The sequence below is a fragment of the Lissotriton vulgaris genome, chromosome 7 (assembly GCF_964263255.1).
Source record: "Lissotriton vulgaris chromosome 7, aLisVul1.2, whole genome shotgun sequence".
NCBI lineage: Eukaryota > Metazoa > Chordata > Amphibia > Caudata > Salamandridae > Lissotriton > Lissotriton vulgaris.
The window spans coordinates 432,874,182-433,018,360 of record NC_141695.1 but is presented as its reverse complement, the minus strand read 5'-3'; the positions used below and the strand labels follow the sequence as shown (position 1 = coordinate 433,018,360).

At 45.4% G+C, this 144,179-nt stretch overlaps 1 protein-coding gene across 1 annotated transcript; it reads right to left on the bottom strand.

Annotated features, from left to right (window-relative positions):
• Window positions 1–36,601: 36,601 nt before the first annotated feature.
• On the bottom strand, window positions 36,602–115,339 carry LOC147701792 (visinin-like). Its single transcript, XM_086928700.1, has 3 exons — window positions 114,872–115,339; window positions 49,013–49,124; window positions 36,602–37,117 (listed from the first exon to the last, which is right to left on the bottom strand). The coding sequence occupies exons 1-3, from the start codon at window positions 115,250–115,252 to the stop codon at window positions 37,032–37,034; spliced, it is 579 nt and encodes a 192-aa protein (XP_086784826.1). The 5' UTR covers window positions 115,253–115,339; the 3' UTR covers window positions 36,602–37,031.
• Window positions 115,340–144,179: the final 28,840 nt, after the last annotated feature.

Here is a 144,179-nt window from a genome sequence, read left to right as displayed (position 1 = left end):
CGAGGAAACCCTGCATGCCCACACCGTAAAGGCCTGACCTGTTTCTTTGACAATTCTTAAAATATTTGATAGATCTTATTACATCCTGCTGGGGCCAGAGTACCTTTTATTATTGTGACAACGTGCTGTAAAAAATCTCAGCACTTACGTTCATTACCCTGAGAGGCAAAGACAATGCATTACGGGAATGCTGCGCCGTGTATTCCTGAGCATGTTTTATGGGCTAGTAGACATTGTGAGGGGCTTTACTAGTCACAGTAAATGGTTCTGTTGATGTCAAGTCCACCTACTGAAGGTAGCTGCCACTAGTATGCTGTGGTAATAGCTGGTTGATGATGGACCACATTACAACTGAGCACTTTACAAGCCTGCCACCTAGACTTTCTTCTGTACAGTGAATACAATGAACCTGCACAGTGCATCAGGGCATAGTGTACATGACCTGCTTGAAAAGTGCTCTGTCTTTGAGTGCATATGAGGTGCTTACACTCTGAGTCCCGTGATAACTGCAACCTAGAGTACACCACACGTTTCAGGCACTGTATGCCAAAGCATGTTATAAGGCAATCATTTACTGCAGCACTGAGCACTTTATAAAGCTCTTCGGGAAACTCTGCAGCACAGAGAATTAAAAAACCAAGCCTCCAATATGAACACTGCATGACAGAGCACTTTACAAGCTGTAACCATACACTTTGGTGAAGCAATTTAGAAACTACTCAAACATTTCAGAACACTTTTCAAGACTCGCAACTACACTGCATCTGAAAGCACTTTACTAATCCTAAATATAAACTTGAACAAAAAACATGTTAGAACCCACTGTTATTCTATACCCAGAATACTTTAAAAGCATTTCACATACAGTGCACACCTGATCACTGTGAGCATGTTTAATGTGCACTATATCCCAAAGCACTTTGCAGAAATCTCTGCCCGGTTTCCAGAAGGCAAGGGATTGTAGCTTGCATGGTAATGCAGGCCTTAGCAGCCATAAGTTTTTCTATATTTCCATATGTGCATTAGAGTGGACCCACCCGTTTTTGATGCCTTCTGACGTCACCTTCCTGATACCAAGGAAGACATCGCTGGAAGGAATCGCATATACTCTTCACACAACTCTTTCCAGGTAGCTGTGCCTCAATGCGCCTGCTGTAGAGACCTGTGCAACCTGCAGGACCTTTGCTTTAAGTGACAGAAAAGGAGCCCAGCAGGTTAATGCATCTTGCAGAATTATATATGTATAAATTGAGTGTCATGGATTCAGACCCAACAGCACGGACTCAGCCTTTTATCCTTTGGCAATGAATGAAACCAGCATGCATCACAGGCTGGATACAATTCACATATATTACAGAAAACACTGGAAAGCAACTTCACTTGTGGTGAGGCCTGCATTCATAACATATGTGGATCAAATGTGCAGACGGCTCCCAGGTACAGCAAATAGCAAACAGAGACTACAAGGCGACGTGCCCCAACCTCCAACCTCACTGACCCTCACAGTAGCATGGCATTCATCACCTTCACAAAGATGTGCCTTTTCATCAAGCCAATGTTGTGTAATCTGTTAGTGACCAGGGAACCACTGTTAGTGGTTTACTCCCCCTGCAGCTAATTCTATACAATGTACTGAGTACTGTCATCTCATTGGTGGCCTTGGGGCTTAGAACCCCTGTTGACTCAATAGTTGTGGAATTAAGCAAGGCTTGTGTACAGACTGTAAATTACTTCAAAAAGAGTAAGCAAGTACAGAAGTAGCAGGGCAGGAATGGAGTGCTTGGGTTAAGACGTGTTGTGATGTATTACTTGATTAGTGCACCCTCCCTATTGATGTCCTCTACACCAATCTTAAGTTGTCTGTAGAAGGTTTTCACTGGTAATGCTACCTACAGTGATGCCGTTCTGCGATGGTGGACATTTTGTAGCATAGGGGTCATTGCGAGGGACTTACCTACTCGCAATGATAGTGATTACAGTGACTGACAATCCATCTCCTAGCCACTTACCAAGTTAGCGGTCTAGCTTCCGCTAGGGTGCTGTAGTAGTAATGGCAGGTTAGTGGCTGCAGATGGCGGGCTACTAGTTTACTACTACTAGTCCCTCGAGCTGCTGCCCGCCTGGGGCCTGGGCATGGCTCTAGCTGTCTGCCCTGTTGCATGATGAGGTTGATGATGTCAGAGTAGGGCTCACTCGAAGCTGCGTGGCATCACGTCACGTGGTGATAAGGCAAGGCGCAGGGGAGTGCGGGAGCTGATTTACTTACTATTGCCTCAGTAACAAAATCAGCCTGATGTAACAGAAACTGGGCCCAACCTTTCCAGCGTCCCGGGGAAACGCCCGGTAGCAGTCCGGAGCTGGCCCCCTTTCCCTGTCCTACCACTTTTGCTGAGAGGGCCCCTTGGAGCTCGGGGCGGGGGGCCCACACCACAGGGGGAGCAGGGGCTAATGTTGCGCCACTGTTTGAGGCATTGGTCATAAATGTTTCGTTCGTGGCTCCTAACGGTATGCTTATATATGCGTCATCCCATGCTCTTACCAAGTGTAATATGATGTGAGTGGCCCAACCCTAGAGGAAGGGGGGCAGCAGCTTCATTACCACCACTTTTGGACAAAAAAGTCAAGTTATTAGATTGCTTCTTTGAAAGGATTTTCCAAAATATACACCTGCACTTGAGCCAGAAGAAAACAAAAGCGGATAGCCATAAGCCCAAGGAATAGCAGAGAAACACAAGAAACTTGGAATAGATGCGGTTGAGACAACCACGGCTAGCACTGTTTCAGCTCAGATTTGCAGTGAATCATTTGAATGTGGTATAAACCATGTGTGCTGTGCAGTCAGGCGTGGGCCCAGCTCACCTGCCTTTCACAGGAAGCATAGCACACAGACTTTGGCTTACCTTTCCGTAGTAGACAGCTGTTCATCACCTAAATATATCCAAGTTACGAGCCATCTCTGAAACATCCCATATAGTCATCTCTTCTAGAACAACTCCTTTAAGAAACCCACAACTTCTTCCTCAGCTTGAAAACTAGAAAGTTCTTATAGTTCTCAAGCCTTTAGTTCCTTCTATAACCTGGATGCAAGAGGGCCTCCTGAGGACACCATAGGAAGCGAGAGATCTGCCAAGAGCTGCATTTCTGGGGCTTTAGTGCCTAAATGAAAGATGAAAAACTAACTCCACTATAAGGCATCATTCTGCTCTGGTGGAAAAAGTGTCTCCCTGCACCTAGGTTTAATTAAAGGTAAATTATTCGGGACTCTTCAGTCCTTTGTGATCTGATCGGGATCGATTTTCTCTTTTCTATGTTGTCTTCTTCTCTTTTCTATGCTAACAAGCATTCGTGAGATGATAATTTGCTCCAATAGGTCTCACTTCTCAGTGGAGCAGCACACATTTTTGACTTTGCTCATCCTTTTGCAGTTGGTGCTCCATATCAGCATGTTGGGGGGGGGGGGAAAGTATTTGTGCTGATGAGGTACAGCATCTGCAAAAAGTTAGTGTAGAATGCACACACATTGGTCATCACACATGTGCGTCTATGGATTGTGATATTACAGCAGCTCCATCTTGATGTCGTGCACACACTCATGCATCACCACACATACATGCGTATGCATTATGATGTCATGGTAATTTTTGTTGTTTTGTTTTACTGTTCTAAGATGGCAGACACCCATCTTGGAGCATTAAGTTTAAACAACATTAAATATTTTCCAGAGCACAGTCCAGCAGCAAACCACGCTTCTTGCACCCTTAAAAAAAGGGTATTTTTTTCTTGTTTAAAATACAATGTGGAAGGGATGTGGGAGGAAAGTAAATACTGATGAGAGGTGTACAATTCCCCCCCCCCTCCTCCAACCTTGTCTATGTCTACATATAGTGCAGGGTGGGTCTTCTGTAACTGACGAGGGCTTGGTCTGTCCAGGTCATAGTTGCTGGCTTATCGACTGTGATGTTGCTGGTTGAGGAGAAAATCGGGTATAATAGGTGTCTGGCAGTCTGGGTGAGTTCAGTAACAGCAGTGAGGCCAAGGTTTGTAAGATTTTTTAGAATGGACGTAGAGTTTGGGTTGGTGTGGTCTTCTAGGTGAAAGTTAGGGCCTCGGGGGAGAATGAATGGGCTGGTGTTAATGATGAGGAGTGTGACGAAGTCTGTGATTTCGTTGGCAAAATTGATGCTGAGTCCCCAGTGGTGCCTATACAATGGTTACTGCGAAGGAGAAGTTGGCTATGATGTGTATCTTGAACGGAAGGTATTCCATGTAGCAGAATAAGTGTCCATGCCTGGTCGGACTAAGACAGAAATTAGACCTGGGCACCAAAATAAAAGCAGCCTCCAACAGTGAATTAAATAGCTAAAAAAACGTGGCCCATATTCGCAAATTGAGGCCGTTTTAAACTTGTAAAGACAGACTGTATAAGTGTTTTGCAAAGTATGGAAGACTGCATGGATTTCAGCTTGTTGCAGGCTATGTTTGTGTTACTATCGGGGAAATCAACTGTAAAAATAACATCCCACCAGACCATAAACAGGCCCACAAACAGCCTAAAAAAACAGCCAACACACTGAGCTGTCTGACCAGCCCTTCTGGCACAGCTTGATTGCCTCATTGGTCAGTCCTACCATGTGTTTAGGAAGGCGTTGTAGCTCATGGCATCTCTGAATAGGATGGCAATTTTACCGTTTGGCTTGTACTGACGGTCTTACCGTGCAATCTTGTAGCCAGCAGAGATGGATATTGTGATGTCTGGTGCAGAAGTTGGGTTTAGACAAGTTTTTCTGAGGAAGAGCAGGTCTGGAGTGTGCTTGTGCAGTAGGTCCCAAATCTCTATGACATTGTTCGTGAGCGAGCAGGTGTTGAGTATGTATAACAGTGTTGTGTTTGGTTTGTGTGAACGTGTCAGTGTGAGCGAGTGAGTGGGGTGCTAGGTGCTGGTGGTGCGGGATTTGTGGGTCTGGGGTGTGGGAGAGTGTATGAGAACTTGCAGGAGGTGCATGCGAATGCTGCTTCAGTGTTGTGCGGTGCGGTGTGGCAGCAGCGCCTTGAGCAGTGGCTGTAGTTGAGAGCACGGAGGAGTACAGTAGGGTAGAAGGGGATAGAGGGCGAACCAGGGTTCCAGAAGCTGAACGCAGTCCAGGCATGGGTGAGTGTAGGCAGGCATGCATTTAGCTGCCGTTAAGTAAGTCCTGGGTGGAGCACAAGTTGCAGTGGGTGGAAAACCAGTGATGTTACTTCTTGTGGAGATGGATGATGGGAAATCCAGTGATGTCCTTACCTGTGGTGATGGGGAAAAAATCTCAAACTGCTCTCCGAGGAAAGACCTAAAAAGGAATTGTCAGAGCCTAGTCAGCCTTTCTGAATAAATTACTGGTCATGATGCATCCAATTATAAAAATATTTTTGGGAAGCCGAACAAGCCATGGAAGAATCAGTCACAATTGATCCTTCAGAATTGTCAGATTGGATCCTTATTATTTGTTTAATAAGGAATGCCAGTCAGCTATTTTGTAGAAACCGTGCCAGGGTTTTCTCACGAAACTGGATCATAAACTTACCAAAGTAGCTTTCTCAGAGGAAGGTCCAACATCGAATGGTCTTTTGTTTGAGGAACATTTTATTAATAATAAACACCTTCAGTTGCATCAATAACATCCAATTATCATTAAAGAAGGTCTTGGGCCAATGTGGTTTTCTCTGGACCAGCTGAAAAGGGGGTTGTTGCCAGTCGATTGCACTATGGTAGTAGGTCTCAGTTTTTAAATAGCAGAGTCTAGTTACCCTCAAAGATATAGAAGCACCAGAAATGATTGCGGAAGTCAGACAAGAGCTACCATTACGAATAGTAAGTTTGAAACCAGTTTGTGTATTGTGGGGGTCGAATACAGAGCTGGACCGGCCGAAGCGGGCACCGGGCAATCCCCCGGTGTGCCGCATGGGTGGGGGCCGGTTTTGGGCCTCTGGGGACCGTTTTTGTTATAGGGTCATTTTTCGTCCCTGTACCAAAATCGGCCGAAAACCAGTCCCGGCAAAGAGCTCGGCTGCACCTCCAACACCCGAGTGTGGGGGGGGGGGAGGACTTCTTTAATCATTGCACTACTCTTCCTTTCAGTCTTTCATTAGTTCATTTTTAAATTGTTGACATAACATCGCAGATACCAAGGCACTGAGATTAAATGTATCTGGGCTACACCCGTTTAATGTCCTAGGACAAACATACACTCATGTCCCAGTTAAAATCCACCCAAATCTCTTGTTTCTCTCGTCCAGTTCTAGGATTTCTGGTGAAATCTAAATCTTGTATGCTTCAACGTCTGGAGGTCAAATTGTCCACTATCAAAAAGGAATTCTCATTTATTATTTACTTGATTTCGCATATCCCTCCACCAATTAGTGTGCTTAGTAGGTCTCCTGGCATCATCTATCCAAGCAGTATTTTTCCAAGACTCTTACACAATAGATCTCGCTAAAAGGTTGAACATTCGGCCTCTAAGAAGGAGACTAAGCGATTTGGATTTGAAAAAGAGGTGGCAAGCAGGTGTCTAGACCACCTCCATGCAATATCTCCATGATGGGGTGCTTAATGTGGCCAGTTCTCGACTGGTTGCAGAATGATGGGGGCACTTGATCCAAGATATTAGCAAATCAACGGAAACAGTTTTGGGAGTATTGTCTTTACTATTACATTTTTGTGATGGCTGAATATCTCCTGTGCCATATCTCAGGGATTTCAGCAATTTCAAACACCATATTCTGGTATTTCAACACATTCAAAAAGAAACAGGCCTGCCTATTCATTGTAGAACTGTTTGCCTCCAGACTGAATTCCCAACATCTCCAGTTCTACAGCTGGAGAATGGACCCACTAACAACAGCAACATATGTATTTCTTCAGGTATGAAAATAGGGTCTTTCTTACACTTTTCCTCCATTTCTCATGATTGCCCATTGCTTTTCAAAAATCAGATAAAGAGTGACACCTGTTCTCATAGTGATCCCTTTTCGGCTATCCCAAATCTGGTTTCCAGACTTATTACAAATTACAATAGACACGCCAATCCTTCTCACTAAATTTTCTCACCTTTCTTCTGAATCTGTTAGGTCAATACCTTAATCTTGTGGTCTTGGACAACCTATAACCCATGGCTTTGGAGGTCTCAGGAATCCCTGTTCAGTTCCAGGACTTTCATCAAGAACTCTCTAAATCATCAATAAAGCATCCCCCCTGGGAACAGTATGCAAGTCAGCTGGTCATGCTGGTATTTGGAATCAAACACAAATCCCAATTTGACAGTCAATATGCCTCGATCAGCTATTTCACTACATCACCCTTATTCGAGTGAGTGCAGTGAGCAGATCTGAGCACTGCAAGGCGGTTTTGTAGGACATTCTCCCTCAAAAAATGTTTGCTTTAAAAAATCTGGAATATGTTCTTTTTTGGTATTATGGTCGAGTTAAAGAACCTGTTTTGTGTGTGTTTGTGGGGCGGGGTGAAATGCCTGTTGTATCCTGCAGTTAATGAAGTGAGCAAGTGTAACAGTGTATTACAAGGTTCAGGGGGTTGTGCCACAGGGACTTTATTTCTTTTTATGCATAAAGTGGTGCATATTGGGATTTTTGTCGCAATACCTAGAACATTGGTCTTCAAACTTAGGCTAGAGGCCTGAATTGGTTTGAGGATCAGTAGTGCCATGTTCTGGTCAAATTGAGCATTTATTGTGCTCCTAGGGTACAGAGACACACATTATGCCTAATGATACTGTTATGCACTCTGTAATGGGCCACTAATAATGTCTTTTTTCACTTATGTCTTGGCTCGAAGTAGGTGTCAAAGTAGAGGTGAGGAGGTTAATGAGGGCTCCAAATAAACCTCAAAATCCTCACCCCCGTTTCCAGTAAAGGCTCACGCTGTAGATTCTTTTACACTTTTAGTGAGTCCAGGCTGCCATTACTATGTTGGCAATCATGCATTTCAATCATTTGCAATATTTGAATTACTAAATATGTTCAGATCTGACAGTTGTATAGAATAATCCTGAGAAAATATGCTTGTCATTAGGGGGAGGGGTGGAGAATTCTATCTACAAGAGGCATTAAAAAATTATAAACCCACTGACCTGTAATGTTAAAAGGCAGTTTACTAATCCCAGGACGCAACATATTTTTGGCTAAAAAGACCGATCGACTTTGTCAGTGCTTGTGTGAACAATCACTGAAAGTATAGGTTAACCCAATGACAAGATGCCACAAACCTCCAGAAAAGACTTTGTCAGAACTTCGCTCCTAACTGATGCAAACAATTCGATATAAGAAAGAGGCACTTTGTATCCACAGAATAGCTAACTGCAAGCTTCAGCGCATTTCAGTGAATTGATCATACATTAGGGTTTTAAGCATATAATCACTATAGGTTTCAATTGTATCCTGTGTGTTGTATCACAAAAGGTACTCCCCATGTGAGCTAGTTTGCCATAGAGGAATTAGTTGGCTAACCTGAACAGACTATTTTTAGATAGGTGATATGCCCTGTATGAAGTGTTGACTCCACTGCTGCGTGGGGAAGGAAGCAATTCCTTTTGTTATTTTATTTCCTCACACACCCTAGTAGTGTCATGCTTCATCATCGGGACACTCTGACGCCTAGAAGTCAGGGTGGGCTCGACCATATTTCAGGGAGCACTTAGTGAAATAGTTTTTGGCCAGGGGGATAATGATTAAAACTCGGTGTCAGACCCCGGTGTCTCTTTATTTTTGGGTCTGGCAACGATATTAAAAGAACGAATTTTAAGGGTCTTCCGGGAGATTATGGTCCTAGGACCCTATTGCGAACATGTTTCTGTCTCTTGCTGCCCCATAAATGGTGCTTAGACTTTCATCAGGGCGTTTCCCCCTGGAATTTAAAGACAGGTAAGAGAATTTCCCTATTCCTTACGCGATATGGGCAGGTAGCTGCTCCTTATATGAAAGTGACCTTTTTGGAGTGCTCCAAGTGGTGGGATTCTCTAACAGAATGTTGGTGTTTGCTATTCATTAGGTTGGGAAACAGTTTCAATAGTTTCTGTTGTTTTGGGAATTGCAGTTTATGTTAATGGCTGTGTGTGCTGAATGCTTAGTACTGCATGACAGGCTAGGAAGTTTAAATTGTTGGTTGTTTTGGGACTCGAGTGTGGGCATTTACTTTCGACTCCACATGGAGTCTAGTTAGCAGTTTGAGGGAAAGAGTGTTGTACACATCTGCGTGTTGTTGATTCTATACATGCTGATTGTGCATGTCAGAAAGTGTAATACCCCATAGCATCAGATCTGCGTGTTGCACACTGGCTTGTGCATTCTTGTCAACTGGAGAAAGAGCAGTACCCTTTCACTAGAGGTTGTATGGGGGAGTAGACCATGGTACGCAACGTTGAGGAAGAGCAAGACCTTGTCACTAGAGCCTGTATGCTGGGAGTAACCTGTGTTATGCAAAATTGGGGACATGTAGTACCTTGTCGGAGAAGTGGCTGGAGGCTGTCAGTATTGTGTACAAATGACATCCCAACCTTTTGTGGTGCAGTTTCCTGGGTGCAGATTAAGTGCTTTCTTCAGACTGGCTCTTGGTCATGCTAGTTTGGCCAGCTAGTGTGACTGAGCATTGGACTGCTGTGCTGCACTTTTGTGTTTGAACATGTAGCGGTGTGTGTTACTTGTGGAAGATGGAGAAAATGTGAGAGTTTGTGTCTGTGTGACCTGCATAGTTTCGTATTTTAATGTGGAAGTCTGGGGACTTTGGGCATGAGTGTTGATGTGGGAGATAGGCTTTGTGTTTGAGTCCGGTCAAGGGATATTTGAGTTAAAGTGATGCCGTTTAAACTTTCTGTTTTTGTTTTGTTTGGGTCTTGAACGTGCAGACTTTGGGTTGAATGGGAACCCTTTATCAAAGGAGGTCACTAGGATCTGTGCCTTGGCTGTCATGTTGGCGGGCGTCCATGATTACGTGTCCTATTGTGCATAAGTGGTGCATGCGGACGTGGTATTACGGCTTTTTTCCAAGGAAGTCACAAGGCAAGCATGTCTTCGACTGTTGGGTAATGGTTTTTATTGATTTCATTGTTTTTCAGGAAAAGAGATGTTGCCTGAACTATTGAGAGTGACTGATTTTATAGGATTTCTCTGTTTGGTGTGGAGTGGAAGCTAGAAGATATGGTCAGTTGGAGGGAAGCTGTAACCCTGGCAGGACCTACCTGCTGTTGCTGTAACCTCAGGGCCTAACATGAAATGAAGAATTTACCAACTACTGGAATGGCTCAGACTCTTATATGAGGACTAGCTGCCCGCGCCAACGTTGTCCGGGGGCAATGAGGATTCAGGGCCGCCCGCCCCAGCCCCCGCCCGCCCACATTGTCCGTGTCCCAGAACCACCTCCCGCCCCCGGCTCCCTTCCGCCCCGACATTTTACGTGTCCCTTTGCCTTACCGGAGCCGGCGCTCCTGACTTCACCGCCGCTCCTCGCCGCTCGTCACCGCTCCTGCCCGCCCGCCCCGACGTTGTCTGGGGGCAATGAGGCTTCAGGGCCAATCACCCGCCCAGGCCCTGCCCGCCCCGACATTGTCCGTGTCCCAGAGCCACCTCCCGGCCCCCTCCCGCCCCGACATTTTACGTGTCCCTTTGCCTTACCTGAGCCGGCACTCTTGACTTCCTGCCGCACGTCACCGCTCCTCCCCGCCTGTCCGCCGCTCCTCCCCGCTTGTCCGCCGCTCATGTCCGCCGCTCCCTCTCGTCATAACGCACGTCGCGGTCAGCGCAACATCGCAGCCAGCGCTACGTCGCGGCCGGCGCTACTTCCAGGGGACTACTTTTTTTTTAAAGTTACATTTTTAAATTTACGTTTAATTTTTATTTTATATAGCCTATGTCCATCTGCACACCCTGACATTTTCAACGATGTATCGGGTGTGTGGATTGGCGCTGTGCTTCCCGAGTTTACCTGGCTCAAAGGTTTGTGTTCTCTCTTTATAATAGTAGTATAGATTCTGTTCTCTAACTCGAACCGGATCCAAATCAGGACACAACTTGGCTAGCTTTATCTGTTCGATTTTATCTATAAAGGAGAGAGTTACAAAACGCGCAGGAGTGGGGGACGGAGTGGGGGACGGGGAGAGACCCCGCTAGAGCATGACAACCCCAATGCACCCTCTGCAGCACTGCAGCGAGATTACAGAAGTGGGGTGGGTCACAGTGCTCTGCTACACATACCAATGGCTGTGCATGGCAGGCAAAAGGGGAGACACATGTGCCGGTCACATAAAGCCGCACAAATGCAGTAGAAAAGAATAAACATACAATTAGCTTAGGACACATCTAAAGGGAGAGAGGACAAGATAGCTGTTTCTTTGAGCAAGGGGCTGAGTTATTGCTGAGGGGACTAGGCCCACAATACAAACAGGGAAGGAAGGCTTACCTACTATGTGGAAAGGGGGACATATGCTTTTATCCAGTGTAGGGATTGTAATTGTCTGTCTGTGGGTGAGGACTCGCCACACATCTACAGTGAAAGTCACCCCTCACCTGGTGCGCTCAGGGCGTACTGAACTCTTGACCCAGCATTTAAATTAGGATTATATCCCACAGATAACTGCTTGAAGAGTCAAAGGGATAATGTTTCACACATGTTCCACCACTTAAGGTATGTTCACTTCCTCAGGTCTGGCATCCCGTCCTACTACGAACAAAATTCGAAAACACGCCCATCATTGAATTTTGCCAGGGTTGCATTGGGTATTTTTGACATGATCCGAACTCCAAACCTAGACTTACCTCTTTCTAATGCTGGCAGATTGCCTTCTTCCCTTAAGCACCAAAGCAGTGGTATGTGAATGGGAGAGGGCGGGTCGTTTATCTATATGTACTTGGTGGGCATGGCTCTTCTACTCTTCTGTACCTGCAGGGCTGCTATTACCTTAGTCAGCTTTCTGCACTGGTCCACAGCACAAGACCTCTCTGGACTGAACAGAATCTATACTTAACAGGATTAAAACCCCCATTAATGGAGACGCCTATTACTGGGGGTCTTTCGATCCACCCCTTGTATGATTCCTCTCTGATCCCCAGGTATCTCGCTCTCTTCACGTCCTTTGTCTCGTTGGATTGTCTACACTCGTCCCAAGAAAGAATGCCGCACCGGGTCAGTGGTCAGTATGCTGATTGTTCTTCCCTGTGTACTTAGGTTATTGGGCTTTTAGTTTGAATGTTATGTTTGATGCAGTTGTACAGAACACTGATCTGTGAAGGTGCCTTCTTGAAATAACTGTTATACTTGATATTCCTGTATTCGCTAATAGCTCTGATATATCCAGACAGGTTCAAAAGGTTTTGCCTTCATAAAACTAATAAATCTCTTTGAATTAAAAAGTGCTTTCTGAGTGCAGAATCTTGCGCGAGTAGTGTGACTCTCATTCGTGTTTCGTGTATCTAGGGGCATATTATCAATGGGGTTTATCTCCACTTTTTCGGCTTTAAAAGCCAAGAAAGCGGAGATACAATTATCTCCCTATTACCTAGCTGTCGCTAACACCAGTTAGCGACAGCTAGTAGGAGATAGCGACCTTCTTGGGCCCCACTTTGCGTGTCAGTGATATTTATCACTAATGACATGCAAAGTGGGCGTGCCAAGATGTTAGCGACTGGAAACAGTCGCTAACATCGCTATCTCCAAAAGCTAACACCTGCCCTGAGCAGTTCTTAGCCATGTTATCCAATGGAAAGTGGATAACATGGTTAAGAGCATTAGCTCGATAATGCATGAATATCGCTGACTTTTCAGTGATATTCATGCATTGCGGCGATTTTTATCGCATTTGCGATAAACCTTGGTAATACCAAGGTTTATTTGCGGTAAAAATCGCCGCAGCTCAGCAGTAAATTTTTCACGCTAACCAAGCAATAGCAGTAATATGCCCCCTAGTTCCTTCATGGAGTGTTAGCAATAAGGACCCTCCCAGCTCGATTCGCCCACCCAGACCCAAAAGAAAAGACGCTGCTCCCTCGCACTGCTTCCCCTCCGTACTTGAGGTACACAATCTCAAATCAACTTCTAATGTCCATGGATGTCAATTCAACACGACGATGGGGGGGCTCCTGAAGTGATATCACGCGCCATTTGCCTCTTCGTGATTTTGACCACTTGATCCTCCCTTAGCAACTGAGAAGGCTCTTATTTGCTGCTCAGGGGCTTAGGAATTGGTAAAGAGTGAAAACTACAGAAAGTCAACAAGTTACTAAAACCCCTTCTTTCTTGACTCCTGATGCCACGGAAAGTAATGGCTTGGCCAGAGGAACCACAGGTGGTATCCCGGGAAACCACAGGTGGTATCCAGGGAAACCAAAGGTGGTATCCAGGGAAACCAAAGGTGGTATCCAGGGAAACCAAAGGTGGTATCCAGGGAAACCAAAGGTGGTATCCAGGGAAACCAAAAGTGGAAATCAGGGTACACCTGATTTCCATGCATGCCAATAACACTGCAACACTCCAGTTTTCCGCGCTGTAAGCTATACAAATGCCTCATCTGCTTGAGACAAAAATAAGATTTCCCTGTCATGCTGCCTGGCTTGAGCTGATCGATGTCACTGCAAGGTCGAACGAACAGTTAATAGAACAACAATCATAGGTTATATCCTTCTCCTCACTGCTGTGACAAGGGTGAGCAGTAAAGCAGCTTAGTGCGTTCGTCCTGTGGAGGGTTCTCCTGCAGTGATCAAGCCCCTTACTGTCTCCGCGGGGATGTAAAAATAGCTGGCGCTTGCCCTGTACATTTTAAGGTTGTTGCTCATTAAGACAAGCTTCTTACTGCCATGCCTGTCTTGTTACAGGAAGGGGCAGATTATAGCTTAAGCAGACTTTGGCAGCCGCAGAAATCTGAGCATCGTCCTTCCTTCCTCTGCCCTGGACCGCATCTCTGCAGCTTGCATAACACCCCGGGCTTAGGAGCTCACGGCCTGGGAGTCATTATTTGTGTTGTGTGTTTTTGCTGGAGTATGGATCATGTGTGTGACTCTTGTTGGAGCTGCGCCTTTACAGCTCTCTTGCTATTGGTTGTCGGCAGTTATCTTCAGCTGCACCTGCTCCTGTGGGCTAAGCTCTTGCAGGAGCTGAATTTTCCTGTCAAACGAAACAACTTCATCCGCTTGCAAAGGTGTTACTGTCCCATGTGGTTATTACAGGACTGGCCGCAGTCCCGGCTCAGCCAAATTCGAACTTGGAAGCTTATAAGGTTACAATCAAGGTCTCTCTGACGAACCATGAAATGTTTGTATGCTTGTGAGTTAAAAGACCATAGCCCTAATTTTTGTTTATAGCAATTATTCTCCTCTCTGATGGGATATGTTCTTTTTGAAAAAAGTACAGGGAGCACCTGTTGGACCTGGCCCTTTCTGCAGGGTCAGCCTTAAACATTTTGCCTTCCTCCTACTACTTTTTGCTGAATTCCTTTTTGTTGGCCTTAGGACTCTGTGCACCTGGCCACTGCTAACCATGTGCTAATGGGCTTGTGCTCTCTCCTCTAAACATGGTAGAATTGGCGTATTTTACTTATAAGTCTCTCGTACAGAGGACCCTGTTCCTGTAAATTAAATGCTACTAGTGGGCCTGCATCACTGATTGTGCCACCCACTCATGTAGCCCAGGCCAACCATTGCAGAGCATGTGTGTGCAGTTTCAATTTTCTTTTCAACCTGGTAAAATAAACCTTATGCCAGGCCCAAACCTTCCTTTTTAATATGTATAAGCCACTCCTAGGGTAGGCCCTGGACAGCCCAGGGGCAGGGTGCAATGTGTCTATAAAAAGTTGAACATGTACTTTTAAGTTTTACATGTCCTGGTTGTGAACATTTGTTTTTCACTACTGCAAGGCCTATTGCTCCCACAGGATAACATTGGAGTTGTCTTGTTACATTTTGTAAGTGTAATTTCCAAATGGGAAGAGATAATTGGTTCGTGTTTAATGTTTCTGGAATCCTAATTTAAAATCCTAACTTATAGTGAAGTCGGATTTTAAATTATAATTCTGAAAATAACACTTTTAGAAAGTTGGCATTTTCTTGCCTTAGCCATTTGGTACCTGCATCCTGTGTCTGGTCACATGACTGAGTGTAGATGGCAGGTGGGCTTTATGTATTTCCCATAGACAGCCACACAATGGGAGCCAAGATGTTACTGGATGGGCCACCACTGCCAGGATGGGAGAGAGGTGCTGGGCCAAGCCTCACACCCGAATATGCTATGCCTGTCTCCACACAAAGGGCTGAATACCCCCTGTAGTTAGTCTGGAGCCAGGTCAGGGAAGGCTGGGTACCTGTGCACTTCAAAGTTATGCCTCTAGAAGTTTCCCCCTACTTCAAAGGCACAGCTGTGTATAAAAGAAGGACCCCAGACACCACTACTTCAGTACACTTCTGAACCTGTGGATAATCTGCCTGGAAGAAGGATTGATATTCTGCTGAAAGAACAGCCACTGGGCTGGGCTGCTACCCTGAAGAAACTGCTGCACTGCTGTGCTGACCTACTGCCTTCTACCCTCTTGCCTGGGTTAGAAGGTCTGGACCTGCATCTCTTGAACCCAGAACCCAGCGTGACTCCAAGGGTTAGTTGGCTGGCCTCCTGATCGGGAGCCAAAGGGACAGAACAGGCTTCCAACAACCTTGCACCTGCACCTGGACTCTGCTGGTTGTGAGTCTGTCCAGCCAAGTGGTGCCACTCCAGTCCTGGACACTTGGAAGTGGGTTTAAGGTGCTTTGCCAGCCTCTGTGGATCCAGCAGAACCAAATCATATACTCTGCTGTGCAACCCCAAGCAGATTCGGCACATCTCTGCTGCTGCTTAGATTGGACCCATTACAAAGATGTGCATTGCCACCGCAGACTGAATTGCCTTCAAAACCCCCACTGAGCAATGCATCCCTGGCGCAGGCCCTCACATCGCTCTTCAATGGCAGCCTCAACGCTGGACTCCGAATCTCAGCCTCACAGCTCTTCGGAGCCAACGCTTTGCCACGACTGCGTGCCACAACTGTGATGCCAGACTTCACATTGCAAGCCCCATTGCCGGAATCTTTGACGCAATAGAACCTTGCACCACAACCTTGCCACACCTCAGAACCAACGCATTGCCTTAGCTGCGTGACGCTCTTTCAACACGGATCCATGCATCGCTCCTCAAGCCAGATTTTACTGGTACTTTGTTCAGTGGGCCTGTGTGCCTGTAGCTGGCCCGTGCTCCATCGCGGTCAGCCTGAATTTGTGACTTGGTCCTGGGTGACCAGAAATCCACAGATGGCACTTTGGTCTTTTTGGTGCTATTTTGTCTTAAAGTTTTAAAATTGAATATCTCCAGTTCTACTAATTGGATTTTTGTTGTTTTGGTCTTGTTTTATTTATTAAAGAAATGTCTAAGTTTCTAACCTGGCTTGGGGTCCATTTTGTGTTGTGTTTTCACTTTATTCCTGTTTGAGGTGTGGCACAAAAGCTTTACAAATTGCCTCTAAATTAATCCTGAGTACTCTGTGCTAAGCTACCAGGGGATTGAGCACTGGTTAATGTGGGGTTTGCTTGTGCCTTACAATGACAAGGACTGTGGTTGCTGCTTGACCAAGACTAACACCCCAGTCATCCAGTAACCCAATTTCTAACAGTACCATTGAAACACCTGCCTGGTTGGCCAGTAGTTTACCAGGTGGAAATGGTATGGCCGTTATATAAAGCTTTGCATCATTGTAATGGGGTAGTAGTGCATCCTCTGTCAGAACGCAATTTGGTGCAGATCTGTCAAAACTATACTGACTGCCCATCTAGTGCCCCAGCCCCCAGGACAGGATAGCTGGTTTGTGCTTCCCTTTTATTTAAATGTATATGACTAAGAGCACAAGCAGAAATGAATCAATAACAGTACAGTTATAACAAAACACCTTCTCCTGGGAGCTGGAGTTTTAACTTAGTTTTGTCTAGACCTGCTTGGAGACTCTTCGGTAATTCAGTACTATATAAATGTGTGTGATTTATAATGATTAAGGTGGTTTGCAATTGAGGAATTTTAATGCACTAACAAGCTCATTCTTAACCTGTCAATGCAGATCTGTCGACTGCTAAAGTCACATCAACTTTATTCCACTTTGATTGCAGGATGATACCTACTGGAAATATTGTTCAAAGGAATCATGTACTATATATAAGGTCTTCAATTCAATTTGGTGAGGTTTGCCACGTTCGGCTAAACATATTTTAAGTTTATTTCCCAACCAACAGAAACCTGATTGTGTTGCTCTTCTGTGCCCCACTTGTATTACTATTTTGTGCTGACACTGAATACAGCTTTAATTAAAACTGAGGATAGGTGTCTCATGCTGCTTGGGTCTGTTTCTACTTTTTTTAGCTTTGTTTCTCCGATTTAACTTTCCATGTTATGTTCTGGTTAAAGCGGTACCATTCTAGCCTTTCTCCAAGGTATTATGGATTGTAGATTCCATCTAGACCTTGAAGAAATTTAAATGACACTGGCGTAATTGATGTAAATTTGGGTATTTTACATTAATTATTATTCAACATTTTCGAAAATACACTATTACATCATGTCTTGTAATTACACTGTCGTTCATGGTAAAACTATAACTTGGGAGTGCAGGAACAGCCGGAACATGAGCGGCTGTTGTTTGTGGCTATTGTGTTTTTTGCACTACTTGATTTGTGTGAAATGCATCCTTGCATTAATATTTACATGACCGTGCATTTCGCATTAAAATATAGTGCTGGATCACAAATTCAAATTCCACTTAATTACAAGTAATTTTCTTGAAATGTCATGTGTTGGACTTGTCAGCCTTAGGGTGTTCTTCCCCCAAACATATTGCCTTTCCCCCTCTTATTACTATGACTTCTATTTTTTTTTAACCTTAGGACTGTGTGCACTTTACCATTACTAACCAGTGCTGAAGTGTTTGTGCTCTCTCCCTAAAACATGGCAAAAGTGGCTCACACTTGATTGGCATATTTAATTTCCTTATAAGTCCCCAGTAAAGTGGTACTCTGTATGCTCATGGCTGGTAAATTAAATGCTGCTAGCAGCACTTATGGTGCACCCACTAAAGAAGCCTCTTAAACATGTCCCAGGCCTTCCTTTGCAGCCTGTTGGCAGTTCTTTAAACTGCTATATTGACTAGGCAAAATAACCCCCAGGTCAAGCCTTAAACTCACTTTTTAGGTTTTGACTAGCAAATGCATGCGTACGAAGTACGCATGCGCTAGGAAAAATCTTATGATCTGTGTGTGGAGTCGGGTAACAGCCCCCTCCTCCCATTGGCTAGCTCCATAAATGGAGGCTAGCCATTGGGAGACGGGCCTGTCCGTCAATGCCGGACCAGATTTGGGGGCGTTCCCGAGAATTTTTGGCTTTTGGCGACGTCACGCTACGTCAGCCAAAAGCCCTCGGGAACGCCCCTGAATCTGGTCCGGCATTGCCGGCACCTGATTTTCGAGTATTTTGTCCGCTGGCAGGTGCCCACCCTGCCAGGGACCTTGCCGCTGTTGTGGAACCCCGAGCGAGTGCCCACCTCGCTTAATATTTAGATTTAAGGCCGGTGCCCACCCGGCATTGCTCCGTGTATTCACCGCCGCGGCCCCGAGTGAGAGGAGGAAGCAGCGCCCGCCTTCAAGCCCGGGCCGCGCTGGGGTTGGCCCAGCCGGCCGAGCCCCCTTCTGCGTCATCGCAGGAGGAGGAGGAGAGAGCCGAAAGGAGGAAGCAGCCTGCATCGACCGTCCCGAGGCTCCCTAGCACAGGAGGAGCCCCGGGGAAAGAGAACGTCCCTCCGCGGCCCCGGAGAGTCCCGAGGAGCGGGAGCTCTCCTCCAGCAGCCGCCGGACCCGGTGAGTGCCTGCAAGGGGAGAGGGGTGTCGGGACACATTGTCGGTGTCCGCCCCTCCCCCCGTAGTGCGATCTCGCACCCATTATACTGTAAGCTGCAGAGAGCTCAAACCAGAGACCCGGATGTACAGATACCATCTCATCCTGGTAAATTGCAAGCAGTCTCAATGTACACATTGCAAGTCGAAAAGCCATTTCCTACTCGCCGTGCAATATTGCGTCTTGCCTGTTTGAGTTACAAAGCCTGTAATGTTGGGCACACACACATGCTTAGTGACTGAAAAAAGGCTTTGCACATCAGGCCCGAGTGTCTGACAGTCTTTGTCCTCATGTTCATCAATGCAATACTGCTGCAAAGACCCGTTTGATTATCCTGCTGCAAATCATTTTGAGATATATTTACACATGAAAAAGCAAACGCTATCTAAAAGACATTGCTGGAGTTAACTGAGCGCGTGAAACCTGCACCAAATTCGCTCATTGTAAAATAATAACCTCACACGTGCTACTGCTTTCCTGCGAGGTGCAACCAAAAGTGATTACTCCTTCCCTGCTCCGTATGCGTGTCCGCAGTAAGCTTTTTAATCAACAGTTATTTAGTGTCAGGAATACTGAAGTGCTGCGCGCTAAGAGCGGATTGGATTTGATTTACTTCGCCGCTATGCCGCATATGTCGCACATGCAGCAACCAGCGGTGTTTCCAATTTTAAACTGTTGTTGCGCTGTACCTTGGCGCGCTGCCTGTTCGTGCTGCCGCCGCCTGGAGCTTGACACCTCTCGACGTCTGTGCAGTCGCTGCTCTGCAAGCAGCGGCTGTCTGGGGACACGGATTTGCAAAGGAGACATCATGTACTCCCAGTCCTATTTTCTTAGTTCTCGTCAGCATTTCTGATGGCGAGTGAGGTCCTTGCTAATTGCTTGGGAGAAGGCAGCCTTTGACTTGAACGAGAAGCTCGCTCCAGATTGTTGTGCTAGCAAAGCCTGCCATTCCCAAAGATGTAAGCTTTGCACCTGCGAAAAGACAGGTTGCGTTGCAAAGTAAAGGTACATTTCTATTCGTAAATGTGTCTGATTGTGACTCGGAACAAAATGGGGCAGACAGGGGGCCCCTCCCCACCATCCTTACTTGCCGCACCGCCTGGCCTTCTCCAGTCATTCCTGTGTGGGGGTGGGGGGCTCGCAGTGTGTGGGGGGGGCTCGCAGTGTGTGGGGGGGCTCGCAGTGTGTGGGGGGGCTCGCAGTGTGTGGGGGGGCTCGCAGTGTGTGGGGGGGGCTCACAGTGTGTGGGGGAGGCTCACAGTGTGTGTGGGGGGGCTCGCAGTGTGTGGGGGGCTTGCAGTGTGTGGGGGGCTCTGTGTGGGTGTGTGTGGGGGGCTCTGTGTGGGGGGGGCTCTGTGTGGCTGTGTGTGTGGGGGGCTCTGTGTGGGTGTGTGTGTGGAGGGCTCTGTGTGTGTGTGTGGGGGGGGCTCTCTGTGGGTGTTTGTGTGTGGCATTTGCGAGAGATTAAGCTATTGGCATTGTAAATGACAATGCCATTTATTTATGTTAAAAAAACCATAAATAAAAATAATGTCAAGAGCAATGCCAATAGCTCTAACTTTAACAAAGGCAAAACCATTGCATTGTAAATGCTTGTTATTACATAGAAGTCACCCCTAAAGTAGGCCCTACAGAGCCCTTAGGGCAGGATGCATTGTAATTGGAAAAAATGGAGATATACTTTTTAAGGTATTCATGTGTTGGTAGTGAAAAACTCACAAATACATGTTTTACTACTGTGAGGCCTATTGCTCCCAGTGGATAATATTGAGTTGCCTCATTACATTTAATAAGTGGTAATGTTTGATTGGAAGCAGGTAGGAAAATCTCGGTTTGTGTGAGAAGAATTGTATTTTTAAATCCTCCTCAATGGTAACTTCTGATTTCAAGTCACAAATCTGAAAATGCCACCTTTAGAAAGTTGGCCTTTTCTTGTTGTAACCATTTGGTGCCTGTAGCCTCTTCCCTGAGTCACTTGACTGAGTATAGTTGGCAGTTGGCCTTTGTGTCTTCCTCCCAGAAAACCACGCAGTAGAAGGACAAGAGGTGCCTGGATGGACCATCCCAGGCAGGATGAGGGTTGTGCACAGCCCCATTTGCACATCAAAAGACTGTGCCCTGCTCTCACACAAAGAACTTCACACTAGCCTATTGTGCCTGCAGAGAGACTGAGACCAGGGCAGGGAGGCAGGAAATTCCAGATACCTTTGTAGAGGAAAAACATCAGAAGCTTCTCCCACTTCAAAGGAGGCACCCTCATAATCACTCTTTAGTACATTCCTGGACCTGTGGATACGACAGAAGAAAGATACCTTGCTGAGCTGATGTTTGAGGCATGTCTTACTTGCTGAGAAGGAAGACTGGGCTTGTACCCTTCATTCCAGGGTCAGGTGGCTGTCCAGCTGTTTTCAGCTACATGGTTATAACAAGCTCTAAAGGCCTCTCTGCAACTGCCCAGCTGACCTGTTGCAACTGGACCTGCAATTGGACCTGCATGAGCCCTCTGCTGGAGTGAGTTCCTGATATCTAAGATGAGCTTCCCAGGTCCTAGACCCTTAGTGCAGCATCAGTTGAGCTCCTCCTTGAAAAAAGGGGAAATCCTAAAGTTTTGAACTTTTCGCAACCGCAAATGGGCCAGTTCGCATCAAGATCTTGCCGCATATGCAGAACCCCAATGCAAAGCTCAGGTGAATTTGACTCTTTGTGCTACAGCGACCGCCAACAACGACTGGCAACGTGAGATCTGCACTTCACAGTACAGCATCGACAACCCACGTTGATGGAGAACACGAATCTCCAGCAACAACCATCTTTGAGTGTGACACTCTCCGTGCTCCTAGTGGACTTTTCCATCACAAATGGAATTTTCGTGCTAGGCTTTAGAAGGTAACTTTTTTAGCGGACTAACCTGGTCCCTGTATCCGGCCTGTGTTCCATCATTGTCAGCCTGAGCTTGTGACTTAACGCAACCTCGCACAACCAGATAACAGCGAGTGAGGCCTAGGCTTCCAGATTGTTCGATGACAAGGAATCGCTAAAAACTCACACCTCTTTTTAGGTCTCGCCTAGCGAAGCAGCGCATGCGCTACATCACCTTGGAGAGACTATTGTTGTGGGTTTGGTGAGTGAAGGCAGACAAACCATGTGTGCGCACAGACAGGTGATTGCACGTGCATGGCGTCTTCTCTGCCTCACACGCTCCCACAGCGCGCTTGTTCCTCACTTTGTGTGGTTCCCGCGTCTGACCCGCCAGTAAATCTCTTTTAAGAGCTTGTCAACCCATTCATAGCACTGGGTACTCCTAAATCCAGAGATGGATGGATGCTGGTGCCACAGGGGGGCTTTGCGCTGGGTACCACATGCTGGGCTTAGATTTTACGTGAGTTCTGCGTGGGGGAGGGGCAAGCCGCACCACTCTGCTGTCAGATGCGGAGGAGACCGGAGGGAGTGATCCGGAGGGTCTTTGCGCCCCCTTACTGCCCTAGTGTGTACTTTGGGGCACGCCCGCTCTCAGAGTGTGCAGGAGTCAGGAGAGAAGCATGGGGCCGGCGTGTACTGCAGTAGTCAAAGAGGTCAACAGGGGGCGCTGCAGCGGCTGCGATGCCACAGGCGCCCGCGATGGACCAGGGAAGCTGGGCATGACGGAGTGATGATAGGACATGGGGGCTGCGCAGGGCCCCACTCTAGCCCCCAAGAGATGAAGTCCCCGAGCGGGAGTCAGCAGAGAAGAGCTGCAGACATCTCACGCCATTGGTCCCAGGTACTGGAATGATGTCATTAATGTTGCTGGGCAAATGACCAACAGATCGATGTCAAACCAGTCTCAGGAGAACTTTTTGTCTCAGAGAGAAAGAAAATGTGTACATTATACATTATCCCCAGATGTGTCTACAGCTCATCGGGTTGGGCGGTGACTTTGTTCTCTCTACATAGCCCCACCCCTGTGGTGGGTTGTCAGTTCCTGCCCCGCCCTCCGCAGGCTGAGCTCCGCCTCCTGTTTGTGTTACGCAGAGGAACACCTGCTGCAATTTAGGATTTTCCCGACTTACTTCCTCCTCTACGGAGCTCTCAGGGGGGGAGGGGGGGGGGTGGTGGCAAGTTCATTAATTCATGCAGGTATCCAGTGTAGATCCAAGGTGACGATTGTCGGCCTCCTCGTTGGCATTCCACACTGTGCTCTGCTGAGAACTTAACAATAGGCTATAGCCTTGTGACGCGACTGGCAGGTGCACAGCTTAATTGCTTTGGAAAAACCAACTGCTGAGAAGTAGCAGATTTTCGGAAGATGTAGTCTCCAGTTCCTCAAAGCGCTCCGATACCCCTGGGTCTGGCCAGCGCTATAGAAAACTTTTTAAATAAAATCGTAGGAATGAGAAATAATTAGTATGGAAAATCCGGGACATCTAAGTACTTTGCCGACTACAGGGTTCTCTTTCCTACCCCAAAGTCCTCCTGCGCTCCCTCTGACCCTTGGTCCCTACAATCCAACAACGTTTAATTCCATGCGTTTCTTACTCCGTAGCATACACATACATTCCCACCTGTAACAAGCATTTGCAATGCAATAGGTCTTGCATTTACACAAGTTTAAGCTATTGGCATTGTAAATGACAATGCCTTTTATTTATGTTTTTAAAACCATAAATAAAATGCATTGGCATTAATAATGGCAATTGCTCAAAATTGCGTAAATGCGAGACCTATTGCATTGCAAATGCTTGTTGCTCCTGTTGTGGGTGCTCCAGGACACGTACTACCCTCTTTGGCAAAGGCTGTGTCTGAAGGACATTTGGAATGAGAACCAAAGTAAAAAGGTTCTGCAGCATATATTCTTTAGAAACATTTAGTAGCATTTATTGATTTGGTAGAGGTCATTCATATAATGAATATTTTTATTACATCTGAAGTGCTAACTAATGTAAGTTATAAGAAGTCTAACCGGTAAGTGACTAATGCCTTCCAGCCCGGGCCAGTGGAGGAGAATGTAAAATCTTCAGAGGCTTTGAAGTAAAAACATAATTTTTTTTCAATTATTACAGAAGAAATTTCAATCTAGAAAATCACACTGGGATGCTACAAACCACTATTGGATTACTGCCAGATGAATCAACAGTTAAATAAATTATTGGTCCACAGCGGGATCTATCAGTTAATTCATTTTCAATAGCAATCATGTTATTTCATGAAATAGGTATTTTTCTAAATTTCACAAAGTGCCTATTTTCACCATAAGCACGTTCCGTATGATGGAGGTGCAGGAATGGCCAATGTAGACTTTTTATGGAATTATTCCTCAAATAAGGCTGAAGTCTCCGGCCTTTGGGAACGGTGTAGGGTACATTGAATAAAACCAAGGAGGGGTTTATCCCAGTGATTAATCTGAGCCTGTGGTTTCTGGTGATCAGCACAGGCACTTTATTGTCAACACCGGCTCTTATCACAGCTTGTCACATGGTGGGGCTGTCTATCTTGTTTGTGAAGAGCACAACAGCAGTTGTTTAATAATTAAATATATATTACAATCACTAATGCCTGCCACCCAAAGCTATAAAAATAGCTTGGGTGGCATGTGCTAGTCATTTGTGATGTAAATTTAAAGTTTGAATGATCAGACCTGTATGAGTGTGATGGGTGTTTGTGAGGGTACTGTCATTGGGAGTGTTAGTGGGGCGATTGGTGGTGCAAGCTGCAGTTGCCTTCTGACAAGGGACCTGTACTGGTAATCCTGAGCTATACCTGGTGTTCTCGGTGTAAGGCTCATTTTTTAAATTCTTTGTCAAATTTAATTTAAAGATAATCTGGGCCAGGCAGGTGTCTCCCAAATATTATTAGGAAGGGGTTTGTGGAATCTCTGAATCTGATGTAAATGTCGGCGTCATATGCGTTAAAGACACGCTGAACATTATTGTGATTGTGACAATAGTTGAGGCCTGATATTAAAGTGAGAGAGGATGGAGAAACCCCTGGAATTACTAAAGAAGAGGACGGATCAGATGCATAACCGCCAAGTTGGACTCTGAACACAAAGCAAATCGCTTATTTTTTTTAAATAAGCAAAACACTATTAAAAATTAAACAAATGTTGTTCGTTTTTATCGACAGCACATTAAGTTGCTTATTTATGAGATCCCTGCATCACTTTTGAAACCACATAAAGTAGTACATGCATGAAGCAGGCTTTTCAATCCGACTTATGAAGCCACACAAAGCCACTGTGCGTGAGTTTGACTGGCCTCATAAATCTTGAGTAAGGTAACACAGCGCAAATCGAATCACTGTGTCACCGTACTCTGTGCCCCGGAGGCGCTCCATGTGCATTGCAGTGGGTTTTCCCATTCAACACCCATAGATTTTGACGCTGCCCCATATTTACTAAATCATGTAAACCTGGGGAAGGGCCAAATCCGTACGCCACCCTAGGTGAGACAAAACGAGGAGAAATATGTTTAATTCTCCTCGTTTTTAAATCTTTCTATATGCGCTGCAGTCTACAGCACATATAGAAAGAAGTACATGCCTCTTAGGATTGTTTTTGTGCAGGAAGGGGTCTCTTCCTGCACAATAACAATCTTGCATGCAATTGAGGCACCCTTGCACCACGATGCAAGGGTGCATAAGCTAGTGTCAGGCTGAAAAAGGACAGGAATGCACTGTAGCGCATACATTCGGTGCATTCCTGCCTTGTTCATTGCCCTACGTCAAAAGCCCGTAAATGAGAGCCTACAAGTTTAAGTATGCCCCAGAAGCGTCCCATCCCAGCACCTGAGGGTGACTGGTCTACTAACATCACTGCATCACAAACTCCCCCTCCCTCCACTGCATCTTCTTTTAAGTAGAATTTTACAGGTTATTTTATTCAAAACTTGCATAAATCTTGAATATGTGGAGAATGTGAATCCGACACAATCAGGCTTTTCCTGTTAACAAAAACACTGGGATCGAAGTGCTCCATTATTCCGGCCTTCAGCCGGGGCAGGCCAATGATATACCCTGATGTTTCTCATCCACGCTTCCAAGCAGCTTGGAGAGGGGCTTACCGCCTCTAATGGAAGGGCACTCTGCATTCCTTTCGTATGTGCTATCTCCCGGTGCCGTACCACTGTGCGGGTATTAACCACATGCGCGCTAGTGGAATTCTCCTTCTATGCTGAGATTTTAAAAAACCCATGTTACATGACGAGCTGGGCTCGTCATCAGCGTGCGAGGAGGCTACACCATGACAAGCCCAGCTCGTCATGAGCCTGGAAGGGGTTAATGCCCCAACACAAGAGAAGTTTGACTGGGCACTGGTTGGAACAGACCCAGGACTCTGTTGGGGATCATTTCTTTTTTTTATTTGCTTGCATGAGGGCTCATAGTTCTCTTACTCAGCACTTCCTTGAACTGACACAAGAAAGTTTGTATTATGCTGAAAGAGTGGTAAAGGTGTGGATTCGTACCCAGTTTGAGCGAAGAGTTAAAAAAAAACACTAAGAGGTTTCAGAAGGGCCAATGGCATACATAGAGGCAGTAGTCCCCATGAAAGAGCAAACACTGACCTTTGGGGCAAGTACTGTCTGCAGTGTTCGCATCAGTTATATTGGTGGTTATTGGTTCTTAGTGACTATCAGGTATGTATGTAACAATCGCCTACCTTTTACAGTCATACACACGTTATACAGTGATGTTATGATCTGTACATATGGACAAAGGGGGGAACGGTTGAACATGGAGATGGTTGGTGTTAGACCTCATACTCTTCAGGTAGCATTTTCCTAAACGTTTTGCCTTTTGCTCCTGGGCTTTTATGATTCTCTTGTAGAGGCCTTAGGGTCTGGGGCACATTCCCCTTGTAAAAGTAGTGTGAAAGGGCATGTGCCCTTCCTCACCATGTTAGGAAGTGGTGCTTACCTTATGTTTGTAAAACAGGTCCACAGCCTACCATTGCAGGCCGGTAAGTGTGCTGACACCAATGATGTGCTTAAACATGTGTCTAGCTTGATATTGCAGTACGGTGTGCCCCTATGGGGTTTGTAAACATGTACCCAGTCTGCCCTTGCAGATTTTTGTGTGCACAATCGCGCTTCTGCTCAGGTTGACCTTTTTAAATCACTAGCCATCCTGAAAGGACCTTTCACTACCACTAGAGCAACCCAAGGGTACGTCTTAAGGGGTGAAGCGAGTGGCAGGCAAAAGAACGGCAGGTAAACGTGTGTTCCCTGGCCAGGTAGTGAGGAATACCCATGTGTGTTTTCACTACTCATGAGGTTTTCTCCTCCCATAGGTTAACATGTGGGAATGGTTGAAAATACTTTAAGCTACAATAGTGAATGCAGTGGAGCAGCCTCATCATGTTTGCTATCATTGGATTCACAATGACAAACAATTTCCTGTGGTATAGGTAGCTTGACTCCAGTTCACACTGGAGCCAGGGGAGCACATCTGGGCATTCCCCAGCAACAGCTATAAGACACCGGGCATGCAAATGGGGACCGACAAACTCTGCCAGTTGCGGACCTGGCTAGATAGATTGGAGGGAGAGGTTTTGACACCCCGGAGTCAGATCATTCACCACTTAAGATTTCCTATGAGGGACTCACACCATCTAATTATGACACCTAGAGATAGTTGCCCTCTTAAGTGCCCACATTGTCTGCTGGATCCTAACTGGTAGCGCGGCATGATCGCGGAACTAAGAATTTCGCCTGGAGACCGGCTTGCCTTTGGCGTGTGTCTTCTGCATTGTGGGGACCTCGGCATGCATAAGCATCTTGTTGGTGGTGAGCGGATTAAACTGTTGTGGGATCCAGCGTGGCCCGCTTCGTCGATCGTTCTGCATCTCTCTCACGCGACACACTTACTGCATGCTCATTGCGTGCGAGGTCCGAATCACAGGTTGTGTCCCTCATAATAAGGCACTACTATGGTTACGCCCCCACCTCCACCTTGTGAGACATTGCTGAATGTTATCCTGTGTGTGTGACCAGAATTGCCTTGTGCGACCAGTGTCAATGCGCACCAGGCATTCTCCTTCATTTCCAGGGAGGTACGGACTTTGCAACTCTTCATTGTGTGTGACCAGAATTGTCTGGTGCGACCCATATCAAAGCACCATGTTGTGCCTCATTTCCAGGGAGGTACTGAATTTGCATCTCTTTGTTGTGTCTGATCGGAATGGTTTGGTGTGACCCGTATCAACGCGCACCAGACGTTGTGCCTGGATTGCTTGATGTACCTCTGATTGACGTGTACCTGAACAAGTGTGTCCTTCTTTCAGAGAGGCTCCCATGCTTCATTCCCCATTCATCAATTGTGCTGCCAGGCAATATTGTCCGGCTCGGTTTTGGGTTGTGAGAGTGACTGACTTGGTTGCAGGAACGCTTCCGAGAGTGATCGGATATGGGTCAAGAGACTGTGTGACCCATCTGTACTGTGCAGAACTGGGCTGGTTCCGGAAGACCCTGGTGGAACACATTTTGAGCGACTGACTATTGTCTTCATCTCGCATCCTGTGGGTGAAATTCCAGAGTGCCTGCTGAGCCCCCATTTGATGACAGCCTCCTAATTAGTCTGGCTACCTACTGCCACCTGCTCCCCTAGGACCCTGACTAAGTGTAATTTCAACTGCGTGCAGCCTAGTATTTGGGGGGAGGGCTGGTTATCTTCAATATGTGGGTGTAGGACCGTCGGGTGAGATGGATAGTGGGGGAGGATTGGTCCACACGGTTTGCAGTGTGTTTTTAATTGACCTGCTTGGTATCATTTCTTCGCATTAGGTTACTGAGTGCATATGTTATTGAGCGCATTCTGAACAGACCTGCCTTATAAACTTTTCACCGCGTCTTGGTGCAGAGTGCACATATGTGTGAGAGCCACTGTCTGTAGACCGTCTGTGATTCCCAACGATGGCTGGAGGTGTTGCTTTTGCATGTTGATTTCTTGCCAGAAGAATACTATGGTTTACTTTAGCTTTACCTGCACATCCTCGGCCTGTGGTGCTGCTAAAAAGTTTTATAATTTGTTGTGACCCAGGGTGCATCCTCTAACTGTGTGGTATTGAATTATGAGAAGGTAGGGTGGGCCTGGGGTGGACAATGTGTTGCACTGTATAAGGGTGCTGGGAGGGGGGTTTGATTAGGATCTTTCCCAAGTGTGCATATTATTGATGTCATTTCAACACAGTTGGGCCTAGTTCTGCTAGTAATATTGCCAAGTGTGATTTATGCCCTGCAATACATGATGTTCATGCTGTGTTGTGTTGGATATTAGGTGTGTTGAATACAAACGTTATTTACATCCTGTGTGAAGTCTCGTTTGTGATGCTCAGTGGATTTTTAGTGAGTGAGTGCTGTGACAATGCTTTACACTTTGCCTCTGTGGTAAGCCTGACTGCTCAGTGCCAAGCTCCCCGAGGGTGAGTACAGGTTATACAGTGTGTGTAATCACTCACCCCTGACGGGAGTAGTAGGTACTGTCTGGCTGAGCCATTGCCTTCGCCTGCCAGAAAGGGCCAGTTCCAACTGTTGGGCAATGCTGAAATATAATGTCATCAACACAATGAGTAGGCCTGTCAAAAATTGGATCAATGCATCTCATCAAACTTGTTACCACAGCAGATCCTGGTCATCGAGTAGCACACGCTGCCTAACGCCCACCCCACGCCTCTCAGTTCCTGGTCCCCCAACCTCTTGCCACCTTTCAACAATTCCAAAGTGGTCTGGGATGCAGAAAATGCAGAGGTGCTTTAAGAGTGTGTGGGCACATAGGGCCTGATTACGAGTATAGGTGATATTTATCGCACATGATAAATAACAATACCACAGGAAGCGTTATCTATCCGGTGAGATAAATAAAACTATTATGAGTTCATGGGGAATAATATGCAGTACTTGGTGTTTAACACATCAAAATCCACAGGATATGGTAAATATTAGATGTTTTACTCCTGTTACATTTCAGCACGTTGACTTGCCGAAATTTATTGAAGGTAAAATTATCTAACTCATCTGATAATTATCGGATGTGCTAAATACCTTCAATATCGTAATTCTGACCCATGCGTAAACAGGAGTGTGCGCATGGATCGGAATATTAAAAGGAACTCGTAAACCGACCCCAAGTGTTTTACTGCCATGTACGAGTTTCTGTTTCAAGGTGAAAGCCACAATGTACCAGGACAGACTCCACCTCAGACTGTGTTTTTGCAACCAGCCTTCTCAGTTGTACAATAACAGATACACAAAGCAGTTTCTGCACAAATGCCCTCTGCTAAGTGATTTATCTGTGGTGGGCCTCAGAACCACTGCCAATGCAAGTAGACAGCCTGGTGGTCCTGTTTTGAGATCATGCGAGTAGTGAGACACCTGTCCCCTAAAGTGATATAAAGCTGCGTTGTGCTGCACGTTCTCAGCCATTTCATATATTTGGACCCTGTCAGTCTTCATTAATCGCATCAGGTATCTTGTCTGGCTGTTACTCTTACCTATGGTACAGGTGCCCGGCGACAACACATAATTCTTCAGACAGTTTGTGCGTGAGAGAGCTTGTCATTCAGATAGTGATGTGTGAGTTGTGAAGGCAGCAGCTGGAAAAGTACGCAAGCGATGGTCTATAAACCATGTTTACTTGCTGCAGTTTGCACTCACTTGTCAGCAGCAAATAGAAGGCTGTGGAAGGCGGGAGAAGAAATAATCACTAGTCCAGAATGTCATTGTGGGTGGGGCTGTCCACGGGTGTGTGATGTATCTCTTACTACGTCTGCATATTGCGTAATCGCAATCCAAGGCAGTGGGACTCAATGTTGCACATTGGGCAGAACCCGAACATTAGGACATCTCTTTTAATGTCGCTAAGCTGAAGTCAGCTAGGATTCATCCAGGATACGACATTCACAACGCATGAACACATCTTGTGTTGGAAAGGTGCACCTGTGTGCTGGAAATCAATTTTCCTGGATAGATCTAAGAAGACCAACACAGTCAGGCTACCTACGTCAGTGCTTCTAAGATGGTGAATGTCATTGATTGGAGTCCTCTCTCAATCTTCTTAAAGGGATGAAACCTGATTGGCTACACCAAGAATGTCATGCCAACCATCCAAGCGGTTCTACACCTGTTTGGTCATAACCTTTTCCAGAATATAGGTATAATCAACCAGTGGCAAAGTAGCAATCAGCCCATAAGTGCTTGGGTCCATGGTGTTCAAAGCGCCATTTTTTCGAGGGGCAGTAATTGGACCTTGCTCCATGCAGGAATGAGTGAGTAAGATGTACATAAGCTGAGGGGCAAAGCATTTGAAATCACATTCAGCTTAGCGGACACCAAAATATTTTCCTTATTGCAAAACCTTTAGGCACAGATTCACACACATGTCATGGAACGCAGAGCAGCAGGCAAAGTTGTTGTTCTGCGTTGCGCGAGAGGCGAAATGCACCATTACTACTAAGATATGGCACTGTCTTGCTCTCTCCCTACTGCATGCCCACAATTAGGCTGCCTAGCACCAAGTACACTGTTCCAGTATAAAAGTCTATGCCTAGTAAAACTTGAACATGTTTTCCACGTTGGATGTGTGCTGCACAGTGCAACGCACATACTAAGTCAGAAGAGTTTGGAGAAATAAAAGCATTTCTCTTTTTTAAGCCAGCTTCAAAGAGTCAATATTTTTTGGTGCAAACCCCTGTCTGCTATTGTTAAGAGATAGGGTTTTGCATCTTAAAGAATTGATGGTTGCATGACACTCTCTTGACGCAAAGTAAGGCATAGCAGCACAGTGTGCTGTTATGCGTCACTTTCAGGCAAACTTCCAGTGCAACACACTTCTTGTGCTCTAAATTAAATCCAAATAAACACTGCGCCAGAAACCTGATGCAAAATGTTTGTAAATCTGCCCCCTCTGGAATTTACATTTACAGTAATCGGTTGTAGAGTGCGACCTAAGAATGCCTAGTTTCAGAGATATGAAAATTATGAATAGAATATGAATTCCTGAGTTAATTTAAGTATTTTTCATTAGATGGAAGCATGTACATATCTTTCTCAGGTGAACTTTCGAATAGTTTCAAGTCAGTGCTGATTGTTTTAAAAAAAACTTCCCCAACAGCCTAAGTCTCTTTGAAGAACAAAGCAGTGCAGACCAAATTTTCATTCAATTCTTGGTAAATTCTGTAAGCAATTTACATCTTGACAGATTCTTCTAATGATCCCATGCTCAGACATAAGACGAAAGACTCCAGAAAGATGAATTCTCGAAAGTGACTGCTAAGGATGCTGGGTCATACTTTAATACATCCATGCACCATAAGGATGTCTCTGCTAGAGAAGCGGTGTTTATGATAACATGTGTCCAGTACCTATTGCAGAAGTAACAGCTTACACAAACAATACTCTATGAATGGTAGAAAGGGAAAGGTAGGTTTTAGAAATATTCTAGAAATACTATTTTGCTACCTTTAAATGAAGACCTTTAGTGGCTGCACCCTTTATGAAGACCCTTCACTTCCAACATTCATCAAACCTAAATGATGGAAATGGGGGACATGACTTGAAACGCTATGTAGAGAAGCCAACGCTTTGTCAGCCAATCGGTGGATGAATAGTTATATTATAAAAATGTAATTGCCGGGACAGTGTAAATTCCTATTCTATGTTATTTAATATTCTCCTATAGCTGTTTCCTCAATCAGACAGAAGATCCAGAGTAGTGTAGCGACCAGTGCCCAGTGTAGTTATTATAGAACAATATATGGTTGTGGTCTCTGTGGCTGGGACTAGCTGTCTTCACAGAGCTCATTTGGGATTGGTGTCCTTCCTGTCACAGCTCTCACATTTAAGCTTTAATCCCAGGGTTACAAGTGTGAATTGTTTACCCCAGGACACTATTGACTAAGCTTTCTTCTACTGCATACAGTGTGAAAGAGATGGGCTACTGAAATGAGCTTCAGATTTAGTTTCTCAGTGAAGCGGCAGAGAGCTCTAATGTTTTCCTTTACACTAAGCCTGGGCGTAGTTCGCGTAGCCGCACTCCGCGAGCTACGCGAAGATGCACTTGCACTCCGCGAACTACGCATAGCTCCGCGAGCATGCGTAGTAGCTTGCTTGACCCGTTCGCAAGCCATTTTTCGTCTTCGGGAGCGCCGTGGAACTCTGGAACCTGCTCGACACCACATCTCCAGACGTCGCCTTCCTCACGGAAACATGGATGAACGCCTCCTCAGCGCCCGACAGCGCCGTCGCCATCCCGCACGGATACAAGATCCCCCCGAGAGACCGCGTCAACGAGACAGGAGGAGGCATCGCCATCGTCCACAAGAACACCATCCGCATCACGACCAACTCAGACGACACCCTCAAAGCCGCTTAACATCTTCACTTCCAGATACACACCGACCCCAAGACCACACTCAGAGGCACCCTCATCTACAGACCCCCAGGACCTCGCACACAATTCAGCGAAGACATCGCAGACTTCATCAGCCCGCACGCCCTCGCCTCCGCTGACTACATCCTCCTAGGGGACCTCAACTTCCACCTGGAGAACAACAACGACAACACCACCACCACCCTGCTGGACAACCTCGCCAACCTCGGACTCATGCAACTGGTGAACACCCCCACCCACTACGCCGGACACACGCTTGACCCAGTCTTCTCCTCCAGCAAGTACATCTCCTTCAGCCACTCCACCGGACTCCACTGGACAGACCACAGCTGCGTCCACTTCAGCTTCAGAAAGACCACGACTCACCACCACCCGCAACAGGTTCCCCGCAGGAACTGGAACAAGATCACCACCGACCAGCTCACCACTTCACTGAGCCAGAACCCGCCCGCTAGCTCAACGGACCCCAACCAAGCAGCCAACAACCTCACACAGTGGATCACCAATTGCGCTCGCCCAACCAGCCTCGACCACTCGCAGTCCGGCTTCCGCGCCAACCACAGCACCGAGACCACCCTCATCGCAGCCACTGATGACATCCGAGCCCTGCTCGACAACTGGGAAACAGCGGCCCTCATCCTCCTGGACCTCTCCGCAGCATTCGATACGGTCTGCCACCGCACTCTAGTGCAGCGCCTCAGCAACATCGGAATCCAAGAGAAGGCACTGGAGTGGATCATCTCGTTCCTCACCGGAAGAACCCAGAGAGTCCGCCTCCCCCCGTACAGATCCAAGGCCACCGAAGTCATATGCGGCGTACCACAAGGGTCATCACTCAGCCCCACCCTCTTCAACGTCTACATGAGCCCCCTCGCAGCCATCGTACGCCAACACAACCTCAACATCATCTCCTACGCCGACGACACCCAGCTGATCCTCTCCCTCACCAACGACCCAGGAACCGCCAGAACCAACCTACACGAAGGGATGAAAGACGTAGTCGAGTGGATGAGGAACAGCCGCCTGAAACTGAACTCAGACAAGACGGAAGTCCTCATCCTTTGATCATCACCCTCCGCCTGGGACGACTCCTGGTGGCCCCCTGCCCTGGGCAGCGCACCCAAACCAACGGACCACGCACTTAACCTGGGCTTCATCCTGGACTCCTCCCTCTCGATGACCAGACAAGTCAACGCCGTCCAATCATCATGCTTCAACATCCTATGCATGCTCCGAAAGATCTTCCCATGGCTCGCCACAGAAACCAGGAAGACGGTCACACAGGCACTCGTCACCAGCCGACTGGACTACGGAAACACCCTCTATACCGGAACCACAGCCAAACTCCAGAAAAGACTCTAACACATCCAGAACGCCTCCGCACGACTCATCTTGGACATCCCCGACACAGCCACATCTCCGGACACCTGAGAGACCTTCACTGGCTCCCCATCAGCAAGAGAATCACGTTCCAACTCCTCACCCACGCACACAAGGCCCTCCACGACCTGGGCCCCAGGTACCTCAACAACCGCCTGACCTTCTACACTCCCACCCGCCAGCTACGATCGACCAGCCACGCCCTCGCCGCCATGCCACGCATCCGAAGATCCACCATGGGAGGAAGATCCTTCTCCTACCTGGCAGCCAAGACTTGGAACTCCCTCCCCATCCACCTCCGCCTGACCCAAGACCACCTCTGCTTCAGGAAGCAACTCAAGACATGGCTGTTCGAGCAGTAGCGGACCCCCCTCCCCCAAGTGCCTTGAGACCCTCTGGGTGAGTAGCGCGCTATACAAATATCCTGATTGATTGATTGATTGATTGCCTGCATGCTCGGGATGTGTAGCACGCGAAGTTACCCATGAGGTTTGTCCCGCCCGCTCGCGTCCCCTTATTTCTGGTCACTACTAACGTGTTCGCGAGTTATTCTGTGCCAGATTGCAGTTTCTGCGTGTTCGGCAACTCGATCTTACCGACAAGCATCCTCGCGCACGCGAAAATGCTATTGAGCGCGCGAGAACTACGCTACGCCGCAGTTTGCGGAGTATTCGACAACTTCGCGTTCTCCGCGGAGCGCGGAGTTGCCGAAACTCCGCAAACTCCGCGAACGGAGCGTAGTTTGTCGCCCAGGGTTACTTTACACTATGCGCTACTTCATGTTACCTGTCCATGGGCACCAATATGCCTCACAGTGTCTATCATTGTACGCGGCTCGCTCTCTCCTGATTTTGATGAGAGTCTGACATGGGGAATCCCCTTGCCCCTAGATTGTGCTTTCAACAGAAAATGTATTTATGCATAATTGTTATTTCCCTCTACTGAGGGCATTAACAGCGGACATTATTTGCTATTAATTGTCCACTCCCCAACTATGGGCTTCGGTCAAATGCAAAAGTCAATATTGTGGTTATAACAATAAGCATATGTAGACAATAAGGCTATTACCAACTAACCCTGTATTCTTCATGTCCTTCAGTGACATTTTCATGAAGTTAGAAAGAAGGGAAGCAACAGTAGTAAGTGCCAACATTCTAAGCGTTCTGATTGGCTAAGCCAAATTCAGCATTTGCGTCATTATGTTAATCACAAATAATGAAACTTGATTGTGTGTTATTCATTCCAGTCAATGTATTCAGTTTCACACAAGACTAAATAGCACCACAGTAGACAATCAATAATGGATTTCTACATATAGATCACAAGTGTTAATGAGTGAACGGTTCTGGACTTTACATATGGCCATTGCTTAAGTGTTTTAGAATAAGCATCCTCTGTTAGCAGGCTCTTTTTCATGCATTAAACCTAGGAATATATATTCAACGTGAAGAGCCGCTTATCCAGAATTGCTGCACCAGATTCAACTAACTGAAAACACAATTGTTAACATTAAAGTAAAACTCCTGCCTTTAACCAACATCACAGAAAACCACAAATTCGAAGTGTTCACTTCATACAGAGGAAGCATGTTCAATCATTTTGACTGATGGTTTTATGGCCAGAAAGCTGGATAGACATGTGTATTGATCCATTTCATGCTATATAGGTGGAGAGATGATTAGCTGTGTTAATTGAGATATGTTTATTAGGTTGTTTTTTCAATAGACATGTTCATTGATGGGACAAGAGATGGGATAAGCTCATTGATGGGATGATTGAAGGACTAATTGATAAAATGATAGGCCATTGTATTTGTTGACAGACTGATTGATAACATTTTTGTTTTACTGATACAGTTCATTTTCTGTATTGTCATACTTAAAAGTGGGAGCTCCTCTTTGGTTATTAAGAGAAAAACACTTTGAGAATGTGTTCTCATTAAGGTGAAATCTTTTTTAAAAAGTTTGTTACACTTAGACATTGGTGCTTACAAATACAAATTAACAAATCATAATAGCTGTCCTCGCTTACATCTTTCTCTCTTCTGTTTCCCATCATTGACAATACACAATCATACATACAAACACATACACCCCACCTACATTTAACACATCTACTGTAGGAAGTGCACAGGGGAATGATCAAAATGATGGGCTCTCAAATTGACATTCTTTAACATAAAGGGAGAGTTTAATGAGTGGAGGTGGAGGTGAAGTGTGGAATCTTTGGCTAGAATAGGAGGGAGTCTAAACAGTGGGAGTGGTTGTCCCATAGACAGAGTCTGCACTCACACATTCACTCCAGGCTACTCCCTCCCTTCCCCATCCACACACTCTTTTTCATGTGTTCCTCTTCTGGCGACCATTGCTTATTTCTTGGGGTCATACTGGATGAGCCTCATGATTTCATCATTCTTCATCACGCCCTGGATGAATTCTCCTTCAGCGATTTTATCTGCAGAGGGAGAAAAGTTACTTTAATGTACATAGGCTCCAATTAGTACACAACATATCATCCATGACAGAGTGGGTCGGAAGCTAAGTACTATTTGCAAACAGTAACTAGAACCAGAACTGTTGTTACAAGTTATATCATCAGTTGACTGAGACCTAGCCAGTGTTTACTGGACTGGACTGGACAGCAAAGTCATTGATCCCTGGCCTGGTCTTTACCCTCTAAATTATCCAAATGCATTCTATAAGCTGTGTCAGAGAGGCTCATTATTCAGATGATCAGGTGTACTAAGGATATAACTAACTTTGCAACACGATTTATCGGTGGACAACATATGTTACATTGATAAAGGAAGTGAAAATCTGAAATCGGGTGTGAAACTGTCTCGTTGCGGAGCGGTTGTTGGGTGGACAGATGAGTGGACAAAACCAATACTTAAATTCATTTGAAATATACCCACAGGATCCTTGATTGGTGGAAACGGAGGAAGAGTCCTCTAAACCAGGTGTTGATTTTGGTCAACATGAAGATGCGCTCATGGGATGAGACAGACAGTCTTCTGATTTCAATTGTCATCATCCTGGATTCCCCACCCATGATGAAAAATGTCAAAGAATTAATGAGAAAGTCATGGGTAGGCCCCAGTATGTTACATTCCGCACTGCAGTTTATACTGGATTCTGATAGTTACCAAAACTCAGTTGAAGACCGAAGATGGATTGGGCTTCCAAATTCACTTCGGGACCACAGGCACCCATATGTTCTCGGGGAATATATTATATAAATAGTGTTGAGCAATTCCATATGGTTGCTATTTCTAGATGTATGGACTAATAAAGGTGTCCTTTCGAAGAGGCATCCGAACTGACAAATGGTTTGTACCAGAGCCAAATTTGCAAGACTATTTTCTGTCAGAGAGCCAGTCCGCCTATCGGAAAGCCTTCAGTAATCCCTCGCCGGCTCTTTCCAACCGAGGGATTACGATGGGAGATTTTCACAGCCTTTCTGTGCTGGCCTTTCCAACACAGAAAGGATGTGGGAATCTGTATTTGGGGGCCCACAGCAACCCCTATGGGTCCAAGCCTGCTGAATGGCAGTCTAGGGGGCACCTATGGTGCCCCGCCTGTTTATCCCTGCAATCGGTGGCAGGCACCTAGAGGTTCTGGAAATCTCCACCGTTTAATCCTTTTTTGTATAGCCTTTCTTTGTCCACTGTCTTCATCTCACAATATGGGCTACCCTCACATTACTACCCTCACATTACTCAGTTGGCACAGTGTATTTGCTCGTAATTTGTGATTTTTTAATATTTCCTATGCAAACAGCCAATTCAGTTCCCTCAGTACTTGCTAATTTTGAATTCCTTTAGCACATCATTTTTGATTTGCATGAATATGATACAGAAATATTTATGCAGTGGAAATTTCCACTGGAGCCTTCAAAATATTCAGATTTAATACTTTAGTAGAACGGATGTGATCACTGCTACATACCAAGGTCTTGAATTCCAGTCTTGTGACAATTAAAGGTTTCTCAGTAGAATACAAATGAGTGATTCCTATCATCTTTACACCCACCCATGTTTTCTATTTATACTTCATATCCTAATAGTACCTACCCAATCTTTACTAATGGTTGAAGGCGTGAAAATACTTTTGGGTTCCTAGAAGGTCAGTTATTATCCTGTGAAAATATTTTCTACCCAAACATTTTATTTTTAAAAAGGATGCTTCATTTGCATATACTTTAAGTAGTCTAACAAAAGTGACAGGATTCTTCTGTTCATCACAATGTCACCTATCGAACAAGTTACTTACCTTCGGTAATGATATATCTGTAAGAGACATAGATTAGGTATAGATTCCTTACCTTGTGAATTACCCCCAGGCATCAGACTGGATCCGGAGAATTTTTTCGTCAGCAGTACCCCTGCACGATGAAATGTGGCGTAGGTTAGTTCCGCGTTTGTCGTTGGCGTCGTGGTCACCAGGATGACATTGCGGCAGATACTTAGACAAAGAGGTGGTATCTGCCGTCGCCTTGGTGGAATGGGGGTGTAGCCCCACAGGAGGCTCCTTCTTTGCCAAAGAATAGCAAACTTTGAAACACAAAACGACCCATCTAGACATGGTCCACTTGTGTACGGCCCAACCTTTTTTAGCACCCACATAGCCAACAAGGAGCTGGTCATCCACCCGGAATTGTTTTGTGCGATCCAAGTAAAAGGAAAGCGCACGTTTTGGATCCAGGCGTCGGAGCCTCTCTTCCTACTTAGAAGGAAGCGGAGGCGCAACGAAGGTGGGCAAAGTGATGGTTTGGTAAATGTGGAAAAAAGTAACCACTTTGGGAAGAAAGGATGGACAAATGCGTAGGACAACCTTGTCCGGTTGAACAGCTAGTAAAGGAGGGTTTGAAGAAAGAGCTTGGAGCTCACTCACCCTGCGAGCAGGAGTGATGGCAACCAGAAAGGCAGTCTTTAAAGTAAGAAGTCTGAGAGGACAGTTATGAAGTGGCTCAAAAGGAGCGCACATAAGGTAAGTAAGATCCAAGTTCAAGTCCCACTGAGGCGTTATAAAGGGAACAGGAGGAAAAAGATGAGTAATGCCCTTAACACCTTGGCTGCTGTGGTTATTTTTCCCCTGTGCTGAAAAATTCAGGATGCCATATATTCATGACGAGCTCAGCTCGTCATCAGCACACGACCACCGTGGCTGATGACGAGCTGAGCTCGTCATCAGCATCGAAGGGGTTAAGAAAGCGTTTTACAGCAGGGGACTTGAAAAGAGAAGGCTGATCAGGAAGCCTAAGAAAGGCGGAAATGGCCGAGAGGTAGCCTTTAATAGTGCCCAGAGAAGAGCCCTGCTGGGCCAAAGAAAGAAGGAACAAGAGAACCTCAGAAAGAGGGGCAGAAAGGGGATCCACAGCCTTTGCTGCGACACATGCCACAAATTTGTCCCATCTACAGGCTTATACCATCTTAGTGGAGGGACGCCTGGCTGCCAAGATAACATCACAGACTTCAGGAGGAAAGTCAAAAGACGTCAACTGCCGCCAATCAATCTCCTCACAAGAAGGTGGAGGCTGGACAGGTTTGGGAGGACCGCCCCCTGCTGCTGCGACAGAAGATCCTCCCGGAAAGGCAGTCTGATCGGAGGATCGAGGGACATGTGTAGCAGCTCAAGATACCAGACTCTTTGTGCCCAATCCAGAGCCACTAGAACATAGGTCTTCAATCTATGGGGCACGTCCCCCAGGGGGGGCGTGGAGTCATTGGAAGGGGGTCGCGCATTCACCGGCCTCGCTGCTGCCTGGAATCCAAAACGTTTACCTTTCGTTTTGGATTTGAAATAATTACATCTCAGAAACCTCTCTGATTGGAGGACGTGGCAAAATAAGCCAATCATAATGTGGCTACTTCCTTAATGCCTGTCCTCCAATCAGAGACTGCAGCATGCACACCAGGAAATGCCCGCGAACTTTGTCCATAAAGATGGACTAGCACGTTCGACAATGCAGGCTGTATTTCCACGGAGTTCTGCGCAGTCACTGCTGGCTTTCACTGGACCCAGCTGTCTTTCTTGACCCTGGCTGCTTTCACCTCGTGTCCCTTTTTCCAACACTTCTTCGTGACTGCCTCTGCATTAGGATCTCCTTCCCGGCTGGTTCCCAAGGCAACCCGAAGCTTCCAGGAATAATTAGGTAAGCCCCCTCCTCGTCCGCCATGCCCTGGCTTTTCAGTTGCAGAAAACGTACATTGAATCTTGAACGCACCATGCAAAGACACACAGAGATTATTATCTGTTTCTTCGATCGAGCAATGTGGGTTGGGGGGTGGGATGGGGTGTGAGGGGGACAGGAAAAAGGCTCCAGTTAAATTTTATGACTGTGGAATTGTGTTTGTTTTCGGTGTACATTCTGTTTTGTTGCAGCAGTTTCATATTCATTTTTGTGACATTGAAATGTTTATTTTCCATGTTCTTTCCGTTTTTATTTTGACACAGGAGATCAATATGATGCCTTTGTCCAACTACCGTTGACACACTCGAAACAAAAATGATGGTTATTTGTTCATGTGTAAAGCATCCATGATTGCACCTTACTTGATGTGGTGGTTTCTGTAGTACAAAAAACTTTATAACGTGGAGGAATCATTTAAAACCGGTCTGGGAAGAGTTAATCTGAGGACATCACTTTTTGTCAAAAAGTTCTAAATAGATTGGTGAATATGAGCTCATAGAAACCTAAATAGCCTTTTGAATTTCAGCTGTGGTTAGAAACAGATAATTATGTCCTGCAAAGAAAGATATTGGTGCTATACACATTAGAAAAATTATGATATTTGTAATTACAAAATTATGTTTATTCGTGTGTTTTGCAAAGAAACAAGATTCCAAGACATGGAGTATTTAAAATTGTGTAGTTCAAATGTATTAAGACCGCTTCTATAAATGACGAGCAATAGAAGTACTATTTGCAGTAATACAGCAAAACATAAGAATATGCCAGAACATTTAGTCAGGCATGTAGATACAACTTCAGTTTTAATGCATAAGTATCTTCTCATGAGTAAAACCATAGCATTAGTCAGCAAACGTGGCCAAGCACTAACTCTAGAAATGTCCATCTTTTACTATTCTGATCCCCCCCCCCAAAAACAAGTCTTTCTAAACTCTTCCCCCTCCGTCTCCCTTTTACTCATCCCAAGCCTCCTACTACTGCTGTGAGCTCCAAAACATCCCTCCACTATCCTTCTCAATCCAAATAACATAATACCATATCCACCACTCAAATTACTTGCCTTTTTCACTATACTAATTTACCACTAATGCTTTTATGGGTTCTGGAGAAGCCTGCTACTTGCTGAAAAAGCGCTCTGACACTTAGTCAGGGGTAATAAGCGCTATATAAATGCAATTACAATAAAATACAATATCTTTGACACACTGCAGCAGTGAATGCTCTGTGGGTCTTCAGTTCATATATAACACATCCCGCCATTTTGTTTGCAATGAGATTTTGTGTCCTAAACTAAGCACATGTGACTCAACGCTGAATGGTGCCTCCGCATATATGGTGTTGTCATTGTGGTATTGAATACCAATGTGTGCCAAAACTGTTCTCTCGTGGCATTTTCCATGACTGGTCTATAAGTTTGTCAGCAATAAATTGTCATAAATCACCCAGATACCGGGGAGGGGAGAAGGAGGCCACAAGGGTGTGCGGTAAACAGCTGTCTGTCTCATGTCAAGGACAGGCTCTCATGGAATTGCTGTGTGTGCTAATTTGGAGGCTACTCTGCTCCTCACCGGCTGCCTGTGTGATCTTGAATGATCTAGTTTACCTGTCTGTTAGATTACCGGCCTCTGGGTACAATGAACTTCACCCACAAAAAAGAAACAACTGGTGTCTTTTAGCTTCCATCTCTAGATGAGTGTGTTTTGCTACCTTTCACAACCTCTCTTCTGACCCTCACCCTGCAAAGGCCTTTCCAAGACGAAGGCTCAGTTGAGACATTTTGACCTTGCAACATGTATCCTCCACCTGCACCAAATGTATGGGAACACGTGTTTACAATGGGTGCCATTCTCCTTCCAGACACTAAGCCCCCCACTGTACTGAATATCTGGCCTGCATAGCAGGGCACTTCTAGGGGCACTGACATGAACAAGGTCATACGTCACCTGCTAGGGACAGGAGATACACAGTGAGCATAGGTAGTCTACTTCAAGATTACCTTTGTGTACAGCCCAAGCACACACATCACAAGGGCATACCCCATGGTCGTTCTTTCACCTCATGAACATAATTATAGCCCAGTTTACTGGACAACAGGGCAGCCAGCCTCTTAGCATTTTCTCGTGGCCTTCAGAAGTTACAGTTCACTTGGTCAAAATGATTCCAAAAACTGAAACAAATAACAAAACCCAAAAAAATATCAGGTGAATTAGCATGACCCTGTGCCCCCAGCTAAATAAATCTGAAGCTTCCTTCTCTGCACATAACAAACACATAAGGGCAGTAATAATTGGGGGCGCTTTTGGTTGTCTATGAAGATGAGTACCAAGTTCTAGAATTTTTTTGTCGGAGGGGGGTCCTCACGCCTAACATTTTTTGACAGGGGGGTCTCGGCATCAAAAAGTTTGAAGACCTCTGCCCAAGAATGACTTGGGCCCTGTCGTGCTTGAGCTTCTTCAGCACTCTGGGCAGAAGTGGTATAGGCGGAAAGGCGTATAGTAGACCGCAACTCTACTCATGCTGAAAAGCCTCGCCTTGCTGACATTGCACGTTCTCTTCGGTCGCGACCAGCTCTAATCAAGGCTCTCCCCACTGCCGAAAGAGACCTTGCACCACCTCCAAGTGAAGACGGCATTCGTGATCCTTCATGCATCTGCGGCTGAGTTCGTCCTCCCTGGTGTTCAGTGAACCTGCCAGGTGTTGGACCACCAGGGATATGCCCTGATGTTCCAGCCATGTCCAGAGATGGAGAGCCTTTTGACATGGGGTTTATGACCTCACTCCGCCATGTTTGTTGCAGTACAACATGGCAGTGGTGTTGTCCGTTAACACCTACACTACTCTTCCCCGAACAGAGGGAAGGAATGCTTTTAGTGCAAGACGGATTGCCCGAAGCTCCAGAAGGCTGATGTGGAGCCCGGACTCCACCGGAGACCAGAGGCGTCTAATCTCTGCCTCTCCCATGTGGCTGCCCCATCCCAGAGGGATGCATCCGCCACCACTGTGAACTCTGGTTGAGGAAGGGAGAGGGATCTGGTGTTGACCCAATCCCGATTTGTTAGCCACCACTGCAATTGCCGTACAGTACCCTCCAAGATTTGGATGCATTCGGACAGGTTCTCCTGATGCTGTGCCCACTGGAACTTCAGGTCACTCTGCAGAGCCCACATATGCTATCTGGCATGATCCACCAGAAGTATGCAGGAGGCCATCAGACCCAGCAGCCCCAGAGTCACCCTGACGAAACCCGGAATAGAGGCTGAAAGATCGGAATCATAGCCCGAATATCCCAGACTCGCTGCTCGGGAGGATAGACCCAAAACTGCATTGTGTCCAGAACTGCTTCGATGAAGAAGTGCTTCTGAGAGGGAGTCAGGTGTCACTTTGGCACGTTGACAGAAAACCCCAGTGAATGCAGGAAGTCAGCGGTAGTCTGGAGATGGGAGACAACTGCTTGGGGTGAGCCCGCCTTCAACAGCCAGTCATTGAGATCGGGGAAGACTAGAACCCCGGATCTGTGCAGATGAGCTGCGACCACCATCATCACTTTTGTGAACACCCGAGGGGCGCTGGTAAGACCAAATGAGAGCACGGTAAACTGAAAGTGTTCATGGCCTCCGTGAACCGCAAGTAGCGCCGGTGAGCCGGCAGGACGGGAACGTGAAAATAAGCTTCCTGCAAGTCTAACAAAACCACCCAGTCTTCAGGGTCGAGGGCAGAAAGGACCTGAGCTAGCATCACCATTTTGAACTTTTCCTTCTGGAGGAAGCAGTTGACGTTCCAGAGATCCAAGCTAGGACACAGGCCCTTGTGCTTCTTTGAAACACCAGAAAGTAGTGCGAATAGCAACCACGACCTACTTCTTGGGCAGGAACTCACTCGATGGCTCTCTTGGCCAAGAGAGCCGTAACTTCCTGTTGGAGAAAGGCCAGGTGATCCCCCCACATGCAATGGCAGTGAGGTGGTATGGCTGGGGGGGGGGGGGGGCAGTCTCGAAGGGGAGGCAGTAGCCCCTTCGGACTATCTTCAAAACCCACCTGTCCTACGTGATGGTGCACCAGTGGGGGAGGTGATGGCGAATCCTCTGGCCACTGGCCATTGGTGGCTCTGACTAGGAGGGTTTGGAGGCTGCTGCAGAGGGGGCTGTGGTGGACTGGCCAGCGCGCTGGCCCCCCAGACCCAGGGTAGTGGTTCCCACGTCCGGGGCCATGCAGAGGCTGAACAGGTTACGCCGGTCTGTGGCTCTGGGTGGCACATGGCGGGACACCCCTTCTGTAGCCACGAAAGGGGCAAAAAGGAGACTGCGCAGGGCGAGTGGTGGAGAGGCCCAAGGACTTGGCCATAGCCCGAAAGTCTTTAAAGCACTCTAGCTCATTGTCTGCCTTGTCACTGAACAGGCAACGGCCATCCAAAGGCATGTCCATAGGGTAGCTTTGACATCCCTAGAAACACCAGTCGACCTCAGCCAGGCGTAGCTTTGAAGGGCTACTGATGTTGAAATCATCCTGCCTAGCGAGTTGACGGTTTCCAGTCCACAGTGAATGGTAAACCTGGCTGCGTTTCTCCCCTTGGCAACTACACCGGAGAGTACGGCCAGGGTATCCCCCGGGCACTGGGCCATCAACTGAGCCAACGTATCCCACACGGAGTGGGTGTAACGGCCCAATAGACATGCAGTGTTTACCGACAGCAGTCCCAAGCTGGAGGAAGAAAACATCTTCTTCCCAAGGTGGTCCAGCTTTTTGGATTAGGTGGAGCTTTAGGGAATGCACCTTTTGATGTGGAGGCTTGGATCAACAAGCTCTCAGGGGTGGGGTGTTGGGAGAGGAAAGTGGGGTAGCCCGGGGCCAGGCGGTGGCACCGGGCAATCATTGTATCCACAGGAGCCCCTGTGTTGGGCCTGGACCAGTTGCCCAAAAGGATGTCGGTTAGGGCCTCATTAAACGGCATCAGGGGCTCCTAAGAGCTCGCTGCCACCTCTGTCAGGAGGTTGTCCTGACTGCCACCGTAGGTAGCTCGAGGATGAGAGACTCAGCCGCCCTACATAATACCACTGCATAAGTTGCTCCTTCCTCTGTAGATACGGTAGGAGGAAACAACATGCCAAGGCCTGGTAAGGTATCCAGGCCACTGGCTTCCCCCAGCTCCTCTCTCCAGTCTAGTACGTAACCCAACTGGTCAGTCAAAGGGTCTCAAGACCCCTAACAGTCCTCCTCACCCTCCGATGTTTGCCAATCTGGCCTGAAAGAACCAGGATAGAACCAGGGCACAAAAGTACCCATCGGTGCCAGATCTGGCATAGGTCGACAGCGGTCCGGCTCCGTGTCTACGTCAGGGTGGAGGCCAGGGTCGACGCCAGCTGGGAACACAACCGACGTTGGCTGCGGACGTGGTGTCGGTGGAGTCGGCACCGGGGTAGGGTGTAGTCAGGTCGACCAGCGCCGATCCGGATCCAGACCTGGATCCCAGGGGACCCTTCGGTGCCGGGGCCGAAGCCGTCGGCGTCGAAAGCACAGGGCTCCCGTCCGAGCCCTGGCAGAGTCAAGCTGCCCAAAGATGGCATGCATCGCCTCGTAAAAACTCCGAAGCTGGCAGGGGTCTCACCGGGTGCCGGGAAGGGAGGGAAATCCAGATTTGACCCAGCAAGCTCCACATGCGGAGCTGCAGGATGGCCACCACCCGCATCCTTCATTGCGTCAGCCAACTGACATGGAGAAGTAGAAGAGCGACGATGCTTCTTCGACTCCTTCTTGAGCTTTGACTTACCGGAGCAGTGTGAAGACTTGGAAGAAGATTGGTGGTAGTAGTGACTCAGCGAACGGTCCCTCGCCCTCCCACGCGACCGGGACCTTGAGCAGCTCGGAGCGGACTGCCAGACCTCGAGAAGCTTTCGGGACTGCTCCCACAAAGACTTCGGATTCATTGTCTGGCAGTCGGAACACGACTTGGAGTAGGTGTCCGGTTCTAAACAGAACAGGCACATGCGATGCAGATCCGTCACCGACATCAACCGCCGGCAGGAACCGGACGCCTTTACACCAGGCATCCATGACGTGCACCAGGAGTCAAAAACTCAAAAATGACATTGTCAAAAGTCCGCAAAAAGACAGTCAAAAAGTGACTGGAGGTACAGCTCTCTCCGGATCTGCACTGGCTGGCGCGGGAAAGAAAGAACTGACATCAGCGTGTGAGGGTGGCGTCTAGGTAGCTGCCGCGACGTCATCCCTGCAACCAAGGCACCAATGACTAACATGGAACCGAGCGACGCCACTTTTCGACACGCAGGGGTACTGCTGATGAAAAAATTCTCCAGATCCAGTCTGACGCCCTGGGGTAATTCACAAAGTAAGAAATCTATAACCAATTGTCTTTGTCACATATCCAATGCAATTTCCCCTTACCTCTACAGTGATGGCACAGTGGCTGTGTTGTACATAGGGAAGACCCAAGAAGTGGCTCCTAGTCACCTCCTATTTGAAGTGTTATTTAGGGTGTAATATGGTCCTTATATTGTGCATTTAAATTACCAAATCAGATGCTATGTCTCTTAAAGAGATCATGCAGATGTGAAGGAAATTTGAAAGTGTCATAAAAGTGAGAGTTCTTAAGACAGAAAGGAAAGAAGTATATGGATGTTTCCTAAATTATATGTTTTGTGCATATTTATAGCAAGAGAAAGATAGTCAAAGAATAAGTCATAATTGATTTTATAACAGTGTTAAAAGTTTTAGGAAACTGGCAGGTGGATATAAATGTTTGCTATCCTGCAAGACATAGCTATAAATGATACTACAAGAAATGGCAAAATAAACAGAGAAACATTTGGTAGTTTAGCTAGTAGAGTTAGAATTAATAGCATGATGAGAAACCATGTAATAGTTCGGATAACAATGCAAGATGTACTGTGAAGTGACTGAAAGATAATGAATGAGCATGTCTTAGTAGGGATAGAATTTGTTGAAACAGGAGAGAAGCATTAGATTGATTTTGTAATGTATAAATATGTACTAGGGTGATAAATGATATTAAGAGAAAAGAAGAGATACAGAGTGGAGTGTATCTGATAATTTAGCTGATGGGCCAAAATGTAATATGAGAGGAAAGTAAAAAATATTAAGGATTGTCCCCTATAAAGGTATGCCTTAATAGGAAGAGGAATGAAAACCTACTTAGAAGAACATTCAATTAATCTGAAGAGTGAAAACCGATACAAAAAGGTGAACTAACCATACTCTGGGGAATATTGGCTAGAATACTGGTGTACACATTGATCGAAATGACAAGATATAATTATTTAATGGAGTGTCTGTGAGAGCTGGAAAGAGAGATATGAAAAGCCTACGAGAATCATTTATAAATAGTTAATGGAGTATACGTTGACATCACTAGAGAATGAGATATACTTAAATATTTGATAGGTGTAGTAGGAGCATGACCAAAGTGTGCAGTGGATTGCAGGAGATGATATAGAATATGTTTGAAGGAAGTGAAGGTAAGAGAACTGAATATAAAAAATATACATGTGATAATTGGGTGAAAATTGACAATAAGTGAAGTCAAGTCAAAATGTATATGATTAAGATCACGTCTGAGATCAACAATATTGGATTCAAGATTCTTTTTTTGGGACATTTTCCAAAAACAAACTAAAATCAAACAGACAAACAATATTGAACGGTAATAAAGGTTTTGTTAAAAACTGTACATCCAAACAGTCATAGCACATATCTACAACAGTTAAAACATTCTTAAAATTGATTTAAGAAATTTAAAAAGATTATAATAAACTACAGTTGAAATTTCTTTTTAGTGTATTTAAGACATTTAAAAAGATCATACCAAACTATTAAAAAAATTACAACAAACTAATTGACAATAAGCTAAAGGGAGATACATCATGAAGGAAGAATATTTGGTAGATTTTGTTAATGGGTGTAAAGTGATAGGGAGAAAAAGATGGTGATTAAGGGATAAGGTGTAGAGACCAGACATTATGTTTAAATCTGATTAGAGGAGAACAGAGAGATAACAGTGAGAAATGCTCGACAGAGCAGTTTATGGGCCGAGTTTTGAAAGGTTGAAAGTTACAGAGCGGATAAATGTGCCATTCTAGAACAGCTAACACAAGAAATATTATCTTGAAGAACTTTAGGTGATTACCATTTTCACGCTTTTTAAAATATGTCCATAGTTTGTCTGCTCTTTTCTGCGGCGTGTTTTCGTCTTCCGGTAGGTTCTTGTGTTCTGTCGGTGGAATCATCTTGAATATAGCCTGTGGGAGATCATAAAACATAACTAAATTTCAATTGATTGACTAATGAGGTTTCTCTTTACCTATCTTTTTCGGTAATGAATACTGTACTACACCTATCACAGTGAAAGAATTCCTTGTTTGTTGTGAAATTATTTTGGAAATAAGTTTTTTCTATTTTGCCAGATTTCAGGTGTAACGCCTTAAAGTAATATCTGCAGACTTGACTTTTTCAATATTTTATTTTATATCTTTCTTCTTAATTTCATAAATAGCTGGTTGTTTCACATTGTTTCCCACACACTGATTTTGTATACAATGACCTGGGCCCTTGGGAACTAATAAGGATCCCATGTTAAAGAGATGTTATCAAACCTGTACCACTGCGTATTTCTCAAATATATTTTATATGATTCCGCCTGACCCTTTAGAAGTATAACTACTAGTGCTTATGTAACCAAGATCCTTTTAAGAGTCATTTTTAAGATCTTGATAGTCAATATGGCTAACATTTTATTTAGATGTTGCTTGTATGAAATTCTGTCCCCCACACCCATTAAGATAATATTGTTATAGACTATACCTAGTAGTTTTTAAATCAAGCAAAACAGTAAAAATAAAAACCATTTCAGTTACCAACATTTTCTTTATATGGCTTCTTTATACTAGTGACTCTGTTGTCTCTAGACTCATTTGCAAGCTCTCCTTACCTGTTAATGTCCACACCTGGTTTACTTTATTTCTTGAAAATATTTGAAATCTGTTCATTATTATGTGGCTTCTATGCCCTAGATTTTGTTTTATTTTTGTTGCATTTTTATTTTGCTATCCGTTTTGTATTGAATGTGTTTTTCTCTGGATATATATTATAACACATATCCCCAGATTCATCAAGAACACATTTTGCGATTCCTTAAGAGCGAAAAATACCGATTCGCTATTAAGGAATAGCAAAATGCTATTCATCAAGGAATCACTTAAAAAATAGTGATTCCTAATAATTCCTTAATTGTGACTCGCAAATTGCGAGTCGCAATTAAGGAATATCTCCCCATTCATTCCTAAGGGCCTAGAGGCCCATAGGAATGAATGGGAAGACCATCTCAATTTGCTAATCGCATTTAGAGATGCGCAAATTGAGATTGCGATTTCAAGGGTGCAGGGGTGTCCAAAGGACACCCTGTTGCACCCCTGAAATTGATGTGTGCACATATGTTGCGCACACACATGCCCTTAGGGCATGTGTGTGCGCAACATGAAACTTTGAAAAATGCACTTTAGTGCATTTTTCAAAGTTTTTGCTATTTACCACGTAGTTAGACTTCGCTGTAAATAGCGTCCCCAGATTGCGAATTCGCAATTTTAAAATGGTTCATGAATTGCATTTAAGGAATCTCAAATTGATATTCCTTAAATGCAATTAATCGCAATTTCGCGATTTCTAGAATTGCGATTTTTGCATTTGGGATGATGAATCCCAAATGCAAAAATAGCGCTCGCAAAGGGCCAGATTTTCAGAAGTCCACCATTTAGAAAGCCTTCAGTAATCCCTCGGCCGGCTCTTTCCAGCCGAGGGATTAATAGAGCAGATTTTCACAGCCTTTCTGTACCAGCCTTTCCAACACGAAATGGCTGTGGGAATCTGTCTTTTGGGGCCACCAGCAGGGCCCCCCATGGGTGCAAGGTGGCTGAATTGGCGGCGTAGGGGACACCTATGGTGCCCCTCTGTTGAGAGGGGATGAACTGCACCTCTGCTCTTAACAATGGGAGCATGCATTCCATTCGGAATGCATGCTCCCATTGTTAAGAATGGGATTGCGACTGAATAGGGTTCCGTTGCATCCTACTTGCTGGGCTGGAACCGACAACAGGAGGTTGTTCAGTTTAAGTTCCCAAATGAAGTCGGACGGACTCAGGTCCTTCCGACATCGTATTCGGGCCCTAAGTCTCCCAGTACAGGAGATTTCCACCATCATAACTTTATGATTGGGGTGGGGTATGCTGGAATTGCCAATGGAATATCCACAAAGGCATAGCTTTGTAGACATTCATAAATATTCCCAAGGATGTTTCGTAGTGGATCTGTGCACTTAACCATGTCGTAAAAAAAGGCTGGTTGTGAAAGTTCTTGATACTCCCTCATATTTTGAATATTGACAGATAACATATTTCTTCATGTTAGAGAAAAAAATAAAATGTTATAGTGCTGACGAAAACCAATAAAATGCAAACTTTCTAAGAAATAGTAGCTTTTAAAAAAACATTAACAATGACTTATAAAGTTACTCATATTTTTGCAAATAAGGCCCATTGTTCAGAGCCTGGCCTCCAGACATTTTTTTAATCATATTAATATTAATACAATTTTGTGCCAGCAGGAACAAGAAGCTGAAGGAGGCCAAGACAAAGGGCAGAGCTATGGTTTTAATAAGTCTCTGCCAATCTCTACAAATACTAGCACCAGACTGACATGTACATAGGAATATTCTATATTATAAGGTTATAAATTGTCACCTGAAACATGAAGGCTCCTAAATCCGGATTTCTGTTACTGGGAGCCTCATCCATGATTAATCAAATTCTCCTTCTTAAGTGGACAAAATACCTGATTGTGCAATACTGATAAGAAAACACAAATACCCCGGCATAGTCAACATCATGCTGTGCCGTGGTAAAAACATCTGCATTGTCCTGCGGTAAGACACTTTTTAAGTGCAGTATTAAGTTTGTTCCATGCTGCATGACCCATAGAAAATTGTGCTGCGACCATTTGCTTCACACAAACAAGAAATTGTGCTGCAGTACTGGGCTTACATCCAAAAATGTGCAAAAGTGCAGAAATGTAGCCAGAGAGTGTGAAAATTGATCAGGACTCCCAAATAGCTGATTTGTAGAGGCATGATCTGCAGACTAACCCAGGGAGCCAAGAACCCCAGAACAGTGGTGATAGGAAGATGAAGATAAGATGAGAATCCTCATCCGTGAGGTCTGGGAACATCAGGAGGAGCTATTTGTCTCATGCAAACTCCTACCGCCCAAAAAGTGTGCTATGGAACACCATCCTCAGAAAATTAAATGTGGTGGCACCCATAAGGCGGATTGGGAATAAACTCAAAGAGGCTTTCATGATGACAAGCACCATACCAAAAAAAATGTTTGTGCAACAGTAAAAGGCATCATAAGCAACAGATGAGCAAATAGAAGTCTCAAGCAACCGAAGAGAAGGTGGCCGTTGTTCTAGCACAAGAGTTGGTCTGTGGACCTCAAGGCCATGGCACAGCAGAGGCAATTAAAAGTGAACAATTCAAAATACACCTACGTGTGATCAAAAGGCGTGATACATATGTATGATCTCCAGTTCATGTCCAAATGCAGACCCTCACACATGTAAGACATGTTCACATCAAATGTCTCATCCAGCACCTGTTCCTTACACATACAATGCAGAGAAAAGGCAGTGCAGGGGAGAAGCTAATCACCCTGAACGTAGTGCCCGTAGTCATGTGAAATGTCATGCTCGGTGACAGCAAACAAGTTCAATTCATGACCATGCCTGTGGAAGTAGCCATACAGCTGTTTGTGCAGAAGGACACCGTTCTAAAAGGTGTCATAACATGACGAGTCCCCCACAAATTAACTTGACCGAGCAATGCATAGCACCATAACTAAAACTGCATTTGTCATGTCACACTCCTTTCCATACAGACTAAAATAGTATAACACCAGACACCAGCTCTACCATACACATGTAATATCATACTGTACAGTGTACAATGGCACTGATAATTGCAACATTGAGTATGCCCATTGTCATGGCGTATCATAGGTGCTCCCCTCACTCCCATCTACCTCGGTTCCTGGACATTATTGGTCAGCCCATCCATCCCTTGATAAGAGCATTGTCACACAGGAGTCATGCCGCCCAGGATTGTGTCTGTCCACGGCCAGACTGGGAACAGCAACCAGCCATGGCAATCTGCTCTTGACCGGCCCTAGGAGCGGAGAAGGGGTCTCAGTGGAGGGGATGCTAGTGAGAAGCACCACTCCTGCTGCACCACTCCCGGTTTGTTACAGGAGGCTAATATTGCAGCACTGCTGCATAACCGCCCCCCTGTAACAAAACTGGCCCTAATGGGTCCAAAACTAGTCCCCATCCTTTTGTCACACCAGGAAAACACCCGGTGCCTACTATGGCCAGTCCAGCCCTGTTCCCGTGACCACGTGGGAACCCTCAAAGCCATGACCGTATGCCCAATCTGAGTGTCAGACTACAGTAGGTTTTGAGGAGGGAATGCAGGACTCGAGGACCTAATGCAGGATTTGAGAATCCTGAGATTTTAGAGTCTACACATGGACATCGATTCATCAAAATGCCAGCGGTAGCGGAAGTGACATCACATGCCATGTGACCCCTGCCTGATGTCACAGGAAGCGACATCACAGGGGGTCACATCACCTGCACTTTGACCCATCCCGAGGATGTCACAGGAACTGACATCACAAGGTTTTTGACCAGATGACATCACAGGAAGTGTCATCACGTGACCTTTGGAGTCCATGAAAACAAAGGAAGCGACATTGCATGACCTTTGGTTTGGTGCTATCCCAGGAAGTGATGCATCCAACTTTTGGTTACTTACATCACACACAGAGGCTGAAAAATCTCTACAAAGAAGTGCCCTATAAACAGACATACTTCAAATCCTATTGAAAATGCAACTACATACATTGTTTAAGATAGTATCTTCAGATATACAATTAAGGTAATGTAGCATTGATTAAGAGCCTATCAATTAGTGATTGCCTGACCGCGAAGGAGTGAGACGTCCCTCTAAACCATATCCGAAATATGCAGGTGATCGCTCAAGTGGCACTTTACGAACATTCTACAATTTTCGCCACCGGCCGGTGAAGAAATTTCACGCATTTACTGCGTGAGATATCGTGATTGAACCCCGGGCCTTGGATGGAGTCGGCTGACACATCCACACCCTTCTGACTGCACAGAATCAGACGCAGCAAGACTCAAAATCACCAGGTTGTCCACCTGCCCTTTAGTCCTGATGAAGACCCGCTACGGTTGCGACAAAGCCAGCACCATTTAATAGGGTCGAAACGTCGACGTTGTGCTAACAATCAGTTCATACTAAGTTTCAACGACAATAGGAGAAAATATATGTACTTGTTGAAACAAATTGATGTCAAATTTTTGACTGATTTTTATTTGTATTAATGTATTTTTGTTTTGACACACAGCCAACATCACCTGTCACTATTATTCAATCACGCATGTATCTGTTATTTGTACGTTTATGTTAATTCTGTTCAGGACAACCCTGTACCAATTTTACCAATGTTATATCTATGTCAGAATTTCTAAAAATAAAAATACTTTGGATTAATTTCAAAACGGTGTGTGTTCTTCTCTTCCTTCCTCCTTTCTCCCTCAACAAGTAATTCTGTCCCAGGGTGAATATGTATTTCTAAAATAATTTTGTGATATGCATTTTTAGTTCTGCCTATCATTTAGGTGTACAAAGAAATTGACTTTTCACCATTGTCTTTGTCTAAACTCCAGAGCTGAGAGCACACCATTTTCAACTATTTAGGAACTACTGAGTGCAGCAAGCAGCTGTTGGTACCACGTCTCGGAGCAGCAGAGCCAGCACACAAGTTCTCAGGCACCGCAGGTGGCGTGCGCTGGCGAGTGGCACTAAATGCGTGACAATGCATTTCAGTACAGTGATGCGGAACACCGCACTGAAATGCGTGAGCATCACACCTGATGAGTGATACTTGGCAGGCATGGTGGATGCACCTTTCTTTAACTTCGGTGTTCGCATCCCTTATGCGTTGTCTGATGTTCAGCACATAAAGGTAAGAGAGTCCCAGAAATTAGATAGCATTATCTACTCTACGGCATTGGCAACACGTTAGCAGGGTGGCCTGGTGGACACGGGTCGCTCTGAGGTCACAGCTCAGGCACAGGTCAGAGACAGTGCGGAGTGTCGATCAGCGAGCTGAGGTTAGTAACCTAATGAGCACCACATCCATATACCCTCCTCCCCGAGCGATGAATGATTCACTGTTGAAACCAACCTCTTCCAATCCTGGAAGCGGATGTGAGGTAATACATCATGGGGGTCTGTGGTTATTTAGTACCCGTTCACTGTGGGTAAATTGGCAGATTCATGGTGAGCACACAAAGCTCTGTGTTCAGGCCTGGCAAAGTCAGACAGGATAGCCGAGCAACTTCGCCAGTTCGTGGAACTCTGCGTAGCGCAGCAGAGTTTTTTTACAACTTTGCAGAGTTCTACGTAGCGCTGCTATGCAAACTCCGCCCACCCTTACAAAAAAAGTACGTAAAATAGGATAAAGCCTTTTCAAAATTTAGAAAGTGTAATACATCACAGTAAAGCACTACACTGAGAAGTGCTTATTAAGTGACAGTTTTTAAACATGAGCGGTCAGTGAACTGAGAAGCAAGACAGTTGTCATGTAAACCCAATACGTGCCCAAAGTATAGAGAAACATTACAGTATAATAAATCAAACACAATAGGTTTTTGTACTACTGATATTCAGAACCTACATATCTGAAAGTGCTTTCATATCCGAAAATGAAGAAAAACTGGTTTTGGTGAAATAAAATATTTTCCAATTGCCTAGGATTACACAATTTAAATGGGGAATCGTGGTTTATCCAGGTTTTCTGCTTTCACTTTCACTTTGTAGAAAGCAGCCAGTAAAAGGCTCACTTTATTCCTGCTTTTTGGCCTAACACTCACTGTAGTGCCATAAAAATCACAGCCCCAGTTGGTGAAATACAAAAGTACAATTGGTTCTTTCGGGTAAGTATTCCTTTAAACAATTTGTATCAATCTGTACCTTCTTCATAAAGAGACCAATCAATCATAACAAACACAAACATGGAACCATATGGGGTATTACTAGAAGCTTTTATACATGGCATGATTCATAAATACCCAATTTGCATTTGCAAGGCTGTCAAAAAGACATATAGTGAAATATAATAAGTGACAAAGTGAATTTTGGTGCTCAGTGGTTTAGTGATGGTGCGTAATATATACAAAGTGTTTCTTCATTGGGGGGGGGGGGGGAAACGAAAAATAGAAGGATGACCAGAAATGCGATTTTTTTTAGGTAAGTCTGTGAACTGAGTAAATGAGTTTTATCGCAGAATCCTTCAACTGGTCCAGGGATTAGTATGTCGACATTTCAACCCAGAATCTGCACTACTGTAAAGTCAGTGCGGGTCTTCATCAGGACTGGGACAGGGAGAAGACAGCCTAGGGGGACCCAGGCGGGCTCAGGGAGTGTCCCAACATACAATTCTTGGGTTGTGTGGCTGGTATCTAGCAGAGGCCGGAATGCTATCTAGCCGTGGCCGGAGTAATCCTTCACCGGTTACAACCTCCTATATAGGGCTAAATTCACTTCAATGCTGAGTATATACGTCAGTGGATGGGGTGTAGTTTCGGGAAAAGCTCTTCCGTTAAAAAGTAAGTCATCGTCTGGTTTCTAATTCCAAGATCGGACGGTTTCATGAGTCTTTCGTTACTCTTTGAATTTGATCCGAGCCGTCAAAGCCGTACTGCTTCTGTCACTCCAGTATATACTGGGTTGAAACGTGAATGAACCATGTGAAATAATGTTTATTTAGTTAAGCATAAAGAATTTATTAAGTGACACAATATCAGGAACTATAGCGATTTCCCTTTGTAGGTATGGAAGAACATTTTATAGTATTTTAGCAGTAGAATTGTAGTACTATAAAAGAACTACAGAATCCAGTTTGTGAATAGGCCCTTTAATGAATCGTGCTAATTTAACCAATTTTAGCCACTGAAATAGACAGACGGTGTACTTGTACAAGGTTGACATGTTGTTGCCTATTAATGCTATGTGACTCACTGTAGAGACTAACATGAATATTTTCATAACGTCTTCTATTATCAGTTATGCTAGATCTTAATCAAAAACAATTTCTCTGGTCATGTGACAGACTTTCAGGGTCATGACATGTTTGCAGCCATCATGAGGTGCATAGGCCTTGTCCAAGTGCAAGTGCTAAGTGGAGCTACCAAAAGTATACCCTCCCCCTGGGAGGACCAAGACACACCACAGGGGGTGAGAGATGCAAACAAAATGAGGCTGTAGGTTCTAAGCATCGATCCTTGATGAAAAGCCTGCTAGGCATGGCAGAGATTTTGATCAACTTCAATGACAAGATCCATGTTTGTCCCTCATGATCTGATTTTGTATGTCACCTGCCTATCATTGTGAGATTGTGAGGAGTACATTGTTGGGAGGCTATGTTTGTGTAACAGGAGAATTACAAGTGTATTTAGGGTTTGATTATAACCATAACATCCTATCAAATGTGGTTTCTGGGAAATATATGTATTTCTCTTTAGCCGATGTTATTTTGTGATGAAAGGTAAGAATTAAAATGTCAATGTTCGAATTTATTTGCTTTTGTTGTTGTATAATATGCTTCCTGACCATCATATCCACTTTGCCATGCCCTAGGCTAAGGCTGCTTGCCACTCAGCAGATGATGGTCATCAGATAAGTCCTACAACCGTGCTCAAAATGCAAACATGTTTTTCATACGGTGTCTTACAAACTAATACAGGTCATATCCGAAGACGGTATATCTGTTTTCCAGTGCGGCCTGTATTGCATAGTTAATTTTTCTATTAGATGGATTCTGAAGTAGCAAACGTTTTCTCTGAAGAAACTAAGCTGAGAAAGTCAATTTGAAGAAAAAATAAATGACAATGACTTGCCTCATTTTAATGACTAATTCTCAGCTAACCAAAGAACGTTACATAAAATGTAACTTTTGGAGAGCCCATTCCTGTCATTCTTATTTCTTCTTTGCTTTCTCTCCTTTTACAGACTATGGGGCATATTTATGACTTTTGCGTCACCCTTCCACCACTCAAGGAGGCGCAACAGAGCTGAAAAACTGAAGTCTGATTTATCAAACCCCACAAGGGCACCTTGAGTGGCCCTGAGTTATTTGATTAATCCAGAGTAATGCAACGCAGAGCAAATCGCAGTGTTGCGTTACTCTGCTCCAGGGAGGCGTTCTGTGGGTGGAGTGTGGGTGTTCAACTACTAACTTCAGCAGTGAAGCTCTGACTTTATAACAGCATTCACTATTAAGCCTTCCTCAGGAGCAGTGGCGATCACAGAGTTTTCTGCCCCCAGGGCCGCTCATTGGAGATAAGAGCGGGGGTGGCGACAGACGACGATGAGCGGGGGGGAGGCAACAGACAACGACAAGGTAGAGAAAACTTACCTTGCGCTCGCTGCCCCCCAAAAAAGGCAGCTAGTGGTGGAAATTTCCCCCCTCCCCCAGCTGCGCCATTGCCCAGGAGTATGTAGTAATTACATTTGTGCTGCATGAAGTTGTTCAATAATTACTTTTACATAAAACTGTAATTTTCATAAAGTTAATTAAACATAGTGAGATGAAAATGGTGTGAGAATTCCTGCCAGAGGTCATTAGTGGGTTACATATAATTCAAAAAGTAAAAAAGTCAACAATCAAAATTAGAAAATTGCACTTCTGTTAGTTACAAAGATAATTGATGGAATCCCATTTTGATGAGACTTTTTATTCCCATGCTTTAAAAACAGTCCAAAGAACCATGAGCTCTTGAACCACATCAACTGTAAATAGATTCTCATGTAGTCTTTGCTACCTTGAGCATGTAAAGTAAATTACCAAACCACTGCTTAGAATTGCTCTGTTTCCCTTTCTTCTCATCGGGATTCTTGTATTAACATCTACCAGCATCTTTTCATCATGCGGTGGTGGTTTTACTGGCTATCTTCACCGTGTTCGATACACTTCATACTCCTTGACCGAATCGAGGACTGTGGCAATTCCTATAAAGACCTGTCCTGGATCAAATATTTTTTAATGCTAGGAGACAAGTAGGCCCATTAGGACCTTTTCCATCTACAGAAAGACCAGTGGCATTAGGAGTTCTGCAGTGCTCATCTCCCAGCCCAGCGCTATTTAATATATACATGCCCCCCACCCACCCCAATCTACCTGATAGCTTCTTTTGGAATTACCACTACATCACACACATATAATACACAGCTGATTCTATCATTGGACAAAGGGTCCTTTGTCACAGAACTAAACTTCCAAAACTGTCCCACTGAAGTTATCCTGTGGATGCAAACACATCATTTAAAACGCAACACAGATAAAACAGAGCTTCTGTTACGTGGCAACTCAAATTTATGAGCACCCCTCCCCCGCAGTACAAGTTGCAAGAAACTCTCTTTCTATCCTCAAGCTCTTACAGTGACAGGAATGCTTTTTAATCTAATCAAATCCGTAAGAAAGTTGTTTGACTTCCTTCCACTAGTTGCCAGATATACATTTGCTTTTGCTCTCACCACTTCCAGACTCAACTACTGCAGGATCCTTGAAATCAACTCTCCACAAACCCTAGATGGTCCAACATGCGGAGGCCAGACTTGAGATGAAACTCCCCAGATGAAGTTCTTCTTCCGCAGCTCTAAAAACGTTACACTCGTTAATGGTACACAAAAGGATCCTCTTTAAGTTCATTTTACAGGTCTTCCGAGTATTCAAAGCCACCAGACCTAAATACTTGACTGGCAGATTCACTCATACAGCCGAAAGAAGCCAGAGATCCTTTCACACAAATCTTCTAAAGCACCCCCCTATTTAGACTTAAAACCTGAGGCTGCAAATCCTTCTCGGTACTAGGATCCAAGGCATGGAACCCACTCCCCAGTTCCTTGCGGTTCACAGAATCGGAAGCCCTATTCAAAAAGCACTTGAAGACCTGGCTCTTTCTGGCCCACGATGCACTTTGTTCCTCCCTCATTTAGTCATCTCCTGCTTTCCTCTTACTTTTCCTCTTGTAGCACCAGGATATTCCATTGTGGGTGGCACTGCACTGCACGAGTTGCAAATAATTAATTAATTCATTATTTTCTCCCCTTCATCCTAACATCTTGCACAACTCCTTTTATTGGTCTCCAACTGATATCCCACTATCCCTTCCTCTCTCTTCCTTCAGTCCTTGTGATCCCTCTTGCCTCGAATGGATTTAAAACTTTGTTGCACATACTTATTATCCTTGTGTTATTTATTTACCATATGCTACTGATGTAGCTGTGCATATTTTTTTTAACAGTGTACTGTAAATTGCCCAATATGTTAGCCTTCAGTCTTGTAAAGCGCTCTACGTTTACACGAAATGAAAACTGAATATGAATTGCAGACTGGCCACTTCATGAAGCAGGTGAGAACTTCAAGGAATGGTGAGCGTTAGAGAGCCTCTCATGCTTATTGAGATGTTGGAGGGTATGAGACTGAATAATCTTCTCTGTAGGCACTTACCCAGAATGTCACTCAATTAAAAAAGCTTTCTATTGCTCACCAATGTTGAGGGCCAGCTTTATTCTACGGACTAGTGGGGATTACATCTAGGGTTCAGTGCAAGATGTTAAAACTCTTTCTCCATTAATCAAATACCACGAATTGTTCTTCACATTAAACTCAAGACTCCACTGTTTTAATTGCATTTAACCAGCGATGTTTATGTCCTTTCAATCACAATATTTATATTCAACCCCATGTCTCAGCCTCAAGTGCTTGGATGTGTTTTTGAGTTTATCACCTTACAAAAGCGCATGTAAAATTAGGGAAATTCATATGTGAACTTGGGTTACTGCAAGAGGTTGGAGGGTTGGGGCATCCTCAGAGCTTTATGCATAATATACTCTATATAACCTCTTTGCCTGCACCCCATTCACCCAAGGATCATGGGGACATTGTGTGGGACTCTGCAATGACATTGCTGGAACACTAAGAGGTGTCCATCAGACCTCCAGCCTCCCAGCCTCATCGCACTGCAGTCTCCAGCCTGCGGTTCCAGCCTGCACTCTTTGCACTCAGCATGCACCTTCTGCACCTTTTATATCATGCGAGCTTCATCCTTGCTGCCCATAGCCACACAGCTTTTCTGCCCTGGGCCCTCAGCTGCCAACATAGCCCAACAATAAAACAGTTCTCAGGTGACTTAGCTGTACTCTGCCCTGTGAGAAGCTTTGTATCTTAACCCCTTCGCTGCAGCGTGAATTTCGCCGCGGTGCGAGGGGCTGGACGTGGCGCTCAGGTACTCATGACGACTCCCGGCTGTCATAAATCACGGTGGGCGTGTGTTCATGACAGCTGGGAGCCGTCAGAACTCCACCCACTGATTAATTCTCCCGCACAGGCGTGGAATTAACCGCGCGTGGGCGAGCGGCAATGTTCTGACGGCTCCCGGCCGTCATGAGCCCACGTCTACTGTGACTCATGACGCCCGGGAGCAGTCATGTGCACCGAAGGAGTTAACTGGCAGTTGCAGAGCTGTCACAGGACAAAACGGTAGGCACAGGACATAATGTTGTTCTATTGATGAGGCCTAAAAAATGGCAAGCGCCCAGTATGACAGAAACTATGCACCCCTCCAGCACTCTCATAAATCAAGTGAGAGCTCTATAAGGAAGCAGCCATCTTCCTGTCTCTCCCAAGCTAAATGCTGAATGGCTTGGAAGATTCTGATCATCAAATGGTGTCTGTGCTGAAAATCTTGTCACCCAACAATGGCCATCTTAGGTGTGGGCCTCTCCATTTAAACTATATTGTTACATACATGCAAGATTGCCAACAATTTTCTGCAGCAATAAATGGTAGTTTATAAAGGTTTTTCTTTTGAGTCAGGCCTTCACAAGATAGCATACAAGGATCTACTCTCAAATGGCTCTTTTCCTTCCTCATGGGAAGAACACAAAGGATCAGACGGCCTCCCTTTACATCACAGACCAAGGAACTGATATGTGGAGTCCCACAGGGAATATCCCTGAGCTCCACCCTTTTCAACATATACATGACATGGCTCACCATCATCTGATCACAAGACATCACCGCCATCTTCAACTCCAATGTCACCCAAATCATCCCCCCCCTGTCGGACAAGACAACTACCACCAGAACCACTTCACCAACTGCGTGACCATGGGAGTAGACTGGATGCATACCAACTGCATGAAGCTCTACTCTGACAAGATGGAAGTACTGGTCTTTCACATCCTATGCATGCTGCAAAAGATCTTCAAATGGTTGCCTTGGAACGCAGACGGTCACGCAAGCACTCATCACCAGCATGTTGAACTACGGCCACACTCTGTGTCGGAATCTCCAACAAGACACAGACTCCAGAACATCAAGACAACCACCTTGAGAATCATACTCGACTTTTCATGTTGCACCCACATCACACCGCCCCTTAGGAAGCTTCACTGGATCCCCACTCTCACATTTAAATCTCTAAACAACACAGGACCAGAATACATGAACAGCTGCACACACTCTCACCAACCCACCAGCCACCTATGCTCTGCCTCACTCTCATTTGCACACATTCCCTGAATCCATAAAACCAAAACTGGAGGTTTCCTATTCTCCTACATTGCACCCAAGGCATTGAATGACCTCTCTCAACACATCAGAGCCTCCTCCTCACTTCTTGAGTTCTGCAAGAAGCTGACCGCCTGGATCTTTGTAAAGTACCTTGGTGACCACACACCCACACACCTGCCTAGGAGCCTGGATACCCTCTTGAATGATTAGGGTGCTATACAAATCAATATAACAGAGCAAGTCTGCAGTATCTGCAATCAGCTTCCCTCTGACTGGCACAAGTAATTAGTAGGTTTCTTCTGCTGAGACTTACACTTCTTTTCAGTCTCTTGAATATCATCATTAAAGCATTGTTTGGAATATTGGCTGTTTTCCCGTGACTTCAGTGGTGCTGCTTACTTATCATTGATATGAAAGAAAGATTGATGTAGAATAAATTGGCTACCCATCTGTTTTAGTTCAAACCTGCTTAGGTGTCTCCTTTGTTATTTCAAACTTAATAGATTTTGAAATCACCCATGAATGCTCTCAGATGATATTTAGATATTCCTCCACCACCTCTGTAAGTTTCTCTATTAATGGGCATAAATACAAATCTAGGACAAGTCTAGAATGTGTTCTGACTAGCTGATGGGCTATTGCCTTCTTATTAATCTTCTTAAGTATATCTCAATGCTGCACTATGGCTCCACATTATTTATGTGATGCTCAGTTTACCATTTATGGCCCTTAGGGGCAAGAGAGCCTTTGACCAGTTGATAACTTCAATGGCCAGCAAGCCCTTTCGAGGAAGGGGATGCAGGTGGGGCCTTCCTTTCATAGATATATCTCAGTCTCAGGAGTCGAATGAATGGGCCCACCAGCAAGCAAAGTCCTGACTATCTGGGTGACTCCAACATACAGATTGCAGTCGGGGCATATTTGACGAGGTTTCTGGAGAGTAGGAAGAAGTCAATCTCAGACCACTGGGTGTTGAGTGTCACAGAGGAAGGCTACACCATCATTTTCGATTCTCTACCCCCAGAGTATTGTGTGCACACCCCTCTTCCATCCACCCAGTGAAGCATGTGGTCAGTCTGACTGGCATTCAAGATCTTCTGTCACAAAGGGTAATAAGACTGGTTCCTCATCATCAGAAGGGCCAGGGAGTATATTCCATTCTCTTCATGTAATAAAAGCATCGAGAGATTTCAGACCAGAGACACTTTTATTCCTCATATTAAGTTCAAAATGTTGTCATTACAGGACATTCTTCTCTTTCTGAATCAAGTAGAGGTGGTGGCCTTGTTGGACCTGTTGGATGTCTATGTCCATGTGCCAAAACACACGGCTCTTCCCAAAGGTTTCTAAGATTCTGCATGAATGAACAACAATGCCAGTTTCAGGTACTCCATTTGGATTAACATCTTCTCCTAGGGTTTTTACGAAAGTAGTGGCGCCTTTGTTGGGAGTTATTCATAAAATGGGAATACAAGTTTTTCCTTATTTGGATGATTAGCTCACCTCTGCCTCTTCTTTTTCTAAGGCAACCAGCAACATCCAGGAGGTATGCAGGATCCTGCAAGTTCACGGTTTCCTCATCGATGCCACACACTCTTGTCTAGGCCTCAAGCAGGATCTAGTGTTCATTGGTGTTACTTTGAGATGGTCAAGGGGCAGGTCTTTCTACCCATGGAGAGAAGAGAGACCATCAAGAAGGAGACTGAGAATCTTCTCAATCAGTAAATGCCTCCAGTACCCCTGCGATCGAAGTTACAGAGGTTAATGGTGGCAGCAATCAATGTTGTAATGTGGGCATGCTTGCCCATGTACCCCCTGATCAACTATCCCCTTGCGCATTGGTCCCCATGTTCCCAGATTTATGACCTATTGGTGCAGGTATCTCATCAGATCAGGGGTTCATTGGAATGGTGTTTGGACAACAACAATCTATCCAGGGGACTTCCATTTCATGTGACTCCTGCTCAAATGGTAACTACGGATGCCAGCAAGTTGGTTTGGGGGGGCAACCTTGAATTCTTGGTCTGCACAGGGGAAATGTGACCATCTGCCAGCTAGTTGCACCTCAAAATCAAGAAGTTGAAGGCAGTCCAGTTGGCCTGCTTGGAGTTTGCCCCCTGCCTCAATGGCCATCATCTTCAAGTTCGAAAAGGCAACCCGGTGGTGATAAGGTATTTGAACCATGAGGCGGGTGCAGGGTTCCATCTCTGTGGCTTTTGACTCAGGAGATAGTGTCACCCGCCTCATGGTTCAAATACCTTATCACCACCGGGTTGCCTTTTCGGCGTGTATCTCCAGGGAAGGGAGAATTGGGCTGCCGACAACCTGAGCAGGGGTTTTCCACCAATGAATGCTATTTCCTTAATGAAGGATGTGTTTCAACAGTTGCAGAGGAAGTTTGGGTGTCCGATTGTAGACTTGTTTGCATGCAGAGTAATGCTCTTCTTCGACGCTTCTGCACAATTATTCCTTGTGCAGAGGTGCGAAGGACAGATGAAATGTTGTTCAGGTGTCTAGGGTACCTGCTATTGGCATTCCAAGAGATTCTGATGATTGTCAGGGTGTTACAAAAAACAGACAGGACATAGTCTGGGTCCTATTAGTAGTAGTACTGGGGTGGATCAGATGACCTTGGTATCCTCTCCTAGTGGCGCAGTCCCATTGGGAGATCCCAGACCATCCCTGTCCTATCAAGGGGTCACCGCTTCTGACAGAAATGGCACAGAGATTAAACATCCAGGCCTGGCTGTTGAGAGGGTGAATCTTTTGGCTAGGGGTTGTTCTGAGGGAGTGGTTGAGTTGCTCCAGAATTCCCAGTGCTCTGCGACCCTGAAATCATAGTCTAGGCATTGGGGTTCCTTCTCCCACTGGTGTATCAAGAAAGGACTGGACTCAAGGTCAGTTGAACCAGTGAATGTGTTAGATTTTTTATCAGATGGTTTCACATTGAGTTTGGCTCCATCTATGGTACAGGCACAGTTGCCAGCTTTGAAGGTTTTCAGAAGCCCACATTTAGATCATTTGGATCACTTCGTCTCCAGATTGATTCAGAGTTTCTTTCTTTAAAGTCCAGGAGTGGTGTATCTGGCCCCTACATGGGATCTTCTGTTGGCATTGCGAGCTGTTCAAGCTCCACCTTTTGAGCTATTGGTGAAAGTGGATCTGAAGTTCTTGACCTTGAAAGTGGTGTTTCTGGTGGCCATTGTGTCAGCAAGAAGAATAGGGGAGCTGGGTACATTTCTCAGGACCCCACCTTTTCTGAAAGTCTTGCCTGATAAGATTATTTTGAGGTCTGATCCCATGTTGTTTCTCGTGTTCCGTACTTAGCTAACAGATCTAGAGAGATGGTCGTCCAGCTTTCTATCCAGAACCTCATACTGAGGAAGAAGAATGTTTGTATCTTTTGGGTATCAAACGGGCAGTGTTATTGTGTCTGGAGAGGACAGAACACTGTGAAAAGGCAGACAGCTTATTTGTGACATTTGATTCTGTTAAGAGTAGTCTTAAGCCTTCCAACTCCACATTGAGTAGGTGGATTGAGCAGGCTATTCTGCTTGCTTATTATTCTCAAGTGACAGAAGTAGGAAACTGGGTTCAAGAGAGGTCCACGCAGAATATTTCTGTTTCTTGGGCTTGCGATGCACCCACATTGGCTTCCCTGCAAATGTTTATGAATCATTATTGGGTGGTTTTGGGAAGTGCTGCATGCATGGATTTGGACCCAAAAGTAGTGTGGAAAGCAAGCACTAGCTGTTCATGAGCGATTAAGAAACATATATTTGTGTCATATTGGTTTGTGATTACATGGAGAGTAGATGCTGGTGTACTTAATTTATGTCATGAAGCCAACGACGGCTTTGGCATGTGCTCATTATGTCATTATTGTGGTGAGGTAGACTGGCGAGGAGGTAATGCCCCAGTTACTTACGTATAATCTTCATTAATCCGAGTCCAAGTTGTCCTGGCCACACTGGATTTCCCATCCCTCCCTTCCCTTTTTTCGGCTTCGTGTTGTGGGGCTTGGGAAAGGCACAGGAAGTGGGATGGGTCTGGCTTCCTCTTAAGATTCAAGAGGAAGAGGAAGCCGACCATATTGGGGAGGGATGGGAAGTTATATAGTACGCTAATTTTGCTTGAGGGTTCTGTGTGGGAGCTAAAGCTCACTATGTAAACATTGTGGCAAGGAAGACCCGGAGTAATGAAGATTACCGCTAAATAACCAGGGCATTCCTTGTCCTTAATTCTTTGAGATAGTACTGCCTCCATAGCAATTAACCAGATGTTTTCCAATCTAAAACAATCAAAGCATCCCATTCAGGGATATCAACTTGTTCGTCACATCCTTGTCCATCACATCCTTTTGCAAAAATGTTGCATTAGCCTATTTAAGGCTCCAGAGCACAATTGAAATGTACTGCGGTGGTAGCGGTATATGCTGTAACTGAAGGCAGGTGTTCAACGCCACCTCACCTTACACCCCAGGCAGGCTGAGCATCCCTGCCTTTTTACATGAAAGTACAAATGCTTTGCCATCTTCAGCTAATAAAAATTTACAGTATGCCCACAAGGCTAATGTCTGAAAGGTGGGGTGGTTTTCAACATCACATGGACAATTAAACACTGGATAATGAATACCAATTGATGGTGCATGGTGATGGAGGTTCTACCAGAGGCATGATTACCACAAACGCTTGAAGGAAGGTGGAGAGCTGGGATAGAAAGGTAAGAAAGAAAAAAGTCAAAGACAAAATGCAGTCATACAGAGTGGAATGAATGCTACAGGGTTAAGCGGCTGGAATGGGGGAGGGTGCTTACCACAGAACAGTAATTAACTAATCAAGATAATGAACACATTCATACATACAATGTAAGTACTGAAAAGTCTGCTCTGACAGGAGGCAAAAATGGCCACACAGTGGTTGTGATGTTGCATGTGGATGCCAGGGCCTGGATGTAATTAATGTCACCCGTGTGGTAGGCTCATTCTCTACATTTAAGATAGCTGCCGTGCTGCTCTTTATCATGCAATGTGGTTGTCCGCTTGCTAATGTCTTCAAAAAGTTGCCTGTGAGGCAGTCGTAAATTTGTAAAAAAATAAGTGCCTGGGCTCTTGTCAGGAGGCAGCTTGCACCAGCCCAATTCTCAGGTTAGCTCCTCCTAAAACAGAACCAACTACCAACCCTGAAAGTGGGGAGAGGATGTGGCGTAATGGTCAGAGCTACCACCTTCGGAGCTGGAGAACCAGGTATGACTCTCGGAGTCGGTTCAACATCCTGTGATTCTGGGCAAATCACTTCATTTACCTGTGCCTACTAAAAATGCATCATGTGTGCTTAACTGGTGCTCATGAAATGCGCCGGTTTTGATGATTAAATGCCAGAAACCACTGGCTCAAAGTAAGCACTGCAGTGACATAGCAATGAAGAGGGTACTGCCATTGAGAAAAGGAGCAGAAATCCAGAGACCCCGAAGGACCCCAGAGATACTGCTGAAGGAGGGCAGGCTACATTCTGAGTTCAGAAGAGACAGCACTGCTGATCAGAAACTGGCAGCCATCGAAGAAGTGACACTTTGCTGGAGGTGGAACAGAGCACGTCAAGGGTCCATGGGACAGCTGTTATTTGAGAGGTATGAGAGAGCTCATCACCAGTATAATAAGGAAAATGCGACATACAGCTGTAAGTAATGGTTTCATTAAAATAAAACCAACAGCTTCCTGTTCAGCTTCCTAACATTAATACCAGTAAACATCATTGCATGCCTGTAAAACTAAACTGAAAAGCCCCATGGAAAAGCCCCATGGAACATAGGAAGTAGACAGAATGGCATGAGGCAAAGATGTGCCATACATACAGAATAGTATAAAAAGTTGTAAGTATGCCTACTCTTCAGTGGCTAACACTGTCAGTCTCTTCGCCCCCAACTAAAACATTCTGTTGAAAAAGAGAGATCTTGGAAGAAGGAGGTGGTCTTGCCGGGTTGGGTGGCTTAGTGGACTAATGTGTCCACTGCAGGGGCTGGTGTTCGACCTCAAGGTCACAGGTTCAAATCGTGGCAGGTCCACTCAGCCTTTCATCCTTCTGAGGTCGATAAAATGAGTACCATTGAGTTGGGTAATGATAAACACCTGTTATTCAGCACCTTGATACCCTCTGGTGATACGTGCACTTTACAAATACATGTTATGTTATTGCTTTGGTCCACTGCAGCCCACTCTTCATCCAAGAGCTGCACTCACTTCCTATGGCTGTACCCTACTGGAGCACACAGAATGTACCAGCTGGCAGGTTGATGTAAACTACAAGTGACATTGATTTCAAGGATAACAACTGAATATGGGAGAAATGCACTAATATTTGGCAAAATTGCAGTCAGCATTTCTGCGACCAGTAAAGATTTTTTAGAACCGACCTATGTACTCATAGGTAGGTTCATAAACAACCAAATTGTAGTCTGCCTCATACATATAAATAAAATAGGTCACAAATTGTGGCTAATGACAATTGGAGGCAATCATAGGGATGGTGGCCACAGAATGGAGTCCTTCTTCCTTAAAGGAAATGTGACACCGTTTAAAAAGAACATTTAACTTTTTTGTTGGTTTAAGAAGGGTTCCATAGACTGCTGTCTCCTCTTGAACAAACTTTTTTTACATGAACAAAGGAGAAGAGGACCTCTTCCTTTTTACAGGTGGCTTACCACCTCCTTAAAAGGTGTTGTAAAAATGTCAATTTTTTGTGGCCAGATTTCGGTTACAAAAAATTGATATATTACATAATGATTTGGTATTTGTAAGGGACACCTCCAAAACGGCCCTTCCAGTAACCGATTCTGTATCCATTCGGAATCCCATTGTAGGAATCGAAATAGCTTTTCAGACTCCTAAAAATAGATTAGTAAATATGAAAACACATTTTAAAGATCAGAATTCCAAATCTGAGCGTATCAGACCATTACAATGCTTGGGCCCTTTGTCATTGTTATAGCATCTATCTAGAGCAGTCCATAGAAACTGCATGTGACTTTACAACACCTCCATGTGGCTTAGGAATCTACGGCATTCACCTAGAGTTAATGGAACTCCCTGGAATACAAACCTTTCCAAACATCTGTCAGCTGAGTTAAGATGTTATATGGTCTACCTAAAGCCAATGAAGGTACATCACACTGGAAGACATTGTTTCCCAAAACTACTAATTCGTTTAAGTAACTCCGGTTTCCACTTAGAGGGGGCGAATGTGCAACCCACTGAAAATGCCTCTTATATGCCATTCCAGATAGATACAGTGGCCACAGTTAGAATTATGTAGGGTCTGTTATGGGGAAATCGGGAACTCTGGAAAGGACGAGTTGTAATTCTACCGGAAGAGAAAGTTGACCATGTGGTCGGAGCTACAGTGAGCAAAGTTCGGCAGGGCGGGAATACCTGCAGGACAAGGTTCAGCAATGCAAGTGCAGAACTAAACATAGCACCAAAGGTGCCTAAGCAATTATCATGCAGCAGATGCCGTCAATGTGATGCATCAGCAGGCTCAAACTCAATCAGACTACTGCGAAAAATACCAGGGGCCTCATTTATGAGCCCTTGCCTCACTTTTACGCCGCCGGTGCGTCACTTTTTGTGACGCACCAGTGGCGTAAAAAATGCGCCTTGTTGCGTCATATTTACAAAATGACGCATCTAGGTAGATGTGTCACTTTGTAAACCCCTGTGCCACATTATACCTGCGCCAGGTATAATGTATGCAAGGGGGGCGTTTTGACGCAAGGAAGGGTCGTAGAAGTGACGCAGTGAAATCTATGAGATTTCACTGCGTCACTTTTAGGACACCGTTGCGTCAAAATCCTGCGCCTGCCTCACAGCAGGCGTAAGACTGACGCAGGCCCTTTCACATGCGGCTTTCCCCATGTGAAAGGACACATTGCCGGAGTTGCGTCATTTTTGTGACACACTCCAGCAATGCGTCAATTTTCCGCTTACAGATACGTCAGAAATACTTGCGACATGATGCGTCATACATTAAATATGACGCATCAGGAATGTCGCAGGGAGTGCGCACTGAGAAGTGACGCATCGCTGCTTTCACGCAGCGATGCGTCATGTCTCATGGAGCAAGGACCGGGCGTATCCCTGGTGGGCTGTCAGGGTGGGGGCCGTTGTTGTTATAGGGCCTTTTTCACAGCATAGCTGCAATATCGCCCCCTGTAACAAAATCAGCCAAAAACGGCCCTGGCAAACAGCTCGGCTGCACCCCCAACCCCCGGGGGGGCGGCCAAGTACTTTGCCAGGGCCGGTTTTGGTTCCCAGTCCAGGCTTGAAAAAACACCATGGGTCAGAATTATGCAAGGCAACGCAGGGCAGCACAAGAGCTTGAGTGGATTACTAAAAGCCATGCAAAGCCACCTTTTTTTTACATGAACAAAGGAGAAGAGGACCTCTTCCTTTTTACAGGTGGCTTACCATAGACAAAATGCAAACAAATGACAAAAATACTGAAAGTATAAAACTTAAAGAGTGGCCAGCACCACAGTCACACCAGCTGTGGCACTGAAGAGTGCTATTTTCCGTCAGTTTTGCAAAATGCCTGGCATCAGTTTGTGGCTGAATTGCCTTCCTGCTATTACTTTTTTTCATACACTCAGGCTTGCATCCCATCGACTTTGTGATTTGCCTTCCTCCCAGTAGCCCTGAGTCCTCAACTGTTCCCTTCCGAGTTGCTGTGCTTTCTCATTTATATGTTGTCCATCCTATTGCTCAAGTGCCTGCTCCTTGGTGTCCAGGAGAATAGTGCTGGTATCCTGGTTGAAATCACTGCCAATACAGCCATGAGTCCAAGTAAGCTACTCTTTCCAATTGCGGCTCACTACCTTGTCTCACCTACAATTTATCAACTCTTTTGTGTAGACCTGATGACTTATTACTTACTAAGAACTTCCTACATCTGCTATTTGAGGTCACAGCTGCACATTTGACCCTTACCAGAAGGCAGTCGTGCTGCGTATTGTTATGTTATGTTGTTTTAATTTAGTACGCGCTCGAATCACCCCCGAAGAGGTATGTCCGCACGGAATCAAGATGACAGGCAGCAGGCAAAAAGAAGGCGCTTTTCTGAAATGGGAGTGATTTTCACCGGTGCGTAGCTGCAATAGCAGTTTATTATAAGCATGGGCTGAAAATTTGTTCTGCTCGCGAAATTTGCGGGATTTTTGGCAATTTCGCGATCCGTGAATCGTGAGAAATTGCCAAACAATCCGCAATTCGCAAGTTCGCGAATGTTTTTTGCTTGTTCGCGCTTTAAAAATACAATCTCACGCGCACTGCGTTGACTTACATTGATTCTGAGTTTGCCGAGTTGTTTTCCTACCGCGAACAAGATGGCTGCGCCCAAAAACGACTGCATAGGTAAGGTCGCGGTAGCCGCGCTGAAAAAAAACCCTGCGAAAACGCCAAAATAAAAAAATTCACAAGTTCGCACAAATTCGCAAATTTTGCGGACCGCAAATTCGCTTTCGCGTGAATTCGCGGACCGCGAATTCATAAATTTCGCCCATACTTACTTTATTCCAAAGTGAGGGGCAAGGAAGGAGAATGATCTGCTGCCTGACATTTAGTAAGTGGCTTTTGAAAGTGCCTCCAGAGGCTTTTGCTGGCCTACAGCTTGCGTTCACGAGCTTGTGAACGTGCACAGCTGCCATCTGTGTTTTTATTGCTGTGAATCATGCTCCTCTGCTCGCACCCCCCCCTTCTCCCCCTCCCTCTTCGTCAGTTTCTTTTGTGTCTTCTATCACTGTGAATGCTCCAGCTTCCATCAGGCACACACACCATCAGTCATCAGTGCAAGCTTTCAACAGGCACACACACCACCAGCCATCAGTACAGGCTTCCATCAGGCACACACACCACCAGCCATCAGTGCCCGCTTCCACCAGGCACACACACCACCAGCCATCAGTGCACACTTTCACCAGGCACACACACTACCAGCCGTCACACACTACCAGCCGTCGGTGCACGCTTCCACCAGGCACACACCACCAGCCATCCGTGCACACTTTCACCAGGCACACACACACCACCAGCCGTCGGTGCACGCTTTCAGCGGGCACACACACCACCAGCCGTCAGTGCATGCTTTCACCTGGCACACACACCGTCAGCCGTCAGTGCACGCTTCCACCAGGCACACACACCACTAGCCATCAGTGCACGCTTCCACCAGGCACACACACCACCAGCCATCAGTGCACACTTTCTCCGGGCACACACACCACCAGCCATCAGTGCACGCTTCCACCACGCACACACACCACCAGCTGTCAGTGCACGTTTCCACCAGGTACACACACCACCAGCCATCAGTGCACGCTTCCACCAGGCACACACACCACCAGCTGTAAGTGCACGTTTCCACCAGGCACACACCATCAGCCGACAGTGCACGCTTCCACCTGGCACACACACTAACAGCTGTCAGTGAACGCTTCCACCAGGAACACACACCACCAGCCGTCAGTGCACGCTTTCACTGGGCACACACACCACCAGACGTCAGTGCACGCTTTTACCGGGCACACACACCACCAGCCGTGCACGCTTTCACCAGACACACACACCACCAGCCATCAGTGCACGCTTCCAACAGGCACACACACCATCAGCCGTCAGTGCACACTTTCACAAGGCACACACACTACCGGCCGTCACACACTACCAGCCATCGGTGCATGCTTCCACCAGGCACACACCACCAGCCATCAGTGCACGCTTTCACCAGGCACACACACTACCGGCCGTCACACACTACCAGCCATCGGTGCATGCTTCCACCAGGCACACACCACCAGCCATCAGTGCACGCTTTCACCAGGCACACAAACACCAACAGCCATCGGTGCACGCTTTCAATGGGCACACACACCACCAGCCGTCAGTGCACGCTTTCACCAGGCACACACACCACCAGCCGTCAGTGTACGCTTTCACCAGGCACACACACCACCAGCCGTCAGTGCACGCTTCCACCGGGCACACACACCACCAGTCTCAGTGCATGCTTTCACCGGGTACACACATCACCAGCTGTCAGTGCACGCTTTCACCAGGCAAACACAGCACCAACTGTCAGTGCATGCTTTCACCAGGCACACACACCACCAGCTGTCAGTGCACGCTTTCACCAGGCACACACATCACCAGCCGTCAGTGCAGCAGGCAGGCTCTTCTCAGAATTTCTTGGTAAATATGTGTTCGATGCCTGAGAGGGAGTGGGTCGAGTTTCCTTAAACCATGCTGTGTATGCAGGTGCAGTGCATGAACTCCTGTGTGAGTCATGCTGCCTTGGGCTCACTCACTCCACACTTTTAAATTGCGCCTACGCAAGGCTTTTTCTCATTTGCAAAGTTCTGCGCATGCGCACAGCTAGGAAGGTCCCACACCCCCAGGAATGACTGCTTCCTACAACCAGAATGGAAACAACATTCAGAGCAATGAAAACAAGTTCATTTGATACAAAGAACTGTTAACAAAACCATGCCCAGCTATTGTAGATCTGGCAACTTAAACAAAACAGCAACAAAAAACAAACAAGCATTGGCATAGCCAATAGGTCTCGCTTTTTGGACTCTATAAGTATTTAGTTATGCAGCAGAATATCCTTGATGCAACAACACCAACTGTTGCATGGCTAAACACTTATAAGCAGTGTTCCCTGTAACGCGCACACGAGCGCGCACCTTGCTGACCCCGAGCGCGCAGAGTCTTGAGGAAAGCGCGCACACATCCATCCTGTGAGTGCTTTCGCGCCCCCGCTTTTAAAACGCGAGCGGCGCGAAAACAGCAATTCCGTGTGTGGGGGAAAGATCATAGATGGCTCCGCACTAATGGGCTGTGGCTGCGGGCTGTTTGTGGCCCTTTGTGAAAACATTTGTTATTTGCAGCACCGTCATGCGCTGCAATTAACAAACATTTTCACAATGGCTCACAATCAGCCCCCAACCGCGCTCCCTTAAGAGAAGACATTTAGCAAGTCCAAAAGCACGACGTTTCGTGCTTTTGGACTTGCTAAATGTCTTCTCTTAAGGGGGAGCGGTTGGGGGCTGATTGTGAGCCATTGTGAAAATGTTTGTTAATTGCAGCGCATGACGGTGCTGCAATTAACAAATGTTTTCACAAAGGGCCACAAACAGCCCGCAGCCACAGCCCATTATAGAACAAATTCAGTAAAAGAAAAGACGGGATTAGGCGGTGTCTCCCGCCTCTATTTTGCCACTTTCAATCATGTCACCTTACCAGCCCCTCCTTGCTAGTATTACAGGTCTCTGTTGTGGCTGGCTCGGGCATATGCATGTGCGCTCTGATCAGCTCACATGTTTGGGCGGGACAGAGGCCATAGCTGCCAAGGTTTAAGATTGCTATGGGGGACATTTTTATGATTTCTATGTAATCTTGAGTGACATTTCAACAAATGAGAGTGATATTTTCAAGCAAAATCAAGCAATGAAGATGACGGAAACATAAAGATGAGACATTACACCCCTCGGATAGCTGTAATTTCTTTTATTTATAGGTTTTTCCTCTTTTTCATGGCTGGATTTTACTCGCCAGAAAGGGTCACTCAGTTGTTGAAATGTCACTCATAATTACACTGTAATTATGAAAATGTCACAAACAAGCAATCTGAAACCTTGGCAGCTATGTGTAAAGGACACATCGTGGTTTTGGGCTTGCTGCAGCCAAGCTTCTTAAAAGTTATACACAGCAGTAGTTGGCTGCCAGATTGTGAGCTGTGCATGGAGACAGACGAAGGCCGCTGCGAGGCTTTGCTGCATGCAGCTGACTATACATATAATGAGGGTGTTGTCCTCGTGTGAAGAGTTGGACGTCATGCATGTTCCTGGCCTCCAGCTATTTTCAGGCATCAATTAAAATGTCTAGATAACTCCGGTGATTAATAGTCTTGCTGGAAAGAGATAGAGGTTTGTCTAGTGGAAGTTTTGACACATTCAAAGGTCCTACAGTGGGTTAAAATGTCTCCTGCTAACAACATGTGCCATGCAGATAACAAAGTGAATACATGAAAATAGGTCAGTGGGTTACGGCTTCTGTAAGAGAGCTCATTTTGTTACTTGTGGTTTGTAAGTCAAAATCCTAATATAGAGCATTGAGCTATTAACGGGTGGGGGAATCATATCGCCCGACGCCTGAACCATGTTGTTTTTATCATTGGGCAAGAAGATTTAATGTCTATTTTGTCCGACGGACAAGTAGACATTAAATCACAGAAACAAAACAGGCTGTGGGCACCTCTGCCAATGAACACACAAGTAGACCACTCTGACTTGTGTGAAACAGGGGAGCCAGGCCTCTATAAATAGCACTGCAATGCACTACAGTGCTGCCTCTAATAGGTCTGCAAATGCACGTTGACGTTATATTATTTAATCATAGTCCGGGATTCTTTTGGTCTTTGTATCTACAGTTTTACTTGAAGCAGGTGGATATTGTTTGTCTATCCATTATTTGTGCCATGCTCTGGGATAGTCCAGTATTCTGAATAGGTGTGGCTTGTTGGCGACAGATGTTCCTTATTAGTGATCATGATTTTTTTTTAAGTAGTGAGTTAAGTAAGTACTGGTTGCAATTAGTTGTGCATAGTTGTGATATTGTGCAATATCCTTCTTGAGTGCAGAGTTTATTTACAGTAGTTATCTGCTATTTGTGATGTTGCAGAATTCTTGACGGTCCAGAACTATTTACATACTCTTTGTGAGAGAGAACATTGCTTGATTAATTAAAAAAAAAGGGCTTCCATGCTTAAATTGTGTGATCTTTGGCAAATATTTTATTTCACCAAAGCTAACTTTTTCTTCATAATTAAGGCTCCCTGTATTCCGTTTTTACTAATTTTTACAGATAAATACAGACAGAAAACCATTTATTTTCTTATCTGTATTTATTTTTAAATGTGGATAAAAACGGAAATTGGGTTAATGTTTCTCTGTCAGCCAAAGCCCTTATGTTTGATGAGGGATTCGAGTAGGTGGGACACGTGGTTTTTACAGGACATGTAGATCTCAGTGGCATTTTGTCCCTTGGACAACTAGATTATTTGGAGAATTCCACACCCCTGATTAACTGTCATCAAACAGCTGCGTGTTAACTGCAAGTATTATGTTAGAGCAATGTGTTTTATTGCCCAGTCTTTTATTATCCTAATCTTTCCAAAAGGGTTCATTTAGGTAAAAAAACAATTCTTGTTTTTAAGAGAACCTCTAACAATGGGGTCACATTTTGAATTCTGAATGTGTACTTTTCCAGAATAAGCATTGTTAAACTATATTGCCTACTAGTATCGATGACTCCTACACTACACCTTGTAGTCTTGTCTGATGTAACACTTCCAATACACTGATTTACACAACTATGATTGTCTCTGTGCAATGTGTGTATTATGTAAAGTGCTTTGACACCCTACACTGGTATGAGTGGTGCTATAATACTAAATGAATCAGAGAGCCAGTGGTTCTGGAGACTTGAGGGCCGCTGTTAAAGGGTGCTAGTGAGGGAATCCATGGTAGAGGTGGCCATTGGGGGGCGCCAACAAACATTGTCGCACAGGGCTCCACCAGTGTTAAAGGCGGCCTGGCTTGTGCCTAGTTGAAGTTGGCTGACCAAAGTCCAATTGAACAACCTGCAAAGCACACGTCGTTCTTTTGGACTTTCTGAATTTCTTTTAGATATCACGCAAGTTAGAAATCTCTCTGCTTAGCCTAGTGTGCCGCCTGGCTGGTATTTTGTTGCTTCTTTCCGTCTGTGCATCCAGATATACAATACAACAAGTAACATTACATCTACAGCAGTAAAATCTTATAATGGTACTATCATTGGAGTCTTGTGCTTTTCTAAACCCGAAGTGTACTTGTCTGTATAACCAATTCATGTAATGGTGTGTGTCTAAATTGCAAACCTGCCATAAGACCCTTAATGTGGCGATTTATGTGTGAAAATCCAGTCTTTTCACTTGTTTAAGCATGAGTTTGGATTGATATTTGGCGCTGCACCCGAACGCGCGGTCTGGTTCCTGGCGCACATAACCATGGCTGCAGCGCACAGAGACCCCACACTGCCGCACACAGAGGAAAAAAATTAGAGGGAACATTGCTTATAGGGTCCCAAATGCGAGACCTATTGGCTATGCCAATGCTTATTTACTCTGGGAAGGTATTTGAGCTTTGGATATCTTCTGAAAGATTTGGGGAAGGCTGGGATTCTCCGCAAATCTTCATCACCGACCTGAACATGAAAGTTCGCCAGGTTGTACGTTCCAACATGGATCCTGCTGAGGGCCACACCAGGAAACAGCACAAGCCAACCAGTAAGATTCAGGCATACCCAGTGACTGCTAGCCAGGAGAGGGTATTTCTATTAAAATGCATTAATCAGAACGCAACACCACAAGTATGAAAGTTCAAACTTAATAACAAGCTCTCCTCTGGTTATTGGTAGTGATTTGGGGGAGGTCATAATAGAATAGCACCTAGGGAGATATGGTCTATTTAAATTCCTCCTAATCTCTGCTAATCTCTCCTGAAAAGATTTTGGGGAAGCCATTATTCTATCAGTCCTTTTTAGCTCAGTGTCCTTTATATTTTGTTTCAAGTTCTCTGTATTTCTCACATGATACTGCGAAAGTAACCTTAATTGTGTCTTACCTAACTAAGGTAGCCATGGCTTGGTTTACTCCTTTAATTATTAGTAAGAGCGTGTGGCTTTCCGATTGTGACCAGTTTATGAACGATTTTAGGCAAACTTCAGAAGACATAAAACTTACAGACAGCTCACATGGGGCTACTCAATGAAGAAATCAAGACATTATTCCTTGCATGTCAGTTTCACTAGTTAATGGCTGAGGTGATATGGGTAGTGAGGCAGCAGCTGCTTTCCTTTATCAAGACCTTCAAGAAGACTTAAAGGACAGTCCTTGTCTGGTGGTCAGCTAATCCAATGACAACAGCCTTGTTGACCTAAATTTACAAATTGATGTAGAATTACAGATAAAGAAGAAAAATAAGAGATGCCCTGCTCATCGCACTTGGTATGCTCCTACCCAGGAAGTTTTTGACGAAAAGTGGTGAGTGAAGGACCGATGCAATTGCATGGTACAGGAAGGGCTCTTACTCAAAAGGAAAAAGAACGTCAACAGAAGATAATCTTGTGCCTCTATTGGGGTAACGTAGGACATTTCGTACAACAATACCCTCATCTGTCAGTAAACTGAGTTTTGCTTAATACAAGATGGCAGACATAGGACTAGCATTTTTAAAGATTTTGCAGCGTGCCTCACTGAAGTCCCACTTTTATTTACAAGTTCTCGTTACCCTTCCATGCAGTTCCATTGCTCACCATGCTTTGATAGACTCTGGTGCCACTGGCTGTTTTATACCTTGCAGTCAAGCTGCAATTCACAATTCGTACCAAGACAAACGGGGAGACAAAAATTCCTGAGAATTTATTACATTTTACTCGCATTAGGGGCAATGAGAGTAGAAACTTGCCCTCTTCTTATGAGCCCTTTTTGTGGTCATGTAGGAATATATCTACTTTGATAGTGACGACACTCCAATTTTTGCCAATGTATTGGGGACCACTTTCTTAAGACTAGATATCCCGGTGATCGACTGAAAGACTGCAGCCATTTCATTTTCTATATCTTATTGCTTATTTATTTATTTTAGTTTTATATAGCGCTGGCTAGATCCGGAGGTATCAGAGCGCTTTACATAAGGATCCACAAAGTTACAAAATGACATCAGTTACAAGTTACATCAGTTACGAGAAAACATTTCAAGAGCGTCGGAAGACGGAATAAATGGATATTAGAAGGGTAAGGGGGTGGGGTAAAGGTGTAGGAGGGAGAAAGGATGGAGAAAGGATGGTTGAAGAGATGAAGGAGAGTCTGCCCAAAGTCCGGCTGGGTAGGTGATGGCCGAGGGGGAAGTCCACAGCCCATCTCCTCTATAGCTATTAGGTAGCTCCACCGGGCATCAGTCAAGCGGTTAGGTCTCAATGAGAAAACAAAAAGAGAGCAAAGAGAAGGGATAAATGGGGCGTAAAGGGGAAAGTGGGTGGAGTAAATGGGTAGGGGGGATTGTACAACAGAGAGACAAAGTGAGGTCTGCCCAATATCCGGCTGGGTAGGTGATGGTCGAAGGGGTAGTCCACAGCCCATCTCCTCTATAGCTATCAAGTAGCTACACCGGGCATCGACCAAGAAGCTAGGTCTGTACGGTCTCCACAATGTTGTTTTATCCCAGTTTTAAACAATGAAGTCCCACAAAGCTTAGCTTGACGCTTTGGCAGAAGGAAAATGACACATTAAAGGCCTGAGCTCCATGAGAGTTGTAGAGAGCACCTGCACTTTGCAGGATCATCTGATAAGAAACTGATAATGTTGATGAAATGCCCCCAGCATGGTGTAACAGAACAGGTTGAACCGATCTCTACCTTGCAGCAATGTCCAACGGTGATATCACTGAATGGATGAGCCAAAATCTGAGTCACGGGCGCCATCTTAGGGTCAGGCTCTGCTCGCATGAAGATCGCCATGGTGATGAGGTCGGCTTTGCAATGACGATGTTCAAACCTGTGCTCGGACCCACTCCGTCACCCACTGGCCCCCGTCATGCTGGCGGTTCAGACTAGCATCAATATTTAAGCCCATAGGTGGTAATCAGCAGCTATGCACACTATCATTCCAGCATTGACTCCAGAACTTGGCAACGGGAGCTGCAGCTATGTCACTAACAGTCACTGAGGGAGAGCATGGTACCACCTGCCTACATGCCCCGAAATGCCCCCAGCCAATTTTAAGCAATATGTCCAGACTCCACATCCAGGAGATCAACTCCGCTACTATTCTTGGGGTTAGCACCACAATACTAATACTCCACAGTCATCCGCTAGTCCGGTCCGTTTGCTAATAAGCATGATGCGCGTCTCACTCACCCTGCCACATGAGCCAGGAGCGCTGATCCGTCACAGCCCCGTACACTCCCAGCGCAGCCGGACACGCACCTCACTTGTTGCAGCGCCTGGGGACAGCACCTCCACACAGTTCAGCACGAGAATAAGTCTGTCATCTGGCGCCATGTGAAACTCCAACCGCAACCCCTCACCGCACAGCTCTGATAACAGGCGCCCTCTGGGAGCATGGCGAGCCGTTCTCATGCCAGCTCACCCTCAGGATACCGCTGTTTAGGGGGCAGCGCCGCCTCAATCACAGAGCGCGGTCAAACTTCCTCCGCCTCAGGGTAAGTTGCGGCTCGGCCCCCCGCCATTTTGCATGCCCACGAGGCCAAGGGGGGGGGGAGAAAAACAGGTATCCTGCACTGCCGGCTTGTCAGTTATGGGACCCAGCATTGCCACATGCCGAGCAATTCCCGAGGGGTTCCACTGCAATGCGCAGCCACTTGTGGGGCATAATCTTCAGCGGATCCTCAGATTTTTAACGGATCATTAGCCCGGCCGGCAGAGCCTCACTATCCTGCGGACATCTTGTCTCGGGCTCGCCTCGCCCTCAGAAATATGTTATCCAACACCTAAACAAACACACACTAGAATGGAAATATTTGGCACTCCGAAAGACCAGATCATCAGAAATGGAAAGAAACAATCGCAAAGGAAATTCTGTGCTTTCAGCATACAGTGTCTTTGCACATGGCTTCCGCAAAAAGGGAGTGGATTCTCTTCCTCCGCATTGAGACTGATTGTGTAATTGATTTGAGTCCCAGAACACCAGTTCATTAAGGAAGGATTAATCTATGGGCTGTAAAAAAGAATGAAATCCTAAAGTGGTACCTAAAGGATAACTTGGACAAGGGATTCATTAGACATTCATCTTCTCCAGCTCGGTATCCCATCTTTTTATTAGTAAGGCAAATGGGAAGTATAAGCTGTGTGCTGACTAGGGCGGATGAAACATCACAATTCGTAATCCCTACTGCCTACCTCTCATATCAGTCGTATTGGATCAGATCAAATCAGCTAAGATTTTTTCTAAATCTGATCTCTTGTTTGAATAAGAGAGGGATTTAAATGAAGACAGCATTTAATACACAGTATGGGCACTACAGATATCAAGTCATGCTATTAGGCCTGGGCAATGCCCCCAATACCGCTTAGTTTTTTATGAATGGCATTTTCAGAGACCTGTTGGATATTTTTTATAGAGGTTTATCTGTATGACATCCTATTCTCCTCTGAGAATTTACCACAACATTGAGAATGTTAAAAAGTGCTCAAATTACTGCAAAGACTTTCTCTCACTGCTGACTTTGAAGAAATGCCTTTTTAATGTATCAGAGATCTCCTTTTTAGGTTTTCAAATATCTGAGAAAGGAATTGGAATGGACAACTCCAAAAGATGAAGCTATGTTAGAATGGCATTGTGCTAGTCGCATCAAAGACAACTAGATGTGTGTAGGTTTCGCCAACATTTATTGACATTTTATTCAGGTATTTCATATTTGAATTGGAACAGTTGTCAGCCTAAGTAAGGAATTGCATATTAGTGAGGAAACCAGAACCAATGATCACAGCTTTGATAAAGGCCCCTATGACTATCAATGGACAGATCATTAAAAATCATTATATTTAACATCAATTAAATGTGGCAGTGCTCGTCATGCCGATGGTCAATCTTCTTCCCTTGATTCCATTATAACATTACCTATTGGCTTATATTATTGAGACATACAGGGGGGAAAAAGAAGAGCCTGTTTCATCACAAAACATTCTAGCTGTCACAGTGCCCAAGGATAATTGGGATTCCTTTTTAAAACGCGTGTTGGAAAATTGCCCATTATGAAGGGTCACCCCAAACTTTTTGCCTTCCGCCTCCTCTTTTTCTGAGCATGTTTTTGTTGACTTCAGGATTTTAAGTACTTTACCACTGCTGTCCATTGCTAAAGTGAATGGTGTGCTTCTCCCCTAAGCATGGTAACATTGGTGTATACACAATTGGCATGTTTAATTTACATGTAAGTCCCTTCTCAAGCGGTTTACCATATACCCAGTGCCTGTAAACTAAATGTTACTAGTGGGCCTGCAGCACTGGTTGTGCCACTCACACACGTAGCCCTTTAAACATGTCTCAGACCTGCCACTCCAGAGCCTGTGTGTGCAGCTTTACTTCCACTTCGACTTGACATTTAAAGCCTTTTGCCAATCCTTAAACTCTGTTTTTCTTACACATATGTCACCCCTAAGGTAGGCCCCAGGTATCCCATGAAGCAGCATAATGTGTAGGTAAAATGCGGGACATGTGAACATGTACTTCTTTGTTTCACATGTCCTGGTAGTGAAAAAGGTCTACATATGTTTTTCACTACTGTGAGGCCTACTCCTCTTATAAGTTAACATTGGGAATTCCTTAATACACTTTTAAGCTGAAATTCCTGATTAGAATGGAGTAGCTGTATCATGTTTCATATATTTGTACTGGTAATGATAAATCCTCTTTAATAGTATAGTTGGATTTAACATTACTATTTTAGAAATGCCTCTTTTAGAAAGTGGCCATTTTCTGCTCTTACAGCTTTGTGTGCCTGCAACCTGACTCCAATACACATCTGAGATGGGTGACAGCTACACTTTGTGCATTTCTGCTAGACAGCCACAAACACAGGAAGGTTAGGTGAGTCTTAGTAATCATCTGCATTCTGATGGCTCACACTTACACCAGAATAGGCAGTGCCCTGTCCCCACACAAAGTGCTGGTTACCCCTTCTCATAGTCTGAAGCCAGGGCTTGGATGAAAGGACATTGGTGCACTTCAAAGACCCTTCTTTGAAGTCACCCCCACTTCAAAGGTATAACTGGGTATAAGTACTGGATCTCTGACCCCACCAAATCAGCCACTTCTGGACATACAACTGGACTCTACCAGAAATACTGCTGTGCTGCATCAAGAACTGACATTCTGCTGGACTGCTGACCTGGAAGGATTGCTTTTCTGCTGTGCTGCCCTGCTGCCTGCTGCTCTCTAAGCCTGCTGAGGAAAGCTTGACTCTGCTTTGCAGCCAAAGTTATCTCCAAGGGCTTGTTAACTTGCTTCCTGTTGCTCGAAACTCAGGGCTTTCAAAGTCTCTACCCTGCTCCTGTGCCTGGTTTACTGAAAGTGGAGCCAGATACTTGCACCAGAGCAATCAACGCATCTCTGGTGTGCGTGTAGCAGAACCGGTGGATCGACCCTTTTGCTGGAGTAGAATAGGCACATCACACTAGGAACCGTAGTATTGCATCTGTAACCACCACTTCTGGACTAATGCATTGCTGGCACTGCATGGAGAAGATCGACGTATCTCCCCATCAGCGGGAATTAACCTGGCACATCACATTTGGTACTGCCGCATTTGGAACCGGTGCTTCACTCAGCGGACCCGATGCATCGGCGCCATTCTGTGAAGAAAATCAATGCATCACCTTGACGCATCTCTCCTCTGCACTCCGCATCTCGCTGTTGCAACCAAGACCAAGGTATTCTGTTCACTGGGCCTGTGTGGCTCCTGTCCCTGCTATGTACCCCATGGCAGTCAGCTTGAACTGTGGACTGTGCCCTGCTCCAGCACGACCAGATAACCCCTATTGGCACTTATTGCTTCTAAGTGCTTGAACTCTTTTTATTTGTTAAAAATTCATAATTCAACTTCTACTTATTCTATTTTTGTTGTTCTCATCTTGAATTATTTATTAAATTATTGTCTATTTTTCTAAACCTGTGTGGAGTCTTTTTGTGGTGTTTTCATTGTGTTACTCTGTGTGTGTGTGTGTGTATTGCACAAATACTTTACACATTGCCTCTTACGTTTAGTCTGACTGTTTTATGCCTAGCTACCAGAGGGTGAGCACAGCTTAACTTTAGTGTGTATCTTACTTACCCTGACTGGCGTGGTTGTCCCTACTTAGACAAGGTGTATTCCTATGCCAACTAGAGACCCCATTTCTAACAACAGGTCACGAGCTCAAGGGTCCATCAATTTGGCTCAGTGGTACAATAGGAAAACAGAGATAACCAAGTGGATCCTTGTTTTACAAAGAAGAGGTCTTGTATCTGTTAAGTAAAGAATTACATAAACAGGTGCTAAGCTGTTGTCATGACTCTCCCACAGCTGGTCATTCATAACAGCAAAGATCACAGGATTTAGTCAGTTGTCATTTTTGTGTCCAGGGCTGAATATGTCAGTCAAGACCTATTTACAACAAAGTAAAGTGTGCATATTCAAAAGTGTACAAATTGTAGCTCTCCAAAACTTCACAGATGGCAGGTCATATTCGGATTCTCAGCTAATACCACTTTCATAACATTGATGTCTTTTATTGTTCCAAAAACACGATAAGAATTATGCAGATAGTCATTAACAGGTTTTTATTTTTTTCATAAAAGAGCCAGAATGCATTTCTAAAAGCGTATTACCCTTTTCAGAATAGAATAGTATGTAACAATGTATTATCTAAACTATACTCATAGTGGGACACGTGTTTTAGTTTTCTTTTCAAAAGGCCAATAATTTGTATTTTTAAAGCACACAAATGTACTATTTCTTTATGTTTTATATTTTTATGCTTTTATTAACCAGTAATACATTTGGCTCCCTGTGTTCTTCTTAGAGGGAAACAGAGAGGTTCACACCGTAAGTACTAGGCAATTATGCAGTTACATCAAATTAGTTAATAAAGATTAAACCATTACCCTTCATGCATTCACTGGTTGAACATGCTCATCCGCATCACAAATATCTTAGACTCACTAAAGCACATCAATGACACCCAGGATAAAATATCCAATCGTGTAGTGTGTGGTTTAACAAAATGCCCATGCAAATCATGTATATGTACCTCAGCTGGTAGTTCAATCTAATTAAATCCTTTGATTTGATGTTGGATTTTCACATCACAAACCTCAGCTGTCATAACCTTCCATTTAACCACATAGAATTGTATTAGTTCTACTAATCAAGAAGCTTCAAGACCATGGAGTGTCAAATGAGACATTGGCAGAATGCAACACCCAAATAAGTAGAAACTAAAGAAAAGGGGGTCTTAAAGAGAAGGCTGATCTATTGTTTTGCTCTAACTGGTGGAGAAGGCGTCAACTGTCTTGATATTAATTGACATAGTATTGTATTGTATTGTAATTGCATTTATATAGCGCGTACTACCCCTGACGAGGCGTCAAAGCACTTTAGTTTCCTTTTAGGTACTGTCCAGAGATGTTTTGACACTTTTATTCTGAATATCACACTGTTGATGACAGCTAGATGATAAAAAATAAGTGCTTGTCATGAACTTCTGTGAAGATTCCCTATAACATCGAAACCACAAATAAACATTTTTAACTGCCTCTGTAAATTAAGCAGGCGCTCCAAAAAGAAGTATTGACAAACATGATAGTAAATAACTGAAGGGATTTATAAGGTTGTCAAATTGCAATCACCAAGATTACTGTTCATTCCTACGAGGGGGGGTGGTGGGCAGGATAATTCCACAATAATATATAACAAGATTGGGGTGTGGATTTCTTTACTTTACTTTAACTTATACTTGTGGGCATTTAAGATTTCAAGCGTCTTCAAAAGTGATTTTTTTTAGAGATGTCTATGCTTGGATTAGCTGGAGAAGCTATATTTTGCATGTTCGAATTCTACAAATTGAAAGGGCTGACACACAAAAGAACGCAAAATTTCAACAACTTTTTAATGACGGAGTGCTACAGCAACCAGCAACGGAACAAAGGAGCAGCACACTTCTTGCATTTGACATTATACCACTACTGGGCCCCATCAACAAAAATCATTTACAAAGCCAATAGGTTGAGATGGTGAGACCTGTTACCTTTGCTAATGCTTGTTTAATCATTGGCTTGTGGGAGGCTTAGTGACAATTGCTGGTACTGTTTTTGTGAAGTTGGTCAGTTTACATGTCTATCTAAAAAAAGTCAGTCTGTGGGCATTTGTTCAAGGACCCTCTAAAGCTCAAGAACAAACCTATAAATAAATGTTACTCTCAACCATGGGTGACCAGACAGACACAAAGAAGTGAGGAATGTAAAGGTTTAAATCAATTTCAAACATTGGGAACGCCTCTGTTTAACATACCTTACCGTTTTATGAAAATTAGTCATTATTCCCCTGCAAAAGGCACGCTCCAGCATGAGCTGCTAGGTCACACCAGTGCCTAATTTGTGATGGACCCCAGAGTTTTTGTTGAGTCCAGAGTTGACACTGCCAGTGTGTCTGAAAACCAAGGCTGCCTAGTTTTAACTCCACTTCATGCCTCTTTCTTTCACCACCATACACTTCCCATAGGTGCTAGAAGTAGGGGTGCAGGGTGCAGCAACACCTGCTGTTGTTCAGAAGGTAAATGAGCAATAAAAATGCCTTTAAATTTAGTTTTTCTCTTGTCACATCCACTTTGCGTTTCAAGACAGAGGTCATATGTCAGGCTCTGTTTTATCACAAATTACTGCTTATTCTGTCAAAATGGAGAGTGGTATTTTCTTTATCTGGCTGCAAAATGAGCGCATTTTGTCAAGTGTCAGTCAGTCAGTCAATGAAACTTTATTTGGTTTGTTACAACCATAAAAGTATACACTTTACATTTTATAAACCTTTTTAAAAACATGTACATGATAAAATCATAAAAATGTAACACATAGTCATTACACAAAAGATAGCGCAGCTCCTTTAGGTACTAATCAAGTATCCTCCTAAAATTATTAAAATCACAATAGTTCATACATATGTATCCAATCCTTTCAATAAAATACGTACATTACTATTAACCTTTAAAAACGCAATCTCATTTTATACTAAGGGAACTACTTGCACTTGTTACTCTGTACACTGGAGAAACACCCTAAGTTTGCTCATAAATTTCCCCAAAGCACAGGCTATATCTAAGTTTGTCATTTCCACTAGAAGCTTGCGTCCTTTTAATAATCCTATATTTTTTTGAATATCGGTCATAAAATCTCCTTTCGTGTATCTAAAAACATTGTACAGTCTAGTAAAATATGTACAATATCACAAGGGGTACCTAACATAAAAGTACAGTTTCCATCACTATTTATCATGACATTTTTAACCCCAGTATTCGCATAGCAAGGGCTTATACCAATTCGCACTTTTAGTACCTCACGTCTTAGACGGTAGTTCGGTAACCTGTCTAAATAGGGATACTGTTGTTCTTCTGATTCCCAAGCCTGGGTCATATGGGACACCGATGTTTTCCGCACAAGATACTCTTGGTCATATATACGGGACATGTCGGATCCCAGGGTCCTCAGTTCCTTTTTTTGCCTATTCTTGCATGTCCTAGCTGCGGGCATAACTTTAATCCCAGCACTCCATACACTTCTCTTAATGAGGCTCTTGTTTCTTTCGCCCAGGACAGCTCACTAATGGCAATTTCACCTCTACACCACTGGAATTTTTTTTGGGGCTCCCCTGACCCTAGGCGCTGCGAAAAACGTATTAAGGCCATACTGGCGTTTACTGCCCAAGAGGTAATTCCCAGCTCTAATCTTGCTGCTTGTACCATTGATGATTTTGGCAATGAGAACAAGCTTTTTAGGATATTTCCCTCCTCTTTATCCCAACATTTTTTCCCAATTAGATAAAGTACCTCTGCCCCGTATAGAAATTGTGCGGAGACCATAGCTAGGTAGGCCTGTATAACCGGACTATCTGACATTTCACTATTAGCACTATTGAATCTTTTTAGCCCCTTCACAGAAGCCGATGCCCTCATTTTTAAAGCTTCCAGATAGGTATACCATTTCAGGTTGCTCGTAAACCATATTCCCAGATATCTATATTCTGTTACCCTCTCGAGTAATTCTGTGCCAAGACACCAAGGGAACCTAGTCTTGCTTCTCCTGAAACATAATATTTTGGTCTTCTCCATCTACACTACTATTTTTTTTTATTTAAGCAGTATTCATTAAACATGTTTAATTTTCTCTGAAGAACTATCTCTATCTGGTCCGCAATCACCAATTCATCTGCATATAGCAGGCAGGATATAAGGTTACCTCCTAATTTTGGGCTAGCCCCTCTGACCTCTCTTAATTTCTGGGGTAAGTCGGCTATGAACAGGGAAAAAAGCAAAGGGGCCAATACGCACCCCTCCGTCAGGCCATTTCCAATCTGGATCCTCCCAGACAATCCTCCCTCCTTATCCAAGATTACCTGGGCCCAGCTATCTGTATGTAAGGCCTGTATAAGGGCTATCAGATCACCGTGTATTTTGTAACTTACCGGGGTTGACCACAGCTGCTCCCTACCCACAAGGTCAAATGCCGCGCGGAAGTCCACAAAGCAACAGAATACACTACCCCTCTGGTCTATCGACTTCCGAGCGACCGCCCATAGAGCAAAACAGTGATCCACCGTTGAATGCCCTTCTTTAAATCCACCCTGTTCTGGGGGTAGATTATCTTCTGGCCAATCTTTCAGCAAACCTAGGATTACTTTGGAGAATACGTTTTCCCGAATATTCAGGAGGTTTATTAGGCGATCATTTTTAGGGGAGTTTACATCACCTTTTTTATATATTGGTCTAATGATAGCCCCTTTCCAACTATCTGGCATAATTCCTGTATTTAATATCCTCAAAAACATATTTGAGAAGAAATCTGCCCACCAGTCTGGGTTAGTTTTTATAATGACTTCAGGTATATTATCTGGGCCGGCAGCACGTGTTACATTTAGTCCAGCTATTATGCTCTTAAAATGGCCTGGGGAGAACTGCACTATTATTTCTTCCCTGACTCCTAGCCAGCTGGTAGATGATATTTCCCCCCCTCCTTGGCCATTTACCATAAACTTCCTCAAGGTAGGTTACCCACTTATCCTCTGGGACAGAACACTGCAGGGTCCCTACTGCTTTCCCCATACATTCCTGTATCAGTTTACAGAAGCCTTTGACATTTTTTCTTTAATTGCCTCAAATAAGTTTGTCCAGCATTTTTCTTTAAAGGATCTTTTTTTTCTCTAATAGTTACCTTGCATTTTATCCTTAACTTCTTAAGTTCTAGTGATGCTGCATCTTTGTATCTACGCCTAAGGCACCTTTCATGTTGCTTAATAGCGGCCTATACTTTCCGGCAATCTTCGTCAAACCTGGGTTTATTATTTAGATGTAATTTAGCATTACTTACTAACCCGTGGTTTCCCCGTTTGATTTTTATCCTGAGGCATTCTACCAGTTGCCCTATTATATCCTCATACCAGGATATATCCTCCCCTGGTGGTAGATTTCCTAGACCGACTATTAACTGGAGTGCACTCAGTTTCTTTATATATTCTTCGCTTATCCTGGTAGTAAGTCGCTTTGGGTATTCAACATCTACTTGTAGCACTTTCTATCTCTCGGCGGGTCCCTGTTTACCTGCAGTTCCATCAATAGTGGGAAGTGATCACTACCCTCTACCCTGAGTATTTCACAGTGTTTTATTAAGTAGAAGCACCATGCCTGGGTAAAAACATAGTCTATATGGCACATTTGCTGCCCTATTTTAAAGGTGCGCTTTGCGGGCCGATCCATTTCTTTTCTACCATTAACACAGACCAAGCCCATAGCCTCCAGCAGCTGGCCAAGCTCCGCGTCTTGGTTTGAGATGTTGCCGCTGGAGAACATTGCAAACTCTATGTTATACACTCTTAGCAGGTCGCTATGCCAAGCGTCAGTTTTTTGGGGATTTAATCTATGATTAAAATCACCCAATATTAGGAGCACATCTCTTGGGTAAGTCTCGTATAAATCCTCCCTTTTTGTAAAGTGAACTATGTGACAATCTCGTTAGGGTAAAGGGAGTTTGGAAGGAAAGACTGTGTGGTGTCATTCTTTTCTAACACACAACGAAATTAAAAATACCTGTAAATGAAGTAGTCAAATAATTTAAAATATATCATCAGATAGGAAGGCAAAATGAAGCACTTTTCTAATTCTGAAGTATGATGGAAACATATATTTTAACATGATCGCAGCAAATCAAGGCACTTTACTCTGTACTATGCAAATTGTAATGTATTGTATTGTAATTGCATTTATATAGCACTTACTACCCCTGACGAGGCATCAAAGCGCTTTTTCGGCGAGTAGCACGCTATTCCAGGACTCATGGAGGATTAGTGTTGAATTAGTATAGTGAAACATGCAAGCACATTTTAAGTGGTGGATAGGTTAGTCAGTTATTTGGATTTGGAATGATGGCAGAAGGATAGATGAGGAAAAAGGTTTGTATTTATATAGTGCTTGTTACCCCTGATGGGGTGTTGACACACGCTATTCAGGAAGCCCATAAAGGATTAGTGGTGAATTAATATGGTGAAATATGAAGTAATTTCAGTGTTATATATTTGTCAGTTATTTGGAGTGAGAAGGATAGCGGAGGGATAAAAGGGGAAAAAAGATTTGCATTCATATAGCAGTAGTTTGAGTAGTGGATATGTTATTCAGTTATTTGGGTAGAGAAGGGTAGGTGGCGAGATAGAAGAGGAAAAGAGGTTTGTATTTATATACGGCTTGCTACCCCTGATGGGGTTTTGAAGCGCAAGTAGCCCGCTACTCTGGAACCCATCAGGATTAGTGTTGAATTAGTATGGTGAAACATTAAAGTAATTTTAGTGATGGATATGTTAGTCAGTTATTTGGATTGAGAATGGTTGGGGAGGGGTAGAAAAGAGGGAAGAGTTTAGAAAGGTTTGTTTTAGGGGACCAGTATAGTAAAAGAGGTGTCAGATGATGCAAGGAGGTGTAGAGTAGGAGAGAGTCTAGAAAGGGTTATTTTGGGGATCATAATAGTGGTATGGGGTTTGGGATAAATGAAAGAGTGGACGTATAGGATATATTGATAGACGTATAGGATGAGAGATAGGGTAGTGCATTGGAAAGAGTAATAGAAAGAAGTTTGAGATGAGTCAGAAGGTTGGGCTAGAAGATATATTAAGCAAAGTATAGGCTGAGAAATAGGGTAGTGCATTGGAAATGCTAAATTAGAAGAAAGTGATAAATATATAGATCCATAAGTACATTGAAAGTATATAGATACATAAGGAAGGTAAGTATATTGGGCAGCATTTCTGGCCCTGGTCAGTTTCGAACAGTCTCAAACAGGCAACTGCCCTTGTCCTCTATGCCATTAACAGGCTCAAACAGGCAACTTCCCTTGTCCTCTCCGCCCTTAACAGGCCCAAACAGGCAACTGCCCTTGTCCTCTCTGCCCTTAGCCTTGACACCCGGGCTGAGACGCCCTAATCCTGGCCTTGTATAGCCCCAGTAATAAGGTGACCTCTTCAGCCAATGGGAACCCTAGCCCTAACACTATCAATCACAACATTAGCCCTAAAATCTAGAACCAATAGGAGACCAAGGGCCAGATGTAGGTAAAGTACATTTACTGATTCTAAAATACAGAATTTTACCGATTTGGTATTTTAGAATCGGTAAATGCTATGTATCAAAAAAATCGGTAAACATTACCGAATCGGTAAGATTCGGTATTTACCGATTCGGTACTTGCCATTCATTCCTATGGGCAATGAATGGCAATTACCGAATCGTTAAATACCGATTCGGTAAAATGGGGGAAACATTCAAGGGTGCCAGGGTGTCACTTTCACACCCTGTTGCACCCCTGAATCGTGCTTGTGTGCAGATGTGGCACACATACATGCCCTAAGGGCATGTATGTCTGCCACATGGCACAGTTGGAAATGCACAGATTTGATTTTTCAAAGGTATTCCTTATTTACCACCAACTTGTAGTTGGTGGTAAATAACGAATCCTAAAATGGGAAAAGCACTCATTTGAGTGCTCCCTACATTGCAAATTCGGTAATTTACTGATTCGGTATTTTAAGAAATCGGTAAATTACCGAATTTGCAATTTAGGCCACCTACATCTCAGTAGCCTAATACCAGTCGGTAATGGCCGAAATGCCGTAATTTCGGCCGTTACCGACCGGTATTGGGCGACCTACATCTGGCCGACCTACATCTGGCCCTAAGACCTTACAGTCAATCTTAGCCCTAGTCGAAGCACCCAATCAGTTCAAAAACCCTGATCTCTACGTCCAATAGAAGCCCTAACCCTACCAGTAGTCTCAACCCAAGTCCAACCAACCAATGGCACTGGAAGCCCTAGTCCCTACTTCCAATAGAAAGCCTAACCCTACTCTTAGTCCCACAACTAGTCCAGCAGCCTATCACACCAGAAGCCCTAATCGCTACTTCCAATTAAAGGTCTAACCCTAGCCCTAGTCCCAACCTACTCCCACCAACCAATAACATAGGAAGCCCAGTCCCTACTTCCAATAGAAATCCTAACCCTAGCCTTAGTCCCAACCCTACATTGATTGAATCACAAACCCAGAAACCAATCAGAACCCTCAAATACCCAACCAATGAGGACACAACCCTAATCCAATAGAAACATCAGATACAACCACCAATCAGTGTACACATGTACCAACCACTAGCAGACCATATAAGGTCCCAGCAACCTAAGACACTGTTTACTAGCCAGGGAGTTGGAAGCTGCTTCTCCTGTTCAGAATCTCTAGGAGAAAGACAGGCAAAATCCACACTTTGGACTTCTGCAGGTAAAGTCCTAACAATACTTTATTGTTTTAAATGTACTCCCTCTCCTGGCCAAAAACAAAGTGCACAGTCCCTAGTAAACAGTTAAAACAGCTCAAAAAAGTACTCTCTGGTGTAGAATATCCCTTTTGCTGAGGGTAGGGCAGAGGGGCTAGTTTCGCTGACTTGTGAACACAAAATGGTGGCTGGGGGGGTCCTGGCAAAACGGGGACGCCTGGTCACCCTAAACTGAATTGTCACCAGGAATGAGAGGGATAAACTACAGAGTTTGGACTGAAAATCCCACAATACAACACGTTAAATGGAAGCAATCATGGGCAGGAAAAACCACAAGTTTAAAACACAAAACAGGTGATACAATGTGCAATCACAGGCAGGTTAAAACTACAATTTTAAACTGTAACAACAACAGGCAAAGACAGCAATCACAGAAAGGGTAAATCGTTTTTTTAACAACTTTTATTTTGGGGAAGAGGCAGCACTAGTCTGCCTCCTTACCACTTCCTGGACTCTGCTCACTGCAATCTGGAGCACAAGTAGGCTGCAACTCACAAGATGGAGGAGAATGATTTGGGGTGCACCCAGCAAAACCTTAAGGGGCCTGGGCAGGTGTGAGGGGAGGGCTCAGAGTTGCCTGGTAGCTGAATAGCCGATTCCCAGTCCTTGGTCTGCTGGCCTAGGGGTGGGGACTGGGGAGCTGCTTCTCCTGTTCAGAATCTCCTAGGAGACAGACATGCTCAATCCACACTTTGGACTTCTGCAGGTAAAGGCCTCACTAACTTGAAATCTAACAATACTGTTTGAATAAAACTTTACTCCCTCTCCTGGCCAAAAAACGAAGTGCACAGTCCCTAGTAAACACAGTTTAAACAGCTCACAGAGGCAACCTCTGATGTAGAATATCCTTGTTGCTGTGGGGGGGGGGGGAGGCAGGGGGCTGGTTTCATTGGCTTGTGAACACAAAATGGTGGCTGGGGGTGCACTGTTTTAACATACAGGTCTTAGCAAAGAGCAAAGGAGAAATTTGGAGGGAAAACACTGATTTGTCACCAGGAATGAGAGGGATAAACTACAGAGTTTGGACTGCAAATCTCACAATTCAACACGTGAAATGGAAGCAATCATGGGCAGTAAAAACCACAAGTTTAAAACACAAAACAGGTGATAAAATATGCAATCACAGACAGGTTAAAACTACAATTTTAAACTGTAACAACCACAGGCAGAGATAGTAATCACAGAAAGGGTAAATCGTTTTTTTTTACAACTTTTATTTTGGAGAAGAGACAGCACTAGTCTGCCTCCTTACCACTTCCTGGACTCTGCTCACTGCAATCTGGGGCACAGGGAGGCTGCAACTCACAAGATGGAGGAGATGAGAAATATTTGGGAAACCCGACTACTCTCCTGGTGCTGAATGGGCGTGGCTCCTTTGCTACGCGTATCCTTTATGCAGCGCTTTGATTTTTCACAAGCCCTGTGACTTCAGTGATGTCACATTGATTCGCAGCACCCCCCACTCTGAAAATTGTTACAGCACCACTGGCACTTCCTGCCTTTTTACCTTATTATTAGAGGTTCACATTATTTTTGTGTCACTGTTTTGCTTTCTTTCCATTTTTCATTTCCTTTTCTGCCTTTTCACCTCTAACTCCAAGTCCAAATCTGGCCATGAAAAATTAACACCAGTCTAGGCCGCAAAACTGAGTCCAAGTGTCAATCACAGCACACATGAAGCAGTGCCCCCACCCCTCTGAACAGGAATTCAGCAACCACAGAAACGTTTTTTTTTTTTTATAGATTTGTTAAGCTCTCAAATCATCCACCAAAGGGATAACTGGACACTTGATCGACCAGCAGAGTTCACAGTTCAAAGACAACATTAAAGATCATAACAGCCACGTTTTCAGATTTTTCTAGAAGCAAGGTAAGTCTAACAGGAACATAGCTGTAGGGGTAATTGATTCCAATGTTTTGCCTTTGATGGGTCCATAAAATGCAACCTGAATCCCTGTGGATGATCGAAAGAGTTGGATAACTTGCAACCAATCGTAGCATGCCATTCGAACCGTCACAAGAGCCTTAACAAGAGCCCCACTATCTCATAGGAGCCTCCAGGCGGCTAGGCCACACCACTTGTCACATTTTGTGACAGGTGTCTGCAAATTGGATTTGTCCTTTTGAATTTTATTTGGGACCCACAATCAATAATGACATGGCGGATAACACTCAAGGACTTAAATGGTGTCCTCTGTTCCACTCACATCCGGCTGAAGCCCATCAGTAGGTGTGGGCGTGACATGCCCCCCTGTCCCCTTTTTCCTTTTCTGCTCCAGTTGCAGCCTTTGCTAATCCCATTAGGACTGCCAGATGGAAATAGCGTCCTTAATTCCATTTAGGAGGGATCAGCGTCCGGACTTGAGATGCGAGTCCTTGCACGGTTATGCGCCCACCGTTGCCAGGGCAAAAAAACGACGAATTACGGAATAACATATGGAAATTGGTCTGATAATAACAATTTCGCCGTGTGATTGCCCATTCCACTGCACCTATTGGAGATTACTTATATTCCAGTGGTGTTACCCCTTCAAATGTTCAAATGTAAAGTACATCATTTGATGCCCCAGCCCTTCACCGCCAAACTACCTATACAGAGCCGCAGCCATTTTATTTTTCTTAAAGCAGTGCGCCAACAAGGACTTTCTTGTAAAGTGCTTTTGAAAACCACATGAAATCCAGTTCATATAGGTGCTTCCAAGCAATGAAACATCTCTGAAGCTAGGAACAAATGTAAAATTATTTTAACCTCTGGTGAATCAAAGGATTCGAGTGTGCTTTGAAAACACTCATGCATTAAATGCATTATTTATGTGAAATCTCCCATTGCGCTTGTATGTTGTCGGCTGAAAAGACAGCATCTAGGATTAAGCTTTTTGGCAAGAGGCGAGATGCTGTCAATTGCATTCTTATCGTTCTAATTTTAATATGAACCTGGAATTTGTCAGCTCTGTGCAGCTGAACATCAGCGTACAAACAGCCTCAGAACCTTTTTACATTCAACAACACATTGCAGCAGCAAATCCAGTACACAGTGTTGCGGAGTGGTGTAGAGCAGAGTAGAGTGGCATAAAGCGTGTTGCGTAGAGTGTTGTAGAGTAGAGTGGCAAAGAGTAGATTGCCGTAAAGTGGAGTGGCATAAAGTGGAGTAGTGTAGGACAGTGGAATGGCATAAATGGAGTAGAGCATGCCGTAGAATAGAGTGGAGAAAAGTGTTGTAAAGTGGAATAGTGTTGTAGAGTGTTACAGAGTGGAGTAGAGCGTCATAGAGTGGAGTACCATAGAATGTAGTGTCATAGAGTAGAGTGTGCTACAGTGGCCTAGAGTAAAGTTGTCAGGATCCGACCTGTGCCTACCCAGTGATAGTGGAACTACAATTCCCAGAAAGCTCAGCGAGCACCGAGTCGGGATGAGAACATAAAAACCCGTGAGAACCGGAGTGCGGTGCACGTAATTTTGTCTTTTCGGAGATCAGAGTTGAGAGCTTCAGGGATTATTCTGGATTACTAGTGCTCCATAGTGTGTTACCGTAACCCGCGGCTGCGGGGTTACCTATTCTGGGACTTTGGATTTACCCGAACCGAGAGACGCAGGATTGCACCCTCTCGCGATATTCGGGAACTTTTGTTTGGACACGTTTCTTTTGTGCATTCGGGGAGACGTTGGATTTCACCCTCCCGAGTGCGACACTGCTTTGGGTTTATTATTTTGTTCACTGGTGTTGGGAGTTTGTGGTTCTTGAGAGAGACGCGGGATTTGCACCCTCTCTATTTGACCAGAGGTTGATCGGTTCTGGAACCCGTTTGAATCCGTTACCGTGAGAGACGCAGGATTGCACCCTCTCTAATTGACAAGAGGTAATGGTAGGTTTCGGAGGAACATTTCTTCGGATCCAGTACTGGTAAGAGATGTCAACATGCTAGGGTGTAGGCAGAACATACTATCCGTATTTTCTGGTGAAGAGTGTACTCAGTATCAAACCAGAACCATCGAACATTTTCCTCTCTTGGTTTCCGTGGGAATTGTGGCATTGGTATCCATAACCTTTAAGCCTGAGTAGAACCTTTTAAAGCAAGGGACTGGGAACTAACAAGTAGGTATAGGACACCACATCAAGCTTTGTATTCAGCGTAGCGGGGGGAGAAGTGTATATAACCTGTGTGCGTGTTTTTGTGTTTTGCAGAAAGCGTATTTGTGGAGAGACAATATCTCACAGGTAGAAGAGAGAGGTCCTGAGACGTATCAGGTAGGAAAGAAGCGAGAGGAGAGGAGAGTTCATAGGAAATAGGAAGCATAGGACTCTCGTCTTACTGTGTGTTCTTTGTATCCTTACAGAGACCGCATCTACCCTCGTTTCCAGTCCCGGACCAGTTATCCCTCGCCTGCTTACTATCGTGCTCTGTCAGATATTCTTTCCGGAGCACGGAGGAAGCTGGAGGTGGAACCCAAATAGCATCAATCGATCCAGAGGAGTCGTTGGACCGTGACAGAATTACGTGCCCACGAAATAACCTCCTCTTGATCGAGTAGTGATGGCTACCTTGGAAGATGTAATGGCGGCCTTGTTGCTGGTACAACAAGAACTAGCCACTTCAAGAGCAGAAGCAGCTGCTCTAAAGGAACAGGTAGAGAGACAAGGCAGGAATCCCTTTAATGCTTCTGCAGGTGTGCAGCAGGTTCAGGTCACCGTCCCTCAGCCTATTCCGTTGGCCAGTCCCGAGAGATATTCGGGGAGTCCTACATCTGTCCAAAATTTCTTGACGCAAATCACGCTACATTTCGCATGTCGCCCTGCGTCGTTCCCCACTAATATGTCAAGAGTAGCCTTTGCTATCTCGTATTTGACAGGTGATGCGGCGAATTGGGCAGGGCCGTTAGTGAAAAATGATGACCCTCTCCTATCGGATTGGGGGGCTTTTCGGAGAGAATTCGAAAGGGTATTCGATAGAAGAGCCACGACCCTAAGTGCAGACACGGATATCCTGGATTTGAAACAAGGGCGGAGTGATTTAATCACGTACATGACAGCCTTCAACCGTCTGGTAGCAGAAACAGCTTGGCCAGAGGAGAAGAGAAAGGCCTTATATTATCATGGTCTTTCTGACGAGTTGAAGGATGTTCTGGCGCAAATCGATCCGCAACCTGTTACTTGTACCGATCTTATTAACCTGACGCTGAGGCTTGACCATCGTCGAGCGGACCGTGTGGGTGAACGGAGACGTGGGTATCAACCCCTTGGGGGTCAGAAGAAAGTTGAAGGTGGGATACCCCCAGAGAAGAGTGGTGGAGCCGAACCTATGGAGTTGGGGGCGGTTAGGGCTCCTTTATCGAGAGCAGAAAGAGAGAGCCGCCGTACCTTGGGCCTCTGCATGTATTGCGGAAAAAAGGGCCATTACGTTAAGGATTGTATGGTAAAACCCAAGAAAGGCCGTCCGTATTCGATGGGAAGGACCCAAGCTGTTCCAGCGGTAAAGGGGGATTCAGAGAGTGCATCCTTGGTGTTGGAGGAAAACCCTGAGGAGCAAGAGTGGCGGTTGCCATCGCTGGCGGGGGGTTCCGCCACAACCACGGAAGCGCACATCGTTCTATCTATGTTGTTGCGGGTGCGAGGAACTCTATACCCAGTACATAGTATGGTAGACTCGGGAGCCACGGGTAACTTCATAGACGAAGGGTTGGTAGCACGTTTGGGGTTGGTGAGAGTGGCGATGCAGAAACCAGAGAGAGTGCTGGCAGTAGATGGCACGCCGCTGAAGTCCGGCCCTATCATTGAACACACTGAGGAAGTAGAACTGCACCTCCCGGGAGATCCTATGGAGCATGTAGAAACCATTATCCTGAATATTATCGAAGCACCTCAATATGAGGTTATCCTAGGTATGCCTTGGTTAGGTCTGCACAATCCTACTATGGATTGGAAACGGAAAACCATCAGCTTTCAGTCGACAGAATGCCAAACAACCTGCATGAGAGAAAAGGTCCATCATCTCCTTGCTCTATCACAAGGGTATCAAGTAGCGACAGCGGTTGAGAAAGATGTTAGCCTCCCCGCCGAGTACGAAGAGTATAGTGAGGTGTTTAGTGAAACCAAGGCTGCGTCCTTACCGCCTCACAGAGAATACGACTGTCGTATTGATCTGGTGGAAGGAGCAGCGATACCCTCCTGTAGAGTATACGCACTTTCAGAGCCTGAAACCAAACACCTGCAGGAGTATTTGAGGGAGTTTTGTGCCATGGGGTTTATTCGGCCATCACGATCCCCGGCGGCCTCACCTCTGTTTTTCATAGCCAAAGCTAACGGGGATCTACGTACCTGTATTGATTACCGCCTGTTGAATAGACAGACCATTAAGAACCGGTATCCGTTACCACTCATCCCCGTACTGTTGGACCAAGTAAGGGAGGCCACAATTTACACTCGGTTGGACCTCCGGGGTGCGTACCATCTGGTGAGGATCCGCAGTGGGGATGAGTGGAAAACGGCCTTTAAGACTCGATACGGGCTATTCGAGTACTTAGTAATGCCGTTCGGGCTTTGCAATGCCCCTGCGGCGTTTCAATACTTTTTAAATGACGTGTTGAAGGATTACATAGACCAGTTTGTCATCGTATACATCGACGACATCTTGGTGTATTCAAGGTCTATTCCTCAACATGCTAGTCACGTCATTTTGGTTCTGAAGAAATTACTGGACAACAGCTTGTATTGCAAGCTTAGCAAGTGCGAGTTCGGAGTGGAGGAGGTGGAGTTTCTGGGTGTTATCTTGAGCCCCTTGGGTTTCCGCATGGCAGATCGTAAGGTGGAGGCAGTTCAGCAGTGGCCAACTCCCAAGAGTGTGAAGGAAGTGCAGTGTTTCTTGGGGTTTTCCAACTACTACCGAAGATTCATTGCACAGTTCTCAGCAGTGGCGGCTCCGATTACTCGATTGCTGAGAAAGGGAACGACATTTGAGTGGACGAATGAGGCGGACGTGGCTTTCAATATATTGAAAGAAGCGTTCTGTACGGCTCCCATTTTGAAACATCCTCAAATGGATGTTCCGTTCGTGGTAGAGGCGGATGCCTCGGATGCCGCGGTCGGAGCTATCCTCTCACAAAGGGACAAGCACACTGGACAATTGCACCCGGTTGCTTTTCTATCGAAAAAGCTGTCATCCGCTGAGGCCAATTATACCGTGGCGGAGAAGGAATTGTTCGCCATAAAGAAGGCCTTCATGGAGTGGAGGCATTATTTGTGGGGTGCGAGACATTCCATCACGGTGTATTCGGATCACCGGAATCTGGTCTACATGAAAACAGCTCGCCATCTATCACAGAGACAGATGAGATGGATGTTGTTTTTTGCGGGTTTTGACTTTGTGGTCACGTTCCGTCCCGGGGCGGACAATAAGAAGGCTGACTCCCTGTCAAGGCAGACAGAAAAAGAAACATCAATACAAAAAGCACAGGCCATCATACCCGCAGAGAAAGTGTTGTGTGCGAATGCGATAGAACAGTTCGTGTCTCAAGTGGTAAAGCAGAAAAGCACACAACAGTGGTCTACTTGGGCGACTCAGAATACCAATCGAGCTTTGAAACATGGGGTGCCCTTATGTAACGGAAAGCTATACTTGCCCACGCATTCCCTCAGGTTACAAGCCTTTAATTGGTGTCATAATGCTGTTTTGGCAGGCCATACAGGGATAAAGAAGACCCTTCTCCTGATACAACGCCATTTCTGGTGGGAAGGGATGGGTAAAGATGTGGAGAACTGGGTAGGACAGTGCGAGGTGTGTGCAAGGGCGAAGGGGGAGCATTGTAGGGCGAAAGGGAAACTCATGCCACTTCCAACTCCTTCCCATCCCTGGCATACCATCAGCGTAGACTTCATAGTGGGGCTGCCAACAGATCAACAGTGCAACGCCATATTAGTGGTAGTAGATAGCCTTACAAAAATGGCGCATTTCATACCATGCCACAATCTCCCAACAGCCAAACAAACAGCACAGCTACTTTTGACGCAGGTGGTGCGTCTGCACGGGATTCCTCGAGTCATTATATCTGACAGAGGGCCCCAATTCATCGCCCGGTTCTGGCACATGTGGTGCACAGCCCTACAGGTGGAAGATGCATTGTCCACCAGCTTCCATCCTCAATCTGATGGTCAGACGGAGAGGATGAATCAAACGCTCAAGAAATATCTGAGGTGTTATGCAAAGGAAGCGGAAAAATCATGGGTCTCTATGTTGTGGCTCGCGGAACTGTCTTATAATAACACCTGGCACAGTTCCATCCAGGAAACACCATTTAGGGCCAACAACGGGTTTCATGCTAAGACCTTGCCCATTGTGATACCGGGTGAAGTGCAGAATCATCCCTCTGTGGCGGCCCATGTGGAGGAGTTGGTCAAACTCCACAAAGTCATCCGAACCACCTTGAAAAGATCGAAATCAACTTATAAGGCTTGGGCGGACCAACATAGGCAGGATGGGCCAGAATACAAAGTCGGGGACAGAGTATGGCTCTCGACTAAGAATATCCGGTTCTGCTATCACAGTGTGTTCCATCCTCGCTTCATTGGGCCCTATACTGTACTTCGGAAGGTCAATCGGGTGGCGTTCAAACTCAAACTTCCGGGGCATTTAAGAATACATCCAGTATTCCATTGCAGCTTGTTGAAACCCGCTGGGAAGGCGAAAATGTCAGCGGCTCCTCCGGTGTTGAGGGATGAGCAGTTGGAGTACGAGGTCCGGAGGATTCTGGACTCGAGATTCCGCCAGGGCAAGCTGTGGTTTCTCATTTCATGGAAGGGGTACCAACCTGAGGATGATTCGTGGGAACCAAGTACGGCGGTTCATGCTCCGAGAGCAGTTCGTGCTTTCTATCGCAAACACCCGGAGAAGCCGGGCGCTAGGAGGCACGGTGGAGGGGGGCATACTGTCAGGATCCGACCTGTGCCTACCCAGTGATAGTGGAACTACAATTCCCAGAAAGCTCAGCGAGCACCGAGTCGGGATGAGAACATAAAAACCCGTGAGAACCGGAGTGCGGTGCACGTAATTTTGTCTTTTCGGAGATCAGAGTTGAGAGCTTCAGGGATTATTCTGGATTACTAGTGCTCCATAGTGTGTTACCGTAACCCGCGGCTGCGGGGTTACCTATTCTGGGACTTTGGATTTACCCGAACCGAGAGACGCAGGATTGCACCCTCTCGCGATATTCGGGAACTTTTGTTTGGACACGTTTCTTTTGTGCATTCGGGGAGACGTTGGATTTCACCCTCCCGAGTGCGACACTGCTTTGGGTTTATTATTTTGTTCACTGGTGTTGGGAGTTTGTGGTTCTTGAGAGAGACGCGGGATTTGCACCCTCTCTATTTGACCAGAGGTTGATCGGTTCTGGAACCCGTTTGAATCCGTTACCGTGAGAGACGCAGGATTGCACCCTCTCTAATTGACAAGAGGTAATGGTAGGTTTCGGAGGAACATTTCTTCGGATCCAGTACTGGTAAGAGATGTCAACATGCTAGGGTGTAGGCAGAACATACTATCCGTATTTTCTGGTGAAGAGTGTACTCAGTATCAAACCAGAACCATCGAACATTTTCCTCTCTTGGTTTCCGTGGGAATTGTGGCATTGGTATCCATAACCTTTAAGCCTGAGTAGAACCTTTTAAAGCAAGGGACTGGGAACTAACAAGTAGGTATAGGACACCACATCAAGCTTTGTATTCAGCGTAGCGGGGGGAGAAGTGTATATAACCTGTGTGCGTGTTTTTGTGTTTTGCAGAAAGCGTATTTGTGGAGAGACAATATCTCACAGGTAGAAGAGAGAGGTCCTGAGACGTATCAGGTAGGAAAGAAGCGAGAGGAGAGGAGAGTTCATAGGAAATAGGAAGCATAGGACTCTCGTCTTACTGTGTGTTCTTTGTATCCTTACAGAGACCGCATCTACCCTCGTTTCCAGTCCCGGACCAGTTATCCCTCGCCTGCTTACTATCGTGCTCTGTCAGATATTCTTTCCGGAGCACGGAGGAAGCTGGAGGTGGAACCCAAATAGCATCAATCGATCCAGAGGAGTCGTTGGACCGTGACAAAAGTGGCGTAAAGTACAATGGGTCAGAGTAGATTAGCGTAAAGTGCATTGGTTTTGAGTAAAGTGGTGTAGAGTGCATTGAAGTAGAGTGCAGTGACGTAAAGTGCAGTGGTGTTGAGTAGTGTGGTGCAGGGTAGAGTGGAGTGGCAGTGTTTCAAAGTAGGATGGCATAGAGTGGAACGGTGCAAGATAAAGTGGAGCAGAAGAGAGTAATGGCAAAGAGTACAGACGTGCAGAGTAGAGTGGCATAGAGTGCAGTGTTGCAGAGTAGAGTGGCATAGAGTACAGTGGCGCAGAGTAGAGTAGAGATGCATAGAGTGGCATAAAGTGTTGTACCAGATGTCAGCAGCTCTGGTGATAGGCGGTTGTTGTTTCAGTGAATTATGTTCACCTATTTCATTGTTGACAATACGCACATCCTCCAAATAGTATAAAAATTATGTTTCGACATAGGCAGGATGTATAAGGCTGTGGTGTAAATAATGTAGTTTGTTTCCGGGCTTTGGTTTGTAGCTTTCTGGGTAGCAGTAATCTGTATTGTCTAGGTTTTTATGGCTACTACTGTATATGTTGTACATACTGAGGCTATTGCTCATTCTGTGTAGTTGTGTAGGCTACACCTTTGGGCTTGCCAATGCGTGCTATTATTAAAATGATTTGGTACTCAGGCTTGCTGTCTGTAAAGAGTAAGATCATTTGACTTTCACTAGAGGGTCACATTAAGCAAAACCCAACAGTGCTTTCATAAAAGTACCTTGACATGAATATTTGTTGCTACAGAATGTGTATGCACCTCCTCCTGCAGGCCTGTTTTAAGGGTAATGTTACAGCCTTGTAAACTGAAGCATAGAATGTGCACAAGCAGGTCCCATTGGAAAGAGTAATCTGCATTCTTCTTGCTTTTCTATAAATGCTCTCACTTTGAAGTCACAGAAAGAAAAGAAACTTCAAGCCCCCTGTATATGATGGAGCCTGACATTTGACCTTTGTGTTTAAATCCAGAGCAAATGTGACAAGATAGGAACAAGATTTGAAGGCCTGTTTACAGAAAGTGAGATCTCGAAAGGATACAGTAGACAAGGTTTGGGCAACGGAAGGGACTAACTCAAGCTAGACAGCCTGAAACAAATAGAGCCAGCAAATAGAAAGCAAGGAAATGTGAGTTATAAACCACAAAGACAATGGTAAGCAATGGACAGAATGCATTCCCAGGGAAGCTTTATGAATGTCACCAAGATGCCTGGATTGCTTCGACCTAGATAATGGCATCCAGCTCACTGGAGAAATGCCCGATGGAATTAAAGGCCATTACGGCCATCTATGACATTGTACACAGAAATCTTGTCAGGCATGTATATCATGGTATAAACACAGTTCATAAAAATAATGCCCCACTAGGTATAGATTTTCTATCATTAACAGCAAGTTTTTAGCTTGTTGTACTTTCCCCCTCCTGAGGCGATAAGCCGGGAGGTTCTCTATGCACTCTTGCCTGTTTTTAACACTGTTTTATTCTTTGCTCAGCTTGATTCAAAAAGCTTTTTACTCGGCTTGACTTGAAAAGCATTTTTTAATTGTGCATTGTGTGTGGAGCATTACTACGAGATCGTAACTATTATTCTTACCTGCCTAAGGACCTTCGCCTACCAGTCGCTGCCCGGGCCGCTCTCAGCTGAGCATTGACGCTGAGAGCTCGGCCCCGGGGAGGCAAACTTGGTTTTGGCGGCCATATTGGGGGTATTCCAGCACTCGGACGCGCTCTAGTCGGACATATAAGGGGTCCCATGACCCTGCGCTCGTCTTAGCTTGTTGTACTTTCCCCCTCCTGAGGCGATAAGCCAGGAGGTTCTCTACGCACTCTTGCCTGTTTTTAACACTGTTTTATTCTTTGCTCAGCTTGATTCAAAAAGCTTTTTACTCGGCTTGACTTGAAAAGCATTTTTTAATTGTGCATTGTGTGTGGAGCATTACTACGAGATCGTAACTATTATTCTTACCTGCCTAAGGACCTTCCCCTACCAGTCGCTACCCGGGCCGCTCTCAGCTGAGCACTGACGCTGAGAACTCGGCCCCGGGGAGGCGAACTTGGTTTTGGCGGCCATATTGGGGGTATTCCAGCGCTCGGACGCGCTCTAGTTGGACATAAAAGGGGACGACTGTCTTCTCCGCGCAGCGGAGGCACATTATTGGCGGGCCGGACTCACGCCGGAGTCATGCCAGAGTCATGCCAGAGTCATGCCAGAGTCATGCCAGAGTCCTGCCCGTCTGCGCCCGCCAGCGCTAAGGGGGCGTCAGGGGTCAGGGGCGCTGCTCAGCCTCTTATCCCTCCTCCTGAAAACCTTAGGTACTCACTTAGCACCCTCAAATCACTCAGACCTTTCCGGCAAGTGTGCCATCACAAATTATTTCCCGAGCAACTGCGCCATGGCTTAAATTGCAGCTGTCCGAATGAACCTAGTCCGCTAAACCCTGCTTACGCTGCAAATCCCTCCAGGATATCTGGGGCACAGGATTTCCCCCTTCCCCTGAAAGAAGTAGGCTTTCTCATTAATGCCCGTTCCCTGGCCAAAAACAACTTTGCTTTCAGAGACTTTGTATCTGAAAGAAAACCTTCCTGGGTCTTTGTCACCAAAACGTGGGGCTCAGACTCAGCAGGCCCTGACCTGATTAACGCCCTCCCTGATGGTTATTCCATGGTGAGACAGGACAGAGAGGGTCGTAGAGGGGGTGGCATAGGCATTGTATATAAAAATTCCTTAAATTGTCGCATGGAGTCCCTTCCTTCGCCCCAGAAATCTTTTCAGGCCCCTTTCTTCTCCCTCAGCACCTCCCCAAAGGAACATTTTGCAGGTATCCTTATCTACAGACCTCCGGGCTCTAGGTCTTCGTTCGCCGCCGATTTACTCGAAGTAATCGAACCGTTTACTAATAGGCCCTCCCTGACTATTCTTGGAGACTTCAATTTTCACTTAGAAAATTTCAACTCGGCTGATACGTTGTCCCTCGTGGACCTACTGGCCTCTCTCAGCCTTTCCCAAAAAGTGCTATTTCCTACCCATTCCGCCGGCCACATCTTAGATGGAGTGTTTACGAACGACCCCAGTCTAGAGATTGGCTCCCCTTTGCCCCTCTCCTGGTCGGATCATAAAGCAGTCCCCCTGGAATTCGCGTCAGGCTTTCTTTCCGCCTCTCCCACGGATATGAACTGTTGGGTCCTGAAGAGGAGTTACAGGGGCCTGTCGAACTAATCCCTTGGCCCTCTCATCGCCAACTTCAAGCCTCCCCCTTCTCAGGACATTGATGCCACTGCCCGCGAGCTCGCAAGCATCATCTCTAGGGCTGTGGACACTCTCGCCCCGCTTAAGTCCCACTACTGTGCCAGAAAACGCCCGTCAGCGCCCTAGTACTCAGATTCCCTTAGATTGCAGAGACAGGAGTGTAGGAGGCAAGAAAGGCTCTGGAGAGCCCAGCCTGACACTGACGGGCGGACCAAGCATCAAAATATCTCCTTAAGAGTTATAAAGCGGCGGTATTGGCCGAAAAGCAAACTTACTTTTCCAATCTAACCTCTTCCTTCACTTCCCCTGGAGACCTTTTCAAAGTTGTAGACACCTTATCTCTCGTCCAACATCCTGATCCCATACTTCCCTCGCAAGAACTCTGTGATCAGATCTCCACCTTTTTCCACACTAAAATATTGGACATTTACACAGCACTCCAGACTCATAATCTCACCCATGTTCCTCTTCCCAGTCTAGAGCATATCCCAGCCCCCAATGAAACCTACCCCAGTTTTCCCCTTCTTACGGCTGAGGTCCTCGACAAGCTCCTGGACTCGACCAAGTCAGGATCTCCACTCGACCCCTGTCCGCTTAAAATCCTAAAAACCTGCAGGGAAACCTTACTTCCCCCCTTGCTGGAAGTTATGAATAGGGCTATCTCCAGCGGATCATTTCCCGCATCCTGGAAGACGGCCATCGTTTAGCCCATTCTGAAAAAGGCCTCCCTGGATCCTGGGACCCTGAAAAACTTTCGTCCCATTTCCCTTCTTCCTGCTCCAGCCAAGATGCTGGAGGCTCATCTGAATTTCCATCTTAGCGCCTTTCTTGATAAGACCTGCCTGCTTGACCCCTCTCAGCATGGCTTTCAAAAGGCGCACAGCACTGAGTCAGCCCTCACAGTTGTGGTCAATAACATTTGCGCTAAGGTCGACAGAGGTCAGACTACTCTTCTGATCCTGCTCGACCTTACAGCCGCATTTGACACCCTGTCCCCTACCATCTTGGCCTCCCGTCTCAGGGAGATGGGGGTGGACGGTCTGGCTCTGACCCTCCTCAATTCTTTCCTTAATCATCGGGAGCAAAGGGTCAAATTGGGTGACTTCCTTTCCACCGCCAAGCCTCTGCAGTGTGGGGTCCCGCAGGGCTCTTCTTTGAGCCCTACGCTCTTTAACGTTTATGTGGCCCCACTTGCTAGGCTTGTCAGGACTTTTGGACTGGAAGTGCTCTCATACGCCGATGACACCCAAATCATGGTCTCTCTGTCGCAATCCGTTGAGACCACGGCCCTAAACTTAAGAAACTGCATGGAAGCTGTGGCAGGTTGGATGGCCTCGAACTTCCTCAAGTTAAACGGGGAAAAGACTGAGATCCTTGTCTTTGGTGGAAACAAGGAGGTTTGGTCAGCCGACTGGTGGCCACAGACACTGGGAACATGCCCCCAGCCTTCTCCCGTCGCCTGTAACCTGGGAGTCATATTTGACACCTCACTTGCCTTCGACAAGCAAGTTAACAGAATGGTCTCAACCTGCTGTGGGCTCCTAAGGATGTTAAGAAAGCTCACCCACTACCTCTCCCCTGACGCCCGGAAACTTGTTTCTGTTCCCCCCCTATCCTCGCGCCTGGACTACTGCAATGCCTTATATATTGGCATGAGCAACAAACTAATCCATCGCCTGCAAGACGTCCAGAACGCTGCAGCGAGGTTTGTCGTCAATGCCCCCAGACGGTCCTCAGGAACCTTGATCAGCAAAAATCTTCACTGGCTCCCTGTGTATGCCAGGATAAAATTTTAAATCCTGACCATCACCCACCGGGCTCTTCATGGTGCCGGTGCTGAGGGCATCAGGTCCCTAGTGTCAACCTACGCCCCTGGTAGGGCCTTGCGCTCTGCGAGCCAGAATTTTCTAACCGTCCCTCGAGTTGCTAAAGCGAGATGGGGAGGTAAGGCGTTTTCCTCCCTCGCTCCTAGACTTTGGAACGAGCTCCCCTTGGAACTCAGGAACCAAGAATCTCTTGTCCTCTTCCGAAAAGGCCTTAAAACCTTGCTCTTCACTGAAGCCTACTCTTAGGCTCCTATACTCCCTATATATGTACTTGGCTATTTTCCATCATCTGCGCCTTGACGCCTTCGGGCAAAGTTGCGCACTACAAATCTCCACTCAAATCAAATCAAATCAATCGGGCAAAATTAACGCACATTATATTTAGGACACACGCTTAATGCCAAAGAATATCCTGACAACAACATTTGGTACCAAACCACTGGGGCAGACGAGCTAAACTGTAAGATATAACACTTTGCACAGAGTGACGTTTTTCTGCTTTCAAAATCAGTTCCACACTTTAATAAAAAGTTGATATTTTGATTTAACTGGAGGAATTACCCTTCTTTTTCAGCTGAATGTGCCCAGCCCGAATATAATATGGCCATAATCGGTTCTGCCATAAACCATTTTTAAGTGGTATCACTAAAACTTACACAAGGATGGTCAGTTTACACACGACTGGGGAGAGCCACAGTGTCTGGTCCCAAAATCCCAATTACAGAATGCCACCCTAGAGGTCCCTGTCTACATTGAAGAGCATTTCAACGGTGTGAAGCAGCTTCAGGATGAGAAGCATAAGCTAGTAGGAGCCTCAACTGGGTAAGAGACAGGAGGTGGAATCTGGATGCTGAGTGTGAGACACACCTTGTTCAAAAGTGTTGAGCAGGATGGTAAAAGAACAGGCTCTCAAGCAGCAAGAACAGTTTGGTGAATACAGAGGTTGAGAGACCTGGCGTCCTTTAAAAGGGATGGATGGAAATTGATTGAATTAATCTGGAAACCACCATTAATTACACATGGGGATCACCATAAGCAATCAATCCTTGTCCAATCCCCAAAGTGATGGCCTAGTCCACAATGTTAGGCCTTTTTCTCTTGTATTTTTCTATAGATCCATGTAAAGGGGACTCTAAGGGGATAGCGGTTCCAGTAATATTAGTTAAAGCCCATGTGACAATACAGATGAAGTTCTGAGGTGTGTTAGAGACTGGAGTTGCAGAGAGCTTTCGATGTCAGAGGTGGTTGCTATGTGGGGTGCAAATGTGACAACTCATCAAGAGGTCCCACGTTTCTTCGGGAGCACTCCATTCTCTCCACCTCCTTTGCAAAGCCCAAGTCTGTTCGTCCCAAAGCAGGTTTCTGGTGCGCCCCATGTCTTGTAGACGTGACACATAAGGACCTTTGATAGTCTCACACAGGCTTTGTCATTGGGGTCCAAATGTGGGATGATGGGGAAGGTTCTGTACATGTGCAATGTCAGGAATATGAGGGCTATGCAAGCATGTAAATTACATTGCATTTACCTCATTCTTGAGTCAGGGTAGGCGTATGAGAATGTATGTGAGGGTACATGTAACGCACAATCCTAGGATGAGAGCATCGAATGCAGAACACCGACGTGTGCCCAGAGAAACGAGACGTGATCACCGCCATGGAGAAGCATGTGAGAGAGGTGCTTCCTAATGTTGGGTGTGCCAAGAGAATCTGCATTCTGCTGGTTCGATTTCATAAATCGCACTGGCCCACCCCAGTGTTCCACCGACATTTGGACTGATGAATTTGTGCTGGTCAATCAGTGCGAATTTCGTTTGCACACTTCTTAGACAGAGCAGCTACTGGTGCAAAATTATACCAGCTCTGGGTCAAGTTATGTAGTCTGTACATGATGTAAACATTTACCAACACAACAAATTATTCTATACTTGCAATGAAAAATGTGTTTGGTAATGGCCCTAACCTCTGACACCAGCCCCAAGGTTTAGCTTAATAATTGGCACCTTCCAGTAACAAACGGGCTTTGCTACGTATTGCTGTTGCCTCACTCAGTTTTGGCAAAAATCTTCCTCATTAAGGGCCTTATTGAGATAAGGCCCAGAAAGTCTCTGACCGCAGATTGGAGGCTTTCCAAGCCTCATCACGGTTTCAATTCCGACCGCCTAATTACAATTAAGGAGGTCAGAATTGAGGCCGGCTGGTCATTCCGGCTGGATTCCGACAGGCTCCAGGAGTTGTCTGCCAGTCCGACTGGCCCGTAATCCCGAAGGATGGCGTTTCTGCCGTTGGGATTACACTGCTCGGTTTCCGACAGCCTTTCCATGCCGGGTTTTCCAAAATCGAAAGCCTGTATGAAAGTGAGTTTGGGGGCCCCTAGGGGGGGCCCCTTCTCCTTGCAGCCTCCGGTTGGGGGAAAAGTGGGCATCCTATAGTCCCCCCCCTGTTAATCCCTGCACCATGTGGCAGACACCTTGAGGTGCCTGCCTTGGGGTGCAGGGATTAACACAATCTCTCATTTCTCTATGGAAGTTTATGCTTCGGCCGGTTTACGACCGCAGCACAAGCTATGGGAGTATTGTAATGGCGGTGTCGGGATCACCGACAGGAGGTCGGTCGGTCCCAAGACAACAACGGTGTTGATTGGAGGCACCTCCGACGACATCGTAATGGAGCCCAAGGTCTAGCGTACAAACGTAGTCAGCTCAAACGGGAGAGTGGGTGCATCAGAGATGGCAAGTTCAGGTGTGAGGAGCACCCCCTGCCATTTTTTTCTTGTTCTGGCATTCTGGTGCTTTTTTTGGCTCCTGTGCACTTACATAATTACGAAGATCATAATACAAACAACAACAAGAATGGACAAAGTCAAAAGATCCGGCTTGGCAAGCCTACAATTTTTTTAATGTTTAAAAAAAAATATGCAAGACATTCAAAGCGTAAACGTAGTAAAAAGAGACATTCTACAGTCTCTAGGTGGAGTGTATATATTTGAATGCAAAAATTACTCGTAGCAAAAATTAATTTAAACAAAATTAAATGAAAGCAGAACTAAAAGCAAAGATTGGTCTACCACTCTTAGTATTGGCGTACATTATTTTTAGGCTGATGTGCCGAAGCAAAATTCCATCATTCACAGTGAAGAGAGCCAATGGCTGAAATGGATTGACCCATTGCTTCACGCTGTATGCTGTGATGGGTGGAAGCTAAATGTGAATGACACTCGAACCAAACAATAGGAGAAGAGGGATGACCTTATACGTGTACCCATAAATGCATGTATTTTAATCATTAATTTTTGGGAAAACCTGAAGTTAGTGAGGCAGCTAATACTGTTTCTAGGCCGGACCTAAAAATGATGGGACAGATTTAACCTGGCAAGATGAAATGGCAGACATCTGAGATGTTTTTTTCCTTGCACAAGCTATATACTGTTTGGGATCTTTCAGCCTCAAGTTCTTGAGACAGTAAATACAAACCACTTATCCTCATGTTAACTTACAAACCTTCCTTCAGCTTTCTAACAACAGTTCTCATCTCGTGGTGAATAATATTGCAGCCAGTTTAGCATGCACATACTCACCAGGAGATGCCCACCTTTTGCCTTCAGTGTCTTAATATGATCCACATCCCTTTGAACAAATATTTGTTTCTGTCACAAAAAGACTTGTCTTACTTCTCATGTCTGACATTCATATGCACGTGTTCGCACTGGTGGCCCTCGCGGGGCAGCACGTGCTGCACCATTCAAGTCAGGGTCACAGGCAGGTGTTCAGTAACGGGGGTTACAGCACATTGTTTTTCCTCTCATTGTGTCTCTGCTGCTCACACTATTCTGGGAAACATTGGGGTATCAAGGACGGTGTTAAAAATTATCGCCAGTTTAGCGGCAGAAAACTGCTGCTAAAGCGGTGATAATAGGCTTGATACTATGCCCTGGAGAATTCCAATAGAAGTCCATGTTCTGATGTGAACCTGGGCTTCCATTGGAATTGTCCAGCGCATATTATCAAGCCCATTATCAACGCTAAACCGGCGATAATTTTAACGGCGTCCTTGATAATATGCCCCAATGTGTTTTACGCAAGCCGTTTTTCCCCCGATTATTAATGTTAGCCTACTAGAAGTGGGCTATTCTTGTTCGCATTTCAAAGGCTTTCTCTGCTCTCTCACCCACTGGGCTGTTTAACTATTGAGAAAAAAGGCAGAAGGTAAGAAACTGTGGGGCATATTATCAAGCAATAGCGATAATTATCGCTATTGCTTGGTTAGAGACAAAAATTTACCGCTGGGCTGCGGCGATTTTTACCGCAAATAAACCTTGGTATTACCAAGGTTTAACGCAAATGCGATAAAAATCGCCGCAAAGGATGAATATCGCTGAAAAGTCAGCGATATTCATGCAGTACCGAGCTAATGCTCTTAGCCATGTTAGCCACCTCCCATTGGATAACATGGCTAAGAACTGCTCAGGGCAGGTGTTAGCTTTTGGAGATATTCGCGCTTAGCGCGAATATCTCCAAAAGTTGGTAATAGGAGATAGCGATGTTAGCGACTGTTTTCAGTCGCTAACATCTTGGCACGCCCACTTTGCATGTCATTAGTGATAAATATCACTGACATGCAAAGTGGGGCCCAAGATGGTCGCTATCTCCTACTAGCTGTCGCTAACTGGTGTTAGCGACAGCTAGGTAATTGGGAGATAATTTTATCTCCGCTTTCTTGGCTTTTAAAGACAAAAAAGCGGAGATAAACCCCCTTGATAATATGCCCCTACATTTTATATTGCATTTCACTAGTCTGTCACGTGCACTAAAAGACATCCGCATTCCTAGCTTTTGAGCCAACAAGCATGTTGCATGATGGCGCTTGTATTTTACCTTACACTCTCTTCATGGGTTCAAGGCCCCAGCATGCACCGTGATGTTGGCTAAAATGCCAGACTTACAGAATATGTTATACATAACATGGAGCCTCTTAAAACATACAACAAAGGTGAGCTCTGCTCACATATTTTGAGAGGGTTCACTCTCTTTTTCAAGTCATGCATTAAAAGGAGCATTGCCAATACAAATTCTTCCATTTTTGTGTAGTAGAAAGTTTGATACCGAGCTTCACAACACAACAAAGGTGCCACATGGATAGCAGCAGAGTAACTTTCTCTAACACAAAGAATACTTAAAAGGACAGGTGGCAGCAGCAAGAGGAACATTACACAAGACACTCACACATGCAGGACTGGTACAACACGGGCAGCTAAGTGAAGAGAGGTTAAGGGACGGTTGTACACTTTCCGTAAACATACATAAACATACAAGAAGCACAGCACATGTGTAAGAAAGAACCAAACCTCTAATAGAATTCCCATACATTCATGTGCTCATACAGAGCACTGAAACCCCACCTACCTAGGGTGGCATAGTTTATAGTGGGTCCCACATCCAGCACCGTAAACATCAGCTCTTCACTTGTTGTAACGTCCCCTGGTTATCTTCCTCACAGAATTGGTACAGGATGGCAGTAGCACAGCAAGCTTCCCACTCTCTCTCACAGACATTAACAAGTACAATCTCCAGTTCTCAGTAGAAGAGATCGAACTGGGCAGACCAGTCCAAGCTTTCACTGGGCAGTGAACATGTACACTTAAGGCATGAGTGACATGCAGCTTGGAGACAGAGCTCTGGTGCGGGTGCTTAACTCATTGAGGGGAATGTAGAAGTGGACGAGTGAATGAATTTGCAAGGACAGATACTATTCTCACTTAAGTGATATCACAGGTCAATATCCTGAAAGTGCCACGTTTTCCACGAATTGAAAAGTAGACGTTAAGTCGCAGGTCACTGCTATTTGCAGCAGCCCAACCACAGCCTGTGTGCTCTGTACAGGCACACAGGTGAAAACCTCTTAGAAAAGGGTTTGAATGCAAGTGAGCCAGGTGCTGTCAAATTCCAGCCTTGGTGCTTACATTGCTCAAAGTGCTGAGGGCCGCAAGTGCGTGCTCGCCTGCTAGGAGCTGCTCAGTGTGCTAGAGCTGAAATGCTCTAGAAATGTCAGTGTAGGAAGTGTCCAACTAAACTATATTATGGTTATATGAAAGATACTTGCAAATGTGGAAAACCATGCGCTGTGAAGAAAACCAATCCCTGTGATCACACACATACACTAGTGTTTCTTGAAAATAATAAGCAAAAATCTTTGACCCAGAGTCAAGGCACATGTGAAAATACACAAGTGCACGGATACCATGGACTATGCTAGGCAACTAGTGTGTTCTATCATGGTATGGTAGGTATATGAGGCATACATATATATTGTACAACAAAGCTAAGTACCAGCGACCTATCTCCCCATTAACATACATGGGAGGACCCTGAACCATTGAGTGCTCACCGTAATGATCTCCAGCACCTCAGTCTTGCTGACCTCGCCGTTCTTGTCCACGTCGAAGAGGGAGAAGGCCCACTCCAGCTTCAGATTGGTCTTGCCGGAGGAGGTGAGGTGCAGGGCGATGATGTACTCACGGAAGTCCAGCGTGCCGTCATCATTGGTGTCGAAGCTCCTGAAGACGTGGTGGGCGTATGTCTTGGGGTCAGAGTCGGGGAAGAAGTTGGCATAGATTTTCTCAAAGTCCGTCCGGCTGATCCTGCCATCGGGGCACTGCTTCTTGAAGCTCTCGTACCACTTGCAGAGCTCATCCTCCGTGTACCGCGTGTTCATTTTCAGCTCATCCAATACTTCCTTGGAGAGAGCCCCACTTTTACTGTTCCCCATGCTTCCAACTCTGATGTTTTGTCTTTTGAACCGATGTCCTTCCTTCCTTCCTGTTTTCTTTTTTCCTCTTCCTTCTTTGACTTTATTTAATTTTAAATGTTATTCTGCTCTGTTTTCTTGCTTTGACCTGCTTTCCTTTCCCCTTTTCTCTCTTGAGATGCCAGATGAAGTAAGGTCGCTCATCTACCTGCCCCTTGCTTTATAGATCTTTGGGGGGTGTCTGACATTAGCAGGTGGGCGGAGACAGGAGAGCTCGAGAAGGAGGAGGGATGTTGCCAGCTCTTCGCTGCCACCACTTCTGCTGGACATGTCTCCCCACCTCCTGCCGTGTGCTTGAGAGCAGGATTAGTGATCTTCTTATCTCAGTTGAAGGAAGATTGTTGTCTCTGAGCTGCTTTGCTCATCTCCTTCTGTCCTCTCGGGTCACTCACTTCCCTTCTCTTGTGCTTCGAAAACTCTGTCAATGTTGGCATCTCTTTCTTCCCCACTCTCTTTCAAATGAATTTTCCTATCTGACCTCTCTCCTGTACCATAAACATGCATAAAGCACACCATGCTTTGTTACTAAGCCTACAAAGGGATTATCAGTGATGCATGGAGTTTTTTTGGAAGATCAAGTCTCGCCCACGTGTGTGGCATGCTTCGTCATTGGGTTACCCCATCTACCACTCAGAAGCATTCAAGGTTACTAGCATGTTTTTGTTGTCCACTCAGTCAGTCGTCAGGGAATCAGTGCAGTGCTTAATTTGAGCAGGTGGTTTCCAGTGCCAAGCACCTGCACTTAATCATCAACACTGGTGCTTTTCATGAGCAGCAGTTAAGGACACATTCATTTTTGGATGGCACAGGGAGATCAGGAGGCAGATGTATCAAACGATTTTTTGTCACAAATGCTGCGAATCGGTAAAACGCAGTGTTTGCGACAAAAAAATCGGAAAATGGAATGTATCAACTAAAACGCATCGCAATATTAAGGAATCGCAAATTTTGCGATTCCTTAATATTGCGTAAGCAATTAAGGAATCGCAAATTGCGATTCATTAAATGCTATGCAAGAAGCAATTAAGTTTTGCGAATTTACACTAGGAAATCGCAAATTACCACCAACCTGTAGTTGGTGGTAATTTGCGAATTCTTTCACAAATGCACTTTTTGGCATTTATAAAGGTGCCATGTGCCATGTGTATGGTATTTGTGCCATATGCGCACACATGTAAATTTCAGGGGTGCAGCAGGGTGTCCTTAAGACACCCTTGCACCCTTGAAATTATTCTCAATTTGCAATTAGCAAATTGCGAATCGCAAATTGCGAATCGCAAATTGAGAATCACAAATTGAGAATAACTTCACATTCCTTCCTATGGGCCTCCTTACCCATAGACATGAATGGGAAATTATTCCTTAATTGCGATTAGCAATTTGCTAATCGCAATTAAGGAATTTTAAGAAATCGCTAAAAAATAGAGACATTTTTATATACATACCATTTTGCAATTCTCAAATAGCGATTCTCAAAATATCGCTATTTGAGAATCGCAAATATGCATTTTGTTAAATCTGCCCCTAAGTGATTTGCCCAGAATCACAGGTTGTTGACCCGACGCCGAGATTCGCACCTGGTTCTCCAGCTCTGAAATCAGCAGCTCTGGCCATTACTCCACATTTTCTGTGGCGCTAACAGGACAAATGGGCAGGTGCAAGCTGCCTCCTGACGAGAGCCCCAGCACTTATTCTTTATCACAAATTAACCACTGAATCGATGTATGGTATGGTTAGCAATTTCTTTTTCAATTAATGTTTAATCTTTCGCCCTAAATCTGCTACGGTGTGCCAGGCTCCTAAACTAACTCCCTCATACTGAAGTATGACTTAGAGCTTGTCCCAGTTTGAAAGTAGTACAAGTTGCTGTACAGGCGGAGCACCGAGTTGGGGAACTCCCAGGACCACCCACTGCGTTTGCTGACGTTTAACTCTTATGGCCACATAAGGATGCCGCTGGTAGGGGACAGCTCCCAGAGAACAGGCTGCAGGGAAGCACAAGCTGCTGGACAGGCTGGGGACTTTTCAGCCCCGAGACAACATCACGCTACTTAGTGACATACAGAGAGTGAGCACCAGCTCACCATTTCTCAGTGGAAGTTAAACCTCGTACAGAGAATACCCACTGATGAAGCATGCCACATGTTGTGGGTGAGGGGATTCTGGCATATTACCAACAACTAGCGATAATTATCGCTATGTTGGCTTAGCAGCAATATTTTTATCGCCGAGCTGCGGCAATTTTTATCGCTTAGGAACCTTGCTATTATCAAGGTTTATCTCCTAAGCGTTAAAAATCGGCCGAAATGCATGAATATCGCTGAAAAGTCAGCGATATTCATGCATTACGGAGCTAATGCTCTTAGCCATGTTATCCACCTACCATTGGATAACATGGCTAAGAGCTGCTCAGGGCAGGTGTTAGCTTTTGGAGATATTCGCGCTTAGCGCGAATATCTCCAAAAGTTGTAATAGGAGATAGCGGTGTTAGCGACTGTTTCCAGTCGCTAACATCTTGGCACGCCCACTTTGCATGTCATTAGTGATAAATTTCACTGACATGCAAAGCGGGGCCCAAGATGGTCGCTATCTCCTACTAGCTGTCGCTAACTGGTGTTAGCGACAGCTAGGTAATAGGGAGATAATTTTATCTCCGCTTTCTTGGCTTTTAAAGCCAAAAAAGCGGAGATAAACCCCCTTGATAATATGAAGTTCAGTCACATCACCCTGGTACTCAAATATTTACACTGGCTCCTGGCAGAAGCAAGAAAAAAAAAGATTACATACAAGACTTTACAACACACCTGAATACCTAGTATCAACCATCAAATGATCATATGGGAGAAAAAAATCTGCAAAGCCTCAAGAATCACACACTTAATGGAAAGGAATTCAATACCAAACTCTCTGGCGCTGCAACAAGAACAATTTGTAATTTGCTGCCAATCGAAATAAGACAACCTAATTCCGTATTGATCTTCTGAACAAAAGTTAACAACTTTTGGGTTTTACCAGCATCTAAGTAATTTATGCTAAACTTCTCATACTTAATCTCTACAAGCTTTCATCCTCTTTAATTGCAACTTAGTTCGCATCACTTAATCTTTTCCTACCCTCTCCTTGACTCACCTCCTCCTGTTGCTGTTTGTGACGGTTTTCCTCCTATCCAATCCCCATGGTGTAGGAGCGGCTTCTACTGCACCTTGTGGGGCAGATTTACAAGCCCCTTGCACCTCTTTTACGTCGCAGTTTTATCACTTTTGTGAAGCAGGGGCGGCGCAAAAGATGCACCATGCTGCGGGGTATTAACAATGTGACGCATCTGGGAGATGCGTCACGTTGTAAAGCCCTGTGCCAGAAGTAGGCGTTCCTGCGCAGGGGGGGCATTCCGGCGCAGGAACTCCTTCCAAAAGTGGCTGATCACTTTTGAGCCCATGCTGCATCAAAACTCCGCGCCTGCTTGAAGCATGCGTAAGTATTGACGCAGCATTGTAAAGATAGGGCCTCCTAGAGCATTGCTGGAGCTGCGTCGCGCTTGCGACGCACCTCCAGGAATGCACCGCCTTTATGGCACAGATGCGTCACGCATCTGTGCTGTTTTTGCCCCATGGTGCGCCGCATTGTAAATGCAGCGCATCCATGGTGGCGGAGCCTTGGCGCACAATAAATGGTGCATCCCTGCTAAAATGTAGGGATGCGCCAGTTATTGTAAATCTGCCCCTATCTTTTTTTGCAGTTTTATATACAGCAAACTGGACCCAAAGGTATCAGAGCGCTTTACATGAGCACATTCATTTTTAGGCACGGGGAGATTAAGTGATTTACCCAGAATCACTGAATGCTTGAGCTGACGCCGAGACTCGAACCTGGGGGCATATTACCAAGGGGGGCAATAGGCAATTATCGCCGGTTTAGCGGCCGTTTTCGGCCGCTAAGCGGCAATAATTCTATTGCTAAATTAGCAAGCTGTCGCTAACTGATGTTAGCGACAGCTTTTAGGCGATAGCGAGCGGTTTGGGGCCCGCTTTGCTTGTCAGCGATATTTATCGCTAATGACATGCAAAGTGGGCGTACCCAACCTGTTAGCGACTGAAAACAGTCGCTAACGTCGCTATTGCCTATTAGCAAGGCGGGCGTAGCGATGGAAATATTCCAGCTATCGCCAACAATTAACGCCTGCTCAGACCAGTTCTTAGCCATGTTATCCTATGGAAGGTGGATAACATGGCTAAGAGCATTTCATCGCTAATGCGTGACTATCGCTGTATTGTCAGCGAAATTCACGCTATCGCCGGAAAAATTATCGCTTTGGCGATAAACGTTGCTAATAGCACATTATCTCAGCGATAATTTCCGGCGATGCTTAGCGATAAAAAAATCGTTGCTTAGCCTAGTTAACGATAAATATCGCTACTCATTGGTAATATGCCCCCTGGTTCCTCAAAATCAGAGTTGGCCGCTCTAACCGTTAAGCCACATCCCTATTCTCTTATGCTTCACTTAACAACTTATGCATTCTTCATTTAAATCATACTCCATCCTGCTCTCCTTGGTATACTCCAATCACTTTCGAATACTCACTGTACTTACCTCCATCTTTGCTTCAGTTTCTTGCTGGTTTGAGATTTGAGTTTATCGTCCGTCACATTTAACGACGACCTATCTCTTCTTCCTGTCTTTTGTGTCCTCGCAGTTACCAAACTGGCACTGCTTGTCCCCTTTGAACGCTGATCGCAGTATATCATCTACCATTGGTTTTTAAAGTGCTTGTATTTTAAGTTATTTGGGGGCATATTATCAAGAAACAGCGTTAACATTATCTCCACTTTAGCGGGAGAAAACGGCAGTTAAAGCGGCGATAATGGGCTTGATAATACGCCCTTGTGAATTCCCATAGAAGCCCATGTTCTGGTGTGACCATGGTCTTCTATGGGAATTCTCTACAGCGTATTATCAAGCCCATTATCGCCGCTTTAGCAGCAGTTTTCTGCCGCTAAAGTGGCGATAATGTTAACGCCGTGCTTTATAATATGCCCCTTGGTGTAGCGCTTCACCGCCGATGTTTTGTGAACGGCATGCTTTTAAGCTTGGATCCAGTGCTTTGTAAAGACATGTAAATAAAAAAAATATGTTTATCGAACTGGAGCTCTGTAATTCTGAAAAGTCTGTGCCCATGTAACAGGGGCATTGTGAACTTGTCGTAGCAATGTGTACATAATAAACTTTGGCAACAAGAAACTGGCCCGTTTCCCCAGTAAGCAGAAACTGACTGGTGTATCAATGGATAACACTGCAGTCTAGAAAACTGAGCAGTGTAATACTAACAGCAGCATGAAATATACCAGTGCCACCCAGCTATTAATTGCAAAAAACACAGTTGATGGACAGAATGTAGAACAATGTCATACATTCACCCCAGTACAAGGATCTGGGCCTAAATCCATCGTTTTTTTGCACTCCACACCACCCTGGGTTAGACACTGGCTATATGCAAATCAGCTCTGACCCTGTGCCTCATGGGAACAGTCCAGTCCGAACTACCAAGCCATGTCTTTCCCAGACCGGAATCAAGCATCCAAGGACCGGTTTCTGGCTATCAGCCTTCATCAGCCTGGATAGCTTGACTCCAGTGGTGTGGAGAGCCTGGGACTCACGTCTGAGTATACCCAGCACACTCGGGGTGAAAATTGCAAAAAACACAGTTGATGGACAGAATGTAGAACAATGTCATACATTCACCCCAGTACAAGGATATGGGCCTAAATCCATCGTTTTGTTGCACTCCACACCACCCTGGGTTAGACACTGGCTATATGCAAATCAGCTCTGACCCTGTGCCTCATGGGAACAGTCCAGTCCGAACTACCAAGCCATGTCTTTCCCAGACCGGAATCAAGCATTCAGGGACCGGTTTCTGGCTATCAGCCTTCATCAGCCTGGATAGCTTGACTCCAGTGGTGTGGAGAGCCTGGGACTCATGCCTGAGTATACCCAGCACACTCGGGGTGAAAATTGCAAAAAACACAGTTGATGGGCAGAATGTAGAACAATGTCATACATTCACCCCAGTACAAGGATCAGGGCCTAAATCCATCGTTTGTTTGCACTCCACACCACCCTGGGTTAGACACTGGCTTTATGCAAATCAGCTCTGACCCTGTGCCTTATGGGAACAGTCCAGTCCGAACTACCAAGCCATGTCTTTCCCAGACTGGAATCAAGCATCCAAGGACCGGTTTCTGGCTATCAGCCTTCATCAGCCTAGATAGCTTGACTCCAGTGGTGTGGAGAGCCTGGGACTCACGTCTGAGTATACCCAGCACACTCGGGGTGAAAATTGCAAAAAACACAGTTGATGGACAGAATGTAGAACAATGTCATACATTCACCCCAGTACAAGGATATGTGCCTAAATCCATCGTTTTTTTGCACTCCACACCACCCTGGGTTAGACACTGGCTATATGCAAATCAGCTCTGACCCTGTGCCTCATGGGAACAGTCCAGTCCGAACTACCAAGCCATGTGTTTCCCAGACATCTATTAATAGCAATGCTCTGGAATATTTATAGAGCACGCAATGGCTATTGAGCGGGGTATGGCATACAGTGCCAGATTGCACCCTGGCACAAGGCATACACTTGAAACTATGAAGGTACTGTACTTCCTAGCATATTCGTGTGTATGGTTTATTATTTGTGTACATTGCATCACGTGGCACCCTTTTGCTGTGGGGGTGAGTTGCCAGATTTCCTCAGGGAGGGTTCAATGCCCACTGCAGCTGAAATCCAGAGTTGTGGAGCCGGATAACATCAGGAGAGTGGCTTGTGAGAGTATCCAGGTCCACGCCTTTCTAGGTAACATTACTGTTTTAGACCAGCCATGGTAAGGAGATTATTTACACTTTTCACAAGGAGGAATAGCCCCGGCAGCTCTTGGTCTGGAGGAACTGCTCTGGTGATGGTGGGTGGCCCTGCCTGGAGAGGCTGTGTGTTGTGTAACCGAGGACTAAAATATGGAATCAATTGGACCCTTCTTTCTCGCTCAATTTTGTGAGGCGAGCCAGGAGAGGAGAAAGAAACTACTGAATCTAGGAAAGAGGGGCCTTGGACATGTTGGCCTCAATTTGAAACCTAGCAAAACTGGAAGTAGTTTATGATGAAAAGATATACATCTTTACTTGTGTTGAGGTGCCTCGCTCCTTCCCTGAGGGAGCAAGGAACACTTCTTAAGCTGACTGATGGGACAAGGATTGCTGTTTTTTAGGTCTCCTGGCGTTGAACCGCGCGAAAGCGCGGTCTCGCCAGGGACCTATTGTGAGCGACTCTGCTTCCCAGGAGAGGGGACAGGAGCTGGCCATGCGCAGGGAATTGAGTGGGCCACGCGCACGCGAACGCGCTCGCTGTGGCCAGCTCCTGTCTCCTCTCCTGGTAAGCTCCAAGACCCACACATGCGCACACACAAAGACACACACACGAGCGCCCATGCACGCACGCACACATACATACAGAGACACACACCTCCGTCGCACACATACACACGCGCGCACACACACAAACGAGTGCACCGAGCCCCCCCCCCTCCGTCGCACACATACCGCCAGTGCCACTCCGCGCTCCCGGTCAGATCCCGTGTGCAGCCACAGCGGATCCCGAGCGCAACCGCCGCCATGTCCCGTCAGAGCACCCTCTTCAACTTCTTCACCAAGTCCCTTCCGCCGGCCGGCCGGAGCAGCTCCTCTCCCACAGAGGCCTCTCTCCCCGGCCAGGGCAAGCGGGAGGGAGTTCAACAACACCGCCACAAGCACGGGTAGAGGCCTGGGGCGGCCGCGAGCAGGGGGGATGCTGGTTTAAATGTTCCTGTGATCTGAAACTTTCCGACAGCTGAGCCCTGACAGCAGCGCCCGGAGGGATTCGTAGGGTTTCAGAGCAGCCCCTCTCGGAGGGACCTCAGCGGAGGCATGGAGGCGCCCTGAGGTAGAGCTGCGCACCACGGAGCACTCAACAAAGCAAGGCAGGTAAGAATCGCCTCGGAAAGGTGCCTGCTTCTTGTGTACAATCGTGAAAAGGTCACACGTGCCTTTTAAAATCACTGCTTGGCGCATCGTTTATTTCTGCTTGAATATTGTGGCGCTACATTTCGATCTTATTACTCCAGAGCAGCCACACTATTTAAAAGCTCAAAATCGTACCAGTGTATTCTGTCTTAATAACTTTGTCATAAAATCTTACAAAAAGGAGAACCCAGGTGGTTTATAACAAAGCGGGGCTTCAATCGCGTCATGGAGCTTAGAGGCGTGCGGGGCACTAAACGTGCTAAACAAACACAGTAGTGCAAATCCTTATGGTGCAGAGTTGCAGACCCTTATGGTGCAGAAAGCGCAGAACCGTAGGGTGCAGAAGTGCAGATCATTAAGATGCAGAAGTGCAGATTCTTAGGGTGCAAAGTGCAGACCCTAATGTGGTGCAAAGTGTAGATCCTTAGGGTGCATAAGTGCAACTCCTTAGCGTGCAGAATTGTAGAACCTTAGGGTGCAAAAGTGCAGATTCTTAGGTGGCAAAAGTGCAAATCGGTAGGGTGCAAAAGTGCAGATCCTTAGGGGGTAAAAGTGCAAATCGGTAGGGTGCAGAAGTGTTATTGAGAATTAGCGCTTGTGTGGCGCACAGTCTCATAGACAAGGGGTGTTCTGCGCCCCCTGAGCCCTTGCTTTAAGTGCCATCCTGTCGATGCTCTGGGTTTACAATTGGCGTTAGACTTACCTCTGAGGCTGGGGTAATAGTGGGGGGGCAAAGGGGGGGTGGAAGGGTGAGATAGCCCGTACTATATTTTAAGAGCTACTTTTAGTGTTGTTTCCTAGTAAGACAAGGGAAGGCTCGAGAAGGAAAATCCGAGCTAGCGCGCCCTTCTGTGCCCTTCGAGCAGGCAGCGGTCTCGGCGTGTGATCTTGGTACTTTATCGGAATTTATTATAAAACCAAAACACGGTGTCGGATCCTGGCAACCCCGAGCGCATAAACTCAAAGGTGCCCCGTCCAGCGCCAGTCCTGGTCCAGTGACACCAGGGCTTCGGGTTCTGGGACTTGCTGTTTGACCTGGCCCCATTAGAAATTCTCAGAATGCATTGTGGCTGGCTAAAGCAGCACTAATGGTCAAAGTGGAGATTAAAAACCACTGCTGGCGAAGCATCCACGTTGTAACTTCACATCCGACGAGTTTCTTATGCGCGAGATGGAGAAGGGGTGCTGTGACACGGGGTCATTGTTTAGTCACTGAACTCTGGTGGCACAGGGGGCCCTTAAGGAGGGGGCTGCTGTCCCACGCTAATGAGGGGCGTTAGATGCACGTAGGTGGGTGCGGGGAGAAGGGGTGCTGGACTTGTGGAAGACAAGAGAAAGGTAAACACTTGTGTTTGAACGTGACAACAAGAGCACGCCTTGGGTCGGTGCGCTGCATTCATCAGGCATGCCCTAAGTGCCTGGTCCGGGGTTCAGCCTCACCCCCACTCCCCGCCCCACCCCCTCTGGGGGTGGGTCTCGGGCTGCCGTGTTCAAGTGATTTGTCCAGCCATTAGCTGCTCCTTTTATTGCACTCGAGGGTTTAATGAGACAGGGACAAGCAGCAGCGGACCTGCTGCCACTGTTTGAAGTGCTGGACGCACTTAGCACAGGAGCGCACAGTGCCTACTCTCAGCGCCGTCCGACCCCGGGGTGCACTAATGAGGCGTCACCGGAGCAACGAGGCAGGCCGCGGAATCCGAAAGGGTGCACAGCTGCCAGGCGCACATATAGGTTTTCACTTCTGTGTGGGGGGCGGGGGTCGTCTTTCACACAGGAAGTCTCCCCCACGGTGTGAAGCAGTATTGAACGACAGGTTGGTTTACATATTAAATGCATCTGTATGGAGTCTCTGTCGGTTGGGTGGGGGCTGAAACAGTTGATCACTGGACACTGGTATAAATCTGACATTTTATGTTATGGCGCGGACATGCTGACAGGAACTAATCATTATCATATAGCTGTCTGTCAAAGTGACACGCATGATGCGTGACACCCACCATGCCAAGTGTGACACCTTCACGTTCTGGCTTTTCATCCAAGGCGATGATGAATCTAGCCTCCGAGATCCCAGCATGCAAAGCGAATTGGCTAAAAATCCAAGACTGACTGGAGTCATTCATATGACTTGGGACCTCCTTGCAGCTGTTATTAAACACATACACATTCTATGGCATGGACAGTCACAGTGATACATGGACCCTCGGGTGTGGAGTACACCTATTCCTGCCACAGGAAGAATAAAGCCATTTTTATGTGCAGTCTTTTTTACTACTTTACTATACATAAGATGCCCTATAGACTCTTCAAACAGCCCTTACAGCTTGTTGCATTCTGGGAATTGTAGCCAGTCCCATAGTTGGAGTTTACCAATCGCACAATGAAAGTCACGCAATTCAAAGTGCTGTTGTCTAAAAGTGTGTGTATGTCTATGCACGTCTGTCTGTATCTCTCAGTACCGGTACCAGTCTTGTTTCATAGGCTTCTTGTTTTGGGACGATGTGGCACGTGAGTCAAAGGAGTTGATGTGATCTGCAGAGGATCACAAAATGTTGATTTTGTTGGGTAACTGTATAACAAAATAAGGAGTACCACCAAAGATAAGGCTAGAAACCGATATCGGTGGGATGAGACTCTAATGTAGAAAAAGAAGTAGTCCTTCTTTGTTTTTAAGGAACCCCTCACTCACCGACCTGGTCGGTGACATGCTTCATCATCGGGGCCACCTTGACAGCCGAGTGCCGTCAGGGTGTGCTGCAACACCTGAGATACAGTGGAGCGGGTATGTGAGTGATGAATGTAAAGAAAAAAAGTCAGTGAGTTAAAAATTGTCCTGGTATGACTTATCCAAAGATTATTTATTCTAAGACTACTGGACAATGCTAAAAACAGTGTATGTCGATACAATGAAGGCTTAATTAGGACCAAATGTATCTGTGATATGTGTTAGGTCTACATGTTTCAAACCAACAAGGGGATTTACCGGTTTTTCTTCAGGACCAAAAAATAAAAAGGAATTGGGTGGTCAGGGTACACTAACACCCTGCCATACCTGCAACCCTTTTTGGACCCAAATAACAATTTGCTATGAGGGTGAAAAAAATGTAACCCAGAGGTGGTTACATTAAAATGCAAAAAACCTGTGAAGAAAGAGAGGATCATAAGTCATCAAAACTGGTTACATGCCTGCAACGTAGTGAAGTGACGTAGTCCGCTCTATCTGTGAATCATCCCACATTCATTTAATGCGAATTATCCATAGTGTGGTGAATCAGCATTGTTTCTCAGTGGAAGTTTAGATTCTAACAAAGCACACCTATCAATGTAAGTGTGAAGGTGAACACGCATATATATTTTTTATAGCCAGTTTGTTACAAGCTAGATAGTGCGTGCCTAAGTCATATCCATATATTAATAGTGCCAGGGATTACCGACGTGATAATAGTTCAACTTGATCCAAAGTTACATACATTACAAAACAGACGACACACTAGACACATAATGCCGAAGTTTAAAAGCGCTCACTCCTCAATGGGGGAATATTGGCTGCACGGGGATTGAGGGGAGAGGTCACAAAGCTCGAAACATATTCTGTAAATTTAAAGAGAGAGGGGAACAAATCAGTTCGAAGTCCGGCAGAATATACTGCAGTGTCCTCCTTCTGCTCGAATGAAAAGGAAAGGAAACGGACGCGTTTCCTATTTTTACAATCATCCTCTACTTACAGTTTCTGATGTTCAACATCGACCATCAACCTATGCCACCCCTCCGCGCACCCGTGAGGAAGCGAAGGCAGTGCCGAAGGTAAAGGCGGCCGCCATTGGGGGCGGGGTGGGCGTGGTTAGCGCTGCGTGTTGACGTCACGTAGCCACGTGATCGTAATACGGAAGCCCGTTTGGAAAGAAGAGGGTTGCCATAGGAACGTGGGTAAACAAACCTCCGTTCCACATGAAACTACAGGCAAATCCTTATGGATATTACAATAAACCATTTTAGCGACCCATACAAGGAGTGTTTACAGAAGGGAAAGGGGCGAGCCTCAAAGGTTTCCTCATTATTATGAAGGACTGCTCGATCGATAGGGATCTTGGCAACAAACTGGAATTGGAGTGTTTTCAGAAGGGAATGGGGCGAATCCCAAGGGTTTACTCATTACAATAGAGGAATCCTCGATAAATTAGGGCCTGGCAATAAACTGGAATGAGTCTAAGTGAAGGGTTGTATTAAAACTGATGGACAAAAGGGATGTGTCCGAAGCAAAATACAAAACCCACTAGATTATGTGCAACAGTATCATAGCATGAAGGGATTGATTTTGTTGGGTAGCCAGGACTCAAACTCTGATATTAAGGTCTCACAGCCAGCCATTTAGCAGGTAGACCATGTCTCCACCCAAAATCAAACTCACTAATGGGATATCTTTTGGATTTAAGCGTCTGTATTATCCCACTATACCAGTATCATGGTTCTTTGTGTTTCAATAATTTTTTACACAATGAATGAATGCAACTCTTTTAAGAGCTCTGGGCGATTCCAGGACTTAGTTCTCAGGTCTAGATTTGTGTTTCATGGCCAAGGAAAGAACGTTTCAATCAAATCTCTTATTCCTGTTCAAGCCTGGATCGCCCAGTGCTCAGGTGCATCATCAGAGCTGTGTGAATAATAACTGCGTCAGCCCCGTGCTCAGGTGCATCATCAGAGCTGTGTGAATAAAAACAGCTGTGAGCCCGTGTCTGAGATGCATCATCAGAGCTGTGTGAATAATAACTGCGTCAGCCCCGGGCACAGGTGCATCATCAGAGCTGTGTGAATAATAACAGCTGTGAGCCCGTGTCTGAGGTGCATCATCAGAGCTGTGTGAATAATAACGGCTGTGAGCCCCGTGCTGAGGTGCATCATCAGAGCTGTGTGAAGAATAACAGCTGTGAGCAACAGCATACTCCTGCACACACTCTCACTGCTCACCAATTCAAAGTTTGCTAAAAATTTTATGCAACGCATTGCCATACACAATGCCAATAACTCAAACTTTAATGCTGCGAGACCTATTGCATTGTAAATGCTTGTCCTTCACTTCTGGGCCCAGGTTTACTAAGACTCACGCAGTGCTGCATTGTGTAGCGTTGTGTGAGTATGCGCTGTGTTACGCAACTTTTGTGGGTCTTGGTTGCACCACATTTACTATACGGTGCACAAAGAGGCAAGGGCAAGAGATGCGGTAACTGAACGTATACCTGTGTGACGCAAAGGTGGGGCTGCCGTGCAGTCCAAAAGGAGGGGCAAAGTCCGTTTTACTAAGGAGTAAAGACACATTTTGATCACAGAGGTAACTAAAAATGAGAATCTTTTGTTCGTGACCTCCAAATTACCATTAGTCAAGAAGGATGCTTTATAGCAACCAATAGAGGACAAGAGAAACTGTGTGGCACAAACATGAAGGGCTGTAGTTGAATGTAAGAAACGGTGGTATGATCACAAACGCAGGACAAAAGAGAAGCTGACCAGGAACGGTGCGGCTGCAATGGGGGCCGCAGGAGGACCGGAGGAGGTCCAGAAGTCCAGGGGGACTTGAACTCACCGGAAGAGCAGAGCTGGGTTGACGGAGTTGAGGGCATGAACAGTGTTGGCACTGAGGATCAACACAATCTACAGAAGCCACGTAATATATATGAAGAAATTGGTAATATGAGTAGATAAACACATTAAAAGTACCCTAACATGTAAGCACACATAGGACAACAGTTTAAGTTACATCAATTACCCAATCTAATCATAAGGGGCAAGTAATGCAGAAGTTCCTGGAAATACCTATATAATACCACCATGAATCAAGATGTGTGTATGTGAGTTATACTGTAACACACTGAAATATCCAAAATATCTACAAATATGTATATCATTATGTCTTTATGAAACTGCAGAAGCACTAAAATGAGATGCCAGTCATCTACACACCTTAGCGTAATAGGACAGATGTTATGTATCTTAGTAACATATCTACATACAACCAGGTCACCTGTGAGGCACAAAAATCTGTCTCCAAGCATTAACAGAGCCTATACAATATTGCATGTACTAGAGATAACTTTGATGTGTTGTGTAGGTTGAAAGGGAGTGTATAATAATGTAGAACAATTAATTACACAGTCTCAATCTCCATGTATCAGCTAGCTGTATGTGCAGCCTCAGTCCAAGGCTGCCACCCATACACCATAGTGCAAGTGTGCCTTCAGCCCAGGCATGTTTGTGTGTGTGCGCAGGAATGTGTCATACTGTCACAACTGTCACATGCATGATACATGCACATAGGTCATGATAGAAAGATTCAAGATATATATAGGTGTTTCACCTCCACAATGGTGAAATTAGGCAGGTGTTGCAACACACAAACATACAGATTGCCAGGCCTAGGATTATAATGGCATGCCAATTTTATATATGGAAATAGAGGGAAACTGCCCTCACAATCCACCTCTAAGACAAATCCTGAAGGAGAATCCCTGTGCAGCTTAATGTACATCTTCTCACTATCTCACTATGCTGTGTTAAATTCTCCATCTGATCATATCTTACAACACATTTGGAACATAGAGCACATTTGTGGTGCTGCGGTGCAGGAAAGGCCACATTCAATGATATCTTGTAATGGCTACGCCTCATCATGATGCTTCACTCTGTTGTGAAGAATTGCAAACACAGGACAGGTCGGGAAATATGTATGTCTGCGTGTGCAATGTGCAGAAATGTGACCTGTAAGGCACAAAGATTAACAGACAGTAAAAATGTGAATTGTTCAACTTTGATAGCTGAGTGCTCCACAATGTAATGCTAAAATGAAGGGACAATAATGCAGAAAAAATCAACTAATTTTACGGCTGCGTCTTATCTGGTGAACATGGTTAGAGTATGGACATAGAACCACTTGAGTATTATTTGCTCTAAAAACTGTAGAGAATGCACAGGTGTGTGTAGCAATGTCAAGAGGCTAGATACATAACTGTGTTGTGAGATTATGTTTAGTGATACATTGGTTTATCAAACGTGAGCCTTCACAGTGTGTAACATGTCCAAATTGACAACTATGTAGTGATGTATAAGCATAACATATTTCATATGTTATATGTGTTATATATATCAGCTTGGAACATTGTTGCATTTACATACGAATAAAGCCATTTTCCCGTATGAGGGTGTTTAACTACAGCACCTGCAGGTAGTGATGGCTTTGGCCTTGCCTACATTTTGCAAATAGTGCCATTTTGCTAAAAAGACTTGTAAATTTGCAGTGTATGAGAAAGTGAACAAAATGACTGTCACAATGGGCCTCATAATAACTATATCAAATGCAAACTAAGTACCATTCCAGCATTATCTATATCTGTTACAGAGGAAGCACCTACCTATCCTGTACCGCTGCCCGTCAATGATGAAGATTCTGACCTCTACTCCCACCTGCCCTCCGCGGACGAAGACTCCTTCAACCAACTCCTGGAAACTACTCACTGTTCTCTTCCTCCCTTGCCAAGGGAAGATGACATTGTTGGGTCTCCAAGGGAACTAGCTGTGTCACAGACAGCTGCTCACCACATCCCTAGGGAGGATCCTGATGACTCTCTAGTCAGGTTTCAGAGGAGAGTGGTTGGAGTCCAGCAGCATATTTTGGATCTGGTCAATTTGGGGATGGAGACTTTATTGGGCACTCTAGCAGGAGTCCAGAGGTGTCCCGGCCCAGTAAGAGGTTGGCAGAGGCAGTACGAGATTCTTGGCTCCATGGCATTCATTGCTGGTGTTATGCTGCAGAAGAGCAGTCAACAACATCCTTCTACATAGAGTACCAGTGATGTTGCTACCCAGCCAGGAGCCATCAATTCCCCCACCCAGTCCTTGCATCAAGGACTGGAGGAGTTAGGGAATCCAAAGGAGTCCAAGATGGGCTCCTTTATGGCAACAAATAGTGCCCTGAACAGCAACCAACAATCCCCTGCCAGGGAATACCATGCAGCCTTCATGGCACTTACTCATGTTCTTGCATAAATGGGGCATACACCTTCAAGCTCTGTTTCTGCATCAGAGGCACCCACCATTACTCCGCGGCCTTCAAGTGTATCATGACAACAGCACAGGAGGCAGCACACTCATCAGAGGTAGAAGATGTAGTGTTCCCCAGCTTTCGATCTACAGTTGCTCGTTGAACATTGTGAGTACCTCTTGGTCAGTTCATCTCTTTGTCATGTGTTGTCATCATGCCACTTTCTTTACAAACAACTGGAGTTTCTATTGGTGACATGTCGGTTATTTTGTTAATCTGTTCTTGTTAGAGAGCGTCCTTGTTTGCTAATGCTCGTGTTCAGTAAGTCACTTTTCATTTTGGTATCATGTTTTGGATATTGTCTCATTTCTCAATGTTCTTCTTTTTGTTGCTTGGCTTTCCACCTCTAAAATAATCTTTTGTTGATGAGAAGTTGTAAACATATCAACCATGCATGATGATCAGCTATGTACAAAACATTTCAGGGTGAATCACTATGGGCAACAGTAACCTTCAGATAAAAGTAAACTTTCTACAGGAAAACAGTGTGTGTGTCTAAGTATAATTCAGCAGTGTGTAATGTCAGATTCCATGACATCACACCGACAAGCCTTATCAAAATTGAGACTCTGGACACTAGCATAGCACTTTTTATAAAACCACATTAAAATTGTTGTATGCATATCTCAGGTATAAGTGTCACTTCAACATCAGGTGCTAAATTATGAAGGGTCATACAGAAGACAACTTACATATGTTATCATATTGAACCAAGTAGAAATCACTTGTTCAGGTACACTTCCAAGTACTTCTTTATTAGCATGTATATTGACTACATTTAAACAGGTGTCTGATAATTTGGTATTAGGGAAATTCTTGACTAAGTCAATGAAGGGAACCCCATATTGACTGGAGTGTTACTTATATGAAGTTCTAGCGTGAACTTTGTTTCATGCGAGGCAAAGGAAGGACAACATATATCTATTAAGACATTCCTACTGATGCTGACAACCTGTGTTGGGCGCACTATGGTGATAGCCTTATCAAAGTAACAGGCATTGGGCATGTTGTGTATCATGATGTATCATTGATAATTGGGAGCCAGTCCATGGGTTCTGGATGGTCCTTCACAATATATGGGGCATGTAAATTTGAACATAGTCTTATATTGTAATTGTGTAGTCTATTTTAAATCACAACATGCCGTGCCATTCACAGTGTGGCCCACTAAGGAGGCATATTTACTGTTTTAGTTTCATCTCTGATGGCATGTATGTAGTATTGTACAAGGCACATTAAATCATTCTGATATGTTACAAATATGTGACAGAGCAGGAATCTATCTCTTCAGGACTACCATATCTAATCTCTGTAACTTCACACCGCCTACCGACATCAACTATGAATCTCTGCTTCACCACTAGCCAGGTCCTAATCTACCTAGCAGAAATATTAAATTATCCATATTTAACATAGAAAGGCTATATTTTTCCCCTCTGTCTTTCATACAATGCAGAACATCAGCCTGGGTATTGCGTCTGTGATGTGTAACATTCTCCATAATATGACCATGGGTGCACTGTTAGAGTTTGTTCATATGCAAAACAAATTTGTAAACATCATGTTGAGTAGCTACATCACATCTAGCACTACTAATTCCTTCCTTGTGTTTGCAGTAAATATCTTACCTTACCATTTAATGATATGGTTAATGTGTACCATAAACATATCATGCAATCAAGGAAAGAAGTTAAAAATTGAATACAATCACAGCATGCTCCAAAAGTCCTAACTAAATCTTACCTTAATTACTCTATCTACACTAGCAACTACTTATCTGTCCGTAACGAAACACATCTTAAACATCAACCCCATCCTCATTAACATCGTCAAATTCAACTCTATACATAATAAGTGCTAAACATAAACTAATCCAAACATATATCCCTAATATATAATGTACACCCTTAACATCATCCCCCCTTCCACCAACTAACCTATCTCACTAAATACACATGTAAAACTTAACATTAACAAACATGACCTTATCCCACACTTTAGCTATATCTAATCAAAAAAATTAAAACCGAACTATCTAACTAATTGTGAAATAGAAAAGTATATTTACAGAGCCAAGCAGAGGAAAAAAAGGACGATTGTTCAGGGTAACTATTTTTATGCGATTATATGCAGAGCTTGCTGGTACTCATGCAGCAATCGACTGTCCAGACTTTTGAGCCGGTGCTTCTTGTGGTTTTGGGACTGGCCTTCTTGCTCCCATGAGGTAAGGCTGCTCCAGTTGATGTGGAAGGCAGGTTTGGTGCAGTAGATGTTGCTCATGTGTCCTATGCTTCTGATCCTCATAGAATGTACCCATTTTTCTAAACCCACTTGCCACCTTCTGGAGTACCTCAAATCTTGGTTTATGGGGTATCTATACATTTAGGTATTGGTCATAGTAGTCTACATTTCTTTAGAATATTATTTTTCAACATGTTGTGTACACACATGCTTTCCCTGATTTAAGGTGTCATGAACACTTAAATAATACTTTACAGTTATGACAGCCCACATCTACTTGCAAGTACCTGAACATGTAACACACAGGTTGGCTGTAAATGGGAATCATCAAAACACATCTGCACATATTATCCATGAAATGCTGTATGGTTGTGTGTGGTCTATAGCCACTCAGGACACAGATCATTTACTGATGCCCGAACAACAGTTACTGCATCCACTGCCATTTTAAAGTCATTGGTAGGCAACACATAATATATCAAATGAAGTGGACTAAATCGCTACCTTATCACATGGGGTTGTCTCCAAATGAAAAGGAAACCAAAGGGCATATTTACAAATATTTTGCTCAATGCAGGGCAGCAAGCAAAGTTGACTGTGCGTTTTGTGAAAGGGAGATACCCGAAATGCACACTATTTACAAATATCTGGAGCATTTCAACTTTCACCATGCACTGTGCACCCTAGCACCAATGCCGGTACACTTGATTCATAATGTAAGGGTGTCTGCGTTATGGGACTGATTTCTGTTGTACAGGAAACAATACCTTCCTGCATGCAAACAATCCCTTTAGGCATGTTCCACTCTCCATGTGAGTTGGAAAAAAGTAGGACAAGTGAAAAGAGAACTTAATGATAAGGAATAGAGATATTTCTCAGTATAGTTACAACTACAATGCTTAACCATTATCAGGGTTACTAGTTTTCATACATCTATAAATGAGTGCAAATTCATGGGTGTGTACTTTAGAATACCCATGAGGCACCCCTGGAATGTGTCCCAGCCTGAAATGTTATGTAAGAGAGTGGAAGCAGCTTTCCTTCGTGACATTCGGTCACAAAGCCAAGCAAGGCCACACAAATCTGGCCTTGTGTGGCTTAGTAAGTATCAGAGAAGCACTTGTGTTCTCCTTGTGTGAACTTACATGGCAAACGATCAACTCAAAGGCTTCCTAAATCTGGGGCCTAATAGACTAAGCAATCAAGTAGAGATTGCATCATGCAAGTGCACTAAAGGCAAGATCAGTACTAAACTGATAATGACTGCCACACAAAATTCACCTTCAATGACTCTGGCTGGTTGACTACGCTGATTCATCTTAGCCTGCACATATCACTGCCTTGCCTGACACAGCAGGAATTCAGCTACAAATGGCTGGATGTTAAGATGCAACCAGCCATGCAAAAGTATGATTTCCAAAATATATGAAGGTATGGGGACAAGTTGAGAACTCTAATTTGTGTCCTCCCCGGCCCTATTATCAGGACGAGGAATGTATATGTGGGGGATGCCTACAGCATATTTTAAAATGTCCAGCTTTAAGCTACAGGCACTGACACATCGGTGTATGGAGAATCTTTTAGTAATAAGTAATAAGTGATATATCCCTCTAACTTCTTGCATTCAAAGGTACTGACATTTAATTTATTATGTATGGTGAGGTTGTAGCACCCAGCCAAATTCTAAGTTTGAACTGGTAACACTGGACTAAATTTCGTTTATTTACTTTTATGAACTTGGACCAACTGTGGAGAGCTGGGCTGGGAGCTGGAGCTGAAAAGGCAGAGAACGTGACACCTAACCTGTTCCTGGGCACGTTGAGGCATCCGATCGGCGGTGGCATCGTTCCAGTGGGACTGGGCTGATCCTGGACCTGTCTGGTTGCTGTGCCTCCTCCCCCCTGAGACTGTGGACTGAGTGAAGGGGAAACTCTGCGGCCTGCGCTGGTGTGCCTAGACTCAAATCAAAAACAAAGAAACCTCCCCTAGAACAAAATATAAAGTCAGGTAATCACTCTAATCTTTTTCAGTCAGTCAGAAAGGCTTTATTTCGATAAAGACATATCCTAAAAGCAGCACATTATTTATAAAAACACATTTGGATTTGGAATTAAAAACAAGATATAATCTATTTACACCAGATTTTACAGCCAATATTTACAAGTTAAAAACGACGATTAAACGATTGATTAAAAAACAGATTAATCATTTCATTTGAGCCTTTGATAAAAATTTGGAGAGGCCACAAGCATACGATGGGCGTGAATCTGCCATCAAAATGCGCAATGCCTCCTTGTGAGACCTAGTGCCTAACAACCGACATAGAGGTTTGAGCCACCTATTTCTTGGGTGCATGTACGCCGGACATTCAAACAGGAAATGCGCTATAGTTTCTAATCTGGTTAAGCAGATAGGGCAAAATGCTGTTGTTTTGGGCCGGGGGTTTCCAGCGAGCTGTTAGGGCGCGCACTGGGAGAGCCCCGACCCTAAATCCAAAGTAAAGGGCCCTATCAAATGGCTTGCAGATAATATCCAAATAAAGTTCCCGGATCGGCAAATCCTTGAACTTCAGGAAATCATCCGTAAGCCTACCCAGAGCGTGATCAGTACTAGTTCTAGACGCAACCCAATTCCAATAGAGGTTCTTTAAAATTGCCTTCGGAGGAGAGGACCTACCAACCCATGCCTCACTAAGGCCCAAATCGCCAAGCAAAGCTTTTACATCTTTTAGCCACTTTACTTTGTGCCATCCAGGCAATGACATTATTTCAGATAGCCCTTTAGCATATTTGGCCAATTCAGGTACTCGCCACAGCCGGGCCCATAAGAGCAACTGCTGAAGCTTTGCCAAATCGCTAATAGGGAGACAACCTAAATCAAGCAATAAAGGTATTGTTGGGGTACTCTGGGGAAGTGACATAAGGTCCCTATAGAACTTATTTTCGGACCTTGTCAGTTCATCTATACTACTAGTACCCCATAGCTCTGCCCCATAAAGAGCAGAGCTAACTCCCTTTGCTTTATAAATGTCTATAACAGGGGCTATCGGCCTAATCGAACAGGAGCGCTGTTCCTTGAGCAGCGCCCCGGCTACCCTCTTATGGGTTAGCAGCATTTTACAAAGGTGTGGGGTCCACTGCATGGTATGCGATATACGTATGCCTAGATAATCAAACACAGTGACCCTTTCCAATAGCACATGGTTCAGTGTGGGGGGACGGCCAAGTTTTTTCGGGGGATTCATCACCAAATACTTTGTTTTATCAGTATTTATTACTAGTCTCCGCTGCAAGCAAAAAATCTGAACGTTATTTAGAAAGTTTTGGAGGCCCATTGGGGTCTTAGATATTAAGAGTGTATCGTCCGCAAATAGGAGGGTAGGGATTCGCTCGCCCGCCAGAGATGGTTCGTCTGAAGGATCTTTAAGCAGGTGCTCAACCACACCATTCACATATAGTGAGAAAAGAGTGGGAGCAAGAACACATACCTGGCGAACCCCTCTCTCTACTGGGATTCTGTTGGTTTTCTGGCCCTCTGTGCCCCATCTTACTTGGGCAAAGTTGCCTTTGTGGAGCCTCACCAATATGGACAAGATGTAACGTGGAAAACCCATATCGGAGAGTACTACCCAAAGAATCTCCCTGGGCACAAGGTCAAAGGCAGTCTTTAGGTCGGTAAACGCAAGATAAAGACTCCCTTTGCCTATAACAACCACCTTCCAGTAAATTAACATTAATCTAAACGCCTGCTCTATTGTGCCCGTACCAGCCCTAAACCCCGCTTGGTAATCGGAGAGAATCTCATTTTTGTTAATTCATTGTAATATTCTCTCCAGCAGCACCTTACCAACAACCTTCTGGGTTGAGTCTAGCAACCTTATAGGCCGATAATTAGAGGGGTCGTCCCTCAGCCCCTTTTTAGGTTTCGCTGGGGGGCGGAGCCGTTAGGCTCCTCCTCCAGAGAAATCTATTGAGTATAGTAAGCACTATGGAACACGCCCCCCCGTCCCATTGGCTAGCTCCATAAATGGAGCCTAGCCATTGGACGAGGGGCCTGTCCATCAATGCCGGACCAGACACGGGGGCGTTCCCGAGATTCTTTGGCTTTGGCGACGTCACGCGACGCCGGGAACGCCCCCGAGTCTGGTCCGGCCGGGCCGTGCTTGCTGCTGTCATGGCTTGTGTCCCTCCTCCCGCCGTCCCCACGTTTCCCGCCTCCCTCCCAACGTCTGTGTCCTTTCCCGCCCCCCTCGTCCTCTCCCGCCCCCCTCGTCCTCTCCCGCCCGCCCCCCTCGTCCTCTCCGAGGTTTCTTCAGCCGGCCGGCCGGCCGGCCAATCCTAGCGCGGCCGGCCGGAAGTGCCCGCCCCCCCGCCGCCCAGGGGAAGAAGGAAGACGGCGGCCCACAAGAAGTATGGCGGCCCACGCGGGGCTCCCGTGGCCTGCCTGGAGGGAGCCCCGGAAGAAGCGGAGGACGTTGCCGGGCAGGTGTTGCCGAGTAGGACAGCTGCAGCCCCGCGCCTCCGCCCACGGTGAGTGCTGTGTTGCTCGGGTGTTGCGTGGCTCCGCACGCAGGGTGCACACGGCTGCTGCAGCGGCACGGATCCCCTGAACGGTGTGAGGCTCTCTCTACCGCAGGAACTGCTCTCTGCATTGTCCACCCGGCGCTCTAAGTGGGTCTCTCTGTCTAGTAGGTCAGCCACAGAGGCCGACAGGGTAGTCGTGCTGTCTTCTGCGGGCGGAATCCGTTTATTCGCATCCGCAACTCTGTCTGTAATTTTCCACACCTCATGTCTGAGTAGGGTCACCTCTGATCCAGCTCCTCCAATTTGTTTTCCTATGCCAGTGAATAGATTGCATATGGCCTGGAAAATGCATTCCGGGGTTATCGGCATCGCTGCTGCATCTCCTGGCGAGGTGGCGCCCTCAGACACCCTTGCAGTGCTGGTGGCATATGTGTCTATTTATGTCTGTTGCATGGTGGAAGTCTACGGCTTTCCTATCCTTAAAATACCAGGCTTTTTCCCAGTCTGGGCATGACCGCTATATAGTTATGAGGGAGGTCGAGGCTCCGTTATCAAGGTCTCCCCAGAGATTGCCAAAAATCACTAATATGTGGAAGGAAGGGTGGGCGGTGCAGAGTGTGCCCCTCCTGTGGGTGCAGTTGTGCTGTTTCCAGCATCAACTTATCTGACTCTCTAAAGTCCGCCGGCAGGTCCCACTTCGCTTATCTCCCGATGCTCCAGGACATGAGCCAGAAAATGAAGCATCCCTTTGGCTCTCCGTCAGTGCCAGCCAGGTCTGGGGACGGGGCTCTTATTCTTCCCCGCAGCCTCTGCACAGAGACCCCCGGTCCGCGGCTGCCCTCTCTTCTCCAGCACCTTTCTGATGCCTGACAGCCAAGGCAAGCCCGCCCCAGCTCTCCTTGCGCTCTCTGCCTGCATGACCAGGCCTCGCAATTGAAGGTCTCCCGTCTGTCGGATAGCTCACTGTTCCTTGCCCGCACCGTGGTCTCAGCGAGCAGTGGTAGTTTCCTGCTGCGGCAGCAGTGCCAGATCAGCTGCGCGGATCAGGATACTGGCAGGCTCGGCGAGTGAGACTTGGAGTGCCTCAATATTATGCGTGGCTGGCCACGCCCTGAGTTTCATCTTTAACTTCTGCAGTTGAGCCTGCACCTTGGGTTTACTTGTTATGTAACATGGTGTGGCCTGGTAAAGGAACAGAGGGGGAATACATAAGTCTAAGGGCCTGTCTGGCACACAGGCCCTGCCATGCCTTCCTGGTGCAGCAGACTGTGTCTGTTTCGGTATAGCGGGTGTGAACAGGCAGCCACAGTGATAGCAAAAGTGAGATAGGTTGCAAATTGTCAGTTTCATTTGCGAGGTGGGGAAAATTGGGTTGGGAGTTATACCAATGATATGCGTTTTGAGCTCGTGCACATAGATGGTAAATGTTTAAATCGGATTCCTCTAATGCTTCCTGACTGTAGGGCAGTGTCTGTATTTACCATGTCAGTCGAGACCGTTTTACAGCCCAAACCAAACAGACCAGCAATTGACGCAGTGTACAAAAGAATTCCCTGTTGAGTTGGATGGGTATATTCATGAAGAAATATGGAAACTGGGGGAGAGACACCATTTTACTAATGGCTATGCGGCCTGCGAGTGTTAGTTTTTATCCAGCAAGCCACTCCATCTTCAATTGTTGGGTTGGCTGTGCTGTTGCGTAAACTGAGTCTCTGGCTCAGCTGTAAAAGGTTTGTTTTCACGCCCATGGGTGACACAAGTGAACTTAGTCCATTGCACTAGCGCTAAATATGAAAGACCGGTATTGTAGGCCTGACGAACCCCACTCAATATATGAATGAGGTGGTGTTAATGCTTTTGGGTTACTAACACTGAGCAGTGGTAATCCAAACAATCGTTCATTATTGATTTACAGACGCAAGATCACTAGAAACAGAATATATATTACAGCAAATTTTATTTCCAAATAAATATTTTAAAACACTTTGATCTAGTCGTTTAAAATTGGTAACATCACAGAAGATCACAGAAGATTATAAAAAGTGGCTAAGCTTTCAATAACCGTGAAAACAGGGAAAAAGTGTAACATCACAATTTATAGCCCTTACACCATCACTGTGCTATGTCTAGGCGCTATGGTAGTTCTAGCAGATGAATAAAAAATAAACCTGAGTTTCTGAGATGGTGCGCATTCCTGCACAACAGGGTTTGTTGTCTGTTTGGAATAGCTTACCAGCTATTCTGAGCACAAGGCCAAGAGCTAGGGGATTGTGTCTATTAGAGAACACAGTCCTGGAACCAGTTTGTGAAGGCAGAATGAATGCTCCACAGAACCATAGGAAGTCTTGCTGGTGGCTTCAACATTCGAGATGGGATCTGGTGCTGTGCTCATCTGGGTCTACGATCTGATTCTGAGACCTGGATGAAGTTTCTCTCCTAGTGGTCAAGTGACAATCCTTGTCTACTGCATCTTAACAGAGATTGGCATTTCTGACATAAGTTGAGAAAGTCTGACATAGATTATGTACATGAAGGTGTGGGTCCTAGATGTTTCCTTATGTACATATAAGGTGAGAGGACATCAAATCAAACTACACTATTTTGCCTTTATGTCTCTATTTTTTCTTATTTGACCTTGGGAAGGAACCTGTCCCAGACTGATATCACACTAGGAGTTTTGTTGATGTCTGTATATGAATGACTTGGCACTTTCACAGTTTTTGGAAAGATGCACAGAAGACATGTGCCAAAGTCAGACATGTTTATTTATCTGTTTTCAAAACCAACACATAAATAAAAAGTTTGTCATTTACAATGCCAATAGCTCAAACTTTTCCGAAGGCGAAACCGTTGCATTGTAAATGCTTGTTAAAAATGGGCACGACCTCGGCACCTTTCCACGACTCGGGGATGGCAGCAACTCTATCAATGGCGATGAGCAAGGAATGAATGAACTTCCCCCATTTCGACTTGTCCGATCGGAGCAAGTCCCCAGGGATCCCGTCTGGGCCGGCTGCTTTTTGGGGCACAATGGTGCTAATGGCATACTCCACTTCCTTAATTGTAAAGGGGAACTCGTTAGGATCACCCTGCAAAACATGAAAGTTACATGTAACTAAAGCGCTAGACCCTTGCTGGCAAGTATACAGTTTTGAGAAGTGGTCAAACCATGCTTGGCTAGTAATATTACATGTAATGAGGTTGCTATCTGGTCTATTTCTAGCTCTTATTGTATCCCAAAAGCGTCTAGCATCCTTGCTAGAGCTAGCCTCCTTTAATGTTTGCCAGTACTGGTCTTCCTACTCCTTTTTCGCATTTATTATTGCCTGCTTATACTCTTTTCTAGCACACTGTATCATAGGTTGCGACTTCCCTTTGACAGCCTTAATCAAGGCTGACTTTTTATGCCTGCATGTAGCAGTGAACCAATCGTGCGCACCCTTTGGCTTCTGGGACCCTATCAGCTTGCCCCTCGTACTTGCTTTAGGAATAATTTCCCTACAATCTTGATGGTATCCTGGAAGATGAGCGTTGCCCTACCTGGAACAGGGTGGTCTAAAAAGTTAGTATCCCACTCCCTTTGCGAGGCTGTCAATGCTATATCTATAGCCTCTACCTTTGCTTTGTCCAGGGCGACTCTACGCCACTTGAGGCGTCTCCCACAATTAGATGGGAGTACTTTAGGGGCAGGCTCCGGTTTGCTTGATATTGCTTCATTATCTTTTCTGGGCCACAAACTCTTAAGGGTTAGAGAAAGCAAGTTGTGGTCACTATCTACAGTGGGTAGGACAACCATGTCCAGGAGAAACTTCCAGAGTATAAAATCAAGGAGGATGTAGTCAGTCCTTGAAATGAAATGAATGAAATGAAATGAAATGAAATGAATGAAATGAAATGAAATGAAATTGGGTTTATAAAGCGCATGGCTGCCCTGAAGCGTCCCAGCGCTGGTAAACTGATAACAGAGAACTCAAGAAGGGAAGGTTTTAAGAAGTGATAGGGAAGAGAAAGGTTTTAAGTGCTTTTCTGAATTTAAGGTAGGCGGGTTCCATCCGGAGATCCCTGGGAAGTGCGTTCCACTTATTTGCCGCATTCAGCGAGAAGCGGCGGCCTCCGGTACGAGCTTTCCTTACTCTCGGTGTGATGGCGAGGTTTTCTCTGTCGGACCGAAGGGCCCGGGTCGATTTGTAGGGGCGAATCAGATCTCTCAAGGCCGGCGGGCCTTTACCATGCAGTGTTTTATGAGCGATACAGAGTGACTTAAAAGTAATTCGCTCCTGAATTGGGAGCCAGTGAAGGGCTTTTAACAGTGGTTTGGCTGACGCCCGTCTAGGCGCCCCCATGAGCAACCTGGCTGCAGCGTTCTGTACTCGCTGGAGGATATTAATAGTGGCCAGAGGCGCAGCCAAGAGGAGAGCGTTGCCATAATCCAGTCTGGACAGAATTAGGCCCTGGATTAATAGCTTTCTCGATTGAAAGGGCAGGAGGGGGAGGACCTTCCGGGCTGCTCGTAACAAGCCGAAGCAGCCTCCTGCGACTTTCTGCGCATGGGTCTTGAATGTTAGTTGGGGTTCAAACCAAACCCCAAGGCTTTTAATTTTCTCCTTGGGAGGGGGTAAATCCCCCATACAGGGGGGCCACAGCTCAGAGGGCAGAGATGTAAATTGTTGGCCCAGAACCATGATCTCGGTCTTAGCTTCATTCAGTGTGAGCTTTGAGTCAGTCATCCAGGCGGCAATTACAGTTAGGCATTTCGGGAGGTCGTCTGGGCATCACCCTTGTTGCGACAGCGAGACGACAAGTTGGGTGTCGTCTGCGTAGCTGATGGATTTGATCCCAAAGGGGGCTACTACCTCCTCTAACGGGGCCATATAAACATTAGCATGTGGTTCACCCTATTGAATGTGCCAGCGCCCATCGGGTCAGAATTAGTTCGGCCGTTGGCTGCTCTTAACCCGAACTCCATGGTCAATGCATTCAGCTGAATCGCCCTTTGGGACCATCTTTTTATTGGCTGAATAGCTAACATGGGTATCCCCCTCCTTGCGTCGTCCTCACCTAGGTCCAAATTATCCTCTGCCGCAAGGGGCTCATATGTACAATTAAAATCACCTGCGACAAGGACTTGCATGCCATCATTGCAATCTCTAAGTTCGCTTTCAAGGATGGCTACTGTTGGAGACAAAGAACCATTTTTGTACCTCAAGCATATATGTTAAATAGTTCAAGGGTTCGCCCGCTATTAGCACCCCTCAAAGAAATTCTTAGGACATCTGGGGAGTTGCACTGCATGTGCGTAATATAGCAACCCAGGGAAATGCTTATCCAGATAAGAAGCCCCCTGAAGGACGACCCCTCCCAGTAATTGGAGGTTCTGCAGGTTGGAAATAGGTAACATAACCAGCTCTGTGGATAGGTTTCAGGCTCCACGTCTCCTGGAAGAAGCAGATCTTATGCGCATCTACCAAGATGTTCCAATCTGGTGAGCCTATTTTCCTGTGGATACCTGCTATGTTCCAGCTAATAACCTTGATTAGCTCATTGTCATCCAATGCTTGGTTCTGCGGGGAGTCGAATCGTATACTAGGGGGGTTGGGCTCTATTCTAACTAACTAACTCCATAGCCAAAATAAGCAGTGGAGATATGCCTGATACCGGGACATCTTCTTGGTTAGTTGGTTGTACTGCTAGAGTCAGGGGATCTCCTGTAGAGCTATATGCTAGGTTGGAAGAAAAAGGATCATTTTGTCAATACCCTAAATCAGGGCCATAATATTCTCCAAGGTTTGGAATGGGATGGATACAGTGGTCATCAGGAAGCCCTCCCCAGGATTGGTATCCATATTTCTGCCATTGGGTCTGAGACGCTTGCTGCGGGTAAAAATACCCCAAACCAAATGCTCTTATTCCACTATTGCCAAAATCATTATAATAGTTGCATATAGACTTTACGGCGTGCATATCCCGAAAGTTAACTAGGATG

What these genes read in the sequence shown, in the direction of transcription:
- LOC147701792 (XM_086928700.1), bottom strand. Translation starts at nt 115,252, where the DNA reads ATGGGGAACAGTAAAAGTGGGGCTCTCTCCAAGGAAGTATTGGATGAG. An exon ending in AGGTGCTGGAGATCATTACG is followed by an intron (nt 49,125 to 114,871) that starts GTGAGCACTCAA and finishes GATCTCCCACAG; the next exon opens with GCTATATTCAAGATGATTCC. An exon ending in TTTTAAAAAGCGTGAAAATG is followed by an intron (nt 37,118 to 49,012) that starts GTAATCACCTAA and finishes CTCCCTCTGCAG; the next exon opens with ATAAAATCGCTGAAGGAGAA.